General features: G+C 46.7%; 1 protein-coding gene, 1 long non-coding RNA gene, 1 other non-coding gene and 4 gene segments (V, D, J or C); 1 reads left to right on the plus strand and 6 right to left on the minus strand.

Moving 5' to 3' along the window:
* Nucleotides 1–32: 32 nt before the first annotated feature.
* LOC120402627 lies at nt 33–797 on the minus strand. The segment is given in 2 exon segments: nt 33–403; nt 728–797. Coding segments are annotated over 2 exon segments (405 nt in total).
* Nucleotides 798–4454: 3657 nt separating this feature from the next.
* LOC120370072 lies at nt 4455–10540 on the minus strand. The segment is given in 2 exon segments: nt 4455–4801; nt 10408–10540. Coding segments are annotated over 2 exon segments (480 nt in total).
* A 6789-nt stretch (nt 10541–17329) lies between these two features.
* On the minus strand, nt 17330–17806 carry LOC120370110. The segment is given in 2 exon segments: nt 17330–17655; nt 17749–17806. Coding segments are annotated over 2 exon segments (384 nt in total).
* An 8699-nt stretch (nt 17807–26505) lies between these two features.
* LOC120402643 lies at nt 26506–27532 on the minus strand. The segment is given in 2 exon segments: nt 26506–26966; nt 27451–27532. Coding segments are annotated over 2 exon segments (372 nt in total).
* Nucleotides 27533–39687: 12155 nt separating this feature from the next.
* LOC120402435 (putative DBH-like monooxygenase protein 2) lies at nt 39688–73982 on the plus strand (the record flags this gene model as incomplete). The annotated part of the gene is made up of 14 exons (XM_039533078.1): nt 39688–39709; nt 40716–40921; nt 47764–47910; nt 50401–50562; nt 56147–56230; nt 57495–57665; nt 59346–59448; nt 60506–60672; nt 61440–61531; nt 65641–65737; nt 65962–66021; nt 66379–66509; nt 66800–66914; nt 72754–73982. Coding segments are annotated over 14 exons (1797 nt in total), but the record flags the coding sequence as incomplete, so codon positions are not given.
* Nucleotides 73983–83090: 9108 nt separating this feature from the next.
* Nucleotides 83091–100900, minus strand: LOC120402692. 2 transcript variants are annotated; one of them, XR_005597271.1, is made up of 4 exons: nt 100842–100900; nt 96131–96331; nt 93568–93764; nt 83091–83493 (listed from the first exon to the last, which is right to left on the minus strand). It is a non-coding gene; the product is annotated as an uncharacterized LOC120402692 (long non-coding RNA). The 2 variants fall into 2 exon arrangements; XR_005597272.1 differs by lacking the exon at nt 83091–83493 and having other exon boundaries at nt 93499–93764.
* Nucleotides 100901–104169: 3269 nt separating this feature from the next.
* TRNAC-GCA lies at nt 104170–104241 on the minus strand. The gene has a single exon. It is a non-coding gene; the product is annotated as a tRNA-Cys (tRNA).
* Between the last annotated feature and the right edge of the window lie 39938 nt (nt 104242–144179).

Raw genomic sequence — 144179 nt, forward strand, 5'->3', positions numbered from 1 at the left:
GTGCATCTTATGCAGGAGACAGGGCTGTGCATGGGTGTGGGGGAAGGGAAGTCCTTTCACTTTGCTGGGTGGTTTATGCTAAGCACTTTCGGCAGCTGAGTTACTGTGTGATCTTGCTTAGCACAGTAATATGTGCCTGAGTCTTGCACCTGGGCACTCTCTGTAGACAGAGACAGGACATATTTTTTTGTCCCACTGCTCTGGAAGTGACCTTCAAATGGCTTCTCAACATTTGCACCAAAGCCTTCTGTAGAAAACACGACCAGCTGCAGCCTTGCATCCTTTCCCACATCTTGTTTGTACCAGTACATGTTCATGAAATTGGTTGATTTTTGGGAGCAGTTCAGTGTCAGTAGCTGTCCCTGACTGACCACCATGTCTGGGGGCTGACGAACGGCCCATCCTGTGAGGAAACAGAAATAAAATGAGATGAGAGTTTAATGGGATTATATTGGAGAAATGGGGGAATTTCTGGCTTGTGATCAGGAAACATTCCCAAAGGTGAGGGTGATCTCTGCATGGGAAGGAGTGGAAGCCTTATTGCCACCTTCATTTTATAATCTCATGATAGAAAGAGTAGGAGAATATAACACTGGAAACCACCCCATAGGGGCTAGGAATGGGGCCAATGGGAAAGATGGTCTGTACCATCTCTTCTGTCTCTAAAAATTAACAGATCCATAGACTCCTTCTTGTGTTTTTGCTTAATTTAAAAGCTTTCACTTACCCAAGGGGGACAGGCCAACAATAAAGAGCAAATGGGGAGCCATTGGGTAGCTGCTCATCTGGCTGGGGATCTGTCTGAGACAGCTGCATAGACCCACACAGCCTGAGCCTGAGACAGAACTTCCAGCCACTGGCCAACCGGTGAGCAGAGACATGTGAGACAGGAAATGATATGATAGCGAGAGAGAAGAAAAGAAAAAAACCTGCCTAGAAAGAGGAAAAAAGAATGTGAGAGAATTTTGTACTGAGGGGAGCTAGGCAGAATGAGGATATTAAATGGCACAACAATTGAGCTGGAAGGGAATTATTGAACAGTGAGAGAACTGTAATTAGCAGGAGATATGGCCCTTGTGCAGCTGTGTGTGGGATAATGCTTTATCTCCAACCCAAGCTCTGTGTTACCGACTCACTAAGACCTGTAGGATGTTTCCATCAAGGATATTTCCTGAGGGCCACCCTTGGTGAAAGGTAGGTGCATTTTATGTCTTTTTTTTTTTTCAATTCAGTGAGTGAACTGAAAGCTGGAGAAAAGAGACATCATGAGAACCAAACAGTGAGATACTTAGAGTCAGTTTTTGGTCTCCCCCTCAGGATAACAATCTCCTCTCAATACTCCCACTGTACACACAAACGTGTGTGGTCATCACTTAGTCGGCCACTTAGATCTGCACATTCATTTCACACAGGTACTGAATTGTCAGCAGATAGGAATGGCTTTACTCTCTCCTAGAGCTGGACTGTAACCTGTTGTGTTGTTCTCCACATGAACACAATTCAAACTCGTGCTAACCAAATATATTCCTTCATTTATAACTTTACATTCACCTGACAGAACAAACCAAGGCCTGCTCTTAGCTGCAGCAGACAGCTCTCTGATCACAGCAGTATTTCAAACCCTGCATTGTTATATGAAGGTGACTCTTTGAATTCTCCAACCACATCCCTGACCCTGTCACAACTATAGCTGCTGCTCCACACACCTGTGGCCCAGAGTTTCAAGGTTTTTGATTATCTGTAACTGGTCATTGTATTTCCAGCACTATGTGCCCCAATGCAAAGACATCATTCCTGAGCTCACAAAGAGGTATTCCCACAGCAGAAATAAGACTGTATGGGCAGCTCTCTCAGACGTGGTACACAGCAGTGGTGTTTGTGTGCACTCATCCCCAAGTCACGTGAGCATGTCATAGAATCATAGAAGATTAGGGTTGGAAGAGACATCAGGAACAGAGGTGGGTTTACAGTAAAACACAGGGTTCCCTGGCACAGGCCCCGACAATGACAGGGGGCCCCAGGGCCGGGCCCAGGGAAGATGACCAAAGCCCTGAATAGCCCCCAGAGTCAGTAACTCCCAACCTGGGTGAAATCAAACCTGTGACCTGGGGTGAAAGGCTGCATGTCCTATTCTTGTCAGCAGAGGGTACAGGGGGGTATTTTTATTATTGAACCCTGCAGAACCTATCTGGTCATGGCCTAGCTTGTGTGTCTATACACCACTGCCCCCTGCTGGGAGGAATATGTCAGAGCTGCTAAGGCCTGTACTAGCTTCCTCTGCTGGCTGCTAATGGTGGAGTGGCACAATCCAACACCCTAACAAGCTCATTGTTAGACAATTATCCTGCTTTCTAATCTGAAATACATTCTCCAGCTCAGTATTGCCCATAATGAAGACAGGACTGAAAGGGCAATGGGTATTCCATTGACCAAGCAGGCTGACAGGCTGGGGGTCATACTGTGGCCCTGTTGTCTCCTATGCTATGCCTCCCTGAAAGGCAGAAGTCATTGGTGCTGTCCCTGGGGCTGGAATTGTTGTGCTCCAGGGAAAAACTGACATTGGGGTTTACAGATGTCACCAGGAAACAGCCTTGAGACCAGTCCCTTAATTTGTAAAGGGGGAGAGATTATGGGGAATGAGAGAGGAGAGGTATAGAAATAAGGAGGGAAAGGGAGGAATGGGATAAAGGATGGGAAGTGAGGGGAGGGAACAGAAGGGAAAAAGCAGTAGAGCACAGAAGGACGGAAAGGTCCCCTACATCCACTTGAAATGGCTCCCATTGCCCAATTTCATTCCACTGAATGGAGGAGAAAGAGAGGGAGGAGTGAATGAGGCAACAGGGAGAATGGGGAATGGAAAGTGTGAGAGAAGAGGAGAGAAAAGGAGGAAAGAGAAAGAAATGAAAAGTGAGTGTATGGGATAGAGACAAGAAGGAGAAAAGAACACCAGGAGGTTGAAGAGAGAGAAGAAGAAGAGAGGACCAGAAGAACAGAAGAAGATTTAGGGCACGGTGTCACAGACTCACATTCTTGGCTCCATATGGTCCCTGGGGGGAAGCCCCTTCAGTGTGACAGCCCTTCTTGGGGACCCACTCTCTCTTCGGGGTTAAGCCCCTCCACCTCCTGGCACCACACCTCTCTGAGCCTTAGTATGCCTGTCTCTCGCCATGGGCCCCCTCAGGGAGTCCACTTGCTCTGGATTCCCGGGGCCTCCATTCCCAGAGGGAACCATGCAACACTGTGCTCTAGACTGGTGTGACTCTCAGCTAGCATAAAACAGGGGGGTATATTGAGTGTCTGAACACAGCATAGGAAACTCTCAGGGCCCTCAGACCTGGCCTCCCTCAGCACAGTACATCTAAGTCACTCCTGAATCCAGGTGGGCTTTGCCTGCTCTCTCTCTCCAGTCCAAGGACCCTGCAATTTCCACCTGGGTATCCAATATCACCAGTCCCTACAGCTCCTCCCCTGTCCTTTGTCTTCCATCCCAGGTAAACAGGTCACTGGGGCTCGCTCTCTTCCATCCTTTGATCCCCTCTGGTTGGAACTGGTTGGTCAGGTCACCGGGGTCCTCTGTCCTTAGCCTACTGTCCTCCCACTGGCAGAACCAGCGGACTGCCAAGCTGGGGTGGGCTTCTTAGTCACCAGGTTACCAGTAGTTAGTGTTCCTTATCTCCCGGCCATTGTCCGGGGATCCCAGTTGCTAGGCGAGGTCACAGCTGGTCCTCTGCAACTACAAACCCTCTCCCACCACCTTGTTAAACATGCAACAAACAGGGAAACTGAGACACTTGCTATTCATGTAAAAAAATACAAAAATCCCCAACTTCATCACACAGAGCTAAACTAGAGAGTTTACAGCGGCGCAGCTGCACTGATGCACCTGTGCCACGGCAAGCTCTCTAATGTAGCCTCTGTAAGCAAACCAGGAGAGAGTTCTCCCATCAGCTTAACTACTATAGTCCCAGAGAGCGGTTGTCCACACCAGCACTCGCAGCAGTGTAACTTATGTTGCTCAGGGCGGTGATTTACTCAGCCCCCCGAGAGATATAATATACGCTGACATAAGCTATAGTGTAGACATAGCCCTAGTAGGAGAGAAGAAGGAACAAGGAAAGGTTCAGAAAAAGAGGAGGAGAGAGGAAGTATCGGGGCCAGCTTCAGGCACCAGCAAAGGAAGCAGGTGCCTGGGGCGGCAAGTCAGCAGCAATTTGACGGTGGGTCCTTCAATCCCTTCCTTGCTCTTCAGTGGCACTTGGGCGGCAATGCAATCTTTTTTTTTTCCTTTCCTGCTTGGTGTGGCAAAAAAGCTGGTGCCAGCCCTGGGCAGAAGAGAAGCTAGGGAAGGGAGAGGAAGATACATAGGTAGAGGAGAGGGAGGTGTTAGAGCAAGATGGAGTGCATCTTATGCAGGACACAAGGCTGTGCATGGGTGTGGAGGAAGGAAAGTGCTTTCACTTTGCTTGGAGGTTTATGCTAAGCACTTTCGGCAGCTGAGTCACTGTGTGATCTTGCTTAGCACAGTAATATGTGCCTGAGTCTTGCACCTGGGCACTCTCTGTAGACAGAGACAGGACATGGTTTTTTGTCCTACTGCTCTGGAAGTGACCTTCAAATGGCTTCTCAATATTTTCACCGGAGCCTTCTATAGAAAACACGACCAGCTGCAGCCTTGCGTCCTTTCCCACGGCCTGTTTGTACCAGTACATGTAGGTGAAACTGGTAGATTTTTGGGAGCAGTTCAGTGCTAGTGTCTGTCCCTGACTGACCACCATATCTGGGGGCTGACGGATGGCCCATCCTGTGAGGAAACAGAAATAAAATGAGATGAGGGTTTAATGGGATTATATTGGAGAAATGGGGGAATTTCTGGCTTGTGATCAGGAAACATTCCCAAAGGTGAGGGCAATCTCTGCATGGGAAGGGGTGGAAGCCTTATTGCCACCTTCATTTTATAATCTCACGGTAGAAAGTGTAGGAGAATATAACACTGGAAACCACCCCGCAGGGGCTAGGGATGGGGGCAATGGGAAAGATGGTCTGTACCATCTCTACTGTCTCTAAAAATGAACAGATCCATAGACTCCTTCATGTGCTTTTGCTTAATTTAAAAGCTTTCACTTACCCGAGGGGAACAGGCCAACAATAAAGAGCAAATGGGGAACCATTGGGTACCTGCTCATCTGGCTGGGGATCTGTCTGAGACAGCTGCATAGACACACACAGCCTGAGCCTGAGACAGAACTTCCAGCCACTAGCCAATCAGGGAGCAGAGATGCTGACATAAGCGTGAGACAGGAAATGATATGAGAGAGAGAGAGAAGAAAAGGAAAAAAAACTGGATAGGAGGACCAAAGAATGAGAGAGAATTTTGTACTGAGGGGGGCTAGGCAGAATGAGGATATTAAATGGCAGAATTGTAATTAGCAGGAGATATGACCCTTGTGCAGCTGTGCGTGGGATATTACTTCTAAGTGTGGGGTGTATTTCTGAAGGGTAGGTGCATTTTGTGTCTTTTTTTTTTCAATTCAGTGAGTGAACTGAAAGCTGGAGAAAAGAGGCACCATGAGAACCAGTGAGATATTTAGGTTCAGTTTTTTGTCTCTTCCTCAGGATAACACTCCTCTCGATACTCCCATTGTACACACAAACATGGGGGGTCATCATTGTTTTGTACCACTGAGATCGGCTCATTTATTTCACACAGGTACTGAATCGTCAACAGATAGGAATGGCTTTACTCTCTCCCAGAGCTGGACTGGAACTTGTTTTGTTGTTCTCCACATGAATTCAAGAAAATCTTGTGCTAAACAAATATGTTCCTTCATTTATAACTTTATATTCACCTGACAGCACAGACCAGGGCCTGTTCTTAGCTGCAGCAGACATCTCTCTGATCACAGCAGTATTTCAAGCCCTGCATTGTTATATGAAGGTGACTCTTTGAATTCTCCAACCACAGCTCACATTTTGTCACAACTATAGCTGCTGCTCCACACCTGTGGCCCAAAGTTGCAAGGTTTTTGATTGTCTGTAACTGGTCATTGTATTTCCAGCACCATGTGCCCCAATGGATGTACTGTTATAGCAGAAATAACACTGTATGGGCAGCTCTCTCAGACGTGGTACACAGCAGTGCTGTTTGAGTGCACTCATCCCCAAGTCACCTGAGCATTTCATAGAATCATAGAAGATTAGGGTTGGAAGAGACCTCAGGAACAGAGGCAGGTTTACAGTAAAACACAGGGTTCCCTGGCACAGGCCCCATCAATGACAGAGGACTCCAGGGCCGGGCCTAGGGCATATAACCAAAGCCCTGAATAGCCTCCAGAGTCAGTAACTCCCAACCTGGGTGAAATCAAACCTGTGACGTGGGGTGAAAGGCTGCATGTCCTATTCTTGTCACCAGAGGGTACAGGGGGGTATTTTTATTACTGAACCCTGCAGAACCCATCTGGTCATGGCCTGGCTTGTGTGTCTATACACCACTGCCCCCTGCTGGGAGGAATATGTCAGAGCTGCTAAGGCCTGTACTAGCTTCCTCTGCTGGCTGCTAATGGTGGAGTGGCACAATCCAACACCCTAACAAGCTCATTGTTAGACTATTATCCTGCTTTCTAATCTGAAATACGTGTCCCCATCTCACTATTGGCCATAATGAAGAGAGACAGGATTGAAAGGAGGAGTTTCTGACGAAGCAGACTGGCACGCCGGGGTCATATTGTGGCCCTCTTGTCTCCTGCACAATGGCTCCCTGCAAGGCAAAAGTCATTCGTGCTGTCCCTGGGGCTGGAATTGTTGTGCTCCACGGAAAAATTGATGATGGGGTTCACAGATGTCACCAGGAAACAGCCTTGAGACCAGGCCCTTAATTTGTAAAGGGGGAGAGACTATGGGGAATGAGAGAGGAGAGGTGTAGAAATAAGGAGGGGAAGGGAGGAATGGGATAAAGGAGGGGAAGAGAGGGGAGGGAACAGAGGGGAGAAAGCAGAAGAGCTCAGAAGGACGGAAAGGTCTCCTACATCCAGCTTGAAATGGCTCCCATTGCCCAATTCCATTCCATTGAAGGGAGGAGAAAAAGAGGGAGGAGTGAATCAGGCAACAGGGAGAATGGGGAAGGGAAGGTGTTGTGTATTTGGTTGTCATGGTTTCTGTTGCTATGGCAACTGAGTTAGAGTATTATGGTCTGTAAATAAAATGGTGGTTTTGTTAGCTGTCTGCTCTCTGGCCTCAAGTGATTTCTTCCTAAACTGGCTGCCCCCAAGGATATAACAAGTGGCGACAAGGGTGAGACTCCGGTGCTGCTCCAGTAACAGAAGGAAGTAGAAGTCAAGGTAAAGAACAAACAAACAAAAAAGCTGCTTCTTTGCACTGACTGTGAAAGTGAAACTAAAATCATGGCTACTCTGACCAGGCCTCTGGAGCCTTTTGATGAGAATACAGAGCAGTGGCATGTGTATACTGAGCGTTTTGAGCTTTTTTTTATTGCAAATGACATTACAGAAGCAAAGAAGGTGCCAATATTCTTAAGTGTTGTAGGAGCTAAAACCTACTCCCTGCTACACAGCTTACTACACCCTGTTAAGCCAGCAACTAAACCTTACAGTGACATTGTGGAAATCCTGGGGTCCCATTTTTCCCCAAAACCACTTCACGAGCTCCTTGGGCAGAACAAGGCCTGGAAGTGGACTGAAGCCTGTGATGTTGCATTTAACAAAGCTAAGGATGCATTGTTAAATTCTGAAGTTCTAACGCACTTTGATCCATCCTTACCCCTGCAATTGGCCTGCGATGCCTCCCCTTATGGAGTGGGAGCAGTCGTGTCACACATTATGCCTTCGGGAGAAGAGAGACCTATTGCTTTTGCTTCACGCACTCTAAGCAAAGCAGAAACTAACTACGCCCAAATCGAACGGGAGGCATTAGGAATTGTTTTTGGAATTCGGAAGTTTCATCAGTACCTCTTTGGGCGAAAGTTTACTCTTCTTACAGACCATCGACCTCTGACGTCAATTTTTGGACCCTACACAGGCATTCCCCCATTAGCTGCTAGTCGTATGCAACGTTGGGCATTGTTACTTTCAGCACACACATATGAAATTAAATATCGGAAATCCACTCTGCACGGCAATGCAGATGGCCTCTCAAGGTTGCCTTTGCTGGTCAAACATCAAGATAGCGCCCAAAAGGAAATCTTCTACTTTGAACAGGTAGAGAATACACCCATCACTGCTACTCAGATAAAGAAAGCAACTCGCGTTGACCCAGTATTGTCCCAAGTTATGGACCTGGTGATGCATGGAAAATCTCGACAAACCTCTCCGGTCTCATCCAACCTTGTTCCCTACATGTCCAAACGGATGGAGTTATCGGTCCAATCTGGTTGTTTGTTGTGGGGGAGACGTGTCATTATTCCACCACCACTGAGATCACAGATGTTAGAACAGCTACATTCCGGTCACTGTGGAATAGTGCGCATGAAGGAAATTGCACAAAGCTATTTTTGGTGGCCTGGATTGGACAGCGCTATTGAAGAGAAGGCAAAAGCTTGTATGTCATGTCAGGGTGTGAGGAATGCACCCCAGTGGGCACCCCTACACCCATGGGACTGGCCTGAAAACCCGTGGCAACGTATTCACGTTGACTTTGCTGGCCCCCTTGAAGGAAGCATGTTCTTGGTGGCAATAGATGCCCATTCTAAATGGCCAGAAGTCTCTATAATGCAGTCTACTTCTGCAGAGAGTACTATCCAAAAACTACGAGGACTCTTTAGTCGTTTTGGTCTGCCAGAACAACTTGTGAGCGACAACGGACCGCAGTTCGTTTCTCAGGAGTTTCAAAATTTTATGAAGGCAAATGGGATACACCATCACGTCAGCACCATATCATCCGTCCACCAACGGACTAGCTGAAAGATTTGTGCAGACAATGAAAAACGCTTTGAAATCAGCAAGGGGACAACACTCCATTCAAAAGCGTCTTGATATCTTCTTACTTTCCTACAGAAACACCCCTCATGCTATGACCCAGGCATCCCCAGCCTTTCTAATGTTGGGACGACAGCTGCGCACTTGCTTTGATCTGCTGAAACCTTCTGAACCCCGACAAACTGTGCAACATCAGCAGCAATATCAAGTCATCAGACGGGCACCCAGAGCAAAAGACCGAACCTTTAGCCCAGGACAGCCAGTTTTGGCTCGGAATTATACTTCCAGAGCTAAATGGGTCCCAGCCACAGTCATCACTCAAACAGGACCTGTTTCCTACACAGTCCGGACTGCAGAGAATGTTACCTGGAGGCGACATGTAGATCAGCTGTTGCCAGGTCATGCCAGTCCTCAGGACCCATCTGCAGTTGAGGGGTCTGACTTCACCTCTTCTGGTGAGGCACCGAATCACGAGTCACCTGTTCCTGACTGTTCTCCTCCATTACTGCCGGCGGCTGAGATACCCCTTTGCCCAGCACGAGCTGATACCACCTCCTCACCCGTTCGTGCTGCGGACCCTGAGCCCCTAGTGCTTTCGGGTGCAATAACACCAGAAGTTCGCCGTAATCCACCTAGAGACAGAAGGCCTCCTCATCGGCTGGATCTCTAGCTAGGGCGAACCCACGGTTATGGGGCAAAATAATCCCCAGGGTTTAGCCGGGAATGGAGGCAGTCTACCCTCCTTCTCTAGTCTAGTGTGTGTGTGTTTGTTTTTATTTAGGGGATGTTCTTATTAGGGGGGGGAGGAATATGTTGTGTATTTGGTTGTCATGGTTTCTGTTGCTATGGCAACTGAGTTAGAGTATTATGGTCTGTAAATAAAATGGTGGTTTTGTTAGCTGTCTGCTCTCTGGCCTCAAGTGATTTCTTCCTAAACTGGCTGCCCCCAAGGATATAACAGAAGGTGTGAGAGACGAGGAGAGAAAAGAGGGAAAGAGAAAGAAATGAAAAGTGAGTGTATGGGATAAAGACAAGAAGGAGAAAAGAACATCGGGAGGATGAAGAGAGAGAAGAAGAAGAGAGGACCGGAAGAACAGAAGAAGATTTAGGGCACGGTGTCTGGGACTCACAAGTCGTGCCCACTCTTGGCCCTGTACGGTCCCTAGGGGGAACCCCCTTCAGAGCAACAGCCATTTTCGGGGGTCCACTCTCTCGGGGTTTAAGCCCCTTCGCCTCCTGGCACTGCACCTCTCTGAGCCTTAGCACGCCTGTCTTTCGCCATGGGCCCCCTCAGGGAGTCCACTCTCTCTGGATCCCCGGGGCCTCCATTCCCGGAGGGAACCATGCAACACTGTGCTCTAGACCAGTGCGACTCTGAGCCAGCATAAAACAGGGGTATATTGAGCGTCTGAACAAAGCATACAAAACTCTCAAGGCTCTCAGGCCTGGCCTCTCTCAGCACAGTACATCTAAGTCAAACCTGCATCCAAGTGGGCTCTGCCTGCTCTCTCTCTACAGGCCAGGGACCCTGCGCTTTCCAGCTGGGCATCCAATATTACTGGCTCTGACAGCTCCTCCCCTGTCCTGTCTTCCATCCCAGGTAAACAGACCATTGGGCCCCCTGGTCCCTTCCATCCTTTGTTCCCCTCTGGCTGGAACTGGTTGGTTAGGTCATGGGGGTCCTCTCTGCTTAGCCCATTGTCCTTCCACTGGCCAGAACCAGCTGACTGCCAAGCTGGGGTGGGCCTCTTCGTCACCAGGTCACCAGTTGTTATGGTTCTCCAACTCAAGGCCATTGTCTGGTGGTCCTGACTGCTAGGATAGGTCACAGCTGGTCCTCTGCAACAACAAACTCTCTCCCACCACATTGTTAAACATGCAGCACACAGGGAAACTGAGGCACATGCACGCTATCCATGTAAAACACTACCAAAATCCCCAATTCTGTCACACATGGCTACACTAGAGAGTTTACAGCAGTGCAGCTGCACTGATGCACCTGTGCCACTGTAAGCTCTCTAATGTAGGAGAGAGTTCTCCTGTCAGCTTAACTACTCTAGTCCCAGAGAGCGGTTGTCCATGCTGGCACTTACAGCAGTGAACTCATGTTGCTCAGGGAGGTGATTTACCCAGACCACCAAGCGTCATAAGTTATGCTAACGTAAGCTATACTGTAGACTGGGGGTTGGCAAACTTTCAGTAGTGGTATGCTGAGTCTTCATGTGTACACTCTAATTTGAGGCTTTGCGTGCGAGTAATACAGTTGAATGTTTTTTAGAAGATCTCTCTATAAGTCTATAATATATAACCAAACTACTGTTATATGTAAAGTAAACAAGGTTTTCAAAATGTTTCAGAAGCTTTATTTAAAATTAAATTCAAATTCAGATCTTATTAATTTAGTGTGATCCTTGCCTTTGCTTTTCCTTGCTGAGTTTTCCAATGTCTGGTGGCACCTATCTAGATACTTTAAGCTGCACACAGGCTTCTGAGTTATAACCAGCTGGCAGGAGGTCAGCGGCTGGAACCCCAGATCCGCAGCTGAGGTGAGTGGAGCTGGTGGGGACTGAGCAGGGCCGGAAGCCTTGGGGGGCCTGCGCTGGAACTCCAACTGGAAGCAAGGTGAGTGGGGCTGTGGGGACCCCGGCTGGCAAGGGGCCAGCTGCCAGAACCCCAGAACGGTGGCAGGCTGACCGCCAGAGCTCTGGGGTTTCCACCACCAGCTCCTGCCAGCTGGGGTCTCAGCCCGCTGCCAGCCTGGGGTTCCATCCCCCAGGCCAGCAGCTGGCACTGAGTGGGACCGGCGGCAGGACCCAGGCTGGCAGGAGCCAGTGGTGGAACCCCAAAGTGCTCTGGGGTTTCAGCTGCTGGCTACTTGCCAGCTGGGGTCTCAGCCCGCCGCCAGCCTGGGGTTCCTTCCACCAGGCCAGCAGCGTGTGCTGAGTGGGACCGGGCAGGACCCCAGCTGGTAAGGGACCAGCAGCGGGAACCGCAGAGCAGCGGCGGGCTGAGCAGCTCAGCCTACCCCGCATGCCGTGAAAAATCGGCTCATGTGCCACCTTTGGCACACGTGTCGTAGGTTGCTGACCCCTGGTGTAGAGCTAGCCTTAGCAGGACAGAAGAAGGAAAAAGGAAAGGTTCAGAAAAAGAAGAGGAGAGAGGCAGAAGAGATGATAGGGAAGGGAGAGGAAGATACATAGGGACAAGGAGAGAGGTGTTAGAGCAAGATGGAGTGGACAGGAGACATGGCTGTGCATGGGTATGGGGGAAGGGAAGTCCTTTCACTTTACTGGGTGGTTTATGCAAAGCACTTTCGGCAGTTGAGTCACTGTGTGATCTTGCTTAGCACAGTAATATGTGCCTGAATCTTGCACCTGGGCACTCTCGGCAGACAGAGACAGGACATAGTTTTTTGTCCCATTGCTCTGGAAGTGACCTTCAAATGGCTTCTCAAGTTGTGCACCGGTGCCTTCTATAGAAAACACGACCAGCTGCAGCCTTGCATCCTTTCCCATGGCCTGTTTGTACCAGTACATGTTGTTGTAACTGGTTGATATTTGGGAGCAGTTCAGTGTCAGTAGCTGTCCCTGACTGACCACCATGTCTGGGGGCTGACGGACGGCCCATCCTGTGAGGAAATAGAAATAAAATGAGATGAGGGTTTAATGAGATTAAATTGGAGAAATGGGGGAATTTCCAGCTTGTGTCCAGGAAACATTCCCAAAGGTGAGGGCGATCTCTGCATGGGAAGGGGTGGAAGCCTTATTGCCACCTTCATTTTATAATCTCACGGTAGAAAGTGTAGGAGAATATAACACTGGAAACCACCCCATAGGGGCTAGGAATGGGGCCAATGGGAAAGATGGTCTGTACCATCTCTTCTGTCTCTAAAAATTAACAGATCCATAGACTCCTTCTTGTGCTTTTGCTTAATTTAAAAGCTTTCACTTACCCAAGGGGGACAGGCCAACAATAAAGAGCAAATGGGGAACCATTGGGTACCTGCTCATCTGGCTGGGGATCTGTCTGAGACAGCTGCATAGACACACACAGCCTGAGCCAGAACTTCCAGCCACTGGCCAACCGGTGAGCAGAGACATGTGAGACAGGAAATGATATGAGAGAGTGAGAGAAATTAAAAAAAAACTGTCTAGAAGGAGGAAAAAAGAACGAGAGAGAATTTTGTACTGTGGGGGGCGGGGGGCAGTGTTAGACAGTTGATCTGGAAGGGGGTTATTGAACAGTGAGAGAACTGAAATTAGCAGGAGATATGGCCTTTGTGCAGCTGTGTGTGGGATATTACTTTATCTCCAACCTGATTTCTCTGTTACTTATCCACTCAGACCTGTAGGATGTTTCCATCAAGGATATTTCCTGAAGCCATCCTTGGTGAAAGGTTAAAGGTAGGTGCATTTTGTGTCTTTTTTTTTTTTTTTGTCCAATTCAGTGAGTGAACTGAATACTGGAGAAAAGAGGCATCATGAGAACCAAACAGGGAGATACTTAGATTCAGTTTTTTGTCTCCCCCTTAAGGTAACGCTCTCCTCTCAATACTCCCACTGTACACAAAAACTTTTTGGGCCACTAAGTTCTGCCCATTCATTTCACACAGGTACTGAATCGTCAGCAGATAGGAATGGGTTTACACTCTCCCAGAGCTGGACTTGTTGTGTTGTTCTCCACATGAACACAAGAAAATCTTGTATGCCTTCATATATAACTTTACATTCACCTGACAGCACAAACCAAGGCCTGCGCTTAGCTGCAGCAGACAGCTCTCTGATCACAGCAGTATTTCAAACCCTGCATTGTTATATGAAGGTGACTCTTTGAATTCTCCAACCCAGGGTCACCCAGAGGATTCAGGGGGCCTGGGGCAAACAATTTCAGGAGGGCCCTCCATAAAAAAAGTTGAAATACTATACAATACTACATTCTCTTGGGGGCCCCTGTGAGGCCCGATGCAAGTTGTCCCACTTGCTCCCCCCCTCACAGGCGGCCCTGGGAAAAATAAACCTTCTGCATCTCGGCACAAACCCAGTTTGGAGAAAACTTCTTTACAAGGTATCACTGGCTCTCAGCATCAGCTAGTGCTAAAAGGCACTAAAGCTTATTAAAAGGGTTGGACAAATATTTTCCGTCAAAACTTTTTCTGGATCGAAAACTAGGGGGTTTTAAAAAGCAGAATAAAAATCACGGACAATGTCTGCTTTCCTTCAAAATTTGTTGTGGTTTTTTAATTGAAAAGCTGAAATTAGTCTGCCAAACCCCGAATATGGTTTGGGGTTTCAGAAGTGTGTGGCCAAATATTTGCTGCTTGCTGTGTTTGATTGTTTAAAGAAACAATAAAAACATTCTGCTTAAAAAAAATCCAAAACTTTTGAACCACCTCAGCTTGTGACCAAACACCTGACCCCATCCAGTCAGAGATTTTTCCAGGTTTCTGATACCCTGCTGGCTTCCTTGACTCATATCTGTCTCCATAACTTTGGGTTCATTTAGGTTAGAACATAAGAACAGCCATACTGGGTCAAACCAAAGGTCCATCCAGCCCAATATCCTGTCTGTCGACAATGGCCAATGTCAAGTGCCCCAGAGGGAGTAAACCTAATAGGTAATGATCAAATGATCTCTCTCCTGCCATCCATCTCCACCCTCTGACAAACAGAGGCTAGGGACACCATTCCTTACCCATCCTGGCTAACAGCCATTAATGGATTTAACCTCCATGCATTTATCTGTTTCCTAGAGACTGGCTCTATGGGATCCCTCACAAACTGGAGACAGTTACTGTGGGTTTGGTCTTTAGTATAGATTATGTACATGTCACGGAGTGTGGGGGAGTCAGGGCCCTGCACCCCCGGCATCCTGCGATTCTCCATGACTCTCAGCCAGCCAGTAAAGCAGAAGGTTTATTTAGACGACAGGAACACAGTCCAAGACAGGTCTTGCAGGCACAGACAACAGGATCCTCTCCAATTAGGTCCATCTTGGGGTTCCAGGAGCATCGCAGCCCCATTGGGGAGTCCGAGCCCTGTCTCTGCTTCCCTCCATTCCCCAGCCTTCTCCTGAAAAAACTCTCACTCCCCAGCGTCTCCTCCCCTCAGTCTTTGTTCAGCTTCCTGGGCAGAGGTGTCACCTGGCCTCTCACCCCTTCCTGGGTTCTCACTTTACATGCTCAAGTATTTTCCCTCAAGGCTAGTCTCCCATCTCCCAATGTAGACTGTCCTCCCAGGCCAACACCCCCCACTCAGCATTCACAGACCACTGTAAGAACAGTCCCAGTTCGTCAGAGTACATATTCCACGAACTGAGCATTTGAGCTTGTTCCAGAATCTGGGATGAGCCTATGTTGTAAAAACTGAAATGCTCAAAATAGCACATGCATGTGAATGGACACAGGGCGCTAAAATTAAATTAACCCAGGGGTTCTTAAACTGGGGGTCAGGACCCCTCGGGGGTCACAAGGTTATTACTGGGGGTCACAAGCTCTCAGCCTCCACCTCAAACCCTGCTTTGCTATTTATAATAGTGTTAAATATATTAAAAAGTGTTTTTAATTTATAGGGGGTTTATAGGGGTTGCACTCAGAGGTTTGCTGTGTGAAAGGGGTCACCAGTATAAAAGTTTGAGAACCACTGAATTAACCCCTCTGAAGCCTCAGGGAATGCAGGGGATGGGGGGTCTCCCTTGGTAGGGTTGGGAAGGATATTGGGAAGGATATTGCTCTTCTCATGTGATCCCTCCCTCAGTGGCTAATTTTAAATGAAGCTACCCTCCCCTGACATGAATCTCCCTATGGCACTGAAATTAAATATAGACTATAATTTGGCATTTGAGAAGTAAAAGGGCTGGTTGCCCTAATGGAAAAGCTAACAGCTTGGCTCTTCTGCAAGCCTCAAACTACTGAATAAGCTTTAGGGTAGGGAAGGCTGTGCCTCCCAAACAGCCTGGCCCTGCCCCCATCCGACCCCCACCCACTTCCTGCCCCCTGACTGCCCGCCCCCCTCAGAATCCCCAACCCATCCTGCTCCTTGTCCCCTCACCGTCCCTCGGAGACCCCATCCCCAACCACCACCCTGGGCCCCCACCCCTGCTCCCTGTCCCCTGATTGCCCTGACCCCTATCCAACCCCCGCTGAGTCCTGACAGACCCCAGAATGCCCATGATCCAACCCCTCCCCATTCCCTGTCCCCTGACCACCCTCCCCAACCTCTGCCCCTTCCGTGTCCCTGGGACTTCCTGCCCCGTAGTCAAACCCCCCCCCCCCCGGCCCCGGCCCCTTACCCCCAGCCAGGGAAGGGCAACTACACTTCTCAGTGGGAGGAGAAACACTGAGGTGTCATTTCAGAGAAGAAACCTATGTCTGCCCATGTCCTTCCCTCACTCCACCTCCTGGACAGACAGTTTCATGAATCTCCTGGTCACTGATGTCTGGTCCCATTCTCCTGGATGATATCTTCCTGCCACTAATGCAGGAATCAGCATTTCTCCTGAGGAATGATAGGGAAGACACCAACACAGGAGGGAATGCATGGCAGCACACAGATCCTAGTGATGGACAGCAGATCCTGACACTCAGTGGATATACTCGACTAGACTCACTCAGGAAGAGGACCTGAGTCTGTTATTTAATTTACATTTTCATATTTTAATTGATTGTTTTATGTTATTTCTCTCATTCTCTTTATCCATGAGTCCAATGGTCCCATGTCTGTTTTTTGGACAAGAAGATAAAGAAACCAGAAGAATCACTGTCTTTAAGAGTTTCATGGAAGTTATTCCAGAATGAGGGAAGGTGTGAATTTAAAAGGAATAGCTATTCTGGAATAAGAGTGCCCACCCATGAAGCTATTGTAGAATAGCTGTTCTGGTCGATTTCACCATGTATAGAACCCCTCACTAAAAACATAGCTAACTAAATTATCTCTCATGTGCAGAGAGCACTGAGTAGCCTGAGGCATTGGGGATTGGTCCTGCTTTGAGCAGGGGGTTGGACTAGATGACCTCCTGATGGCCCTTCCAATATCCTATGAGTCTATGAACACATCGGTTAGTGTGTGTGATCATGGCTCCCTCTAGTGATGAGCTGGCAGAGCTGATGAGAGTGAGTAGAAAAGGGAGAGAACACACATGACTGTGGCGCAGGTGTGTCCTGTTTGTGGGGAGCCTGTGAGGGAGAGAGTTAGCAGCGTGTACAGTGGGGAGAGATGTGTGATGGGGGCTGATGATGATGGGAAGGATAACAGTGTCCCTGACTGACAAGGGGTCTCCCTTGAAGGGTCTCTGCACTATTGGTGTTAGCTCATCTCCCTCCTGCTGGATAACTGGTTTCAGACTCCTGGTGTTGGACTGAGATTCCCACAGTGGGACAGATATCTCTGAATTAAGAAAGGTTTTTGTCACCATCTCTGCTCTATTCTCTCACTGTGCCCTTTGCTGCAGGTGCAATAGATGATCTGGGACTGAGTCACATTCTTCATCTCCAGCCTGAGCACTGTATCAGTGACCCGTTCAGTCTGATAGGATGTTCCCATCCTGGATGTGTTACCAGTATCACCTTTATATCTTAGAGATTCCAGGAAGTGCATCTGGCCTTGGGCATCCTGCAGGTACCAGCTCATCCAGGGGTAGGTTGTGTCCTTCAAGGTGCAGGTCATTGACTCTGATGCCCCCAACCGCACCATTAAATATGGGGATGACTGCTCCACTAATCTGCCCTCTGCACCTGAAAGACAAAGGGGATACCCCATGGGGTGATGAACCTCTCCAGGGAGCCTGACCCCACCCAGGTGGCTACTGCAGGGAGCCCCAGTCTCACCTGAGAGGGCAGTGGCCAGCATCCCCATTAGCAGAGAAAGGAGCTGCAGAATCCCCATGACCCGCTCAGTGTCTGCACAGGGAGGTGCCTGTGGGGTGTTTGCATTGCCGAGGGGAGGGGAGGGGAGGGGAGGGGTGGGGCGGAGATGAAACTCCTTACACATCCCTTGTGTATGGTAAATAGGCATGGCCAGGGATATCAGAGTTGACAGGGCCGGCTCTAGGCACCAGCGTGCCAAGCATGTGCTGGGGTGGCACTTTCAAAGGGGCGTCTCTCGCCCACCCCCACCCCCCTTTTTTTTTCCTTGGAGAGCAAAAAGCCGGGAGTCGGCCCTGAACCAACATGTTCCCTCTCAGCTGAGGCTTTCAGGCTGAGCTGGAACTGACACTGCAGTTCTGGCTGCAGTCACTAGATGGCGCTCACGGCAGAATGAGTCGCACAGGCTGGACTGCAGTTCAGGCTGCCCTGCCCCTGGGGAGCCCGAGCATCATCCCCCGGAGCCGGGCCCGGGCTGCCGCGGCGAGAGGGACTCAGTTCCGGGGGATGATGCTCGGGCTCTCCAGCGGCAGGGCAGCCTGAACCGCAGTCCAGCCTGGGTGTGCCTGCAGGGGCCTGGGGAAGCAGCTGTCAGTGCCTGCCCCTCTCAGCCCTTGCACCCCCCCCCGCCCTGTCCCGCTTGCAGCCCCTCCACTTGTATCTCCCTCCATCACTTCTTTGCTGCACCCCTTCCCCTTGTACTCTCCCTTCACCTGCACCTCTCCCCTTGTACCCTCCCCCAGCCTTCTCCTCCCACACCTCCCCCTTCCCCTGCACCTCTTCTCCCGCAACCCTCCTGATACCCCCTCTCCTCCTCCGCGAATACATCACACCCAGCTTCCCTGCCAGTGTAGAGCCCCCAAGCAGCCCCACACCCGCTCCTCTGCCTGAACCCTCTTTACTAGATCCCCATCCCTTTCTGGGTACAAGGTTTGAAGGTTAGTCCCTAGGCCTTCCATGTGCATTTGGAGCACTAAAGATGGGATTGCGGGGGACGAGGGGGTGAGATTTATACTAAAGTGAAATAAAAATAGGAGAAACAGTTTGATCCCCACTGCAAGTGTAAACGGGGATTGCTGTGGTGAATGAGGAGGTCACGTTTGTGGGGGGTGGGGGAGCCCAGGACTGGCGTGGTAGGGGGCAGGGGCGGCAGCTTATATGGGCTCAAGGTGCTTAAGCACCAGGAATATTCAAGCCTGAGGGCTCTGCTCCACCAATATTTGGTGCTGGGTTTCTCCCCTGGCCCCGCCTCGGAGCTTCCCTGCCTGAAAGAAAACAGACAGTGCCTCTCTCCTTTGTTTCTGCTACTTCTGCCTAAGGCTATAGAGATCAGCGGCTGGCAGCCTCTTGGAGCACCGGGGGAGGGGAAGAGGAAGATTGGAGGAGGAAAGAGGCACACAGGTGCTTGGGAGCTCTCTCCCCTGCCCCTCCTCCCCAGCCCCACCCCCGGCACCCAGGGGCAGCAGCAGGGGTGGGGAAGCCACACATGATGGCAACCCCACCCCCTGGTGTGACGAACTGGGAATGTTCTTAATGTTTTCTCTGAATACCGTGTTGGTGCCTCAGTGTCCCCTATGCAGTTCTTAATATCTAGGTGGTGGATCAGGGTGTGTGATTGCTGCAGAGGAAGGGGCCAGTGCACCTAAATGCCTGGCACTCTGTCTCCTAGCAACTGATGGCCTGGGCCCCTCCCCTGCAAAGGTGCCAGCTGAAGGTGTTGGAGACAAAGAGGTCAGGCGACCTCCTGGCCCAGGAAAGGAACTGAGCAGAGGAGATGGGGCTGGAGGGGTTGTTAGTCTGGAGCTGGCTGGGGATGAGGAGTGAAGTGCAGACGTGGGGGTCAGGCTCATTGCCCCCAGAATGGACCCTGCCAAGGGGTCCGGTTCATTGTACCTACAAGCTCTGTTTTAGACCCTGTTCCTGTCATTGAATAAACCTCTGTTTTACTGGCTGGCTGAGAGCCACATCTGACTGCAAAGTGGGGGTGCAGGACCCTGTGGCTTCCCCAGGACCCCACCGGGGCGGGCTCACTGTGGGAAGCGCACGAAGGGGCAGAGGATGCTGAATGCTCCAAGGAGAGACCCAGGAGGTGAAGCCGTGTGAGCTTCTTGCCCTGGGGACAGTCTGCTCCAAGGGAGAGGAGGCTCCCCAAAGTCCCGACTGGCTTTGTGAGGAGCTGTTCCAGAGCATTGCCCAGGGACTCTGTGACACCCAGTACCCACCATAGGGGAGGCGAGTGGGCTTTCTGGACCTTAGAGAGTCCCTAGGAGCATCTGCAGTGACTGTGGTGCAGAGTGAGAGTGCTGCGGGGTGGGGGGGTACGGGGGAGAGGAGGGGTCCCTCCCCTGGAGCTTGCTGGTGCGGGGGGAGTCCTCTCTGGTCCTAGCCCTGGGGCAGCCTGTCTGCATCCCAAGTTCCTTATCCCCAGGCCTGCCCCATCCCAGAGCCCTCACTTGAGGGGAAAAAACGTGCAAATTAAATTTGGTGGTCAGTTTGGTGGTCAGTTTGGAGTATCATTGTGTTTATCACAATACTTGATTATTTTACACCCCTTTAAAGTATATAACTAGTCATATACAGGTGTTACAAAGTGGGAACGTTCTTAATGTTTTTTCTGAATACTGTGTGAGTGCCTCAGTTTCCCCTATGCATTTCTCAAGGATCTAGATGGTGGGATAAGGGGGTGTGATTGTTGTAGAGCCCTGGAGTGCCAGTGTGATGCCGTCTGCACAGAGAATGGCCGAAACCCTGTCTCCGGGCAACTGATGGCCTGGGCCGCTCTCCTGCAAGGTGCCAATTGAAGGTGTTGGAGAACAACAGGTGAGATCAGGTGGCCTCCTAATGTCTGGAAAACAGACAAAGGCCAGAGGAGAGAGTGTCAGTGCCTGTGCAGACTTCTGGGAAGCGCATGGTGTGGAAGGGGATGCTTTGGAACTACTCCATACAAAGCCAGTCAGGACTTTGGGGGAGCCTCCTCTCTCTGAGCATACTGTCTCCAGGGCAAGAAGCTTACACCTTCCTGGGTCTGACCTTGGAGCATTCAGCATGCCCTTCCACACCATGCGCTTTCCACAGCAAGTGTGCCCAGGCAGGTCCTGGGGCAACCAGAGGTCCCTGCACCCCAACTCTGCAGTCAGACGTGACTCTCAGCCAGCCGGTAAAAACAGAGGGTTTATTAGATGACAGGATCACAGTCTAAAACAGAGCTTGTAGGTACAGAAAACAGGACCCCTCAGTCAGGTCCATCTTGGAGGGTGGGAAGCCTAGACCCAAGTTCTGGGCCTCAGGCTCTCCCCATTTCCCCAGCCAGCTCCAAAGTGACACGCCCTCCTCTAGCCTTTGTGTCTCTTCTGGACAAGGAGGCCACCTGATCTCTTTGACCCCAACACCTTCAGTTGGCACCTTGCAGGGGAAACTGAGGCACCCATACAGTATTCAGAGAAAACATTAAGAACATTCCCACTTTGTCATAACAGGTGCAACAAAATTTAATACCGTATATTGAAGCACGCAAGTGCTGCTTCTGATTTTCCACTTTTAATTGACCCTTGTAATCTTGTGGTGCATTGTAGCTTCATTTTATATCGGCTTACAGGGCGAGAGCGGGGTGGGGAAGAACCATTTTGGGCACCACCAAAAATTATACAAACCTGCCACCTATGTTTTGCTGTGGGGGGAAGAGAGAGTCCAGAGCTGGAGTGGCAGGGGGTGTGGGGGGGGGAGGACACTGGTGGTGGGGGGAGAGCCCAGGGCTGGAGTGGGGGGACAGCCAAATTTTTTTTTGCTTGGTGCAGCAAAAAACCTAGAGCCGGCCCTGAGTGTTGATAAATGTATTAAGCCCAGCCCAGAGCACCTGCTTTTTCTGTGTGACACTGCCAAACTAAAGCCTGGTCTACACTAGGCGTTTAAACCGGTTTTAGGAGCGTAAAACCGATTTAACGCCACAACCGTCCACACTAGGAGGCACCTTATATCGATTTTAATGGCTCTTTAAACCGGTTTCTGTACTCCTCCCTAACGAGAGGAGTAACGCTAGTATCGGTATTAACATATCGGATTAGGGTTAGTGTGGACGCTGATCGACGGCATTGGCTTCCGGGAGCTATCCCACAGTGCACCAGTGACCGCTCTGGACTGCAATCTGAACTCTGATGCAGTGGTCAGGTAGACAGGAAAAGCCCCGAGAACTTTTGAATATTTCCTGTTTGCCCAGCGTGGAGCTCCGATCAGCACGGGTGGCGATGCAGTCCGAAATCAAAATAAAAAAAGAGCTCCAGCATGGACGATGCGGACGTGATCGCTGTAAGGGCAGGCAAATCTGTTCTATCAGCGCTCCGTTACAGAAGACGAAATTCAAAATCATTTTTTAAATATCTCCAGACAGACGCCATAGCAGGGACTCAGCGCACTGCTGCGTGGCAAGCGTAACGGAAAGCCAAAGAATCAAATGGACGCTCATGGACTGGAGGACTCAAGCTATCCCACAGTTCCTGCAGTCTCTGAAAAGCATTTGCATTCTTGGCTGAGCTCCAAATGCTTCTAGGGTCAAAAACAGTGTCCGCGGTGGGTCAGGGCATAGCTAGGCAATTTACGCTCCCCACCCCCACCCCCAGAAGTGAAAGGGAAAACAATCCTGTCTTGACTCTTTTACATGTCACCCTATCTTTACTGAATGCTGCAGATAGACGCGATGGTGCAGCACTCAACACCAACATCCTTGCTCCCCCCCCCCCGCCATGGGTGACTGATGGTACAATAAGACTGATACCCATTGTCATCATCAGCCTATTGGCACATGGGGCAGTGCAAAAGGCCTGGTAACCATGCGTACTAGCATCGGTTAGGTCGATCAAGGGCGCCTGGCCCTAATTTTTCCTGGTAGATGGTACAATATGGCTGATAACCATCATCATCATAGCAACAGGGGGCTGAGCTTCATCAGCCCCCACCCTTCATGTGTAAAGAAAAGATTCAATTGCCCCTGGACTAGCAGCAGGATGCTGGGCTCCTCTCCTCCACACTCCTTAATGTCCTATGTGGACTATCATAGCAACTGGAGGCTGCCTTCCACTCATTTCTCACTCATTTCCTGCATTCTTTATTACTTCATCACACAAGTGGGGGGACAATGCTATGGTAGCCCAGGAAGGCTGGGGAAGAATGGAATGAACAGGTGGGGTTGTTGCAGGAGCACCCCCTGTGAATAGCATACAGCTCATAATCTATGCAGGATCTGACACAGAGCAGCTGTGCTCTCTGGTTCTCTGATACAGTGGTTCTCTAGTACACTTGCCCATATTCTAGGCAGGACTGATTCTATTTTTAGATACCAAAAAGGAGGGATTGACTCAGGGAGTCATTCCCAATTTTGGCTTTTGCGCCCCTGGCTAAGAGCAGCCAGGGGCACTTATGACAGCAGCAAATGGAACAGTGCAAAAGGACTGGTAGCCATGCCCATCTTATTACCAATTTATGGTATGGTAGATGGTACAATATGGCTGATAACCATCTCTGCTATCATGCAAAAGCAAAAGCATGCAGCTGTGTGCCACTGCTGAATCGCCTCTCTGAGCGGCATCTAGTACACATACGGTGACAGTCACAAAAGGCGAAACAGGCTCCATGATTGCCATGCTATGGCATCTTCCAGGGCAATCCAGGGAAAAAAAGGCATGAAATGCTTGTCTGCCGTTGCTTTCCCAGCGGAAGGAGTGACTGACGACATTTACCCAGAACCACCCGCAACAATGATTTTTGCCGCATCAGGCACTGGAATCTCAACCCGGAAATTCAAAGGGGGGGGGGAAGCTGCGGGAACTATGGGATAGCTACGGAATAGCTACCCACAGTGCAATGATCCAGAAATCGACGCTAGCCTCGGACCGTGGACGCACACCACCGATTTAATGTGTTTAGTGTGGCCGCGCGCACTCGATTTTATAAAATCTGTTTTACAAAACCGGTTTATGCAAATTCAGAATAGTCCCGTAGTGTAGACGTACCCTAAGAGGAGCAGCTCTTCCCACCTGGACAGTAGAGGGAACTGAGAAAACTTGAAGAACTCAGGCACATGCCCTCCGCTAGAGAAGAAGTGACAATTCCATTTGCGCTCACACACACACACAATGCATTCTCGCAGGCCACTTTGTCCATCTTGTCCTGTTGGGCAGTGCCACACAGCAGGAGACAAGGGAATCTATATGCACACACATCTATTATGTATATAGCGCATATATAGCAAAAGTATGGAGGGTAGATGGGTCATTCCAAAAGCATGTGAGTTACACAAGAAAAAGAACCCACCAACTCAGACATGATGGGCTGAATGGGGGATGCTCAGTTTTTGTGCATGTTGTAGAACTGTACCATGGCCTCCACAATAAGGTGTGAACTGAGCTGAATTAAACATGATTCCCTACAAGGGCAGCAGACAAAAGGGAACAGGCAGCTTCCCTTGGATCTCTGCTGCTCCATACATCGGACCACAGCAGATATTTGTGCTGGTGGGGATTCTTAGTGGACGTGCTGGTGACTCCTGTAGTATCACACTCAATTGCCATGTGGATGCCCTATATTTCTTACACTTGCACCAGTCATATAGATGGACCTTCCTGAGCACAGGTCCTTGTCTTCATTCTAGGTTTGTCGCCGAATGGGTAATCTGTGTGCTATGGGAATGATTTCTGTTCATTTCAATGTATTGCTAGAGGTTTTTGCTTAACTCTATCTGTTTACTACATCTCCAGCACCATGTGCATCAATGGGAAGACAACATTCCTGAGCTTATAAGGATATACTGCCACAGCAGAAATAGGACTGTAAGGGCAGCTCTGTCAGACATTCAGTGGCGTTTATACACACTCATATCCAAGTCCACTGAGCATTTCTTCCCTTAACCCTGGATTTGCATTAAATGTCAAGGGTCATTCCCTGTTTGAAATTCAGAGCCACATTCTCCTTATGCACCTATCTTCCACCCTCGTGGTTTCTGTCTATCTGCTTCGGCTGATACCAACAACTGCCACTTCCCTGCTCTATGAATAATGGACCTTTACAGGTTGTGGTTCCTATCAACAACAAGCCTTCTCCTGTTCCAAAGTCTTCAGGAGCCCTTCTGGGTAAATCTTGACTCTTCATGATATAGAATGGCCTCCCTACTTGAAATAATCCTTACTACAAGCTGAGTGGATGTATTTGAGTATTACTTTCAGAAATTCTTAATAGTAGTTCAGTGCCCTCTACAGGGAATGGAGAGATGTTGCAGACAGCCTCGTTCATCTATCTGTCAGGTTATCCAAACTTAGAGGGAATGGCAGCTGCAGGGGACTGGGTTAGGGTGGGGACCTCCGCTCTCTGTCTTATTTTTGCTGTACCTCTTTACAGCTCTCTCACATTGTGATTTGCTGCAGGCACAGAAATGCATGGCTGAATGATGCAGTCTCCACTGGGGAATCCCCCAGACAAAGTACTTCATGGAAGTTCTAATCACCATGTAGACTAGATCCATGTATGGTGTGATTGTGTCCTCATCTGAGGAAAGGAAGAGAGCTTCTAGCTCATTGCCTTCCTCTGCCTGATGGTACCACTCCATGACATAGTACACAATGTCTTTCATTTGGCAGGGGATGCTCAAAGATGACCCCTGCTGGCCAGGCAGGTTTAAAGGTTGATCCATAAACTGCAGCTGTCCACCTGCAACACATACCAGCACAGGCATCTCATATATTCACAGATACATATATTTTAAGACAATGAGGAACCTTTATGGTCATCTAGTCTGACCTCCCAAATAGCACAGGCCAGAGAATTTCATCTACTAATTCCTGCACCCAACCCACAGCATCTGGCTTAGTTAAAGCATATCAGGATATGCAATCCTGCTTTATGGGTTCCAGATGTTGAAGAATCCACCACATCCCAAGGGAAGTTGTTTCCGTGGGTAATTATGCTCACTGTTAAAAAAGTTGTATCTTATTTTTAGAGTGAATGAGTCTAAATTCAGATTCTAACCATTGGATCTCGTTATGCCTTTATGCTACAGAATGAAGAGCAGTCCATGATCAGAAATCTTCTTCCCATGCACTTATAGATTGTAGTCAAGTTACCTCTTCACCCACCCTTGGATAATTAAACAGATTGAACTTTTGTGTTTCACTGTAAAGCAGGTTTTCCAGATGACAAATCATTCTTTTCTGAACCCTTTGCAATATTTCAACATCTTTTTTGAATTGTGGGCTCCTGAACTGGACAGGATATTCTAGTAATCCTGTATACAGAAATAACACCCCATAATCGCTTCTACTCCATATGTTCCCACTTAGATATCTATGGCTCAGCAGTCATGTGAATAAGACCACATCAGGACAGTCCCCAGAGACACAGTCAGACCAAACCATAAGGGAATGAGGGCTGGGATCTGCAATTGGATTTGGGTGTTTGATTTAAAGAAACAGAAAAAAGTGAAGAGAAAGGAATTGAAAGTGAGGGAGCTGGAACAAAGGAAATAGTAGGTGAATGAGAGACTATAGAGAAGGAATGGAAGGAATTGGGAAAGCAAGAGAGAGAGGTTCAAAGCAGTAAAGAGCAATGCCTGATTTTGAAAGGCCAAGAGTGAAATCCTGGCCCCATTGAAATTAGTGGCAAAACTCCCATTGTTATTAATAGAGCCCAAATCACATCTAAAGTGTGTGACCAGGTCAGTGATCTGGGATGGGGGTTCCAGGGGCTCTTTTCACCCCTTTGGGAGACATTCTGTATATCCCAGACATTTCATCTGGGAACCACTGTCCTACAGTGTCCTTTCGACTCCTAGGCACACACAGCTCCCCTGTCTCCTTCCTTGTCTCTGTCTTGCTGAGTTTTTGCTGGCTGTCTCAGGGTTCTGTGTCACTGTGCAGTGCTGCAGGCGCAGTAATACACAGCTGAGTCAGACCATGAAAGTTTTTTCCATTGTAGATACCAATTGTTGTTCTTCCTCCAAGCTGACATGGGCTCAGCTGTGAAGTTGGTCCCAGATCCATCTCCTGAAGAATAGAAGAGCTGCCCCAGCTCCTCTGCCTCCTGCTGCCGGTACCAGTACATCCAGTAGTGGCTTGTTTCTTTTAATGTACACTGCAGAGTTTGCGATTCTCCTGGAACCCCTGTGAGGAAAGGCAGCTGCTCCACATAGGCCAAGCCTACACCTGGAAGGAAACAGGAAACAATATGATAGAACAGATGGTGACAAGTTGATGAAAAACAGATGGTGACAAGTTGTGATAGGGAGGAAGGAAGGGAAAGAAGGAAAGTCAGAAGGAGAGAAGGAGGGTTAAAAAAATTGAGAAGCAGAATAAAAGATAAAATGAAAAACAGGACAGTCATCTTCACTGTTCAGGCAAACAAGAGTCATTGTGGGAGATTCTTGGCTGAGAACTGACTTCCATATGCAGTGAATTCATGGGATATGCACTACTTATGTCCTATTTAGGATTCACTCTTGGGTCAGACACTCTGACCCACAAATCCTTGCTCCTGGGTGGTTATCTCTGTTCCTCCCAGCATTTCTAAGCAGATGCAGTCTCCAGAGATCCCCTCACGCCTCAGTCTCAGTGATGAGAATGTGCCCCTTCAACTTGAGATTCTGGGCCTGCCTGCCCCACCCCATCCCCGTGGCCACTCAGACAATACCTGGGGCCCAGAGAAGCAGTGCTGAGAACAGGAGATGTCTCCACATGATGTCAGCTTTCCCCTGCTCTGTCTCCATGAAGGGTTTCCTTCTCTCTGTGCTTCAAGGGAAGTCAGAGGGGACAGACAAATACATTTTTCAGTGGGAGGAGAAACACTATGGTGTCACTGCAGAGGAAAGACTCATGGCTTCTCATGACCGCCTCTCATTCTGCTTTCTGGATGGCAAGTTTCATGAATGTCCTGGAGACTCATGTCTGGTCCCCTTCTCCCGGATGATGCCTTCCTGCTTGTAATGCAGGAGTGAGAATTTCTCCTGAGAAATGTCGATGGGGAAGGTGTCATCAGAGGAGATGTCATATGTAATCATGTAGCAGACCACAAATCCTAGCAATGAATATAAACTCCTGATACATGACTAAAGTCTCCCTGGCTCAGGCTCTAGGGGCTTCAGATACCAAGGCTTCACAATGCACAGAATGTGGATTATATTTATTGCTTAATATATTTTTTTATATTCAAAATGATTGTTTTTATGTTATCTCTCTTTAAGAACGTATGCCAGTGCAAGTGTCTTTGTCTGTATTCTGCATAGTTGGATAAAGACACCAGAAGAACCACCGTCACCGGGGCTTTGTCAGAGAAGTTAGTCTGGATAGCTATTGCAGTCAATTTCCCATGCATAGACACTCTAACTAAAAATGTATCTGGCTAAAGGTTACAGTTCTGAGCAAACTATGCATCAAGTGCTGAGGGCACAGACGAGCCTGGGGAGTGTCAGTATATTACACCAGTTTGTGCATTTGATTGTGGCTCCATCTAGTGACCAGCTTGCAGAACTGATTAGTGTGTGGGAAACAGAAGAAAGCACATACAATGAGAGTGCAGGTGTATCCTGTGTGTGGGGAGCCTGTGAGAAAGAGATTCAGAGTGGGAGACATGATGGGGCTGCTGTTGATGGGAAAGATAATGGTGCCCCTAACATACACTAAGGGGAGTCTATCTTGACAGGTCTCTGTACTTCTGGTGTTAGTCCATCTGCCTCCTGCTGTTCAACTGACTGCTCCACTAATCTGCCCTCTGCACCTGAAAGACAAAGCTGGACATCTTATGGTGTGATGAAACCTCTCCAGGGAGCCTGACCCCACACAGGTGGCTGCTGTAGGGCACCCTAGGCTCACTTGAGAGGTCAGTGACCAGTAGCCCCATTAGCAGAGAGAGGAGCTGCAGCATCGTCATGTCCCTCTCAGTATCTGCACAGGGAGGTGTCTTTGGGGATTATAGAGCTTGTGGGAGGAGAGGGGATGAAATTCACACATCCCTGCTGTGTAAAATAGATGTGTGACCAAAGGTATCAGTGTGTGCTCTCTCCTACCCTACCCTCCCATCAGTACTGGAAGTAGTTGCTCTACCGCCCCTGGCCAAAGGGATAATGCAGGAGCACTTGGGGTGGTCTGAAACATACTTGCCATTAGTGAGTTGTATTGCAAACCTGCATGTAAGGAGATACATTGCTGATAACTGGGAGATAGTTACACTTATGGAGAGGATAGATAAATAGCCATCTGTAATCCAAACCAAACCATCTCTGAAGAAGCAATTCCACTGAGCTAGCAAAGGAAAACGGATACAGGTGTTTGTATGATATAGCCCAGGAGGCAGGTGGCACTGCCTGTTCATTGAAATGTGTGGAGTGTGGATATCAGGCAATTCTCTGCTGGGACTAAATACATAAAGGAATTTTTCCAGCTACTGAATTCAGTCTAAGATGTTGCTACATCTTTGCAAGAAAAGTATGTGGCCACAAAGTAGCAACATTACTCCAGAAATCTTTTCTAGAGCAGCTGAGGATTTGGATAGGATGTCTCACTCGTGAGAAGGCTGTCTGGATGGTCTGTCTTTGTGCAATGTTGAATACTCAGTGTTATGCAACACATTATAATGTAACACAATGCAATAGCATACATTTCACTGTAATATCATCGAGAGTAGTATACTATAGTACTGTGCAAAATATTGCAATGTGACACAACACAGTATAATGCAATACAACACCATGCAATGCGATACAATACAATGCATATATATGCAGTTTCCTCCATACCCAATAACACAAACTGTCTTCCAGTGAGAGAGAATGTTAAGTGAAAAACATCAGGGTGCATAATAAAGGAGAGATGGAACTGAGTGCATTGGATTGGAGCAAGGGGAGCAGAGGGAAAGGCACAGCTTTATTTAGAGGGAGCAATGGGAGACAGATTGGGCTGTGTGGGGCAGTAAGTGGATATAAGATCAGGGAATGTGAGTTGGGAGAAGATCTGAAAACCAGAGTCTGTGATTCTGAATTGAATTCAGGGACAGCCAGGAAATGTGAATGTTGGTGAGGATGCTCCAGACATACAACATGTTGAAACAAAGACCTCCCCCGCAGGCAACATTTGCCCTTATTCTGTTCAGGTAATTCTTCTACATTTGTATCCTATGGATGGGACAGTCTGAGATGTCATAAGCCATCCTGCAAGTCACAGTTCTGTTTCACCCTGAGCTCTGACATGTTCTCCTGAGAGCTTGTTCCACCTTTGACCTCTTCCCCTCTCTTATCTAACATCCTTTTTTCTCAAAACTAGAACCATTGACTTGACCTGATTTGACTCTCCATGCCTGAGTTGGCTCCCTCTGTCTAGTCCTACATTTCTGATGGTTTCCAAAATCTTTTCCTGAACAGCATGCAAGTCCCTCATTCTTAACATGGCTAAAACTGAGTTCCTTATTCTTCCTCTTAAGTCCTCTCATCTTACCTTACTCTCCTTTGCTTTTGACAGCGTCACCCTCCCTCTCACCCAAACTTGAACCCTGGAATTGTCTTTGACTCCTCCCATCTCAGCTGTGTCCAAATCCTCCCGCTTCTTCCTCCACAACTTATCAGTTACCTGACCCTTCTCTCTGCTCAGACAACCAAAACATATTTTCAGGCCCTGAACATTCCACATATTGACAGCTGTTACCTTCTCCTCCTCTCTGGTCTCATTGATACCCATTCTGCAAACACTCTGCTGAATCCAAAATGCAGCTATAACATATTTGTCTGGGCCAGAAAAACAATTTTTCAACCACAGCCCAAATGTAACTAACAAGCTTTTATAAGTATGTCTTCACAAGATGGAGCACATACTGATGGCATCACATGTTCCTCTGCTGGCATTTGGGAAGCAGAAGGATGGTGTAAGGAGGTTGTGATGCTGGTAAATTGAGTGCCAGCTCTGGCCAATGCCATATGCATTAGCTAAGAATTGACAAACTCTCAGCTGGAAACCAAACCAGCTCACCTGTATGCTAGTTTTCTTCAAAACCGTGTGGCAAAGTACCTGCTTCTCCTCAGCTGGCTCAGTCACTTTTTGCCTTGGAGACACAGGCTTGGGCAAAGTAAATCCTTCCAGGTCGTGCAGGGTCTGGCTGATCCTTCCCTCAGTCAGTCCCTTGTGCTGGTTTTCTCCCCTTCTGGGGACAGAGTGCAGTCTTCCTTGCTGGAAGAGTTCAGAGTCCTGCTGAACCTACTTGCTGGCAGCTTCTCTGCTGCTCTCACTCTCCCCCCCCCCTGCTTCCATGCCAGGGAGGGTTTAAAAAGGTCTCCAGCAATTGGGGCCAGCTGAACCTAATTAGTTCCCTGGTAACCCCTGTTCCATCTGAACTTTATTTCTCCATGGCTATCTCTCCTCAATGGATAGGGAGAGGCCTTTTAACCCCTCTGGGACTAATTACTACCCCTCCCTTTGTAGCCATTTGTCCTGGGTTTGCCACATATCTCCCCCATTGCTCAACACTACGGGGTTGGGCTACTTGGGTCGGAAAGCAGTGCACCCTCGACAGGCCATCCGCATTGCCATGTTGGGTTCCAGACCTATGTCGTACTGTGAAGTGGAAAGGTTGAAGCAACAGAAACCATCTTGTTACTCTCGCATTTTTGCCCTTGTTTTGGTGCATCCACTGCAAAGGGGCATGGTCCATGACCAGGGTAAACCTCTGTCCCAGTAGATAGTAGCGGAGGCTTTCTATGGCCCATTTTACTGCCAGGCATTCCTTCTCCACTATGGCGTATTTCCGTTCCCTAGGTAGGAGCTTCCTACTGAGGAAGAGGACGGGGTGTTCGTCATCTCCAATCATTTGTGAAAGCACCACCCCCAGCCCTACTTCAGAGGCATCCATTTGTAGGATAAACTCCTTCCCCCAGTCCGGGGCTAGTAGTACGGGGTCTGTGCAGAGGGCCATCCTCAGATCTGCAAAAGCGGCTTCGGCTGCAACAGAGCATTTTACTATGTCTGGGCCCCGAGCTTTGGTTAGGTCCGTTAATGGGCATGTCCTGGTGGCAAAGTGGGGAATGAACCGTCTATAGTACCCCACTAGTCCCAGGAATGCTCTGACCTTTTTTTTTCCAGAGTGGTCGGGGCCACTTCTGTAAAGCTTCTAACTTGTTGAGTTGGGGCTTCACCATGCCCCTCCCCACTATATACCCAAGGTACCTGGCCTCAGCTAACCCGATCGAACATTTGGAGGGATTTGCAGTCAGTCCTGCCTTCCTCAGGGTGTCCAGGACTGCTTCTACCTTCTCCATGTGCGTCTCCCAGTCGGGGCTATATATAGTGACGTCGTCGAGATAGGCTGCCGCATAGGGTCGTAACAGTTTGTCCATTAGCCTTTGGAAAGTAGTGGGGGCCCCATGCAACCCAAAGGGGAGAACAGTGTACTGATATAGTCCTTCTGGAGTTGCAAAGGCCGTCTTCTCCTTGTCGGCCTTGGCCAGGAGGATCTGTCAATAGCCCTTGATAAGGTCAAGGGTAGACATAAACTGTGCCTTTCCCAATCGGTCAATCAGCTCATCTATCCTGGGTATAGTGTATGCATCAAATCGGGACACCTCATTCAGCTTGCGGAAGTCATTGCAGAACCTCATACTGCCATCCGACTTAGGCACTAAAACCACGGGACTGGACCATTGACTATGAGATTCTTCGATGACTCCTAAGGTCAGCATCTTCCTGACCTCTCTCCTAATCTCTTCTCTCTTGGCCTCCGGGATCTGGTATGGCTTGATGTTCACCTTCACTCCAGGCTCTGTGAGGATATGGTGGTGAACCTCAGTCGTCCTGCCTGGCTTTTCCGAAAACACATCCTGGTTGCGTTTGATCAGGCTGATCACTTCTGATCGTTGTTCTGGAGTCAACTCCAGGGACATTCCCACCAGGTCGGGCTGGTTGCTTGTAGGGGATGGTGTCCCCAGTGCAACCACCGGAGCTTCTCTATCCTGCCAAGGTTTCAGCAGATTTAAATAGTAGATCTGCTCCAGCCTCCGGCGACCTGGCTATCGGACCTTATAGTCAACTTCTCCTATAGCTTCTATTACCTCATATGGCCCCTGCCACCTGGCCAGGAGCTTGCTCTCCGCTGTGGGTATGAGCACCATCACCCGGTCCCCTACCTGGAACTTCCGGGTCATTGCTTGACGATTGTAGTATGTCCGTTGTGCCCCTTGGACCTTCTCCATGTGTTCGCGCACAAGGGGAGCAACTCGGGCTATTCTGTCTTTCATCTGCAGCACCTGTTCCACAACGTTTCTCCCCGGGTTCAGCTGTTCTTCCCAGTCTTCTTTAGCCAGGTCCAGTATGCACCTGGGGTGGCGACCATTTAACAGCTCAAAGAGGGAGAATCCAGTGGAAGCCTGAGGAACCTCCCGTACGGCAAACAGTTCATAAGGCAGCAGGGCGTCCTAGTCTTTCCCATCACGACTAATCACTTTCCGTAACATGTTTTTCAATGTCCTATTAAAACGTTCGACAAGGCCATTGGTCTGGGGATGGTAGACCGATGTTCTAAGGGTCCGTATGTGGAGCATGGTACATAGGTCCTTTATCAGTTTAGACACAAAGGGGGTCCCTTGGTCCGTCAGGATCTCCTTAGGTATTCCTACTCTGGAAAAAAATTGGACTAATTCTTTGGCTATGGTCTGGGACATGGTATTCCATAGGGGTATGGCCTTGGGATACCGGGTGGCATAATCTAGTACTACCAGAATGTACTGATGGCCCCGGGCTGACTTCTCCAATGGCCCTACTATGTCCATAGCTATTTGCTCAAATGGAACCTCGATAATTGGCAGAGGTACCAGAGGGGCCCTTAAATATGGTCGAGGCCCATGTATTTGGCATTCCGGACAGGAGGTACAATATCGCCGGACTGCCGCATAAATGCCAGGCCAAAAAAACCTCTGTAGAATCCGATCAAGGGTCTTATCTACTCCTAGATGGGCCCTGAACAGATGACTGTGGGCCAGATCCATTACCGCCCTCTAATGCTTCCGGGGGACCAAGAGTTGTTCTATGACTTGCTCTTGGACCCAGACTACTCTATATAGCAGATCCTTCTTAACAGGGGCGGCTCTACACATTTCGCCCCCCCAAGCAGGGCGGCATGCCGCGGGAGGCGCTCTGCCGGTTGCCGGTCCCGCAGCTCCAGTGGACCTCCCGCAGGTGTGCCTGTGGAGGGTTTGCTGGTCCCGCGGCACCACCGGCCCCTCCGCAGGCATGCCTGCGGGAAGTCCACCGGAGCCGCGCGGGACCAGCGGACCCTCCACAGGCACGCCTGCGGGAGGTCCACCGGAGCCGCGCGGGACCAGCGGACCCTCCACAGGCATGCCTGCGGGAGGTCCACTGGAGCCACCTGCCGCCCTCCTGCTGACCAGCAGAGTGCCCCCCACGGCATGCCGCCCCAAGCACGCGCTTGGCGTGCTGGGGCCTGGAGCCGCCCCTGCTTCTTAATCATATAATACGGCCCTGGGCCCTTAACTCTCCCCTCTACTGGGACCCCATTTACCTCGACTACTTACTTATGAATATTGTGGTATATGGGATCATTGGCCTGATCCTGACCAAAATTCCCGCGTGCGGTCCCCATTTGTCCAAATTCTGGGGGGTCTACCTCCATCTCCCCCTCGGGGAAAGCCCCTGGGGGACCAGGTCCAATGATAGGGTTGTTGATGGCCTACCCAGTCCTGCTGTCAGCTGAGCCCCTTCTTTCCCCTGCCAGCATAGACTTCTGGTACTGGGTCAGGATCCTCGTCCCCATCCTTTTATCCGCCCTCCGTTCCCTCCGAGTCTTCCTGGACTTCCCCGGCGGGGAGAACAAAATCTGGCTAAACTCATGGAAGGCTGGGGGAGGGTCATCTATCTGGGCCACACCTTGGGTCCCAGGGTCATTATTTTCTTCTACCTCATCCCCGGGGAGTAGGCCATCAAACCCCGGGAAGTCTCGTTCTATAAGGACAGGGTAGGGGAGTTTCGGAACTACTCCCACCGTCAACTTAGGCCTGGTCTACACTGGGGGGGGCGGGGTTCGAGCTAAGGTACACAACTTCAGCTACGCGAATAGTGTAGCTGAAGTCAAAGTACCTTAGTTTGAAGTACTTACCTGTCCTCACAGCGCGGGATCGAAGTCCGTGGCTCCCCCGTCGACTCCGCCACCGCCGTTCACGGTGGTGGAGTTCCGGAGTCGACGGGAGCACGTTCGGAGTTCGATATATCGCATCTAGATGAGACGCGATATATCGAACTCCGAGAAATAGATTGCTACCTGCCGATATGGCAGGTAGTGAAGACGTACCCTTAGTGCGGTTTCCGAGAACTTCTATGCTTACGGGGATGGTTGGATAATAGTTGACATTCCCATGCACACAGGATATTCCCGAGCGTTTGGCCTGGGATAGTTAGTCCTGCCTGACCAGCTTCCCTGAGACTAATGTGATTGCACTTCCTGAGTCAATTAATGCTGTGGTCTCTATACCATTCATCTTAATGGGCCTAGTGTATCTATGAGGGACCATCGCAACCCCGACTAGACTTATTAGATTACATGGTCCCCCTATATCTCCCAGTTCACATTGCATAGGCTCTCCTAGATTTGGGCATTGGGCAGCAATATGCCCCAGTTCGCCACAGGCATAGCATCGGTATCCCGCTCGGGGCAGCCCCCTATTTTTTGGGCTGCTGGGATTTATCCCTTGAGTCTTTCTCCCCCAGTCCTCCAGTCTCTCCAGGACTGCCGGCTGCTCTTCCGCCTCCTTCTTCCCCTCCATTGTCCAGCCTGGCGCTAGGGCAAACCGGGGCCTCAGCGCAGAGACTGGTCTCCGATTCTGGCGCCTCCCTTCCCCGGTGGTCCGAGAAAGTTCTTGGGCTGCTAAGTGTCTCTCTACGAGAGCAACTAGTTCATCATAAGAGGAGGGATCATTTTGGCAGACCCACTCTCGTATGTCTGGCGGCAACCCCCTCATGTACCTGTCCAATACCAGGATTTCCACTACCTTCTCCGGCCCATGGGTCTCGGGGTGGAGCCACTTCCAGGTGAGGTGTATCAAGTCAAATAGCTGGGACCGTGATGCTTTGTCATCCCGGTACTTCCACTCATGGAAGCGCTGGGCCCTTATGGCCGGCGTCATGCCTGTCCTCACCAGGATTTCCGCCTTCAGCTGGGGGTAATCCATAGCTGCTTCTGTGGTCATGTCAAAGTAGGCCTTCTGGGCCTCCCCACACAGGAATGGAGCCAGGAGGCCTGCCCACTGGTCTTGGGGCCAGGCCTCTTGCAGTGCCGTCCTCTTGAATGCAAGGAGATATGCCTCTATATCATCGTCTGTTGTCATCTTCTGTAAATAGTTGCTCTCCCATAGCAGCCAGGTACCCTGGGCCCCGTGCATCAGCGTGGCCAGGGCTTTCAACTGGTTCACTACTTCATACGGGGTGGCTCGATCTTAGGCCGCCTGGTTCATCAGTAGCTGGTTTGTCTCCTGTTGGACACGTACTGACTCTTGCTGGGTCACCACTTGTACTCTGGTAGCCTCTTGTTGAGCCGCAGTGGCCTGTATCAACACCTTCACTACATCCTCCTTTTTTTTTTTTTTGTGATTTACCTTGCCCTGAGATGGCTTGCCACAGAGCCTCACTCACTATCACATCCCACCCCGACACCATGTGTGGCAAAGTACCTGCTTCTCCTCAGCTGACTCAGTCACTTTTTGCCTTGGAGACAGGCTTGGGCAAAGCAAAGTCCTTCCAGGTCGTGCAGGGTCTGGCTGATCCTTCCCTCAGTCAGTCCCTTGTGCCGGTTTTCTCCCCTTCTGGGGACAGAGTGCAGTCTTCCTTGCTGGAAGAGTTCAGAGTCCTGCTGCACCTACTTGCTGGCAGCTTCTCTGCTGCTCTCACTCTCCCGCCCTGCTTCCATGCCAGGGAGGGTTTAAAAAAGTCTCCAGCAATTGGGGCCAGCTGAACCTAATTATTTCCCTGGTAACCCTGTTCCATCTGAACCTTATTTCTCCATAGCTATCTCTCCTCAATGGATAGGGAGAGGCCTTTTAACCCCTCTGGGACTAATTACTACCCCTCCCTTTGTAGCCATTTGTCCTAGGTTTGCCACAACAGCCATTAGTCTTATAAGAATGTATTTAGAGTTTAGACTCTACAAAGTGCTTGTAAATTGTTGCATACATTAATCTCACTTGTAATGTCTGTATCCCATGCTACAAGGTAAAATATAAATTTGTTTTGTAATTGTACAAATGCCTGCTCTGAATCTGTGAACTCAGATGGGAAGAGTGACTCCCCCGCCCATCCCAGGAGGACGATCAAAATTAAGTGGGCCATCATAGGACAAAAGCTTTGTGAATCGGTCCATCTATCTATGGAGAAGCATATGCAGAAGGCCTTATTCCATAAATTTCAGTTCTGTTTGGACTCTCACAGGGGCTGAAGCTAAGAAACAAAAAGCAGAGAGCCCCAAGGTTGACCTGAGTTAAGCCCTAAAAAGACATTTAGTGGTGACTGATTACAACATCTCTGTCACCTTTTGAATCACAGACCGAAGTTCATTTGTGCATATATGTTTGCTTGCTTTAAACTGTAAATAACTCTCATTTCTTTTTCCTTGTTAATAAACCTTTAGTTAATTTATTACAGGACTGGCTACAAGCATTGTCTTTAATGTGACTTCTGAGGTACAAACTGATGTGGGATAAGTGACTGGTTTCTTGGGACAGGAAGGAACCTGAATATTTTGTGATTTTTGGTGTAAGTGACCATTTATCACTTAGTCCAGCTTGCCTGAGTGGCAAGATAGACTGGAGTGCCCAAGGGGACTGTGTGTGACTCCATGGTAGGACTGTTATAGTCATCCAGGAGTTCACATCTGTTACTGGCTTAATGAAATCTGATTATTGAACATACCACCGGTTTGGGGTGTTTGCCCTGCCTGCTTTTGACAGTCTGCCCTTTTCCTTCTGTGGGTGTCTCTGTCTCCTGTGTTACACAGGTCCTCAAGGCTGCTATTGTGCTGCTGGCCTTATGGATTTGAGCCTCCTCCTTTCAATCTACACCTAGATCTTCTGCTGTTTTAGTCTTCTAAAGGTGTTTTTATCTCATTTAGCTCCTCTTTCATTTCATAATCTCTCTTGGCATGTTTCTCATTGTCAGTTTGTGTGGTCTGTTCCTGGATATATCTCCCATGCCAGTCACCACTGATATGGAGACAGGGAGTCTTGCCCAAATCCTCCTCCTTAAAAGAAACCATGCAACTCTAAGCTCTGTCACACAGCTAAAATATCTCCTGATGTAATCCCTAGATAGTTGCCTCTTCCAGCAATGTCTCAGGTGCATCCTCTTATCTCACATCCTCTCCATGTGATGCAGAGATTCTCTGCCCTTCCTTTGCAAAAGAAAGTGAACACGAGTTTAGAATTTGTGGCAATGAAAACAAAAGCAGGGGCTGGCCAGTGACAGACAGAGCAGGAGCTGTACTGTACACACTCATACACCCACATAGCCTTTGTTGATGTCTCTCAGTCCTGTCTTGGAGCACCCCCTGCTATCCTGGTCCTGGATTTCACACTCAGCTCTGTCAATGCCCCTCAATCCTGCCCTGCAGCCCCCTGTTCTTCCAGTCCTGAGCTCCCCACACAGCTTTGCCTGTGCCCCTCAGTCCTGACATGCAGCATCGTGTGGTATCCTATTCTTGAAATCCTCACACATCTCTGCCTGCACCTCTCTCTTGCCTGCAGTACCCAAAGATATGTGTCCTGGCCCTCTCTTGAGCAGAAGACATTAATTGTGCTGTATTTTGCAATGGTTTAGTTTTGTTCACAAAAAGAGGCTAGAATGCAACACACACACATTCACTGTCTTCAGCAAGACTGTCAGCAAAATAACCTTGGATCCAAGAATAACATGTGGAACCTGATCCACTTAAATCCTGTCCCTAAGAATCTGATTAGAAACCCTTCCTTCTCTGTTCTCTATCTGTTTTGGGAGTGCCAGTCCCAGCGGATTAACATGCAAGGCTGTTCTGGGCATTTCTAGCAGGTATAAAGAAAGAACTAACAACCCCCTGACACAATAATCCCCTCCCCGCCCCAGGTGTGAGTTGTGGCTCATGGGGTGAGGGAACAGATCACAGTGGTTTATATAACTGAACATATTGGAGATGAGACAAAGCAACAGAGGAAAAACAAGCCACTCCCTGCAGAACCGGTTGGGTGGTTGCTGGGGCCTGCCACTGTTGATAATATTCCTGCACACTGATAATGTCTCTGGGAGGGTTAAAGTGTTTTGATGGTGTTCCAGTCTCCCAATCAAGGGGCAATGCATGGGACAAGGGTGTTTCTCTAATTCATATCCCCTTCTGTACTATTCAAATCCCCCTTCTTTAACTAATGTAACAATGGCCTCAAGTCCCTGCTCTTCAAAATCTGCCCCACACATCCACTACTAAAAAGCATGGCCATGCATCACCCCCTTGCCAGGCATTGCAGGAAGGAACTGAAAATAGCTCTCTTGCTATTTGAAACATTCCTTCATTCTGCCTCAGAGATGTGGCTTTTCATTACAATGTGCCCCAGGAACTCTGCTTAAGGACCACAGCACTTGCCTCCTCTATGTCCCTTCCCCAAATGTCACCAGGTGTGAGAGCCTTCTCTCTGCAGCTCCAGCCACCCAGAACAGACTCTCTCTTTTTCTCTGTCTCATTGACGGTTTTCATATAATTTCAGAACCCAAGGGGAATTTTTTTGCCTTTATACTATTACTATTTTGGTGGTGGTAGTGCCTAGAGGTGAATCAGGCCAGGGCCCCATTATGCTGGTGCTGTGTAAACGTAGAATCATAGATTAGGCCAGAAGGAACCATTCCGATCATCTAGTCTGACTTGTATAACGCAGGCCAGAGAATTTCACCCAATAATGCCTGCATCAAAGCCGCATATCTTTTAGAAAGACAGATAGTCTTGATTTTAAAACAGCAGATGATGGGGATCTATTGTGTTCCTAGGTAACATATGGTAAATGACAGTCTCTGCCCCAAACAGCTTACACTCTAAAAGACAAGACATAAGAAATGGATGACAAAATCAGCTGGTAAGGATACAGAGTGGGGGAGATAAGTTAAAAATATTAGGACATGGGCACTTTTTAATCTCTCTCTCTCTCCGTCTTCCACTGTTATTGAATTCTGCACACTATTCTGAGTGCTATCATTTGGACAAAGGCTATTACTTGTGATGGACCCAATTCCATGAGGGGAATGCAGTCTCCAGCACTCACAGTCTTTTTCCTGATACTGACACTGGGACTGGCCCAACTGATGGTTCTTTTTCTGATGCAGACTCTCTTCCCATGAGGAATGGACTGAGATTCACCAACATATTGCTTCTGAATGACCCTCACAGCTAATGACTATGTGATACTAATGAATGATTGGGGCTCACTCCAGCCTTTCCAAGATAGGGGCGAGCTGATGAGAGGTGTCCTTAAAAGAATTCCTTTCTCTTTGTGAACTGAGGTAACATGCTGGCTCTCAGAATACCAGTTTGGCTGGGAATGCTGAGTCCCCTCCTGCGTCCAGGTGGGTCCAAAGAGCTGTTCAATATCTCGTGACACTAGCACATAGGGTCCCTGATACCTGTCTCCCCCGGGCATGGCACCAAGGTGTATTATGTAACGTGTTGACTTTGTGCCATCTACTTAATCAGATGTAGAACAAGTTGCTGCCCTTCCTCTTTGGCACCAGGCCCTGCCTCGCTAGACATCCATATAAGTTGGACCCCTTACCTCAGAGCATCCAGCCCAGGGGATCAGCACGAGAGAGAGGCTACCCTGATCCTGATGAAGATAATGAGCCTCCTGTGGACCAAGAGCTTTCTCTTCCTCTTGTCCATCCCATGCCTCTGCTCCAGCCAGCCCTCACCTCCCCCGTTGCGTTTCTCTGCTTTCCTGGACCACTCAAACATGATCTTCCTGCGCTGGGACCATGATGCAGAGGAAATGATGACCTTTGAGCTCCGGGTCCACACTACTGGCTGGGTGGCATTTGGATTCAGCCCTCATGGAGAGTTGCCTGGGTCTGACATTGTGGTTGGGGGCGTTTTCCCCAATGGCAGCATCTATTTCTCTGTAAGTTGAAAACATTTCCCCTCCTTCCCCCTTTGCAGAGGGTCATGCTTTACACCTACTGCATTCAAGGCAGGATTCTATGCGGGCTGAGTTCACAAGCAGGAAGATTTAGATAAGTTTGGGTTGTTCCATCTACTATCAGATCAGAGGATGCTTCCAGAAGCAGTATAGTCATGCTAACACATGGCTGATGCACCAACACACATGCAGTCAACATGCAGCTAGGTTCACACCTATATCCCTCATCACTATACATGCTCATACAGACACACCTGCTACCTGCCCTCACCTAGATACGTACCTGAAAACACTGCATGCTTCTTGTTACTAACATGCCCATGCTCTAATGAAAGTCCTTGGTCCACCAGTTCAATGACTCCTATGACTAGAGATAGGGGAAATCATATATGGTCTATTTCATTGATTCTCAACCAGGGGTATGTGTACCCATGGGGGTACATAGAGGTCTTCTATGGGGTACATCAACTCATCTAGATATTTGCTTAGTTTTACAACAGGCTACATAAAAAGCACTAGCGAAGTCAGCACAAACTAAAATTTCATACAGACAATGACTTGTTTATATTGCTCTAATATTATACACTGAAATGTAAGTACAATATTTATATTCCAGTTGATTTATTTTACAGTTATATGGTAAAAATGAGAACATGCTCAATTTTTCAGTAATAGTGTGCTGTGACACTTGTATTTTTTTGTCTAATTTTGTAAGCAAGTAGTTTTTAAGTGAGGTGAAACTTGCGGGTATGCCAGATAAATCAGACTCCTACAAGGGATGCAGTAGTCTGGAAAGGTTGAGAACCTCTGGTTTATTTTATGTGGATTCTGATGACATTTGTTTTGTCAGTTTCACTTCCTGTGGTTTCACTTGCCTTGAGTTTTGCTATATCTTTTTTTCCATCCAGACTAGAGAAGCGCTAAATCCCTACCACTCTGACTTCTCCCAATCCTTGAAAGGCCAGTTAAAATGTAACCTGTATCCACACCATTCCTCATTCTGAATTTGCAGAACCGAACCCCAGCTGATTAGGTTTTGCAAAATCAAAGCCACCCCAGTTTGCCCATTACAGAACACAGTTCAGACACAGTACAGTATGGTGAACGTGAGAGTTTAACCAAACCAATGAGTTCTATGAAGACTTGGGTGTTACTTGCAAAAAAATTACCATGTATTTAGTTATCACCAAGCCCCTTAGAAAACCAAAGAGCTTAATCTCAGAATAGTTCTGTTTATCCAGAGGCTTTTTTCCCCCCTGAACACTGATGAAACTTTGCAGGGTCAAAATATATCTATTCTACTCAGCTGGTTTCATTTCCATGTTTGAACCTGAAACGAAATGAGTTTTGCATGTTTTCATTGGTTGGTTGTGAAGCTCTGGTTACAATGACCAGAATTTTCAAAATGATTCAGGGATGCTTTAATTTTTTAAGGTGTCTCATGATGTCCTCCTAACAATGAGGCACCCCAAATCATTAGCTGATGTAACTTCAAGATTGTGGCTAGCATGGAACCTCTGATGGCTGGGAAACCACAGGTGAGGGGCAAAGAGGTTCCAATAGCCTAGGCAGATCCAGAAAGATTTATAAGAATATAAGCAAGCATGCACACGCACACATGAATACACACATCTACACCCCATTTTAGCACATATTAGCTGAACCAGTGGTACAAACAGTAGGTAAATTCAGGAGGGGGTGGGGAATTTAGTTTAGTGTAGATGTAGTATGTGTGTATGTGTACATTGCTTTCTCTCCCTCTCTCTCTTAATCATTTTTCTCTGTCTTTCTCAAGAGTGAGAGATATTTTTCCAAATAAGTCTCAGGGTTAAGAAATGTCTATAGTGAATGATTTTACTTTTAGTTTTTAATACTTATTTTGTTTATTGGCTTTTGTGTAACTCATTTTGGGACTATTCATCTTTGCATTTTTAGCTTAGTAAATAAAGTAACACAAAGGGGAATTTCAAAGAATAGAAAACAAAGGAGGCATTTTCAAACTCCCCTCTGTAATGTGATTCCCAGCTTGGTAAAGGAGTGGTTTAGAGGGATCTGAGAAGCTACAATTAGAGGCAATGGAGGTGAAATTGAGCAGAAAAAAAGAATGTCAGCTGGGTATCAGGAAATTCAGTGAAAGTGATACTAGGTTTTGGATAGTCACCCCAAGGAGCAGAGATGCGTTACCAATATATTCACAAGGGGCTCCTATAAAAATGTTCCCTCTTATCTCACAATAAACTCCTGTCCTGGGGACATATGGTCACATTTAAATGCTTTCACAGTCATAATTGATAAAGGGGACTCCACTTGGCAAAGAAACTTATATTAAATGCACTTAATTGAAAAAAATGTACTTTGTACCAGAAAAATATTCTGAGCACATAGTTAAGCAAGGTGTTCTGCTTGTTAATTTGAAATGGGATGGGTTGATGGGAGTGAGGTGGTGATATTATAGGGGGATATAGGGGCCTCCTGTCATAGGAAATTTTGTTTTTTGTCCATTTCAAAGGTGTGGGGGGATTCCTCAAAGTCTTTCATAGTGTATGGACTATATTTCAGTCACAGAGCATATCTTGACGGCACCTCCTTTCTCAGTTGCGATTGAGGGCCACCTCCTGTCACATTCACAATTACATTGATCACCTCCCTTCCCATTCATAATCACATAACTCTTCAACTGCTTACACAGATAAGTAGCATTAGGAAGGTAGCATTAGGATGAATGTGTAGAGGTCATTTAATGCAATTTTGAAGCTGGAAATAAGGAGAAAAACACCAGCTGTTTGTGCACCACCACCAAATGCTGTGCAGACCACTACTGATCCATGGACAATAGTCTGAAACTAGACAAAACCCAGGAGTATACATTGTGGGGGTGGATCTCTTGTCTATTATTGCAGTGCCATTCTGTACTGTCCTCAAGAAGTATTCTGTGTGGAGCCCTTAATGATGAGAAATTACGGGTGAATTTGCTTGGATGTGATAACATGCTGTGAATCTTGTTTTGGAGTCGTTTCATTTATACAGTTGTCTCCATCTTCCTTGGGCCGGTTGAACTTTTTTCTCACTACATATTTGTCCTACATGACTAATCTCATTCAGCCCGGCCTGGTTCCTGTTTACTTTAAATTCTTTTCTGTGGCAGGCTGCAGAACATAATACAATTCCTTGGTTTTGCTCCAAATCATCAGATCCTCAGTGATTCTGCCCTATTCACTTCTGGTCTCAAGATGTAGAATTTCATGCTTTGTTGCATCCCTCTGATCCTGAGGCAATCCTGGAGGGAAGTCACTTAAACATCTATTTCCCAAAAGGAGAGTTGAAGGTGTACAATTTTGCATTTTCTGTATTGAGTCAACTTGCCAAAACCCTGGACTTGCAGCAGTACAGAAAATGCTCTTGTATTTTGAAGTCTAGGCGTGACAGGCCACATTTTTAAAGGTATTTAGGAACCTAGAGATTCACATGGGTACCTATTAGGATTTTTGAAAGCACTAGGAGCCTAATTCTCATTGAAATCAATGTGAAATGGGCACCTAAGCACTTTTGAAAATCCCACTATGCCTTTATCTGTATCTTTAAGCATCTAAATATCTTTAAAAATCTGACCTGACATCTCCTCCTGTTCTCATAGGGTAGCACTCACCTTTGATGACCTCATTCAATCCCTTTTTATGTGTGTATAGATTCTAAACGTGTTTGGTTTTCTTATAGTAACTGTACTGATAAAGCAGTCTGCTAGGCAGAATATTCAGCAGGGTTCATCACCCATAACCAGGGCTCATTTTTAAAAGGCTGGGTGCCGATCTCTTTTGAAAATCTGCTCATAAGTGTTACAATGGGAGATGCTGGATGCATAGCTCTTTTAATCATCTGCTCTATTGACTTCTTCACTTGCTTCATTTTTGTCAAAGATTCAGTTTAGTATACTTCTGAAATTGATCATCTGACACATACCAGTAAGAGACTGATCTTTAGTTCTTCAGCTGATATGGGTCAGGATTAGGGGTGGCCAGAAAAAGTGTGTGTAAGAGAGAGACTCTATAGCTCAGGGCCACCCGGGTGGGGGGGGGGCAAGTGGGGCAATTTGCCCTAGGCCCCGGGCTCCGCAGGGGCCTCCACGAGAATGGCTGAGGCTCCTTCCCCGGCCCCAGCCCGACCCGACCCCATCTCCGCCCCTCTCCCGGAGCCTCAGCATATCCAGGAGCGTCCCTGGACAGCTGCAGCATGGCTCCGGTGGGGCCTGAGCCCCTTCCCGCTCAGAGCCGCGTAATGGGGAGGGGCTGCGAGATCCAGGCTGAGCTCACAGCCCTGCCCCCTTACCCAGCCAGAGCCATGCTGCAGCTGTCCAGGGATGCTCCTGGATGCGCTGAGGCTCCGGGTGAGGGGGAAGCTGGGGGTAAGAAGCTGGGGAGTTGGATAAGGGGCAGGGAGTCCCAGGGACAGTCAGGGCACAGGGAGGGGGCAGAGGTTGGGGAGGCGGACAGGGGACAGGGAATGGAGGGCTTCGATTGTGGGCATTCCGGGGGTCTGTCAGGACTCGGGGGGGTTGGATAGGGGTCGGGGCCATCAGGGGACAGGGAGCAGGGGTGGGGTCCCAGGGTGGTGGTTGGGGGTGGGGTCTCTGGGGGACAGTGAGGGGGCAAGGAGCAGGATGGGTCAGGGATTCTGAGAGGGGCGGGCAGTCGGGGGGCAGGAAGTGGGTGGGGGTCAGATGGGGCAGGGCCAGGCTGTCTGGGAGGCACAGCCTTCCCTACCCTAAAGCTCATTCAGCAGTTTGAGGCTTGAAGAAGAGCCAAGCTGTTAGCTTTTCCATTAGGGATACCATCCGTTTCACTTCTCAAATGCCAAATTATAGTCTATATTTAATTTTAGTGCCATAGGGAGATTCATGTCAGGGGAGGGTAGCTTCATTTAATATTAGCCATTGAGGGAGGGATCACATGAGAAGAGCAATATCCTTCCCAATATCCTTCCCAACCCTACCAAGGGAGGGCCCCCTCCCCTGTGTTCCCTGAGGCCTCAGAGGGGTTAATTCAGTGGTTCTCAAACTTTTATACTGGTGACCCCTTTCACATAGCAAACCTCTGAGTGCAACCCCCCCCCATAAATTAAAAACACTTTTTTATATATTTAACACTATTATAAATAGCAAAGCAGGGTTTGAGGTGGAGGCTGAGAGCTCGTGACCCCCAGTAATAACCTTGTGACCCCCGAGGGGTCCTGACCCCCAGTTTGAGAACCCCTGGGTTAATTTAATTTTAGCACCCTGTGTCCATTCACATGCATGTGCTATTTTGAGCATTTCAGTTTTTACAGTATAGGCTCATCCCAGATTCTGGAACAAGCTCAAATGCTCAGTTCGTGGAATATGTACATAAGCTATACTAAAGACAAACCCACAGTAACCGTCTCCAGTTTGTGAGGGACCCCATGGAGCCAGTCTCTAGGAAACAGATAAATGCATGGAGGTTAAGTCCATTGATGGCTATCAGCCAGGATGGGTAAGGAATGGTGTCCCTAGCCTCAGTTTGTCAGAGGGTAGAGATGGATGGCAGGAGAGAGATCATTTGATCATTACCTGTTAGGTTTACTCCCTCTGGGACACTTGGCATTGGCCATTGTCGACAGACAGGATATTGGGCTGGATGGATCTTTGGTTTGACCCAGTATGGTTGTTCTTATGTTCTAACCTAAATGAACCCAAAGTTATGGAGACAGATATGAACCAGGAAGCCAGCACAGTATCAGAAACCTGGAAAAATTTCTGACTGGATGGGCTCAGGTGTTTGGTCACAAGCTAAGGTGGTTCAAAAGTTTTGGATTTTTTTTAAGCAGAATGTTTTTATTGTTTCTTTAAACAATCAAACACAGCAAGCAGCAAATATTTGGCCACACACTTCTGAAACCCCAAACCATATTCAGGTTTTGGCAGACTAATTTCAGCTTTTCAATTAAAAAAATCACAACAAATTTTGAAGGAAAACAGACATTGTCCATGATTTTTTTCTGCTTTTTAAAACCCCTAGTTTTCGATCCAGAAAAAGTGTTGACGAAAAATATTTGTCCAACCCTTTTAATGAGCTTTAGTGCCTTTTAGCACTAGCTGAGAGCCAGTGATACCTTGTAAAGAAGTTTTCTCAAAACTGGGTTTGTGCCAAGATTCAGAAGGTTTATTTTTCCCAGGGCCTCCCGTGGAGGGTGGGGGTGGCGGCAGAGCAAGTAGGGAAATTTGTGCTTGGCCCTGCAATAGTATTGTATAGTATTGCAATTTTTTTTATGGAAGGGGACCCCAAAATTGCTTTGCCCCAGGCCCCCTGAATCCTCTGGGCAGCCCTGCTATAGCTTGATGGTTAGAAAAATTCTGCGTTCCCTCTCCTCCCAGTATCCTGGATCTGAGAAACCTTCCTGATTAAATTTGTATTGAAACCTACATGTTTCCATGAAGCATGCTGGTTTTGACTAAATGACACTTTTCAGTGAAAAAAAGTTTTATCTAAATTTTTCTGACCATCTATAGTCTGGATTACCAAAAGTCATTCTGACACTATATAGGTGTCAGTACACAGGTACTCCAGGGGCTACTGTCACATTGAAGAGAGGGAGGGAATGGAGAAAATGTGACTATTGTGTTTCTCTGATTTGTAGGAAACTTGCAATGAAGGCAGAGGGGCCTTCCAATGTCATCGTTACTTTAAGAATTATTCAATTCCCATCAGTGCTATTTAGAGAGATGCTGTCTCAGGATGTGAAGAGAAGTTACTTCTCTTCTCTCTATGTTGTTTCCTCATTTGATTTGATGTCTCTCTCCATGTCCAATCCAGGACTGGCATGCTGTGGATGAGGAAACTCTCGAGGAGGACAAGAGCCAGGACTACCAGCTGCTGTCACTAACAGAGGATGAGACCTTCACCACCATGCGGTTCAAACGCTACTTCCAGACATGTGACCCAAATGACCTGGATATCACGGTAATGGAGGAGACAATCTTTCTGCACAAGGAGCCACATATATAAGTGAAATAAACCTGCCTCCCCCCTTGTACTCTGATGTATACTGGAGATCTTAAACAGGGAACTTCTCTTATAACAATCGAGGAACAGGGAGTATACAGTCTAAAAATAGGAGTGTATTGCAACAGTTTATGATGATGTAGAATGTGTTGGTAGGATTAGTGGTTCCCTTTTAGTATAGACCTCTGCGTGGATTGTATTCAGGACTGGGGGAGATGAGAGCCTCAAAACATTGTGAGGCTTGAATACAGCCTCTGGCTTCTGGGAAACGCAACTAAACTTAGGCAGAGCTTTTAAAGTCTCTTTCTGCACTCTTGACCCTTCACCTCAACCTTTCCTACTTCTCTTTTTCTGTCTGCCTCTTTCTATCTATCCCTCTTTCACAGATCATGGATCTGCCTCTTTAATAAAGAAGATACATTTTATGAGTCAATGAACATCACACATATAGAACCATCACTTGAGAGCAATGTATGATATCAGCTGTTAAAGACATAAGATGGGACTTTCAGTTGTGCTCATTATTTGTATAACTCAGTTCCCATTAAATCCATTGTTTCAATGGGAACAGCATAGTCAAAATGCAAGGTGCTTTGGAAAGTCTCACCCCGGCTCTTTTTTAATTTAAATGCTGTGCAGGGGTTTCAGATTGATAGCAAAATTACAATTAAAAAGTCTAAAAATGACAATATGAGTTAGTGATATTATTATTCTTAATTAGTATTATTATTGCAGTACCTAGAAGCCCTATTTTCAAAAGACCTGCTTTGTCACTGGTATGTTAATGGACAGATTACCAGAACTCTAATTACACAAATGTGTATGTTTGTGGATCTAAATTGGGAAGGTAATAATTGGAGATATACCAATCTCCTAGAACTGGAAGGGACCTTGAAAGGTCATTGAGTCCAGCCCCCTGCCTTCACTAACAGGACCAATTTTTGCCCCAGATCCCTAAGTGGTCTTCTCAAGGATTGAACTCACAACCCTGTGTTTAGCAGGCCAATGCTCAAACCACTGAGCTATCCCTCCCCCTAGGATATGTCATCATTCTGCATGTAACTGCATGTACAAATGACCACTTAGATACATGGCTGGTCATCAGTGCTCAGTTACCAAGATTACATTTGAAGTTGCACTAAGTGCACTCACAGAACAGGCACACAAATTGACATTTTCCCACATGCACTAACACGTGCAGCAATTCTGAAAATTTGGCCTTCAGTGTCAGACTTTAGCCCTCATGGATCGTGTGATGCTCCCCAGGGGTACCTAGAGCTGTGTTGTATCTCACCACTACCTGCTCTTAGAGTGAGGCAGTCTTGTCTGCGTCTACTGTAGCTCAGTTCTGTGAAACCAACAGCCTCTGACCCTACAAGCACTGCCTTCCAGGGCATCACTGTCTCTGTGCAGACTAATGTTGGCTCTGCTGCCCAGAGACAAAACAATCTCCTGTGGTTTAGTCTCAGTTGTCTTCCTATCCCCCAGCTTATGTCACATGCAGATTTGGCTTATAATGCTTAATTTACATTTGACAAAGAGACAAACATCTTATCACCCTCTGGAAGAAACCTGTTTGTCAGTTCTGCCAAGTTACCCACCTTAAAACATAATTCCAGGATGTGTACATAACTTTTAAAATATCATCAGTGCATTCATTTCACCATGATATTAATGCCCAACTTGATATCAGCTTTCATTACTGTCAAGACACTATTTATAGATAAATGAAAAGCAGTGTGTTTGGTGTAGTGAGTTTGTCAGGCCTGTTAAGAATTGCTGTTATAGAAGAGTGAACCCTTTGTCAGTTGGCATTGATGGTCACAGACCTCAGTACCTGAAAATCAGACAAGGTGTCTCAATTTGTGGGACACACAAAAATGTAAGTACTCAAAACTAGTGACCACTTCTGAAAATTCTGACCTCATCCAAATCCTTACACCTTTCCTCTTGATCTCCAAACTATTTTCTTTCACTCACCAGGTCCTTAAACATTGTACGTGTGTATGTAAATATTGTGGTGCAGTGTGTAATATGATTGTGGAATGTGTTTAGATGTTTTTGAAGGGTTTTCCTATTAGCTTTGCCTTACAGAAAACGATCATGAACCTGTGTACAGAAGTGTTTTGTGTTGTTGCACTGTGCACTTTTGCTGTGTTTTCTTGTGTAGGAATGAACTGTGTGTGGGAGGCATGTGGTGTGTGTGCATATCAGTGATATGAGGGGTGTGTGTTTTAGTGTGTAATGTGGGTAGTGCATTTTAATGTATGTCTCATTGTAGGGGTGTAATAGGTGTGGGGTGTTTTGATGTGTGGAATGTGCTTAGTATGTTTCAGCATGTGTACTGTGAATGTGTGTGTATATGTCTGTGAATGAGAGTGTATATGTAGGTATGTGGAAGCTATGATGGCATGAGGAGGATTTTGCAGCAAATTTCTCTCCTTACAGGGTGACACCGCACGCCTGATTTCTGCTTTTGGCACTGATGACACAGTCCAGTTCTCCAAAGGCCAAAGATTCCTCAATTCTCTCTTTCTGATGCGAGTCATAAGCCCAACTGAATTGAATGACCCCAAAATATTCTTCACCTATGACCTGAAGCTAAATGACGTGAGTACCTGACCATGGCACTGCCTATTCTCTGGATACAAGAATCCCCACTCCCTGCCATTCTTTGCAGTAGAGCTGATGGTGGCCAATATGGATGGATGGATGGATATGGCTATCTTGATGAATGTGTGAATGGGCAGAGAGATTCAGCAGTAAAGTGGAAGAGGATGGGTTTGTTTTGAGGAAGGGTTAGGCTGTGTTCTATATTAGGGAAATATTTTGGGGATATTACCTCTTCCTTTTCAGGCCAATTATATAGGCTGGGACCAGTTTAAATTTCTGTTGTTACCAAAAGAAAATTACACACAAACAAAAGTGATTATTCCACTTTCAGGAATGTTTCCCTGACTTGACTTTTATTTGAAAAATAAAAAACATTGTTGTGCTGTTGTGCCATTGTGCAGTTTGGCTGTTCTATCACGTATATACGTTACACACAAAAACTATGTTAAAGGAACATTATTAAAGTTGCAAGGACAAACATTGAAAAGTTAGGAAATGCCAGAATTAACATTCTGTAGCACCTTAGTTCATCCCCTTGTGTGCATTATGACACAATCTTTAATTCCATGATCACATACAATTAGTTTTTCACAGGATTCTGATGCATTCAATGCACTGGACAGAGGGTGCTCATTGAATGAGCAGCTATTCAATATTTTGTTTTCTCCTCATCACTCAATGAGTGGCCTCAGGCTTTATTTACTGTACACTTTTAAAAGCCAGCTCTGAATATAAAATTATTAATTTCCTTGTGGGCTTTCCTATGGTGCTCATCGCTATAGTACTGGAGTGCTTCACAAACATTAATTAATTTATCTTTTCAGCACCCCTATAAGGTTATGGGGTAATATTATCTCCTTTTTACAGATGGGGAACTGAGAGACGGAGAGATTAAGGTTAACAGTATTCACTAAATTTGGGTGTTCAATTTTAGATGCTTAGGACCTGATTTTTTTCCAACTATGTAGCATTATATAGCACTTTATATGTTCAAGCACAGCTCCCATTGACTTCAGTTGCAGCTGTGAGCTCTAAGCACTTCTTCAAATCAGACCCCAGGGTCTCAAATTGGGTACCTATAAAACGAGAAACAATTACAAGCCATCTGTGAAAAGTTTGGTTTAAGTGACCTGCCCAGCATCACACTGGAACTCTATGGCAGAGGTAGGAATAGAAGCCAATTCTTGAGTCCAGGGCATCCAGTTCTTCACCTCCCTTAACCATGAGGCCATCCTTTCTCTTTCTGCCTCTTTCACTACACACCTTCTAGCTTCTGCAACAAACAAGGCAGAGATCCCAAATGCAACAGCCACCTTTAATATACAACCCTGATTAATCCCCAGGGCAGGTCTATTTTGTGCACTGAATGAGGCAGGGATCCTGTGGAATAAAGTAGCATGTGTTGTGGAAGTAAAGACTGCATCATAAAGCATATTCACAAGGGAGATGAATTAAGGTTTCACAGGTAGCCTTAATTCTGGCACTTCCTAACATTTGGTTGTTTGACTTTACAATGTTGACTGTAATGTTCTTTGAATATGTGTGTGTGTGTGTGATTGCCTATGTTCTTAATAAAGCAAACTGAAAAAACAGAAACTCCAAAATGTGTCAACCTGACCTGACCCGACCTCTTCCACTGGAGTTAACAAAGTAACTGACAACATCAGTAGATTGACATCCTCTGAGCAGGAGATGGGGATGGGATACTTTGCCAGTGGGTTTCACTTATATTTGCTGATAGTAGAGGAATAGTGAGACTCAGGAATACTGGTTCCACTTAAGGCTCTGTAGGGGAGTGTGCTGCAGTGGGCACAGCATCTTCTGCCTGTATTTCAAAAGCTTGATATCTCCTCCATCCCAGTTCTGTCTCTTTCCTACCCCTAGCTCCTTGGCTGAGTCCCATTCTGTGTGCCTAACCAGTCTCTACTCCTCAGACTTCTCATTCCAGTCTCAATCTCCTTCCGAGAAAGTCCAAGTCTCCCCAGCACAGGCTAATTTTCTGAGTCCCAATCTCCAGCTCCCAGTCTCTCTCCCTTCCACATCCAATCCCAGGCTTCTTGCCCATTCAGGCCCAATTCACCCCTCACAGCTGCTCATCTGATCTGTCTCTGCCAATCCCAATGCACCCCAATTCATTGTCTTCCCCCATTCCATCCATGTTACTGGTTCCTTTTTCAGCCAGCCCCAGTCTCTCCAGCTCCTTGTCCAATCTCAGTGTGCCTACCAGCCAGCTGGTTCCTAGCCAACCCCCACCCCCTATTTCTTTCATCATCTCCCAGTTCCCCTATACAGGCTCCCAGTTCCAGCCTTCCCAATCAACCAGTCCCAGATTCCCTTTGCCCACCTCCCCACTGGCTTCCAGTCCCGTTTTCTTGAGCACCCAGTCCCACCAGCATTTCCCCCTTTTTCTGAGTCTCCTTGCCCAGCCAGCCCAGTTCCTGCCCCTCAGCTCCCAATCCCAGTCTCTGTACACAGCCATCTCAGTCGCTCCTCTCCAACACCCAATCACAGTTTTTCTCCTCCTCCAGTCTCAGTCTCACCAGATTCCTTGTCCCAATCTGTTTCCTTCCTTCCCTCCCACCTACCATCCCCAGTCCAACTCTTGTCCCTCCTGCATTTGAATCAGGTAGCCTCCTCCTTCATGCTGCCTGGGCTCCAGCAGAATGGTCACTGAGAACACAGGCTTCCAGTTCTCAGTTTCAGTATGTGGCATCACTCCTGCTGGGAACAGCTTTTACAGGGAAAGCCAGCTTTGCCCCTGTAGCCCTGGGCTGGTGGGAACATTCTCTATGGGAATGGTCAGCACGAGGATCTGTGAGGGGATGGAGCATGTTCAGTAAGGATGGACACTTGGAGATTTTAGCTTCCAAAATCAGTCTCTACTGAACATGTGCAAAACTGCAATTTGTCAAAGGCTTACATAACTTGGCCACATTTGGGAAGCTTTTCATGGTGGTGGGGGTGGCAAAAGGCCACATTCTTGACACAGAGGCTAACCTATGCCAAATTTCAAGTCTCTTCTCCAAAGCATGTAGGCTCTAGGTCTTCTCAAAGAAAAGGTCTAAAAAACCTTTTTTTTAAAAAAAACATGAGCAAAACAATGTATTTTCCCAAGCTTCTTTCTTAGAAATGTTGGAACTCTTTGGGTGATTTTTAAAAAAAATATATTCAGCCTGAGTCAGACATCCAGCATGGGAAATTTCAGCACAAACAGTTAAAGTTTCACGAAGTTATAAGCAACAGAAAATAAGCCTTACAATGGGAAATGTCAGGCGACCTTAATAGATAGGATTACCTGCCCCGCCTGTAACAACTATAGTGTCTCGTGCAAGCACACAGTCAAAATATAACAAGTATATTTACTGCTCCCAGTTTATTGTTGCTTGTTATTGGAAACTGCATGTTCCTCATGGAGAAGAACTGTGCTGGGAACTCAGGAATAGCCCCTATATCACTGCTCTGCTAAAGCTCTGGAAAACACAGCACACACTGTGTGCTCCCTCCTGTACTAACAAAAGCAATGTCTCACATTCGTTACTTAACTGTCATTACTGGTGACACAGAAGCACTTGTATGCAAGGAACAAGGGATCATGGGAGCACTGGAGGAGGATGGAACACATTTAGCATCCACAAAAAGAGCTGGGGTCACATTAAAATAGACATCACCACAAACATAGCATCCCCTGTCTTAAACCCACAAATTCTACAAGTAGAAGCTGATCACACTGATCACTGACCTACTTCAAGTAAATATCCACATATTTTTGAACATAGGGATCTAGAGGAAAAGGATGTCAGGCAGGGATGCCAAAGGTGCTGAATTCCAAGGATATGGTGCAGGCTCTTACCTGGCCCTTACCAGTGATGGAGGAGCAAGGGCATTCAGAGTAGTTCCTCTGCTGATTAATCATCCTGGCATGGTTTACAAAGTGACAGATGGTGACTTTGATCAGGCTAGCTCAGTGCACATCAGGCAGAAGGTAAGGGAGGAGTGTAAGGGTATGTCTGTGAGGTGCTCTAGGGCAGGTGGAAGAAGTAGCCCAAAAGGACCAACTCACTGTGGTACACCACTGACATCATTTAGCACAGCTGCAAAATAAGGAGGCTTGGCACCTGGTGGGGAAAAGTAGAGGCTACCACTATTGGAGCAAAGTGGGGGGAGGGAAAGGGAGCGGTCACCTCTTTAATGCTCCACCTAGACAGCATCTGCCAATGCAAGCAGCAAAACCACATGATACAGCACCCACTGCTAACCAGCTGGCACCAGGGTGCAGTGTAGTAGTGTTTTCCTCGAAACTCTAATGGTGACACCTGCACAATTACTCAGCTCTGTAGGAGCAGGATTAGTCTTCGATTAGGCACTGATCTTAAGTTTGTAAAACTTCAGAAATGTGGGGTAGCATCTTCGCTGTGGGGAGGGGAGCCTATCCAACATTATGCACTGTGTCTGAAGAGCAGCAAATGTAGCCACTGGCCAGAAGGCTGAGCAGCAGTGCCGTAAGGAAACCCTCAGCTCCAGTGTCATCATGGCCAAGAAAGCCAAAGCACTGTGAGGGAGCAAAATGGAGTTGGGGGCAATCCAGAGATTCCCCAAGAGTTGGGGGCAGCCTGAGGTCTTCTCTGGAGTAAGGGGCAGTCCAGGGAATCCCCTGGAGTTGAAGCAGCCTGCTGTTCCATTTCATTTAGAGAAAATTGAATGGAAATAACTTGATTTTTTTCTAAATGGAAATTTTCAGAATTTCCTTTCCACGGAAATTTCAAAATGTCAAGTTTTTGTTCTGATTCATAATTAAAACTTTTTAAAATTTCATAATTTCCCCTGGAATGGATATGTTAAGTTTGAACTAGCTTTACTTACCTACTCTCACGTGGAAGGGGAGGGCTTCCTTCAGCTGATGAAGCCTGTTGCAGATCCCAATCTGTGCCATGTCTGTAGCATGCAGAAAGAGCCCTTGGGAGCTGTGACAGTGGAGGGTGCACTGATCATGGACAAGTGGACCAGTGGAGAAACCACATATGACTGCTGCACACTGAGTGAGCATGACTGGCTTTGTGAAACAACACTGCTACTGATATACCAGAGGGAGTGGGATCGGTTATAGAGGACAAGATGATACCCATTCCTCTCTGTTCTGGGTTTGTGACCTCAGGCAATTGGTAAAATATGACTGAGACAGAGCATGATGGAGAGTTCCCACATTTAGATCAAGGTTTGATATGGAAAATGTCATTCCAAATTATATGTGGGGGTAGTGGGGGAAGGGGGAAATGTGGAAGGAAAAGGATTTGTTGAAAATTCACTGGCAATTGTTTCATTCTTTCACTGGAAAAAATTGTTAAAGCCTTCACTATTTCTTTGATACCAGCGCACTTATTGCTGCCAAAAAACAAATGTATTTCTTGCCAGTCTTCTGATGAAATGGGACAGAGCTAAAGAATGTGGAGACATGGGCCAGTTATCAATCTGATTCTCCGTTTTCTTCGTCCATTTTGCCTCTTCATTCACACTTGCATCCTGCCTGGGCCACTGCTCGTGCCCTGGCAAGATTAGTCTTCTTTGCTTTTTTTTTGTTTTTCAGTTCCCCATCCCAGTTGATGAAACCACATATGCCTGCACCTTTATCCCACTGCCCATCCTTAAGCAGAAGCACCACATCTACAAGGTAACCTGACAAGTCTGCCTGTCTGTCTTTTGGAGCATCCTGTTAGTCTGTCTATGTTAATTGAGAGTATCCTGTCTGCCTTTCAGTGTCCTTGGGTAGGAACATCTGGTCTCTACATCTGTCTCTCTTGAAGTACCCTGTCTTTCTGTCTGTGTCCTTGGGAGTATCTTGTATAACTCTGAGAGTCTTTGGATGCAACAGATCAAATCAATTCCTGGTATAAATCCTACCAACTTCAATGGGCAGACTCCATGGATGAACTTGATTCATTTATTGGTCTGTGTCTCTTTGTTAGTGGACAGTGCTCAGGACTCCAGGATATTCTAAGTTTATAAAAGGTGCAAAGACTTTTGCTTTTGCCCTTGGAAATTGCTAGAGATATTTGTTTAAAATAGAAAACTAACCATTTTGGCAAATTTCATTAAGGTACAATACACATAGTTTTAAAAAGCCAAACACCACAGCCCATTTCCAAGCCCAGCTCATTTTTCAAGTGAAGATGACTTTCCAATTAGGGGCATGCAAATATTCATATTTTTGCATTTTTTCTAATATAAAAATAAACATTGAAATCATATAAAAGAAAATTTCAGAGGGGAAGAAATAGTGTGGTATTAAAAGGTGAAAATCTGCCTATGCAACTCCACAAAACAGAAAATGTAAATACTTTTTCACAGCTCTGATATACTTACACAACAATCTATGGCCCTGATCCTGCAAAGTGTTAAGAGCCAGCAAAGAGGTGGAAGTAAGTGGGAGTTAAAGGCTCTCAGCACCTTGCATGACTGGGCTTTTGCCAGTAAATCATGTCTGGCTCAAGGAAATCTGGTTAAATTCCTCATGTTCATCAAGCTGCTTGACTGAGCATCAGATGTGGGAAGAAGAAGGGTACAGATAACAGGGTTTCAATATCTTCAATTATCCATTTGGTGTGGAGTTTCAGAATAAAGTAACGATCTCTCTAGGCTGAACCACCCACTCCACCATCTCCAGGTATACCAGGTCAATGGCCCATCTAGTCTTGTCCCTCACAATGGCCAGATGCTTCAGGGGAAGATATCCACCCCACATCAGCGCACTCAGACAGTACAATAGTATACTATGGAGAAGGGTGAATGTGCCCAAGACACAAGCTGCTTTCCCTTTCTGGAGACCAGATCCATGTTCCTCTGTCCAGGTCTTTATTGACTACTCCTTTTAGTAACCTGGAGACAGGTTTTCAGAGTCCAGGATAACTTTCCTCAAATCTTTCTCTTGGTTACAGTTTGAGCCCATAATAACAACCCATCAGAACAGATCATTGGTTCATCACATTCTGGTCTATGCCTGTGGCAATGGCAGTGTGTTACCCACAGGCATCAGCGATTGTTATGGGGCCAATCCAGATTTTGCCCTGTGCTCCCAGGTGGTTGTGGGCTGGGCCGTTGGAGGAGGGGTGAGTATACATGGTTCATCACATGACCTACCTCTTGTTATGATTGATGATACCCTTTGACCAGACTAGTCCTGTAATGCACTTAATTCTTCAGTACTATCTCACTGAAGAATTTCTTTCTGACCCTTCCCAGAAAGTGCTCAGTTTAACCATTGAAGCATGAGGATTGATGGCCCTGGTAATTTTTATACTAGCTGCTGTCACTCTGTGTGTTATTCCTATTCATACATATGGCAAATCCTTTATGGACACTAAGTAATAATATCCTGAGTCATGCAGTTCCACAGGTTAATTATATGCCACATTAAAAAGCTGTTATTTTATTGGCTTCTATGTAATCCTCTCTGATGTTCTTTCCTTTTCAATATCATAAAATATAAAGTAAAATCTGGTTGACTCATGTGGGAAAGTCAACACTAGATGTAGCTCTGGGTGAGTGATTCCTAGTGGCTGGTGCTGCAAAGATGTTCTCAGCATCCACCCTGTGATAATCACATTGCCTTTCATGGAACATCTGTATTTCTATGGTTGGAAGGTAGGATAGTGGTTAGGTAGATCACAGAATAGAAGTAAAAACATTTTAATTGGCAAAGTCAGCAGATCTGGCACACATGGAAAAGCCACACTCAAGATGCCATTTGTACATAGTAATTTGGTTGAAAGTTTTCAATGGAACAGTTTTCTGTTGAAAACTAGAGGGATTTTTTAATCATATGCTGGAATTTGTCAATTTTGTCTAATTTTTTACAGGAAAATGTCAAAATATTTTGTTTTGACAATGATAAAAGTAGAAGTGGTTGGGAGTCGGAATTTCCATTCCATGGGAAATTCCAACCTTTGGAAAGCAAAAATGTTCCAAATAAATTTCAAAATTTCCCAGAAAAGTAAAAATCTAAAAATTGTCATCTCAGGACCATCAGAACGTTTTATTTCAATTTTATCCTTTTGATGTGCAGTATTTTGATTATATTATATTATATTATATTATATTATATTATATTATAAACTCAATATATAATACATGGACATAATATTAAATGTATTATGGATAGACATAAACTAATATTTAAACTAATATTTAATATAAATTTGAAACAAATTTAATCAAACTGTTTCATTGTCAAGATGAAATCTTTCCATTTTTTTCCCATCAAATATTTTGTTAAAATCCACACATTCCTATGAAATATTTTTTTTCAGTGAAACTGCATTTTTGCTAGAAATCTATTCTGTTGAAAAATTTTGACCATCTGTAGTTGAAATGTTTTGATATATTTCATTTCCATTTTTATATTAAATATTAGTTTTATTATATAACTTAATATGTATATATATTTACTTAATATTTTAGATAGTATAAAATGAGCATCTATGTAGTCCTCTAAATGAATTAAAATTATAAAGTAAAAACAAAATATTTCAAGAGTCCCAAATCTTTTTCTTCCTGAATTTTCATTTCATGGGAGACTTAAGAATTTCAGTCTTTCATTTGTATTCATAATTTCACACAGAATAGGAATTCCCATTCCCATCCAGTTCTAGTACATACCAGTAGTTATTGACACATGAATATCAGGACCTCTGCAAATTTCCAGCTCTTTGCATGGAAGGAAACAGCTGAGAAGAGATGAGAAATGATTCCTGAATTGTAAATGTTCTTCTTCTTTCTCCTCCCTTCAGTCCTACCAGTTCCCAAATGAAGCTGCAATCTCCATAGGTACACCTATGGATCCTCAATACATCCGGCTGGAAATCCACTACAGCAATTTTGACTTGATACCAGGTAGGTAAAGATGGATGGGTATCTGGCAAGAAACGGCCATGAAAATGGGCTCGTAATTGTCATTCTCATATTTTTTTTCTCTTACATACACACTAGAAACCAGCTTCCAAATGAAATGACCTCTGGTCTTAATTAGCACAAGTTCCATAACAGCAAGAGGAACCTGTTAAGGTCCCCAATTCACAAAGGCATTAAACATAGGCCTAACTTTAAGCAAATGAGTAGTCTCACATGCTTAAAGCTAGGTATGTGTTTAAGTGCCTTGTGGAATTGGGACCCAAAAGACCTTAGTGCATCATTCTCTAGTGGTCTGTATAAAGGGGAAGAATACTTGGGGGAGTTAGGAGACCCAGGGGAATATGAGGACAGGGGAGCTAGGGGAGTATCAGAGGATCAGGAAGGAGCCAGGGGTATGTGAGAGGCTCATAACAACACTATTTTGCATGTGTATAGTGCTGTCCATATCACTCAAAAATGCTTTATAAATATTAGTGACTTAGGCCTCACAACAACCATCAAAGGTAAATCAGCATTAATTATTATCCCCATTTTACAGAAGGGGAAACTGAAGCACAGATTTTAAGTGACCTACCTGAGACCACAACACTGCAATTCAGCACCAGAGCTGGGAACAGATTCATAGCCCCATTTGCTGACTCACAGCCCCATATTTTAACCACTAACCAGTGCTTCCTCATATGGAGGTGCTGGGGCAGTATTACCAGGTCAAGGAGATCAGGGGCTACATAGATGATCTGGAAGTATTGGAGCGCTGGTGAGAGAAGGGCAATACCAGAGTAGAGTTGTGGTGCAGAAAGTATAGAGCTGCATAAGGGAGTCAAGGGATGTGTGGCTAGGACAAGGCTGGGGGTATATGAGGAATATGAAGCTGCTTAGAGAAATATGGGAGGGCTGAGGACAGACAGTGTGAATGATGGGAGAGACAGGAGTTCAGCCAGGAGGCTCTCAGGGGGCATGAGAAGTTGGGAAAGCATAAGACATTTGAGCAAGAGGGTCTACTGGAAAAGTTATTGAGAAAGTCAGTGTGTTTTTATAGGATTAATTGACAACTCAGGGATACGACTCTACTACACCCCAGACCTGCGGCCAAATGACATGGGGGTGCTACAAACAGGGGTGTTCACCTTCCCTGTCCATTTCATTCCCCCTGGAGCAGATACCTACAAATCCTATGGACTCTGCAAAAGCAGTCAGTTCAATGAGGTAAGTTCTTGGAAGCCAATAACTTCCCTTTCCTCCTAGGTTCAGGTCATGCCTGAAATTAATTAAGTGCAGATGTCACCCTAGTCTCCATTTTAAAAAACTACCATACGGCTCAGCATGATTATTCAGAAGAAGCAGTAGGAATGGAGCAGCAGGTGATGCTGCAGAAAAGGAAAGTCACGTGGTGCATTAATCGAAGATTTCAGGTCCAATACACAAGTCAATATTATCCCCATAGAAGAGAAGGTGAAAGATAGATGTAATGACTTCTCCAGGATCCCAGAAAGAGTTTGTGCCAGAGCTGTTTAGAGTGCCCAACCCTGGGTGTTCATCAGCAGTGATAGCTCTCTGCCAGCCACCAGCTGTTAGTCCAGAGAGAGCTGGTGGCAGCCCTCAGGTCCTCAGTGGAACACACAGAGCTGAAAATTCATGTGTAGTCTCCCCTGCCCCTCCCCCACCCTAAATAAATAAATAATCAAGGGATATCCAGTTTCAGGTATCCCAGACTCAAGCAACTAATTCAAGGTGGCCACAGCAGGGACTGCAAATAACCTGCAATTTTCAGGAAGTCAAGCTGTCAACCCAAGGTGACCTCTGCAAGGAAATGGGCTAGAAGTTTCCTTTTTAAAAATGAGAGCTAAGATTAGCCCTGACATTTACAGAAGAGAACTGAAGCCTGTGGACATCATAGACCCCAATAGCCAGCCCTGGGCTGCACTGTCAGGACAAGACAACCATTCTCTAACCCTCTTTCCTTTGATCTGCAGATGAATGGGACACCTGTGCCAGATCTGAAGGTATTTGGCTTCTTGCTGCACACTCATCTGGCTGGGAGAGGACTGAAAGTTGTTCAGTACCGGTAAAAAAAAGTTAATTCCAATTTCATCTGGTCATGCCTGGGGTTCAATCTAACCAAGGGGATAGGGGAACCTTTCTGAGGTATAATGGAGGTAATAACCTTCTTGAACTAGACCCCATGTACCTGTCATGGTGAAAGACTATGGCTGGGAGTGCAACGTTTTCTGAATTGCAATGCAGAGAACTGAGTCCTCAGGGACCAGACTCAACTCAATAGACAACAAGATACTGAGGGAGAATTTGAACTGGATCCTTGCACAGGTACACTAGGGCAGGAGAGGGTATAAGGCGCCTTCCCTCTCTTTTCTGAAAATGCAGTCCCTGTATTCTCCTGAGCTAGTCAGCCTAAGGGAAGGAGCTATGTGGTATGGCCCTATACCACTGGTTGGACAGAGAGAGGAATACCTGCTGAATCCCTCTAGGGGTGCATCCTCAGAAATCATTCTGGGGAAACGCAGGGCCACACCATCAGCAGTCTACCAATGTGGGCTAGTGCCTGAGACTCTGAATTGAGCATGAAGCATTAAACTCTAGGCAACCTCCATAACAGGGGTGGGTAAACATCAGTCCTTTTGTTGTAGTGGTCTCAAAAATAGAGCTGGACCTTGAACCAAAAATCCAGATCCAAACCTGCTTAGCGCCTGGGGACGTTCTGCTTCAGGTCAGCTCCAAAATCTAAAGCACAAACCTATTTCCGGTCCAAAGTGTTTTACTCAGAACCTAGCATAATGACCCAGAGTAATGTGAAAGAAACCAAGCCTCTATGGGACCCATGGGGAGAAATTCTCAAGCAAAGGCCTTCTTGGCTCTTGAGGCTAGCTTGACATTTCACAGACATTTCACTAAGATCCTTAATTGGGAAAGAGTGAGATTCCCTGTATGCAAAGGTCTTTGAAAAAGTGAAGAAGGTGGATCTGGGGAACTACAGGTCAGTCAGCCTCACCTCAGTCCCTGGAAAAATCATGGAGCAGGTCCTCAAGGAATCAATTCTGAAGCACTTAGAGAAGAGGAAATTGATCAGGAACAGTCAGCATGGATTCACCAAGGGCAAGTCATGCCTGACTAACCTAATTGCCTTCTATGAGGAGATAACTGGGTCTGTAGATGAGAGGAAAGCAGTGGATGTGTTTTTCCTTGACTTTAGCAAAGCTTTTGATATGGTCTCCCACAGTATTCTTGCTAGCAAGTTAAAGAAGTATGGGTTGGATGAATGGACTAGTGGATAGAAAGCTGGCTAGATCGTCGGGCTCAATGGGTAGTGATCAATGGCTCCATGTCTAGTTGGCAGCCGGTTTCAAGCGGAGTGCCCCAAGGGTCGGTCCTGGGGCCGGTTTTGTTCAATATCTTCATTAATGATCTGGAGGATGGTGTAGACTGCACTCTCAGCAAGTTTGCAGATGGGAGGAATGGTAGATACGCTGGAGGGCAAGGATAGGATACAGAGGGACCTAGACAAATTAGAGGATTGGGCCAAAAGAAACCTGATGAGGTTCAACAAGGACAAGTGCAGAGCCCTGCACTTAGGACAGAAGAATTCCATTCACTGTTACAGACTAGGGACCGAATGGCTAGGAAGCAGTTCTGCAGAAAAGGACCTAGGAGTTACAGTGGACGAGAAGCTGGATATGAGTCAACAGTGTGCCCTTGTTGCCAAGAAGGCTATGGCATTTTGGGCTGTATAAGTAGGGGCATTGCCAGCAGATCGAGGGATGTGATCATTCCCCTCTATTCAACATTGGTGAGGCCTCATCTGGAGTACTGTGTCCAGTTTTGGGTCCCACACTACAAGAAGGATGTGGAAAAATTGGAAAGGGTCCAGTGGAGAGCAACAAAAATGATTAGGGTGCTGGAGCACATGACTTAGGAGGAGAGGCTGAGGGGACTGGGATTGTTTAGTCTGCAGAAGAGAAGAATGAGGGGGGATCTGATAGCTGCTTTCAACTACCTGAAGCGGGGTTCCAAAGAGGATGGATCTAGACTGTTCTCAGGGGTACCAAATGTCAGAACAAAGAGTAACAGTCTCAAGTTGCAATGGGAAAGGTTTAGGTTGGATATTAGGAAAAACTTTGTCATTAGGAAGGTGGTGAAGCACTGGAATGGGTTACCTAGGGAGGTGGTGGAATCTCCTTCCTTAGATTTTTTTAGGGTCAAGCTTGGCAAAGCCCTGGCTGGGATGATTTAGTTGGGAACTGGTCCTGCTTTGAGCAGGGGGTTGGACTAGATGACCTCCGGAGGTCCCTTCCAACCCTGATATTTTATGATTCTATGATGTATGCACCACAGAAGTACAGTTTAAGCCCTGTTTTGAGTGTTTAAGTGGTGCGTAAGCCTTGTGTGGGTATCTGCCCCAGTTGAATTTCACCCAAGGGGAGAGAGAGTTTTGTAACTAGTGACAGATGAATCGAATAAAGATTCAGAGTTTTTGTTAGAAGGCATGTTCAAATTGTATCCAAATGGACTACCAGAGATTGAGATTTGTCCTGCACTGGGACTGTAGCTGACCTGCAAGCTGGGCTCAGAGGTCATGAGACAGACCTGTGAATATAGGGATGTTTTAGTCCTGGGGGAGATCCCCCCTTCTAGACTGAAAGTCTTACAGGAACAGTAGAGTTAGTCAGGAATTTTCCATGGAAAATTTGTTGATTTTTCATCCAGAAAACTAAACTAAATGCTTTAAGTGTGTTCAACATGAATCTAAATATTTCAATTGAACTGAGCCAAAAATTTCTTTTCAAGTGAATTCAATATTAAATTGTATTTCCCTAGTATGGCATATTGCCGCATGGGAGCTGTAGTTGAGGTGCCTGATGACCCTATTCTTTCCTAAGGGCTGGTCTCTGTGGCTGGACTACATCTTCCATGATGCAATGCTGTCTCCCCTCTGCCTGAGCAGTGTGGTGTGTCCTGGTGTTACCCCCAAAACAGATTTCAGGATACCCCAGGAATGGCCCACCTGCTATATAATGTGTGTAGGGGGGAGGGGTTTAATAAAGATATGTGTTAGTTGTAAATAACCATACCAATCTGTTCTCATTGGGTATCGGTCACCAGGGTGGCTAAGGAAATACCTGGAGGACACTGATACAACCTTCCAATAAATGATTGACACAAGCAGTATTCTTTTTCCAAAGCAAGGCACCTTTTATTGATGCAACCAATAGTCCCTGACAAAATAGTAATCTAAAACACAAATCTCTTATGACAAATTAAAGAGCACTCCAAACTATATTGCCTTACAGTTTAAAGTGATGCTAAGTGGCTGCACCCCGCTTCATAATGCCTATCTTCCACGGGTGGCTGACAGGATCTCTTAAATATTATTTAAATCTTACATATTTAAATTCATTTACTACTAACATATATCTTTATTAACTCCTTCTCACGCAGATTATATATATAAGTCTGCCAGATAGTTATAGTATCTATACTATAGTATAGATAGGTATAGTATACTGTGTCTCCTGCATGCTGTCTCTCTCTCGCTCTCTCTGTCTCTTCTCCCTCTGCTCCAGTGACAGGATCCCTCTGCTGCTCTCTCTCTCCTCAGCTCCTCAGCTATTGCTGCTGCTGCCTGCCCACTGACACCCTGGCCTTTATACCGTTCTGTCAGAACTTTCTAGACACTTTCGCTAATATCTTTTGTCAGATCTTTCTTGGATGCCAACTGCCAACCTTCTCTTTGGATGTGTCCCAACATTCTAAACTGTCAGTTCTATTTTTAGACTTGTTTCTAACTGCCAATTCTGTATTGAGCACTACATGAACTGCAGCTTCCATCTAATGGTGAAATGACTCTTGCTTAATTAAAATGGAAGCCAGAGTTCTGGGGATTTTAAGATGGAGTTTCTCTTGTATCACAAGGCTGCAGGTGCCTCACAGGAGTTGTTGACTGGCCAGGGAATCAGTTCTGTGCTTTTCATTTTGGGGCATAAAGTTCAACCTTTGGGTTTGGAGGAGGAAGGTGTGAGGTTTGAAACACATAAGGACTGAGTCTTTGTGAGAAAAAAAGGACTAGTTATTATTTTATATGAACTAGTTCCTATCCACATCCCTAGTCTTAGCAGTGTATGGAAATGCCTCTGATATCCTTTCCTTACTCATCCCTGCCAGGAATGGTGAGCAGGTGAGGATCATCTGTGAGGACAATAAATATGACTTCTCCCTGCAGGAAACACGGGACTTGAAGGAGGTCATCACCATCAAAGTGGTATGTTCTGCTGGGATCTCCCACTGGGACATAGTTTGTGGGCTGGGGACGGGGATGCAGAGGAGGCAGAACAGGCTTACATAGCGACACAAATTTTCTCCGTCATTTTGGTTTGGAGCCTCTCTCACATAGTTTCCAGGTTCATCTGTGCTTTCTCCAGCCACACTTTTGGCAGTGGCCCCTGCTCCTACAGCTCTGACTATGTGACCTGTTTTGTGCTGCAGGGAGATGAGATCCTAGTGGAATGTAACTTTCAAACTTTGGATCGGACGGAGATCACCTTCGTAAGTCTGATTTCTATCTGCAAATTTTCTATGCATTTAAGACCAATTTAGTTCTATTGAAAGGTGCTGGATTGACAGATGTTGGAGAACAATGCCCTCTATCCCCAGACTAAAGCAGTGCAAGCTTTCTTTGACATATACAGAGATTCATACCATGATTGAAGGGTGGCTTCCCAAGCAGGGAAGTGGGTTTCCAAGACTGAAATGGAACACAGCTGCGTAGTATCATTCATCACACAGAATTACCCTGTGATCTGGCCTGGGCTAAGCTATAGAAGGGGCTGGTAATGACACTATGGGTAGTATTGTTCCCACTGTGTCTTAGCAGAACTTTGTGTTGCTCTCTGTACCTTGAAGGGTGGGCCAAGTACCTTGAATGAGATGTGCCTGGCATTCCTCTTCTATTACCCTCGCAACAACATCTCCAGCTGCATGGGCTACCCAGACATCCAGCAGATTGCCCACGCACTTGGCCAGGAGGCCTCAGAGTAAGTCCCTCATTGGATGCATTTCTGTGGAATAGAGAGCAAAACTTCTGAGGGATGTGGCAATGAATGGGGAGAATGCCAATTGAAAGAGATAAGTGAGCAGGGATGTTGCTGATGTTGCATATGTCTGGACCTGCCTGATTGAACCCTACTCAGGAATTTTTCATTTGTGATACCATAACAATCTCCTTTCCCCCTCCCTTCTCTCCTTCCTTCTTCTCTTCTCTTCCTCCCCCTCCTCACACTTGTCTTCCTCACTCTCCCAAATCCCCTTTACTCTTCTCCTGCAGTGCAATGGAAGGAATGATTGCCATGAACTATGTCGAGTGGAACAATGAAACCATCAAGAATGCAGAGAAAGCAGCCAAGGAGGCTGATCAAATAGTCATGATTAAAACCATTGATGTAAGTGTCCTTTGCCTTTACCTTGCTGAGTGGTTAGGGGTTGGGGAAACATGGTCAGCTCTGGAATTTGAGACCAAAGCACATGGCAGAACCAGCGTCAGTGCCTTACACACAGAATGGCACCTGCACTCCGTTGATATCCACTGGGTCACATGTAAAGGAAGGGCCCATAGCCAGGTGTATTCACTTCACTTTACACTTTCACTGACTACTCCATCCCCTGATAGTTTAACCCTGGACCTCCCGCATTGCACACTCAGCTCTGCCAATGCCACTCAATCCTATTCTGTGGCCCCCCTTCTATTCCAGTCCTGGGCACTACACATACACAATTCTGCTAATGCCTCTCAATCCTGACAGCCCCTATCCCCTGCTATATGAGTTGTTGGTGCTTCTGCTCAAATCTTTCAATGCATCTTACTCCTCATCTGTGTATTAGTTAGAGGACACTCTCTTAGGATTCATCTGATGAGCTACGGAACTATGTCACCAGAGAAGTATACAACAAAATCAGGAAAGCCAAGGAAAAGAATGAGTTACAGCTGGCAAGAAACATTAGAGACAACAAGAAGGGGTTCTTCAAATATGTTAGACATAAAAGAAAGATCAGGGATGGTGTGGGTCTGCTGCTCAATGGAGAAGGTGAGCTGGGAACAGAAGATGATAGGAAAGCAGAGCTGTCAATGCCAAGCACATGTGACCAGATGCCTAGCAGAATTACCATAGAAAATATAGGGAAATCAATATAGGCAGATCAGAAGAAGTAAAGAACATGTCAGAGACCTTCTGACCAATTTGAATTCATTCAAATCAGTGGGGCTGGAAGCTATTCACCCCTGGATACTGAAGGAATTAGCTGAAGGAATCTCAGAGCCACTGGCGATAATAGGCCGATAATATTTACAAACTCATAGATGACAGGAGTGGTTCTGGAAGACTGGAGAAGGGCTAATGTAGTGCCCATCTTGAAAAAGGAGGAGCCAGGGGACTATAGCCCAATTCGCCTGACTTCAATACCTGGGAAGCTACTAGAGCAGGGGTCTCAAACTCAAATGACCCCGAGGGCCGCATGAGGACATTGGCCCGAGGGCCGCATCCCTGACACGCCCCCTTGCTGCCCCTGGCCCCACCCCCAATCCACCCCTTCCATGAGGCCCCGCCCCTGCCCTGTCTCTTCTCCACCTCCTCCCCTAAGCGCGCGGCTCCCCGCTCCTCCCCCCTCCCTCCTGGAAAGTGCTAAGCGCCACCAACAGCTGTTTGGTGGCTTGGCGGCGGGAGCCTCCGCTTTTCTCTTGGGGGCCCCTGCGGGGCCCGGGGCAAATTGCCCCCTTTGCCCCCCCCTCTGGGCGGCCCTGCCCCGCCGCGGGTCTTTGGGGCACTTAGGCGGCGGGTCCCGGAACGGAAGGGGCCCCCCGCCGCCGAAGACCGGGCTGCGCTTCGGCGGCGGCGGGTCCCTCTTTTCCCCACCCCGGCCGGTCCCGCTTCCCACCCCGGCCCCGGCGGGTCTCGCTTCCCTCCCCCACCCCCCGGCCCGGCCCGGCCCCGGCGGGTCTCGCTTCCCTTCCCCCGGCCCGGCCCGGCCCCGGCGGGTCTCGCTTCCCTTCCCCCGGCCCGGCCCCGGCGGGTCCCGCTTCCCTCCCCCACCCCCCGGCCCGGCCCGGCGGGTCTCGCTTCCCTTCCCCCCCCCACGGCCCGGCCCCGGCGGCTCCCGCTTCCCCCCCCCTTACCCGAGCGCGTCTCCGGCGAGGCCTGAGCTTTGTCCCGCTCAGAGCCGCGTGGTGGGGGGGCGGGGCTGTGAGCTCCACGCCGAGCGCAGCGCTCAGCCCAGAGCTCCCAGCCCCACCCCCTCCCCACGCGGCTCGGATCAGGGCGGGGCTCAGGCCCCGTTGGAGCTCCCAGCCCCGCCCCCTCCCCACGCGGCTCGGATCGGGGCGGGGCTCAGGCCCCGTTGGAGCTCCCAGCCCCGCCCTCTCCCCACGCAGCTCGGATCAGGGTGGGGCTCAGGCCCCGTTGGAGCTCCCAGCCCCGCCCCCTCACCACGCGGCTCGGATCGGGGCGGGGCTCAGGGGCTCAGCCGGAGACTCGGCGCTTGATGCGCTGAGGCTCCAGGAAAGGGGCGGAGGCAGGAGCCTCCGCTTTTCTCTTGGGGGCCCCTGCGGAGCCCGGGGCCCGGGGCAAATTGCCCCCTTTGCCCCCCCCTCTGGGCGGCCCTGGGGAGCTCCGCGGGCCGCAGGGAAGAGCTCCGCGGGCTGCGGCCCGCGGGCCGCATGTTTGAGACCCCTGTACTAGAGCAATGAATAAAAGATTCAATTTCCAAATATCTGGAGGATAAAGAGGTAGTCACTAGCAACCAGCATGGATTTACTAAGAACAAATCATGCCAAACCAGTTTTATTTCCTTCTTTGACATGGTAACTGGTTTGGTGGATAGGAGGAATGCAGTGGACATAATATACATGGACTTCAGCAATGTTTTTGACACAGTCCCACATGACATTCTGATAAATGATCTGCCAAAGCTGCATTTCTCCAGCTTATTAAGTGGATACATAACTGGTTAAAACACTGCATAGAAAGAGTAACTATTAATGGAACGGTGTCGGATTGGAGGGATGTCTCAAGTGGGCTTCCACAGGGATCTGTTCTGGGTCCAGTGTTGTATGTAGGAATAGACAGCATACTGATCAGATTTGCAGATGACACAAAGCTGGCGGGAGTGGGGGTTGCCAACACTTCGGAGGATAGAGCTAAAATTCAGAAGGGTCTTGATAAATTGGAGAGCTGGGCTATAGAAAACAAAATGAAATTCAAAAAAGACAAATGTAAGGCGTTACACTTAGGGAAGAAAAACCAAATCGACAAATACAGAATGGGGGTAACTGGCTTGACAACAGCACTGCTGAGAAGGATCTGGAACTTGTGGTGGATCACAACCTCAACATGAGTCAGCATCGCAATGCTGTTTCAAAAAAAGCAAATGCCATTTTAGGTTGCATTAACAGAGGCATAGCATGCAAGTCACAGGAGGTGATAGTACTGCTCTACTCGGTACTGGATAGGCCTCAGCTGCAGTACTTTGTCCAATTTTGGTCTCCAATGTATATAAAGGATGTAGAGAAACTGGAAAGTATCCAGAGGCGAGTAACAAAGATGATCAAAGGGATGGAATGCAAACCATATTAGCAAAGGCTGAAGGAACTGGGTATGTTTAGTCTGGAAAAGAGGAGATTTAGGAGGGACATGATAGCAATTTTCAAATACTTGAAAGATTGCCATAAAAAGATGGAGAAAAGTTGTTCTCTCTTGCCACAGAGGGCAGGACAAGAGGCAATGGGTTCAGACTACAGCATAGGAGATTTGGATTAAATCTCAGGAAAAACTTCTTTACTGTAAAAACAGTAGGACAATGACACAGACTGCCTAGGGAGGTTGTGGAAGCTCCTTCCCTGGAGGTTTACAAAAGGAGGCTGCATAGCCATCTCTCTTGGATGGTTTAGACACAAAAAATCCTGCATCTTGGCAGGGGGGGTCAGACTAGATTACCCTTGTGGTCCCTTCTAATCCTATTATTTTAATTTAATCTTTCAACTAAGTATTTCCTGGGAAAGCATACAGACTATGCTTACATAATTAATAGAACTTGCTGTTCTGGATTGGACCAGTGGATTTTATAATCTGGCATCCTACCTGTGACAGTGGCCTAAATCAAGTAATTCAGGAGACAGTAGATCTGCCATTCCCAGAAGATATTTGTCCAATTTGTTCAATACTTTACTAAGAGTGAGGAAACTGGATGGTGAGGAAGAAGTCCTGTTCATAATTGTTTGTACTATGGTAGTGCTCGGAGGTTTCAGTGGAGTTCTATTGTGTACAAGCACAGATATAGACGTGGTCTCTTTCCTAAAGAATTCTGAGCCCAGCTGGTTATTAGGAAGGCAGCACTAACCTGCAGAAGACAGCATCCCCTCATCTTGAAATTTGTGGGACAGTCCTGATTTTCATAGAGCCATCAGAAAATCCCTTGAATCCATAGCTTGAAGGAAAGTTCAAGAACCCAGAATTTATTTTGAGCACTGCTAGGCTTGTCACATGTTTATTTGATAGGACAAACTCTTGAAACATAATAATGTTTATAGTGGGTGTGATGGTGCTGCCCGTGGGAGCCAGCTGAGGTCACTCAGTTAGGGTGAACTGCAAACAAAATGGGGCAGACAAACCCCAGAAGCTGGTGATTATTCCAATACTTAGATTTACCAACCAATACAGAATAGCTTCTATAGTACCTCACTGGTTACTTAGAAGTCCAAACAACACAGTTCCCTTAAAGTACCCAGCCTCAGGCCTCCATCCAGACACGCCTGTCAGAGATAATGATGATTACTAAAAATTTTATTTCATCATATAAAAGAAAAGGTTTTTCCAATCCCAAAGGATCAGCCACATGCGCAGGTTCAATTATAACTTAGATCTTACCCAAAATACCCAATATAGTCAATTCTTATTAACTAAACTAAAATTTATTAAAAAATAAAAGAGAGAGAGTGTTGGTTAAAAGATCCATATACATACAGATTTGAATTCAATTCTTGAGGTTCAGATACATAGTAGAGATGAGCTTGTAGTTCCCAAAAGTTCTTTTAGAAATAATCCATAGGTTATAGTCCAATGTCCATATTCAGGGTGACTCCAGTCAGTGACTGGCGATCTCAATCCTTACGGCTTAAGGTTTCCCCTTCTTGACACCCAAAGCAGATCTGAGATGAAGCAGGATCGTATTCCAGGGTTCTTATACATTTCCAGCAGCCTTTTGGCCTGAGAAAACGATAGGCTTAACTATCCCAAACATCCTGGCAATTAGCACAGGATAATTTGTCCATTAAACAGTTCAGATACAGGTTACCACAATCTTCAAAGAGATATATAGACAATAAAACTACTTCACTCCAGTGTCTTCCTAAATGTTAATACTCCTTTTTTTAATCTTTGAATCAAAGCTATAGAGATAGAAAAGACTTGTTTGCTTACATCACAAGACCTGAGCAAACATCTACCCTTCTATTTCTAACAATGCAGACTTGCATTTCAAAGCTCTGTTCATTTATATATCTTCCTAACCAGCCACTAAAATTCGGCCATGGGTCAGGTCAGTCTGTGAGTTAATTAACTCTTTCTGGCCCTGTCACCTTTCAATGAGATATTATATTACACTCATAATGTCATAGTGGGATGTCATGAAACAATACTTTTGGCACAAAGTGATAGTGTTGCATGCCCTCAGGCAGTGTTTATAGGATGTGAGATCATCCCAAGGAAATTAGGATGAGTCAGGAAAAGCATTGGTACATATGGTGTATCTATATACATTATAGTGCATCTATTGGATAACTGGTCATCTTATACATAAATCAGAAAAAGAATCACTTCTATCAAGAAAGTATCAAAATCCCACTCATCTATCTTCTTTTAACTTGCTACCCTGATGTCACAATGAAGAAATATGACATGATTTTGTCCTATAGGACAATTTCATCTGGGTGGGAACCCTACAAATAAGACACCAACTAATCTAATCACTCCAATAAATGTATTGTTAACCCCAAGAGTCATGTGGCATCTGGTAAATAGATCCCCAGTGGGGCATGGATCAGCCTTCATGTCACACTCCCCATCAGTACTTGACCCAGGCCAGGGAAGCTAATGATCCAACCAGCGGACCAAGTTTAGTGATGCATCCTGGTCAGATGGCACCTGAGGCACATTGTGCCTAGATTAAGAAAAATAAAGCCCCTGCCATTTTTAAAAACATGCTATTTTTTTTCCTCTTTCCTTTCACTCCCAGGAGCTACAGAAAAATGAGAGTGGCATAATCCGGGACATTACAATTTCAGAGAGTGGTCTCTGCCATGACATTGCTGGACACCTCGGAGTGCGGGGTTCCCAAGTCACAGCAAACCTCCAGGGGGCTGCAGCTGTGATTTCCCAGGCTCTCAGCACTGCAGAGATCTTGCCTCTTCCTCTCCTGTTGCTGACACAACTGGCATTCACCTGGCTTCTCACTTCCTCCCAGTGTAGAATTTGAGGGGCAGAATCCCTGTTTTGTTATAGGATATAATTAACCCATTGAAGCCTCTACAATTACAGTGTGGTGATGGGATATTTACCTGGTAAAGCTTCTGAAATCCCTCGCAGTGACAGGAAATTTACCCGGCAAAGTCTCTGAAATCACTGGGTATGAAACTGTATTTACCTACTAAGGTTTTTGGGATCCCTGTTGTGATAAAAATGCCTTTTAGTATAATATTCCTTTCTAAATCCAGGAAATACTGCAATATACTGCAGAAAAGACAGTATTGCAAGAGGATAAAGGCCCCCTTTTTAGACTCTGATCTTGCCCTTAATGTCTACTAGAGTGTTTACTCATTCAAGGATCCCTAGTAGCTGGGCAGTCACTTGGTATGTACCCACTGGCCTTTCAGTAATCACTGTCCACCAACAGGGTATTTACCCAATAAACATTCTATAATCATTATCCAGTCACAGGCTATATACCTATCCAGTGTTCTGTGATCACTATCCAGTTAAATGCTCTTTAGTCAACAATCCAAAAAGTGAGTATGATTTACCTGTTAAATACTCTCTCATGTCCAGCATCAAGGTATTTAGCTAGTAAATGTGCTGCAATTGCCTCCATTGACAGGAGGATTAACTGGTAAATGCTGTGTTATCATAATACAGTGACAGGGTGTTTATCAGGTGACTTTGAAGGCTCTAAACACTACAGAGGTACTGCCTGTTCCTCTCTGGATGCACTATCAAAATGTGAAGACACATGAACTATGGGAATCCTATGCCTGGGCAGGTAATACCTTATTATCACACCTATTTTTGTTTTGGTTTTTTTTAAACTGTAAATGTATGTTTTCTTCCAGTGTCAAAAAGACCTCCAAATTCTGAAATGAAATGTTTCTCTAATTGCAACGCTGTGTTGATTTTTTAAAGGGGAAGTATATGACAGCTCCAAAAATTTCAGTTGAAATGTTTTTGAGAATATTAAAGAATATTAAAGGAACTGGCACGTGAAATTGCAAGCCCATTAGCAAGAATTTTTAATGAATCAGTAAACTCAGAGGTTGTACTGTACGACTGGAGAATTGCTAATATAGATCCTATTTTTAAGAAAGGAAAAAAAAGTGATTCGAGTAACTATAGGCCTGTTAGTTTGAAATCTGTAGTATGCAAGGTCTTGGAAAGGTCTTGGAAAAAAATTTGAAGGAGAAAGTACTTAAGGACATTGAGGTCAATGGTAATTGGGACAAAATACAACATGGTTTTACAAAAGGTAGGTCGTGCCAAACCAATCTGATCTCCTTTGAGAAGGGAACAGATTTTTTTAGACAAAAGAAACGCAGTGGATCTAATTTACCTCGATTTCAGTAAGGTATTTGATATGGTTCCACATGGGGAATTATTAGCTAAATTGGAAAAGATGGGGATCAATATGAAAATTGAAAGGTGGATAAGAAACTGGTTAGAGGGGAGACTACAATGGGTCATACTGAAAGGTGAACTGTCAGGCTGGAAGGAGGTTACTAGTGGAGTTCCTCAGGGATCGGTTTTGGGACCAATCCTTTTATTACTGACCTTGGCACAAAAAGTGGGAATGTGCTAATAAAGTTTGTGGATGACACAAAGCTGGGAGGTATTGCTAATACAGAGAAGGACCGGGGTATCATACAGGAAGATCTGGATGACCTTGTAAACTGGAGTAATAGTAACAGGATGAAACTTAATAGTGAAAAGTGCAAGGTCATGCATTTAGGGATTAATAACAAGAATTCTGGTTATAAATTGGGGACACATCAGTTGGAAGTAACAGAGGAGGAGAAGGACCTCGGAGTATTGGTTGATCACAGGATGATTATGAGCCGCCAATGTGATATGGCCATTAAAAAAGCTAATGTGGTCTTGGGATGCATCAGGCAAGGTATTTCCAGTAAAAATAAGGAGGTGTTATTACCGTTATACAAGGCACGCACTGGTGAGATCTCATCTGGAATATTGTGTGCAGTTCTGGTCTCCAATGTTTAAAAAGGATGAATTCAAACTGGAACAGGTACAGAGAAGGGCTACCAGGATGCTCTGAGGAATGGAAAACCTGTCTTATGAAAGGAGACTCAAAATCTTGGCTTGTTTAGCCTAACCAAAAGAAGGCTGAGGGGAGATATGATTGCTCTTTATAAATATATCAGAAGGATAAATATCAGGGAGGGAGAGGAATTATTTAAGCTTAGTACCAATGTGGACACAAGAACAAATGGATATAAACTGGACATTTGGAAGTTTAGACTTGAAATTAGATGAAGGTTTCTAACCATTAGAGGAGTGAAGTTCTGGAACAGCCTTCCAAGGGGAGTAGTGGGGACAAAAGACATATCTGGCTTCAAGACTAAGCTTGATACATTTATGGAGGGGATGGTATGGTGGGATAGCCTAATTTTGGCAATTAATTGATCTTTGATTATTAGTAGGTAAATATGCTCACTGGTCTGTGATGGGATGTTAGATGGGATGAGATCTGAATTACTGCAGAGAATTCTTTCCTGGGTGCTGGCTGGTGAGTCTTGCCTACATGCTCAGGGTTTAACTGATCTCCATATTTGAGGTCGGGAAGGAATTTTCCTCCAGGGCAGATTGGCAGAGGCCCTGGGAGTTTTTCCCCTTCCTCTGCAGCGTGGGGCACAGGTCACTTGCTGGAGGATTCTCTGTACTTTGAGGTCTTTAAACCACAATTTGAGGACTTCAGTAACTCAGACATAGGTTAGGGGTTTGTTACAGGAGTGGGTGGGTGAGATTCTGTGGCCTGCGTTGTGCAGGAGGTCAGACTAGATGATCATAATGGTCCCTTCTGACCTTAAAGTCTATGAGTCTATGAGAAACAAAATGTTTTCACAAAAAGTGTCTGCTTTCCTCAAAATTTTTCAGTTTTGTTGTCAGAAAACTGCAAACCACATACTGTTCCAATATGATTTTTTTTCCTGCAAAAACTTGAAAATCCTTGTGGAAAATTTCAACAAAATAATAATGGTTTCAATTTAGTCAAAATTTTCTGTTAGGGAAAAAATCCCATTTTCTAAAAACCTGTAGAGCTTAGGGTTTTTAACATATGATGCATCCCAGCACAGATCATCAGCAAGGACAGACCTTGGGACATTTATCATGAAAGCACAGACTTCCACCATGTGAGCTAAAATGACAAAATCATCTCACTCCTCTGAGGTCAGAGCTGACAGCGAAAAAGAATCAAGAAAAAATGTTTCATTTTTTCCACTCCATAAAAATATTTAGTTTCCGAGCCTTCCACACATTTATTCATACAGTTTTACAGTATTAGTAAGTCACATTGACAAGGTAGGTGTAGAAAATAAAATCTCTCCAGCTGCACAGCTATAAATTCATTTTAAGCATGAAAAAATACCCTCACAACCAAACCAACTACAGAGCAAAGAGAATATCAGGGAGGAAGCATAAAGCACTGGCCTAAGCCTTCCTTCTGAATGCTCAGTTCAGTGGAGTAACAGAGCCTGCAGGGCTGAAGGGCAGAAAATGCCCACATCACAAGAAGAGATCCACACTATTGGAATCAATTGGCCCCTTTGGCAAAGGTCTCAACAGAAAGGCTAGGATTTTAACTGGCCACAGAAAGTGATTCTCCCGCTCCTCCCAGCACCCATCACCTGGGAAAGGACCGAGGCCCATTTGTTAGGAATTTTAATATATTAGCACCTCAAAGATTTAACTGAGATCAGGACCCCTGTACTGGGTACTGCACATACACAGGGTAAGAGACTATCCGTGCCCTGAGGAATTTACAATCATCTAAACAGACAGGACACACACACAGTGGAGGAAAGGAAAGATTATTATCCACACTCTAAATCTGTGGCATGCATCTGTGGCTACTAAGGCATAGGGAGACTCAGTGACTTGCCTAAGATCATACAGGAAATCTGTGGCAGAGCAAGGAATTAAACCAAAGGCTTGAGGCCCAGTTCAGTGGTATGACAACAAGGCCCTCTTTGCTCTCATAAACCTGGGGTCCCATGTGCATGAGGGAAGCTTGGGCGGTTGCTTGGGCTGCTGCCTGGGCTATACCCATCTGGTGGATAAAGAAGGAACAGCATTCTTTAGAAAGTGAGGCACAAGGGTAAACTGAGGCATGGAGAGGTAACGTGATTTGCATAAGGTGATACAGGGAGTTGGTGGCAGGTTTGGGAAAAGAGTCCAGGCCTCCAGACATTTGTAGAGCTCACCAACAGGAAATATTTCTCAATATCCAGCCAAAGATTTTCCCTTTACTCAGTTCACTCCATTGCTCATAGTTACGCCCCCCAGATCCCCATTTTCATAGTTTCCCCATCAGATACTTATAGAGAATTATCAAATTGCTCCTCATTCATGGCTTAGCCAAGCTCTGCCCAGGAGCAAAGATCACTATCTGTAACCCAAATTCATCCTCCCTTGGTCTTCATCAGAACAGAGGAAGCAAAGGATGAGGAGTCTCCCTTAGCAGACATCTCTTCCATAGGGACAGTGTCCTTTGCCCCCTGGTAACAGATATGTAATGAGCAAGGTAAAAACAACCCACAGAAAAAACCCTATACTCTTCTATAGGTAAGAGCCAAGTTCAGACCTTTAATAGCAACTCACAGGAAAGTGCTTTTATTGTACCTACAACTGCCACCTGCCTCTCAATGAAAGCATTTTATCATGCTCAGGGTGGGGTTTGAATTTGTTCATCAGTAATGAGGCTTACATGGAATCAACCACTGCCATTCTAGCATCAGCCTTTTGCAGATTATCCCCCAGTTATCTGTGCGGTGAAGGCAAATCCCTAGAGAAGACATTCCCAAACTGTGGTACAGGTGTGAGGTTCCAGTATGTGAGCTTGCTGGAAGTGGTATACTTTCACTACATAGTCTTTTCCCTTTAAGAGATAGTGAGCCCAGGGTTAGCCAACCCGTGTTCCATGACATGGCTTCCTTAAGGAAACAGATTCAAGGAAACAGCAGACTAGCTGGGAAATGGGGGACAGGTATTATTCAGGTTGCTACCTCCTTAACATGGTAAAACCCAGTTGTTAGGTGACTCCCAGGAGGATAGAAAGGGCAGACAACCTGAAAAGGAGAATTATAGAGGAACATCAGTTTGGGAGAGAGTCTCCCTGGGATGGGTAAGCCTACCTGAATCACAACCAGCCCCAGGGAGAAGGTCTAAGGGCTCCTGAACCAAGGGGATGAAGTGTGTGAGTCCAAGAACCCAGGGAGACTCCATGGAGTGGGGCTGAAACCTAGAGACTGGTGGACTGGGAAAAGCTGTTTGGATCACAGCCCAGCTCCATGGAGGAGGGCTGTGCAATCCCTTTACCAAAGGGAAGGAGTTGCAAGTATGGGGTGAGGGCAGGAAGAGATCTGTGGGAAAGACTCTCCAGAGAGGTCAGAGCTGCAGTGGGACTATCTCAGAGGGGACCTGGGACCCTGAAACCTTGGAACAAGGGTGAATTGGAGCTGATGCTGCCTGGGACCCAGGTAAAGCCTCTGTCAAGGCTTTAGGGTACAGATGTGGGGACCTGCATGAATAACCCCTAAGCTTATTTTTACCAGCTTAGGCAAAACAGTCACTGCCAACACCAAATGTTTTTTTAAAAAGTTTGAGGGAGAGCCATTTGGGAACTCTGCCTTCCCCAAAATATTTCCCCAGTCCTTATCCCCCTTTTTCTGGCAGGATTTGACCAATTTCCCTCCCGCAAGTCTCTATACCCTTTTTCCTGGGTAGACTCAAGAAAATTCCCTCCACCAATTCCTAGTGAGCCCAGATCCAGAATCCTTAGATCTTAAAACAAGGAAAAATCAATCAGGTTCTTAAGAGAAGACTTTTAATTACAGAAAAAAAAGTGAAAGGAATACCTCTGTGAGATAAGAAAGCAAGATAATCTCACAGACAACAGATTCAAAACACAGAGGATTTCCCTCTGGGCAAAACTTTAAAGTTACACAGAAAACCAGTTTGATTCTCCCTTTATTTTGCAAAAGAAATTACAAATAGAAATAAAAGTAATTTAATACATTACTTCTCTAATTACTCACTACCCTGTTAGGAATGCGATGGTTCCTTCTCCCTGTCCGGGAAAAGCCCACACAGCCCAGACCAAGGACTGTTTTCCCCACTCCCAACTTTGAAAGTATCTTGTTCCCTTATTGGTCCTTCTGGTCAGGTGTCAGCTAGGTATTGTGAACTTCTCAACCCTTTACAGGTAAAAGAGAAATTAACTCTTAACTGTCTGTTTATGACAGCCTCCATCCTGCCAAGATTCCCTAGCTCTCTACTCCTCAACCCCCCTGCACTTTTACTCCCTGACCCTCAACACCAAAGCCCTACTATAAAGGAAGGAAGGATAGCTCAGTGGCTTGAGCATTAGTTTGCTAAACTCAGGGTTGTGAGTTTAATCCCTGAGGGGGCCATTTAAGGATCTGGGGCAAAAAAAAAAAGTTGGGGATTGGCCCTGCTTTGAGCAGAGGGGTTAGACTAGATATCTCCTGAGGTCCCTTCTAACCCTGATACTCTATAACTCCAGCCAGAGTACTTAACTTCATTACAGCTGGGTAGGAAACATTTTCCCCATTTTGTGATTTAAAAAATGTTCCCATTCTATATCTGGATGAAACTGAGACCTTTCAAAATGTTTTGTGAAAAAAATGGACAGAGATCAAGAGACATCCACCCATACAAGAATAACCAACAGCATGGTTGCTTGGGTAGTTCATAGAATCATAGAATCATAGAATATCAGGGTTGGAAGGGACCTCAGGAGGTCATCTAGTCCAACCCCCTGCTCAAAGCAGGACCAAACCCAACTAAATCATCCCAGCCAGGGCTTTGTCAAGCCTGACCTTAAAAACCTCTAAGGAAGGAGATTCCACCACCTCCCTAGGTAACCCATTCTAGTTCTTCACCACCCTACTAGTGAAAAAGTTTTTCCTAATATCCAACCTAAACCTCCCCCTCTGCAACTTGAGGCCATTACTCCTTGTTCTGTCATTTCCTGGGATGTGGGAGACCCAGGTTCAAATCTGCCAGAGCAGGGCTTTAAAGCTGTTTTTTCCTCACCCTACATGAGTGCCCTGACTACCAGGCTATTCTGGGGTGGGTTTTTGGCTTTGACTAGAAATTCCATCTTGGATGTGAGGCACCTCTCCTGACAAAAGTTTAATAAAAAACTGTAGGTTCTTGTGAAAAGTTTCCATTTTGACATATCTGCATATGCTGATGAAAAAACATTTTGTCAAAAAAATCTCGACCAGGTGTAAATCTCATGTCCTCTAGCACCCTCCCACACAGGCTCCCGCAGCTGAACACCCTACTCTTCCAAATTCCCTGAGGCAGATCTCCATCAGTCAAATTCAAAATACTTAAGCTTATTAAGGCTTCAGAGAAATGTGCATATAAAGGAGAAATTTGCATGTGGTACTTCAGACATCAATTGTTTAAGAAGGTGGTATGTGATGAACCAGTATAGTTAGTGAGTGATCCTGGAAACTCTCCCTTCAGTGTAAACTATATCTGATAGCTAGACTGATCTCTTGAAATGTGACTTTACCTAATGTGGCAGTTGAAGAGGATATAAAGAGGCAGAGGCCCCTGAATGATCACTCCCAAGTATTCTCCAATGCATGTAATACACGTCCCCTTAACACACACAAAGGAACTTGGGAAACAAAAGCTGTTAATATCATCCCACACCCTATGACTTATCACCAAAAAAAAGTCAGTAGCATGCTAAAATTCCTCTTTTGCCACTAAAGTGGTCAAAAGATACAGCAGAAAGGGGCTGGGACTTTGTTCCTGAGGACAGGAAAAGGGGGGTAGTTTTAGCAAAAGAAGCTTTGAGCCATATCCACACTAGAGTGAAGTTCTGACACTGACACTGAAACACAGCAAAAGGTAATGAAGAAGATGTCCAAAAACATCACCTATGCTGACTTGATCCTGCTTGTGGTAGCCCAATCAGAAGCTGGTAAAGGGAGGTAGGTCATTCCTTTCTGTGCTGTGCTTTGTACTGCAACTGACCATCCCACCCTCACATTTTGGGTCACCATGGGTGTTATGGAATGCTCCAGGCCTTGTGGGAGGGATGATGGAAAAGGAGGGAAGGAGGGTCTGGGCCGTGTGGATGGAGGAAGGCCAGGTCTTTATACCTTAATTTAATGTGGTGCAGTTCTGCTTTATCAAAGATAACACCTCCTTCTTCTCTGTGTTTTCACTGCAAACAATGTGTTTTTATAATGAGATCGCTAAGTTGAGTTCTGTCACTGTAAAAAAACACCTCTCCCTCTTGGTTTCCCTTTATTTTTCCAACAGTCCCTTTCTTGGTCAGAGAACCATAGAGATGAAAATACCTATATGGTCACACTAATCTATATTCCTATCAACCCTCTGCCCTCATCTTGCATAATGTATGATTTCTTATGGTCCATTTAGCATTGTCCAATTGAGTTTTAAATGACCCGGTGGAGCAGAGCAGGCTGGGGCCAGGTCACTCCACTTCCCACCACTGCAGTCTCCCAGGCAGTAGCTCAGGAAGGGTTGGAGTGGGGGCGGGGCTGGAGGTGGGAAAAGGCGGCGTGGGAAGAGGTGGGGTGGAGCATGGGTGGGGGTTGTGGGGAAGAGGCAGGGTGGAGGCAGCTTTCCTGGCCGACTCAGCCAGCCGGGGGATCCAGCTGGCCACTGGAGCAGCACACAGCTGCATAAGGCACCAGGAAATTTGGGGCAATTTGGGGCAGCTGCGTAGTTTGTGTATGGGTAAGGATGGCCCTGGCTGTGATTCTGGCATGATTTGACAAATTTTCTTCTAGCTGCTGAACTCAGAGAGGAGAAGGGAGAGGAACATTATCTCAGCAGCAGATTAGGAAAAATAGTTTCTTTCCTAGCTGTTCCTCTCTTGGATTTTCTCTTTCTCCCTGCAGATAAAATATGCTGCCCCAGAGGCCATGTGCTTGCACTGGCAGCTGTGACTGGTCTTCTCCAGGCAATAGGGGTGACACTGGTACTTGTAAACAAGTTCTGCTTAAAATGTCACAAACACTTTGATTTGTGATAGTATAAACTGAAATAGTTTATACCAGTACTACAACTCCTAGCATGGACACAGTTATACCAGTAGAAAGATGCCTTAATATTACCTAGCTCTTACATATCACTTTTCATCAGTAGGTCTCAAAGCAGTTTAGAAAAGAGGAAAATATTAGTATCCCCATTTTACAGATGGGGAAACTGAGACACAGAGTGGTGAAGTGACTTTTCCAAAGTCACCAACAGGTCAGTACCTGACCCAGGAATAAAACTCAGGGCAAGTCTACACTACAAGCTTGCATTGGCACAGCTGCAACACTGTAGCACTTCTGACAAAGATGTTCTAAGCTCACGAGAGAGAGCTCTCATCTCAGCTTAATAATGCCACTCCACAAGAGGCAATAGCTAAGTCAGCAGAAGCTCTCCCGTCGACATAGCACTGCCTATTTAGGGAGTTAAAGTCAGTATAACTGCATCGCTCAGGGATGTGGATTTTTCACACCCTGAGCGACGTTGTTATCCCAAAGTAAGTGTGTAATGTAGACTTGGCCTCAGCTGTCCTGGGTCACAGTCTAGCACTCTAGCCAAGTAAGCTCTGTGGGAGTTTCTCAGTTCCCTGAGGCCTGGTCTGCACTACAGAGTTAGGTTGGCATAAGGCAGCTTATGCTGACCTAACTTTGTAAGCATCTACACTAAAATATAGCTCCCACCGAAGTAACTCACCCACTACATTGACTTAATAATCCCACCTCTATGAGAGGGGTAGTACTTTGGTCAATGTAGTTAGGTGAACACAGTGTTAGTGTAGACACTGCGTTGCTTACATTGAATGTTATTGCCTTTCAGAAGCATCCCACAGAGTCCCCCACTGACAGATAAATCAGTGCAAGCACTCCTGATGATGACACTCACCACCTACACAAGAAGAGTAGTGTGGACATGCAAAAGCAATTTTATTATTGTGGTGGCTGTTTGTTGCTGTAACTTAGGTCAACTTAATTTTGTAGTGTAGACTTGACCTAATACACACAGGCTGGGCCTAAGGGAATTCAATGAGAGCTGGGCAAATAACAGCCCCCTTTGAGAATCTCAGCCATCTGTCTACCAATCAGTGTAGCTTATTCCCCTTCCTGTATAGAAATAGTTATAATGACAGGAATAAGCACCTTTAAACCACTATTACTGCATCCCCATTAGGTGGGTTGTATCACTTTAGTTCTACTGGGATAGTTTAAAGGGTACATGCGTTAACACGGAGTATGGAGCAAAGGACCGACGTGTGGCCTTTGCCTCTCAACTTTTGAGTGCTGTGGAACTGAAGTATGGATGGTGTGAAAAGGTGCTGTTGTGCACCTACTGGGGGGTAGGGAAATTCAAATACCTCACGGGAAAGCAGATGGTAATAGTCTGGTCCCATCATGACCCCCTCCGGCTGTTAAGCATGCATACTATCCTACAGGGACAAGAGAGAGGGGAGCGTATTGTCAAATGGTTGCTGGCTCTACAAGCAGAAAACACTAAAGCAGAAGTATTAAAGGAACTCATAGTCTGGGTAGCCAGATCACATCTGGCTAGCACCCCACACCAATGTGAAGCCAGCCCAGGTAAAACCAAACATCAGGTGTTTCGGGTGGCTAACCCCAATCAGGTAAAGGAGGGGACACTGGTATGGTTTTTGTATGGAAGGTGTAGGTTCCAGGGAGGACAGAAAATGTAAGGAATATTAAGGTCAGCTCAGGAGGTAGAACTGGCAGCCTTGCTAACAACTTTAAATGAAGTGGATCCCAAATTTGAGCCAGAATGCTGTGTGGTGGTAGAATCAGATTATGTATTTCGTGGGGTCACATTAATGCTGAGATGGTGAGCGGATAACCATTTCAGGACAACAGATGGCTCTGCAATCAAGCATGCTAACTGGTGGAAGCAAACGGAGGAGCTCAGTCACTGTTATACACTGATCAATATGGTAAAGAAAACAGAACCCCTAAGCAAAGGGAATAATCTGGCCGATGCAGAGGCCAAGCAGGCTGCAACAAAGGCACTCCCATGGCCCTGTGAGCCGGACGAGCATGTGCCTGTAGCATTGATAACAAGAAGTGGGGTGGATACAGATTGGGGAGGGTGAATTTGAGAGTTGCAAGAAACTAACTCAAGACTGGAAGGCATCATGAAATGTGGGGACAGACACATGCCAAAGGTGGGACTAATGGAAGGGATTTGGTGTGTCTTAACAGCTAAGGGACCAGTAATGATGTGCACTCAGGGAAGCCAAATGGCTTTCTTAGGCTGGATGCATGGGAGCTTGGCAGGGGGACACTGGGAACTTTAAAAAGGTTGTGCTTGTGGCCAAGAATGGCAGCTGATTTAAAATATCAGAGAGGTAGCTGTGTTAGTCTGGTTCTATAAAAGCAGCAAAGAATCCTGTGGCACCTTATAAACTAACAGATGTTTTGCAGCATGAGCTTTCGTGGGTGAATGCCCACTTCGTCGGATGCAAGAGTGGAAATTTCCAGGGGCAGGTAAATATAAGCAAGCAAGAAGCAAGCTAGAGATAATGAGGTTAGATCAATCAGGGAGGATAAGGCCCTGTTCTAGCAGTTGAGGTGTGAAAACCAAGGGAGGAGAAACTGGTTCTGTAGTTGGCAAGCCATTCACAGTCTTTGTTTAATCCTAAACTGATGGTGTCAAATTTGCAAATGAACTGAAGCTCAGCAGTTTCTCTTAGAAGTCTGGTCCTAAAGTTTTTTTGCTGGAGGATGGCCACCTTAAGATCTGCTATTGTGTGGCCAGGGAGGTTGAAGTGTTCTCCTACAGGTTTTTGTATATTGCCATTCCTAATATCTGATTTGTGTCCATTTATCCTTTTCCTTAGAGACTGTCCAGTTTGGCCGATGTACATAGCAGAAGGGCATTGCTGGCATATGATGGCATATATTATATTGGTGGATGTGCAGGTGAATGAACCGGTGATGGTGTGGCTGATCTGGTTAGGTCCTGTGATGTTGTTGCTGGTGTAGATATGTGGGCAGAGTTGGCATCGAGATTTGTTGCATGGGTTGGTTCCTGAGCTAGAGTTACTATGGTGCGGTGTGCAGTTACTGGTGAGAATATGCTTCAGGTTGGCAGGTTGTCTGTGGGCGAGGACTGGCCTGCCACCCAAGGCCTGTGAAAGTGTGGGATCATTGTCCAGGATGGGTTGTAGATCCCTGATGATGCGTTGGAGGGGCTTTAGCTGGGGACTGTATGTGATGGCCAGTGGAGTCCTGTTGGTTTTTTTCTTGGGTTTGTCTTGCAGTAGGAGGCTTCTGGGTACACGTCTGGCTCTGTTGATCTGTTTCCTTATTTCCTCGTGCGGGTACTGTAGTTTTGAGAATGCTTGGTGGAGATTTTCTAGGTGTTGGTCTCTGTCTGCGGGGTTAGAGCAGATACGGTTGTACCTCAGTGCTTGGCTGTAAACAATGGATCTTGTGGTGTGTCCAGGATGGAAGCTGGAGGCATGAAGGTAGGCATAGCGGTCGGTAGGTTTTCGGTATAGCTGATTTAAAATTACATCTCGAACATTTTTTGGACTGTGCCAGGCACAACAGACCTCACAAGGTGCTAAGGGGAGAATTAATGAGACAAGCCCCAAGGGGACCTTGGGAAATAATACAAATTGACTGCACCACCAGATCACAGAAAAAAAACAATTCATGTTGGTGGTACTGGATGCTTTCAGCAGGTGAGTGGAAGCTTTCCCCACAAAGTATCAAACTGCCCAGGTAACTGCTGAAATACTGGTAAATGAGATATTCACTCGCTGGGGAGTCCCAAAGGTGATAGACTCAGACCAACGAGCTGATTTACAGTCAGATCTGTTAGGGGAGCTATCAGTTCTCACTGGAATCACATAATTGTCTCATATTGCTTATCAGCGACAGGCTGCGGGGCAGGTGGAACGCATGAACTGCACCATTAAAAGTGAGCTAAGAAAGGGAGTGGAAATGGGAGGAAAAAACTAGTCACAGTTACTGCCCTTTTTCTTAATGAGAATAAGGGCCTGAGAATCAAAGGGCACAGGATTTTCTGTATATGAAGCTCTCATGGGAAGGCCCATGGCACGGTGCGAAAATCTACTTACTCCAGTACCTGGGGAAGTCACTACACATGGCTTAACACAAAAATGGATTTTAACTCTAAGCAACCATGTAAAACAGGTACGACAGGCGGTGGCCTGGTGAGATGAGCAAGGAGCAGCAAGAGTCACAACATGGTATGACCTGCCCGGGGAGTGTGATCTACCCACATTGGGAGATCTAGTGATGTACAAGATTCCAGGTCAACCCCATCCATTCCCAGCTCCTAAATGGAAGGGCCCCTATCTTGTCCTTGACCAATTAAGGCCCAGTCTGCTATTATTGGATACAGGGAAAGGAGGACGGGAGTGGGTTCACTGCGTGCAAAAAAAAAAAAAAGGACAAACGGGATTGGGAAAGGGGATATGTACATTTTGTTGTGTGTATTACAGGTTAATTCAAAAAGAAGAAAAGGATGAAAATTCCCAAGCCCTGGATGGAACAACTACTAGTACTAATCACAATTCACATCTACAAATTCTATTCAGATCACATGATGTGAAGTGTCAAAGGAGGAAACACATGAACAGCTACACGTGCAGCTTGTGGTAATAAAGCTAATGAAGACTATGAGAATCTAACCATAGAAAGGTGTACCACTAATACTCCAACAGCAATTTGGCAATGGAGAGGAAGGAAGAACAGCAAGAGAAAATGATAGAGCAAAATGAGAGATTTTGTATTGTTGCCTTTGTCACAAGGTTCTTTTTTCAAATTTGTCCCAGATGACTGGAAAAAAGCTAATGTAGTGCCCATCTTTAAAAAAGGGAAGAAGGAAGATCCAGGGAACTACAAGCCAGTCAGTCTGACCTCAGTCCCTGGAAAAATCATGGAACAGGTCCTCAAGGAATCAATTCTGAACCACTTAAAGGAGGGGAAAGTGATCAGGAACAGTCAGCATGGATTCACCAAGGGCAAGTCATGCCTGACTAACCTAATTGCCTTCTATGATGAGATAACCGGCTCTGTGGATGAGGGGAAAGCAGTGGATGTGCTATTTCTGGACTTTAGCAAAGCTTTTGATACAGTCTCCCACAGTATTCTTGCCAGCAAGTTAAAGACGTATGGGCTGGATGAACGGATGGTAAGGTGGATAGAAAACTGGCCACATGGTCGGGCTCAATGGGTAGTGATCAATGGTTCCATGTCTAGTTGGCAGCCGGTATCAAGTGGAGTGCCCCAAGGGTCGGTGCTGGGGCCGGTTTTGTTCAATATCTTCATTAACGATCTGGAGGATGGTGTGGACTGCACCCTTAGCAAGTTTGCAGATGACACTAAACTGGGAGGAGTGGTTGATACGCTGGAGGGTAGGGATAGGATACAGAGGGACCTAGACAAATTAGAGGATTGGGCCAAAAGAAATATGATGAGGTTCAACAAGGACAAGTGCAGAGTCCTGCATTTAGGACGGAAGAATCCCATGCACTGCTACAGACTAGGGACCGAATGGCTGGGCAGCAGTTCTGCAGAAAAGGACCTAGGGGTTACGGTGGACGAAAAGCTGAATATGAGTCAACAGTGTGCCCTTGTTGCCAAGAAGGCTAATGGCATTTTGGGTTGTATAAGTAGGGGCATTTCCAGCGGATCGAGGGATGTGATCATTCCCCTCTATTCAGCACTGGTGAGGCCTCATTTGGAGTATTGTGTCCAGTTTTGGGTCCCACACTATAAGAAGGATGTGGATAAATTGGAGAGAGTCCAGCGGAGGGCAACAAAAATGATTAGGGGGCTGGAGCACATGACTTATGAGGAGAGGCTGAGGGAACTGAGATTGTTTAGCCTGCAGAAGAGAAGAATGAGGGGGGATTTGATAGCTGCTTTCAACTACCTGAAAGGGGGTTCCAAAGAGGATGGATCTAGACTGTTCTCAGTGGTAGAGGATGACAGAACAAGGAGTAATGGTCTCAAGTTGCAGAGGGGGAGGTTTAGGTTGGACATTAGGAAAACCTTTTTCACTAGTAGGGTGGTGAAGAACTGGAATGGGTTACCTAGGGAGGTGGTGGAATCTCCTTCCTTAGAGGTTTTCAAGGTCAGGCTTGACAAAGCCCTGGCTGGGATGATTTAGTTGGGAACTGGTCCTGCTTTGAGCAGGGGGTTGGACTAGATGACCTCCTGAGGTCCCTTCCAACCCTGAGATTCTATGATTCTATGAAATTTATCTGGAGTCTTATCCCACTTTAATTAATTGGCTTTGGAAGCAACATAACTCTGTTCCATAATGAGTTATACTGGTGTAAGATTTGTACAGATTCATCCCTATTTCAAATTAACTTTACTCCTTCATACAGTCATCCCATGGCTATCCCACACTGCATTGCTTCATACCTGGACTGGCCCATCTCTTTACCCATGTGCCCTCTAGTGCTTGTAGAGTCATCTTGACCAGACATCACTTCCATGTTTAAATGCTTGCACACATTCAGGTGTGCCCCTTCACAATCTCACCTGGGGAAAATTCACATATGTGAGCACATCATAGGAGCCATGCCCCATATTTCCATGCGGTTCTGTCTGGATGTCCTGGATTTTCTTGTCCTCCAGGGAGAGGAGCACATCCAGTCCCAACCTAACAGCAGGGCCGGATTAACTCTCCTTTGCACCCAGGGCTATTAGATTTTGTCGGGGCCCTGTATACAAATCTTTTTCCTGGGAGGGAGTTTGGTGCAGTAGGGGATTCTGACCTGGGACAGAGGATTGGGGTGAAGGAGGGAGTTCGGGGTCTGGGAGGGAGTTTGGGTGCAGGAGGGAATTTTGACCTGGAGCAGGGCGTTGGGGTCAAGGAGGGGGATGTGAGGTGCAGGCTGCAACCGGGAGGCCCTTACCACAGGCAGCTCCCAGCCAGTGGTGCAGCAGCACTCAGGCTGCCTGCCTGCCATAGCCCCTCAGCACTCCCGGAACTGGCTGGCTGCTAGCACGTCTCTGTGGCCCCTGGAGGGAGGGGGTCAGCGGGTCAGCATGCATTGCCTACGCTCACAAGCTCCACCTCCATAACTCCCATTAGCTGGTTCCCTGCCAATGAGAGCTGTGGAGATGGTGCTGGGGGCAGGGGCAGCACTCGGAGCCACATCCCCCGCCCTGCCAGGGGCCGCAGAGACATGCCAGCAGCCAGCTGCTTCCGGGAGCAGTGTGGGCCACAGCATACAGGCAGCCTCCCTGAGCGCCCCTTTTAGCAGCCCGGAGATTACTGACTGTGATTTATTTTTTGCAGGGCCCCCCTGGGCTGTAGACCCTAAAGTCCCTGCCTTAATCCAGCCCTGTCTAACAGGAGTCATCAGAATGCAAAGATTTAGGAGAGGCTAGCAAAGCAAATATGGGAAAAGGGATGCAGTGTCATGCCAAAGCAGTGGAGCTTCAGCTCAATTACAAGAACATTACAGACAAAAACAAGTGACTTTTTTTCCATTTAACTTAAATTCCTTCCAAAATAACATAAACTAAACCAGAAAAAGTCACTCTTATACCATAATAAGACCGTCCATGTGAGGGGTTATATTGGTATAACTTTCCTGTATAGAGAAGGCCTAGTCCTCTATCCTTACTATGGAGGGAGGTATCTTAACAGACAGTGCATGAGTTTAGGAGGGAGGGAAGAAGGGAGGGAGGGAGTTTAGGAAGGTCTAGTGCAGTTGTCTTCTTACATCAGATCCTATAGTTGAACCCCAAGAATAAACCAGGCTGACGCCCTGCTCTTGCTCATTTTGGTTCTGCAAATTTTCAGCAGGTGAGCCTTAGAGCTGAGGCATTTAGCACCTCAGCACCTACCTACCTACTAAATTAATGTACAAACCCTTCCAATTTACTAACGAGCATCCACTGGAGTGGATATCATTGGTACAATTTTCCAGTATGCTTAAATGTGCCCAACTCCCTTTAAAGGTCCAAGAGAAAGTCCATGGTTTTATCCAGGGCTGGCTCTAGGCACCAGCGCTCCAAGCATGTGCTTGGGGCGGCACTTTCCAAGGGGCATCACTCCCGCCCCCCCGCCTTTTTTTTTCTTGAGGAGTAAAAAGCCGGGAGCCGGCCCTGAACCAACATATTCCTTCTCAGCTGAGGCTTTCAGGCTGAGCCAGAACTGACTCTGCAGTTCTGGCTGCAGTCACTAGATGGTGCTCACGGCAGCCTGAGTCGCACAGGCTGCCCTGCTGCTGGAGAGCCCGAGCACCATCCCCCGGAGCTGGGCCCGGGCTGCGCGGGTGAGAGGGACTCAGCTAGGGGTCTCATGCCAAAGCTCCATATCAACAAGTAAAACATTCTCAGTTCTTATGCAATGCACAGCATGCAGCACTCTCTGAGAGACCCTCTTGCCAGGGTGGATGAGTCAGCTGGACGGGCTGGATCTAAAATAGGCTAGCTAACAGTTGCATTGCTAACGCGGTTCAGGTAAAGGAAGCTTTAAAAGCTTACTTCAACAGTAGGTAATAGCCTAACCCTGTTTCTATGAAACTATTAATAGAACAGGTGTGGGTTTTGTGATATACATGACTTTTCAGGCATTTGTTATTGAAGTATGGAAGATTGACAGTGTTTCTATGACCATCAGTATAGTATGGGTGGTGTATTTCTAGACTCAATAAAGGCTAGCGCTTCTGTAATATACACGCATTGACTTTTTTTAGAGGTATAGAAGCCTTTCTGGTTATATTACTTTCTAGCACTGCAATACCAAAAAGTCACAATAAAGTTGCACCAACTTTCAAGTATGTACTTTATTACCACCACGGCATGCTAGACATATAAAAAAAAGATAACTGATAATTGACTTTACTAGCTATATAACTTGACTAGGTACAAGTACAACATGCAGACTGGAGATCAGTGCATCACAGATGACTGTACGTGTAATCAAAGTTCTTCATTCCCTGACATATTGTCCATGGGAGTAGAATACAGCAGGAACTGGCACAAGGGGATGAGGTGTCTAAGATCCCTGCCAACACCCCATATTTATCTATGCTTTGGAGTGGGTGAACTAATGCAGTGAGATTCTTAATCAATAACTGATCAACAATTCATTTGAGCAGCTGAATCAGCAGCAGCAGCATTTCTTTTTGCATCTTTGTCCTCCCCCTACTCCTTCAGCAGCTGTTCACACCACTGCTTTATTGCCCTTGCGTTTCACTTTTAGACCTGCAGAACCTCACAGAGCATGTCCTTCTCTGTGCGCTTATTCTTGGCTCTGACAGTGACCAAACAGCTATGCAGGTATTAGGGAGAATCTTGATTAGAGCCCCACTATCAAGGTTAGTGATAAACACAGAACTGTTAGGTGGAGAGGAAGGGAGGCAGCCTTCCCTGACATAACTGTTGCAGCTACTCAGATTTTCCCACCCTGTACAGCATAACTATGTGGATTGCATCCAGATTAGTAAGGCATAATGAGTGCTAGACCTTACATGGAGAGTAGAGCAGGGTTTCTTAACCCAATGCCTTGGAACGGGGGTGGAGTTCATTCTGATATAGAAAAAGGATAGTATTTCATAAAGACAACTGCACTTGTTTCAGGAAGTCATGCTCCTTGATGATCCCAAAGTGGCAAAGAAAGAGCTGTTTAAGAGGCCTTAGTCTGCCCATGGAAATATGCAGCCATGCTGCTTTCTGCAATAATCCCCCTCAGAGGTCCTGCAAAGTGGCATGGGGATGTGCCATATCATGGTGGGCTGAGCAAAGCGTATCTTCAGCATAATGTTTGGGCAAGTCTTACATACTACTCACTGAAAAAAAGTTCTGTGAAATTGTGCCCACAAACCAGAAAGCTTTGTGTGTAAAAATTAACAGGCTGCTCTGTCTGTACCTCAAAGTACCGCAAGACACCAGCTGATGGACTGCCAACTGACGTGTGTTTACTTGCTTCTGTTCTCGGCCTCTGCTATTGATGCAGTTAGAACCTTCCCAGTAAAAATCATGTTTTAAAGAGAAGTTTTCAGTACACTGTATTCTGGTCTGTCTTTTTGAGAGGAAGATTTGATTATAATGTGGGCACTAGATCTGGATTTGGGTACAGCACCTGATAGGGACTAGGTGAGGGACAGATCAATTTGGGAGGGTTGAGAATGTAAAAACCCGAACCAGAGTGGGAGGCGGGAGAAGTGAAGCAGCCCAACAAAGAAAGGGCCAAATATTCAAATGTGCTGAGTACCTATGAATTCCACTGGGCTTAGTGGGAGTTTCAGGTGTGCATCACATCAGATAATCAAACCACTTTATTTAGAAGCCTAACCGTTGTAGGAGCAGGATTTTATAGAGCACTATAAGAATTAATGTATGATTTGATTTCATCCTGCTACCACCCTTTTTGAATAGCAGAAAGAAATGACCCTCTGGGACTATGAGATTCTGTTTTCCCATATGCATTACAAAGTGGGCCCTCTTTAGCTCTTTGTTTTCAGATTTAGTTAGTAAGAGACAGGATTCTGTATTGTGTCTATGTTAAGTAGATTAGAGGAACATTGAAGGCCTGGGTCTCAATGTAAATTGTCTTGGTTATTGATTGTAAAACTTAGCAAGGTTTAATTTGCAATGCCTTTTTACTGGATATAAAATACTACTGTTTGTATTCTCAATCTGTTTGTGTGAGTAAGGAATGTATGCATCAGGAAAAGATAAGGTGTGAAAGCCATTGTTATCCAGATGGTCAAAAAGGAGGAGCAAAGACACTTATCGAGATTTATTGATGCCAAAGAACCATTAACGCGTAGCCATGATTGAGGAAGGGCAAACTGACAACCCTGAGGTGAAGGCTGGCACCCCTAAGGACAACTGATTAAATCGGAACCAGGATGACCCTCTCGAAGGTGTATTGGAATGTTTACATCAAAAGATGCACCAATTAAGAAGTAACCCGGTCCCAAACTGACACAGCAAAATCCATAGACTTCAACAAAGAAAAAGGACTATACAGACAGGGTGCTTGGCCATGAGTCTTTGGGGGTTCATCTTGCCAAACTCCCGGAGCATCAGATTGTGACTGACAGAGCCCTGCTCCCCTCTGCAACCAATCTGGCTGGCCACTAGATTGATCCAGATGCTGGACTGGTAACTATAAACATCAACTGGCAGGACTGTGTGCATGGTGTGTGTGTGTGTATGTGTGTGTGTCAGAGAGAGAGAGAGATTGAAAAGCATATGCTAACTGTAGTATTCTCAATAAATGCGGCACGCTGCCTTCTTCCTTATAAAGAGTCCTTGTGCTTCTTATAAGTATAAGAACGTGGGACTCAGGAACCTTGTTTTAGGCACCCAGGTTTGAAAATTTTGGCCACAAACTCAAACATCTATTTAAATATGGAGTACTGTTAAAGTAAGATAAAGTGGACAAAGACAATAATTTGAGAGTCATTTACATGTCTAAGCAAAATAATACTTAAATGGGATAACAGCCACACTTAAGTTAAAGGAGAACAGTAAGGTCTCACCTTTTAAGTTTCCGTTCTAGTCTTTCAATTTGTTTCTTGCTTGAAGTTAGTTGTCCCGCTTGATAATTAGCTTGTGATTCTTTTACTTGAAGATCATGCAAAATTTTCTGCTTTGTTTTCTCAAGATTATCACACAATTCCATCAAGCTCTGGTTTTCTCTTTTTAGTGTTGCTCCTTCGTTTTTTTCATTTTCAACCTAATTTGATTAATCAATTATATATAAAAAAACATTTCTTATTTTAAGACTTTGATCAAGCCTGGGAATACACATCTTTATTCAGAGTGAAGCATGGAGAGCACTTACAAAAGAAACAATTTCTGCTTTATAAAAAAGCGGTATTTGAATATTTTTATTCACTGCATTTCAAAGCCCTGACAGCACTGGACATTTCAGTTACACGCAAAGCTATTTTGCTATTCTACCAATGTTCGTATCACAAGACTTCCCTGTGTAACATTTAAAATCAAAATACATAGTCACCACAAGTTATTTAATTTCCACCTAGGTATTAATATTAAAACGATTTCTCTAATCAGTGTTCCCACACCTGTTCTTGGAAGACTTTATTGGCTATGAAAAGCACCTATCCAGACCAGTAAAGTGCTTACAGCCCTTGCACATACCAGAAGAGCTAAACTTAAAAGCCATACGACTCTGATCATCATCTTGCTCCTCTCCCTTCAAATCTGGCAGTGTTAGCAACCAGTATTTCCTGAATGACTAGAGTTAGAGATCAATGCTCAAGTTGCATTTCCTCAAGATAGCAGCTGGAACAGCATGTCTGATTTGAAGGAGGGATGCAAGATAGTAATCAGAATAATGCAATTTCAAGATCCTCTCTCTCATGATCTGTGTTGCATTATGTAGCATTGGAAAACAGATTTAATATCTCCAGCCTTTGCAAGATATATGACATACATTCCTATCCCTGACAGTTTATGAGATATTGGACTTAGAATGGTCCCAAAAAAGTACTACCAGAGCAAGAGGCCAGTGACAGTTTAAGACTGAATACACAGCAAGGCCTAGATAGTGGGTTAGTGTAATTTTCCTTCACTACTTTACACAGGTCTCAATCACTGCTCACAGAGTGAGTATTAGCACAAAAAACCTGCTAGTAGGTAGTCTACATTTTACTGGCATGTCAATTGTTTGATGGCAGCAATGACGTTATGCAGATATTAATCTTATCAGCTCTAAACCTAGGTGTTATTGCTTTTTTGTGACTAAAGCCCTGATTAAATTGGAGGCTCTGTACCGAAGAGTTACATCCTTTTAGCTCAAGCGATAACTGTCTGTGCTACAATGATGACGGTTTGGGGTTCAAACTATACTGATGATGCATAGGTGGGGAATTATTACTGTTGTACATAATATTTTTAAATGTTTAAGTCAAGATTTCTCTAAAAGATCTGCTCTAGGAATTATTTCTGGGAGGTTCTGTGACTTCTGTTATATAAAAGATCAGAACGGATGATCACAGTAGTCCCTTCTGGCCTAAGAATCTATGAAAATAAAAGCAGCAACTTTTAATAGGCCATTACAACAGAGCGTACTCCAGTATTTTAAAACCACCACGTTCATATAGACAAGTTGGTGTAAATTCTGCACGAGTCTGTTGTTGGGTACAAAAAAAAGTTGAGCTAATCCTTCACAGAATACCAATGAGTATCTGATATGAGAAACTGGGCGCAAATTATCAACATGACAATTTTGGTATGATTATAAAAATTATATTTTACATGAAGTGACGAGTGTTCACAGATGTCCATTTGTAGAAATAATTTGTTTTACAAAGCACCCTGTACAATCAATTTATCAAAACAATTTACATAAAGGTATTTTTAAAATGTTTTACTTTTTCCACTGTGCCTCATAAGATTAACGTTTGCACAGCATTCTAGAAGCATTGTATAGGTGACTGTTTGCTATTACCATAGCACCTAGGAGCTCTCGTCATGGACCAGTACCCCCCTGTGTTAGGCACTGTACAAATAGAATAAAAAGACTATCCTTACCCCAAAGAGCTTACAATTTATGTACAAGACAAGGAAAAAGGGGAGAGTACAAGGAAACAATGAGACAACATTGGTCACTAGGATAGGTGGCTTATGTACTGAGACCACTGCTTAACTGTTGTCAAGTTTTTTTGTAGACATCACAGCAAAGGAGAGTTGTAAGGAGGGCTTTGAAAGAAGATGAGGGGACTTTGCAGATGGTTATGGGGGGCTCTTCCCAAGTATAAGTCGACAGTCAGCATGGGAGAAAACACAAAGGTGCTTGTTTAAAAATTTAACAAATGGATGTGTTATGGGCCAATCAAAGGCTGGAGTTGACATTTCAATAGTGAATGAAAAAAAGGATGCCTAGGTTGGGGTAGGCCATGAAGGAGCTAGGAAGTGAAGACAAGCAGCTTGTTTGTTGCACTAGAGAATGGAGGGGCGCCCAGAGAGGTGACACGGTCAAAGTGGCAGGCAGGGGAATCTTTGCAGCAGCACTCTGAATGGATATGAGCAGAACAAAACTGTATTAAAAGTTACATGGTACATTAAGACTATTACCTTCTGCTTCTGCAAAGCTGCCTCCAGTGATTCAAGCTGAAACTGTCTTTGCTGTTGTTCTTTTTTAAGCTTGTCTAGTTGACTTTCAAGCTCTTGAATCTTCTGAAGGACCCTTGTGGAAAGGCCTTCTTTCCATTCTTCCACCACCCAGCTCATTTTATATCTGCTTTTTTCCTTAATACAAAGTGTGTATCACTGAACCTGAAACACAAGGAGAACATTACTACAACTGATTTTTAAAAGGCTTAGGTTTCAACATTTTGATTTTTATTAGCTGAATGCAATAAAGACTATGGATTTAAAAATTACTCCTCACTTTCATAATAATTAAGACAGGGCTAGAAAGAATTTTACCCTATGAAACTGTTACAATGTTGGCTCACATTCCGGTCTCTGGAACCATGGTTAGCAATTTCTGGCTGGAGCATAACTTCTAATTTGACATTCTGATTCCTTAGGCTGTGTCTATCTGCACTAGAGACCTCACAGCAGCACAGCTGTACCGCTGCAGCGCAGTCCACATGGGCAGTTTTGTCAGCAAAACTTATGTTGGTCAGGGGGGTGTTTTCCCTCACACCCCTGACCAACAAAAGTTTTACTGACAAAAGTGCTAGTGTAGACATAGGCAAGTGACTTCCATCTCCTACAGGGATCATTTTTACCCTACTGATCCCACACTTGAGATGCATTTCAGAAAGATGCCTCCTACTATGTTATTTTTATGATCACACAAAAACAATTTGTTAAAGATCTTTCCATTGATGTGTTCCTATGCATGCAAAACTTCAACACACGTGTTCACTCTGAAAGCCTCGCCTTCTCTGCTGAGAAAAATTATACCTTCATTTTAGGTGTCTGCTGTGCTTTTCTCTTTACAAGTTTAACAGTTTTTGGAAAGCAAAATAGCTGAGTTTGTAAGCACTGTTTCTGCCAGCATGGGGCAAGCACTCAAATGTAAACATGAATTCAACTGCTGCATATATTGACGCAGCTGTAGGATGACGTGTTTCTTCAAGCAGAACTGTATTTTGATGTAATGGCAAATAAAGTAATCAGATTTCTGAGATTATTAAGAGAGAAAAAGTGTATTAGTTATGAAGAACTGCAAATAATTGCCAGGAAATCAGATACAGATTTTTTTTGGTGAGTACTACCAAATGAAAATAAGCACATAGGTCTTGTGTATTTGGTTGTCATGTTTTTTGTTCCTATGGCAACTGAGTTAGATTATTAGGGGATAGCCCAGCCAGCTTCAGCCGGTTAGGTGAGCTCTGTGTCTGTAAATAAATGGTAGTTTTTGTTAGCTGTCTGCTCTCTGGCCTCAAGTGATTTCTTCCTAAACCGGCTGCCCCCAAGGATATAACAATCATGAACTGCTCAGAGACCATTAATGCAGAGAAGCAGCAAAATTTATCAAAGATATGACTGGTTATGTCTTATTTACTTGGTCTTAAAAGAGAACAACAAGGACCTGAGTCTCCTCCCTGTCAATAACCCCCTGCTCAGCCAATCAGGGTAGAGACTGAGGACAGGAGGCTGAGGGTTCTCACCAGATTGCCCAAAGGATGGCCCAGGTCACTGGTGGGGATCACTGCTCGAGCACTATTTCAGCCCCACATTTTTGGGTGGACCTCCTGTCATAAATAGATAGTTAAGGGATAAGGTCTCTTTTACCTGTAAAGGGTTAACAAGCTCAGTAACCTGACGGACACCTGACCAGAGGACCAATCAGGGGACAAGATAATTTCAAATCTCTGTGGAGGGAAGTCTTTGTCTGTGTTCTTTGTTTGGGGTGTTGTTCTCTCTTTGGATCTAAGAGGGGCCAGACGTATTTCCAGGCTCTCCAGGTATTCTCTTCTATTCAGTATAGTGAGTATTAGAAAGGCGGATTAGTCTTCTAATTAATTTCTGTATTTGCAAATGTGTGTTTGCTGGAACCCTATTTTATTTTATTTTTTGGTTGCTGTATTTATCCTGATGCTAGCTCTCTAGCTTCATAAGTTATACCCTGTAGCATTTCCATCCTGGTGTTACAGAGATAGTGTACTTTCTTTCTTTCTTTTAATAAAATCCTTTTCTTTTTAGAACCTGATTGATTTCTTCCCTTGTTTGGATTTTCAGGGCAAGGGGAGGGGGGAAAAGTAAATCCCTCTTTGTTTTGATTCAAGGAGTTTGAATCAAGGTGATCTCTCCCGACGACTAGGGGAGGTGGGGGAATGGTTTATTTCCCTTTGTGTTAAGATCCAAGGAAGTTGGGATCTGTGTTCCCCAGGGAAAGTTTGGGGGAACAGGGAGTGTGCTAGACACTGGAATTTCTAGCTGGTGGCAGCTTTACCAGAGCTAAACTAGGATTTTAGTTTAGAGGAGTCCATGCAGGTCCCCATCTTGTGGACGCTAAAGTTCAAAGTGGGGAATAAACCTATGACATGGTAGGCAGTGGTGGGATGTTTTAAGAACCAGGGATTGTTTTTTTTCTAACAAGGCTTGTTAGAAAGGACCCCCACTGAGAGAGCATTAGCAGTTTGACAGAGACAAGTTACAAAACCAGTTTTTCTGGTTCTCTGTCAGCGAACAACCAGCAAAAGGCATTTGCAAATGAAAAGTTTTGTTTTCTTTTTATTCAGTCGGGAATAGAAAGGTTAGGACTGTAAACCAAGCAACACAGTCAATTCACTGACTGCACAGGGGTGTGGCCAGCACCCGAAAGCAGGAAAAATGAGTGCCAAGGAAGCATCTAAACTGGAAACAAGACAAAGAGAACTGGAATTAAAAGAAAAGGAATTGCAATTAAAACTCAAGGAGATGGAAATAAAAGAAAAAGAGAGGGAGGCTAACCACAAGAGAGAGATGGAGAAGCAAGAGGCCGAACACAGAAGACAAATAGAGATAAAAGACAAAGAGCTGGAATTAGAAAAGGCTAAGCAGAATGTTCCTGCCAACCCCAACAACCCTTCTCCAGGCACTGTTTCCCATCCCAGGAAATTTCCCACCTACAAGGCAGGTGATGACACTGAGGCCTTCTTGGAAAATTTTGAAAGGACCTGCCATGGGTACAACATCCCTACAGACCAGTACATGATAGAGCTGAGGCCACAGCTCAGTGGACCCTTAGCAGAGGTGGCAGCTGAAATGCCTAAGGAACACATGAACGATTATAAACTGTTTCAAACAAAGGCCAGAATCAGAATGGGGCTAACACCTGAGCATGCCCATTGGCAGTTCAGAGCCCTAAAGTGGAAACCAGATGGGTCATTCCCCAGACACGCCTACTACATTAGAAAGAATTGGGATGCATGGATGTCAGGACTAAAGATTCAATCTCTAGAAGACCTGGCCCACCTGATGCAAATGGAACAGTTCTTAGATGGTGTTCCTGAGGAAATAGAATGGTACATCCTAAATAGAAAACCCAAAGATGTAACAGAGGCAGGGGAGATTGGAGGCAGATGGGCGGAAATAGCAGAAAAGAAAAAAGCTACTATCAAGGGGAGTGAATATAACAAGGGGCAAGTTGACAATAAACCCTACCACCAGAGGCCACCCAAGACCCCAGCTACAACCCAAGGAAAGCCTCAGACTACCTACAGTCCCACCTCACCAGTCTCCAGCAACCCACCTCGGCCCAGTGACCCGTCAGCTGGGCGATGTTTTAAATGTAATAAACTGGGACATATAAAGGCCAACTGTCCCAAGGATCCCCAGGCCCAGATATCTCTCAAATACCCCCGGAGCGCAGGGAAACCTTGAGAGTGGGCGGGAAGAAGGTTACCATGTGGAGAGACACCGGGGCACACGTGTCAGTTATCCACCAGTCCTTAGTGGACCCGAAATTCATCAACCCAGAGGTCCAAATCACAATTTCTCCATTCATATCAAAATCTGTAACCTTACCTACAGCTGAATTGCCTGTCCAGTACAAGGGCTGGTCAGGAAGGTGGACTTTTGCTGTCTATGACAATTATTCCATCCCCATGCTACTGGGGGAGGACTTGACCAACCATGTGAAGCTGGCCAAGAGGGGGGGAGTGGTCACCCACAGCCAGGCCAAACAAGCTTCCACTCCCATCCCTGTTCCTGAGCCGTCCACCCGGGCCCCGTATGTGTTACCAGAAACCCAGACAGAGGTGGTGGAACCGGATCCCATGCCAACAACTACAACAGCCATAGTACATCCAGTCCCAGAACCGGAACTGGAAGAGCAACCAGCGGCAGAACCATTGCCAGCACTGACGCCAGTGCTTGCAAAACCGTCTCCAAACCCAACGCCCACTGCTCGAGCACTATTTCAGCCCCACATTTTTGGGTGGATCTCGCACAGTGGGAGCTGCCAAGCACTCCCCTGCAACACACACACACACACACACACACCTCCTGGTGTTGGGAGAGGAACAGGAGAAAGGACAAAAGAAGCAAGAGACAAAGATAAAGGAGGGAGGGATGGATGGATGGAGGGAGGAAAAGGTGAAACAAAAAAGACAAACCCTAATGTCCCCAGTGATTCTAAGGGACAAAATCCCAGGTACAGAGTAAAATTCTGCCTCCTTAAGCTCGTGTTTTCCATGCCTAGAATTCAACTGTCACCAGATGGCTCAGACTGAACAGGTTTCAAACCTCGAAGAGGCTCTTACCTTCTAAACAGGGACGTCTGTTTTCTAGTAAAATCACTAAAAGGGAAGGAGAAAACTTGAAAGAGGTTCCTCCTGGCACTTACGTATGTGAACCCGAATACTTTCTCAGTCCTCAAAGAGAGACCTGTAGAAGGAGACTTGCTGAAGCAAAGCCACAGGGGTCTCTGAGGTTTCCCTGGCCCCTCCCCCCTGTCCTGCCTGGCTGATGTGAGGTCTCTCTCTGTGAGGTCATCACCTCCCCACCACTTTTGACCAATAGTCTGAGGTCCTGCAAAAGGCCTTTGTGATGTCACTGCCACACCCCTCCCTTGCTGTGCTAATGTCCTGCCCCTGCCCAGGCACTTTGGAGGTTTGAGCTACTCCCTGTGGATCACCCCACTCAAGGAGCATTCATTCTAGGAAGCAAGCTGGCTAGACAGGAAAACATCAGACGCTGCTCCCAATGCTACACTCAGTTTTTCAGAAATTAGTCGACTTTATGGCCAGAAGAGACCATTAGAGCATCTAATCTGACCCCCTGCATATCACAGGCCTCCTGTATGACACAGTAGCAACTTTTGGGGTAAACACATTCCAGGAAGGCATCTAGTCTTCATTAAATGACATCAAGAGATGGAGAATCCACCACTTTTCTTGGTAGCTTCTTCCTGTGGTGAATCATCCTCACTGTTGAATATTTGTGTCTTAGTTGTAATATGAATTTGTCTCTTTTCACTTTCCAGCCATTAGCTCTTGTTATGCCTTTCTCTGCTAGATTAAAGAGCCCTTTAATACCCAATCTTTTCTCTCCATTAAGGCACTTCAACACTTCAATGAAGTCACTTTTCAATCTTCTTTTGATAATCTAAACAGATTGAGCTCTTTCAATAGCCCTCAGAACATTTGGTGGCTCTTTGCTGCCTCAGCTCCAATACATCTTTTTTAAATGAGGACACCAAAACTGGAAGCAGTATTCCAATATCAGTCTCACCTCCTGTGACGTTATTGACATATGTAACGTATAGATCACCATTGGGACCACTGTTCTATATTTGCAGCCAATATTGTAGAAAGGTTGTATGGAGAGGTTCTGATTGGCTGATTATAATTATGCCATCTCTAGATGTGTATCATTTTTGTAGTTGACATTATGAATATTGGCTCTCTACTGTCTGTATTTCAAACTTGTGCTATGCTTCCGGGGAACACCCCAGCCAGACAAGTTGGTGTCAATTCTGCCTAGCCTGCTTGATAGCCCATTAAGACTATAAAAGGCTGATGCCTCATCTTCATCTTGTCTTCAGTTCTGCTTCATACCTCTGGAGGGACTTTGCTACAAACTGAAGCTCTGTACAAACGACTGAATGACCCATCCCAGCTGTGGATGGACTCCAGAGACTTGATTTGAACCTGCAGTTTATTCCATCACTGCTACAAGCCTGAACCAAGAACTTTGCCATTACTGGATGTGAAGGGTTAAAATCCATTGGCATTTTATATAACAACCTGGTCTATGGATTGTGCCAGTGCTTTTCTAGACGCCAAGTTCGGAGTATGGTCAAGGGACCAGAGGCCTAGCAAATTGTGATCAGCTAAGAGAAGCTGGGGTAAACAGAAAGCCCTGTTTGCTAAGATAGGCCTGGTCAGCAAATTGCCAGGTGTTGGAGCTAAGAACTAAAGAATTGTGTCTTATTCAGAGTTGCAGACTGAACAAAGAATCCCTGTTCCTATTGTGTTAGTCTCTTCTGTAGGGAGACGTTCTTCCGACAGATCCAACCTTGAGTTTATGAAAAGTTGGCACATGTCAGTATAAGACATGACGTCCTTCCACTTCCCTTCCAAGGGACCAATGCCTGCCTTTAGACACACAGAAAATAATCTTTATTGCCATATACTTTCACTGTTTCTTTGCTTTAACTCCTAGGAATGTACCTGTTGGACAATCAAAGGAGTTGCTCAATTCCTATGGACCCCAAATCAGAATTCAACATATATATTTTATACTAATAACATTTTATCAAAGTATTCATTAAATGTTAACTTGCTAACTTGAGACCATGGGCGGTGACATTATGTAACCTTTTAACCTCTGGCTAATGTGCTTATCTTGTCTTTCTGCAAAACTTATCCCGGGGTGTGAAACTGCCTACCCCGTCACTTTCCCCCACCCATGGAAAATCTATATATTCTATTGTAATCAATTGATTGACAGTGTTTCTGAGCCTAATAATCAAGGTGACACTCCGCCAGCACTGTGTGTAATAAACTTCTATGCTTGATCTCTACATGCTGTGGATTTATGTCCTTCACTGGTGAAGCTAGTAGTTTATAAACCATAATAGCTTTACAAGTCGCTGTGCCTGTCTTCAGTACAAGTTACCATAAAAGTAAATCAAAGTTTATAAGTTGTTATATAAAGTGATAGGTAGGTTAAGGTTAGTAAAATATAGTTAATCAATGTATTAGTATTACATAGAGAATTGTATTTGTTGGGGGTGGTTACAGTACATGTAAAGTTGCTGGACAAGCAGTAATAGTAACGTTGCACATGCTTGTGACTATTTTCAATATATTTTACCTTTTATATGTGCACTTATAGGAATAGGTAGTTAATGAATAATATTACTTGGACTTTGCTTGTCTCCAGTATAACTTGCCATTTGTACTAATTCTCACTCAGTGTTGGTCTTTAATTCTGTTTTTCTTATTCTGTCTGTGTTGCCTTTATAGTCATAAGTCATTAAAAACCTTTCTTGAGGAATAATTAGCTGTTTAGTTTCTCTTTTGCAGACACTACTCAACCTCATTACATCTGTGTTGGGTGGTGGGAAGCAGCGATCACCCAGAGCCCTACTAGGGCCCTGACGTGAGCCCCCCTAGGGCTCTGACGTGTGCCTCCTCCTTCCATTAATCTCTACAACCACATTCTAGACATGGGCATGGTGACCTTCCTGGGGATCTTGACAGCTTTAGCCAGCTTCTTGGGGGCTATTTTCCTGCTCACAGCCACTATCTTCTTCTCATGCCTTGTCCTGGGGGCCCAGCTGCTGGATGAATGGGAAGGAGCCAAGGTGCTGGTGACATTAGCCTGCTCCAAGTTGTCTTTGCTCATCAGACTCCTGAACTGCAACTGGATGTGGTTCTTGTTCTTCTGCACAACATAGCCCCTGGAGAAGAGAGATCTGCAAATGTACATTCATATGATCCCTTTGTTTAATTGATGAAAACATAAACTAGACACTTAGAGGATTGGAACTGATTTCAGCTGATGGACAGGTTTGCTAGGTTTTAATGCATTTGGACGGCGAAATGTTGAGTGTTTACATTCATTTCAAGCATCCTCATATAGTGGAGCTCCTGAACATAATGGAGAATGGAAATGAAAATGTTTTCCTTTTTTAAAAAAAAAAAAAAAAAAGAAAGATGGTTATAAGAGGGCACTTGGGTTTGAACCAAGGACCACTTGATCTGCAGTCAAACACTCTACCACTGAGCTATACCCCCATGAAAACAAGAGCAAGGACTTGTGATCTCCAGGACTTTGAAGGACAGACCCTGCTTCATCGAGCTCTTTTGCCATTCCCAGACCACAGGTGGTTTTAAAAATGGGGTTTGATTAAACTTCTTAAATGTGGTAAACACCACAACTTGCACACCCATCAATATAGCTTCTCCCCTGACATAGCTGCCACCTCTTGGGGAAGTGGATTAACTACACCCACAGGAAAACTCTCTCCCATCAACATAGAGTAATGGTTCTCGAAGTGTGGGTCAGGACCCCAAAGTGGGTCGTGATCCTGTTTTAATGGGGTCTGTAGAGCTGCTGTTGGACTTGTTGGGTCCTGGGGCTGAAGCCAAAAGTCTGAGCCCCACCACTCAGGGCTGAATTCCTCAAGCTTTGGTTTTGCCCTCCCCGCACTGGGGCAGAGCTCAGGCTATGGCTCCCCCCACACACACACCTGGTGTGGAGGGGCTTGGTGCTTGATCCCTTTTTCCAGGGCCATGCAGTAAATTTTTTTGGCAGAAGGGGGATGCAGTGAAAGGAAGTTTGAAGAACCCTGGCATAGAGCATCTCCATTACTGAGCTGCAACAGCATAGATTCAATGTTTGAAATGTTGACGTGTCCTTAGCCTCTGAATATATCTAGACTTGGCTCCCTGTGGCACCATGGGTGATCAGACACTGAAAGTACAGCTTGGGAGACACCACACACCAGCCTTACCTAGTAGGCAAGAATCAAACCTCCACAGAAAGACCCCTATGCTTTTCTAGCCCAGCTCCCTAAGCCCTCAGCCACAACCACTTAACAGAGGGGCTTTTCTACACTATGGTTCTGTTCTCACTGAAGGGTCATTTCCAATTGTTTGCTCAGACCAGCTTCCCCAGCACACTCACTGCTGTGCAGCTCTGTACGTGTGGCCATGGCGGAACAGCAAGAATTCCTGCCTATTTCCCTACTGGCTGGAGCGTGATTAGAGTGTGTTTGTTGTTAATGATGTTGTATGTTAATGTTGCTGTAGATTGTTCATTCCCTGCCTTGGCAATTCAGACAGTCCCTTTTCCTGTTGTATTGCCTGTACGACTAACAAAACACAAAAACAAGACAACTTTCAGTTTTCCAAAATAATTCAGATCATCACACAGTCTCTTACTCTTTAACCAATAACTTCACCTATAATTTCATTTTAACTGGTAACAATAACATATTAAAAGATCACAAATTCTTATCATATATGTTAGTTTTCTTTTAATCCCCATTGCCAACAACTGAACCTTGGCTCAAGTTGTGGTTTGTCCCAACGTAGGTCCCAACACTTCTGTGAGTTCATATATCTCTGGTTCTTCTGCCATGTGTGATGGTAGAAGGGGTCTTCTATGTCGGAATGTTTGCATCATGGAGAAAAATACCTCTCTTGTCACACTTTTTAATCTTTCAAAGTAGGAGGAGGTAAAGAAGTAATGTAAATGCATAAAACACAAGAAAAAACTAAGGTCTGGTCTACACTAAAGACATTTATCGGGTTAACTATATTGCTTAGGGGTGTGAAAAATCCACACAGCTGAGCAACATAGTTACACAGCCCTAACCCCCTTGTGTAGATAGCGCTACATGAGCAGGAGAGCTTCTCCTGCCAACACAGCCACCGCCGCTTGCAGGGGCTGGACTAATCGAGTCCGATGGGAGAAATCTCTCCCATTGGCTTAGAGCATCTGTAATAGCAGTGCTACAGCAGTGCAGCTACATTGGTGCAGCTGTGCCAACATCAGCTTTATTGTGTAGCCACAGCGTCAGACACAAAACCATAAAATCAGGACTCAACATGTGTGTATCCGGAAGTCTGAAATTGGAGGCTGACAAATTCGTTGCCTCATTGGTTACCATCATTTCTACAGCCTGAAAGTCCTTGTTACCCAACCAGGCAGCCAGTTTGGGAACCACAGGGAAGGAATGTCCTATGAAGCACTCTCTCACTCAAACAGTGAAGGATGCTTGTTCTCAATCTAACCTTGGCATACTTTGGAAGTGTAATCAGTGACACTGAACTAGGAAGTGGAGTTGTACAAACGATTTTCCTTGGGTCACCATAGCTTCCTTTACTGGTGTGGAAACCAAAAACTGGGTGTGGACTGTTTCAACCTCAGCTCTTTCCAAATCCTTGGTCTTGGATAGGGTAAATTTACACTTCTCTGAAGTAGAATTCTTTACAAAACCACTTAAAATCTCAGCAGTGTTAATGAGGAATGGCTTCCTGAAACATGCCCAGCTTTTCTTTAATTCGGTGGCACAGGTCCAGGGAAGGGACTGGATACAGGCCTGGATCAGAATCTTCATTAGTTACCAGAGCTGGAGATTCTATTAAAAATGGCTATTTTTCTGAAGATATTACATTTTCAACACTGGTTTCATTTTACACACATCTTTAGCACCTAAAAAAGGTAAATTCAACAAAAAACTCCACTTCTATTTCCTCAACATCTGAGTCATGAAGGGCTGCATTTCCCATACCATAGGATTAGCTAGGAGAGATCTTCTGTAGGGCCTGGGTTACAAATGCTTTGGGAACCAACACATGGGCATTTTGCCTAGTTCAAAATCACTTACCATGGAATTCTCTTCCCAGATTATCTGAGACACTATTGCCTTAAACAACTGAAATACACTGTGGTCATATGCACTTCCTTCAGTTAGTTGGAGTTCTGCTGTTGTTCACCATTTCTGAGTGGAGATTTTAAATCACTGCTGTTTCTTTGTTAGCATGTCCAGTAAATTGCAGAGCTCTCTCCTGTTGATAGAACTGCACTTGAACTTTCTCCATGTCATCATGGAGGGATGGAGGAAAAGCAAATCTGAAATCATAAATGAGGACTTTAGCAAAGGGTCATTGTCTTAAATTCTCCAATAAATCTGAGCTACATCTTATCAAACTGAGCTAATATCCAATCGGGTGACCAAACAGCCTTCAGGAAAGATAGAAACCCACATCACATACAGAGAATACATTACAAAGAAAGTGTCAAGTGAAATTCCAGAGCAGGTTACATCTGATTATTCAGAATCGGGACAAGAGATTCTCCCATCACATTCTCCTCTGATCCATTCAAACCTGCTTCACTCATCCCTGTCTCAATAGTCAGTTATGTTATTTACAACATTTTTAGTATCCTAGCATTCCCATAATGAGGGAAAAACAGCCACCTTGCCAGAAGTGGCTTTACAATAGATGGAACCTGGGATTTAAACTCCAAATGATCACACTGTGTTTGGGATCCATTTGAATTCCCCTCCCAGGACTTTGACACTTTCATCTCCAGGATTAAAGAAGTCAAAACATCATCTGCAAGCACAGACAATGGAGAATGCTTCATCACATGACACTTTGAGAAGTGGATGGATAGAATGTGATGAAGATAAACTCTGCATGGCTCAGAGAAAAGGTAAAAGTTCTGTGGTGATGGGGAAGGAGGGAATCTCTGTGTCACCACGTATCCTTCCGGTGTCACAGAGGCTGAAATGACACTTTTTTCCTGCTCCTCTTCATTTACATATAAAATTTGAAAACTTTCCAATATATCTGCTTTTCAGCGCAACCCAGAGCAACGTGAGAACAACTGGCAATGATACAATCTGTATCATTGGTGACTCTAACAATAACTTTGAAATAGGAGGGATGGTATAAATGTGATGCTCCCTGGTTCCTCATAGGAAGGGCACACTCAAATTACTTGTGGGACAATAGAAAGGACAAATGGGTCCATCTCAAAAGAGGGTGAACTGCAAAAGGCAAAAATGGGCCACTCATCTGGTCAAGCTGAGGCATAACAGTGCTGCAAACAGTTCAAAGAGCTTTAAAAGTTACTATGTGGAAATCAGGAAAAGTAAAGTATTGATAGCCCTAGAGATTTTTACAGTGTTGATCTCCCTTGCAGATTTTCTGATGCCTAACTTGGGCTGAGTGCCAAGAGAAGGTTTTCCCACACTCACTGCATTCATAGGGCCTCTCCCCTGTGTGGATTCTCTGATGTACAGAAAGGGCTGAGCTGCGAGTGAAAGCTTTTCTACACCCACTGCATGTAATTTTCTCTTTCCCGTGAGGATTTCCTGCTGTGTTGTGGTTTCCATGAGAACCTTCTGAGTTCCTCAAGAGGAAATAAATTTATTCACTTTCTCCCCTGGCTGGTTTCCTTGCTCTGTTTCTGGTCTGTGCTGAATCTCCCAGGATTTTCCCTGCTCATGACTCCTGGACACATTCCTTTTCGATCTTTGCAATAATTCTCTGTTTTTACCCACTTGCTCAACATTTTCCTGCTGAGAATTCTGTTCCTCTTTCTCACATGCCATTGCATCACCTGCTGTGATAGAGACAGAAACCTCAAATAGAGATGGAAAGGGGAAGACCAAACCAAAACAAGTGCTGAAGACAGGTCAAATAAAAATCAGGCACTGAACTCCCCCAAACTATTCCCCAAAATAGGAGAGATGAGGGGGATGAATTCAGCCTTCATATCCCATCCAACATTGCAGGGGGAAGGGAGGAAGCTACTCTCTGGTGTCTGCTAGGATCTACAGGAAGCCATGAACTATATTTACCCTGAGGATATGACCCCTGCTAGGGACAATAATGAACTGACAGACCTTCCAAGGGCTTTGTAGGGCATCCCAGATGTTTCCTTCAGGCACTTACAGATTCTGACTTGGTTTAATGTTTCCTCACCTGTGCAGGGAGCACTCAGGATCTCTCTTTCCTCTGAACCCTGAAGGTCTGGGACCCATGGCTCTTCCCCTTGTTCCAGCAGGGAGATCCCATCAAGTTGGAAAACTAGAAACCCTGCTCAGATGAAAGAAAACAAAGGAGTTCAGTTGATTTCATAAGACTTGGTCATAAAAAACCATTCTATTAATTTAACTTCAGTGCTTAGTGTGACCTGGTGGGCCAGGGGCAGTTCTCACTGAAAATGCCAAGATCAGGGCAGGCTGAAAAAGGCAGAGCAGATGCTCCCAAAACTGCTGGTTAACACTGAAGTTAAACTCACCAACCAGTCACAAACTGCTTCTGATCCCCCAACCTGGGTTATCGAGAAGCTGAAAAAAGAAATCACACAGCCCCCTTTATTGCATCCCAGTTCTCTGACTCCTAATCAACAACTAGGTCCAGTACAGTGAGAGGTTATTTAAAAACTCTGCTCACATAAACAAAGTGCTCTTCTGACCCCAAAGGGTCAGCCACATCACCATGTCACTATAGGTTTGGATATTATCTAAACTAAAGGTTTAAACAAAAGAAAGACAGACAGAAGTTAAATGAAAAAGCAGTCAGATACATTCCAAAATGGATATATCAGATTCTTAGCAGTATTGGTGAGTTGCTGGCTTGATAGTCTGTCTGGAACACATCCACAGCCTGGATGGGTCATTCAGTCCTTTGTTCCAGGGTTCAGTTTGTAGAGAAGTTGCTCCAGAGGTAGGAAGGGGGATTGAAGACAAAATGGAGATGATGCAGCTGCCCTTTATATTCCTTTTGCCATGTGGCTTGTACTTCCCATGTCCCAAACAGAAGCTTCACAGCACAGGGCATGGAAAAGCCTTGGAGGTCTCAGTACACAGGCATACCCCGGCATGTCTTCCTGACTCAATAGGTGTATCCCCTTGGTCCTTTCCATGGGCTCATTGTACAGCTGATGACCCTCAATGGGCCATCAAACAGGCTAGGCAGTGCTGATGCCAATATGTCTAGGGGTGTCACTCAGAAACACTGCACAAGTCTGGAAATACAGATATACCCTACATATCTATAACTCACAATACAAAGGTGATACAAACATAGAAACAAAATTAGCATATTTGGCAAATCATAACATTTTCACTGACACCTTACATGGCATATTTATCAGATAATATTATTATTTTATTATTAATACCAAAGTGTCTCACAATTCCATGTAGTGTCAAACTTGGTAAACCAGTGAATTCCCAGGACCAGTTCCCCAGGTCCTTGAAGATGCCAAACACTGTGCTTATGAGGGATTGAAATACCCACATATCTGCTGGGAACACACACACACACACACACACACACACACACACACACACACACACACACACACTGTGTCAGTCTGTACCCCTATAGAATCATAGAATCATAGAATTCAAGATCATAAGGGACCATTATGATCATTTAGTCTGACCTCCTGCAAGATGCAGGCCACATAAGCCGATCCACCCACTCCTGAAATAATTCTCTCCCTTGACTCTGCTGTTGAATGCTCCAAATCATGATTTAAAGACTTCAAGTAGCAGATTATCCACCAGCAAGCGACCCCTGCCCCATGCTTCGGAGAAAGGCGAAAAACCTCCAGGGCCACTGCCAATCTACCCTGGAGGAAAATTCCTTCCCGACCCCAAATATGGCGATCAGCTGAACCCCGAGCATCTGGGCAAGACTCTCCAGCCAGACCCTCTGGAAAAGGCTAACAATATCCCAACATTGACCCTTTGTACTAATTACCAGTGTGGCACGTTATTGACCTATTGACTAAACCTGTTATCCTATCATACCATCCCCTCCATAAACTTATCCAGCTTAATCTTAAAGTCATGGAGGTCCTTCGCCCCCACTGTTTCCCTCGGTAGGCTGTTCCAGAATTGCACTCCTCTGATGGTTAGAAACCTTCGTCTAATTTCAAGCCTAAATTTCCTGACTGACAATTTATATCCGTTTGTCCTCGTGTCCACATTAGCACTGAGCTGAAATAATTCCTCTCCTTCCCTGGTATTTATCCCTCTGATATATTTAAAGAGTGCAATCATATCTCCTCTTATCCTTCTTTTGGTTAAGGAAAACAAACCGAGCTCCTCAAGTCTCCTTCCATACGACAGGTTTTCCATTCCTCGGATCATTCTAGTGGCCCTTCTTTGTACCCGTTCCAGTTTGAATTCATCGTTCTTAAACATGGGAGACCAAAACTGCACACAATACTCCAAATGAGGTCTCACCAACGCCTTATATAACGGGACTAGCACCTCCTTATCTCTACTAGAAATACCTCGCCTAATGCATCCCAAGACCGCATTAGCTTTTTTAACGGTCACATCACATTGCCTACTCATAGTCATCCTACGATCAACCAGGACTCCTAGGTCCTTCTCCTCCTCCGTTACTTCCAACTGGTGCGTCCCCAGCTTATAACTAAAATTCTTGTTAGTCATCCCTAAATGCATAACCTTACACTTCTCAGTATTGAATTTCATCCTGTTACTAATACTCCAGTTTACAAGGTCATCCAAATCTCCCTGGAGGATATCCCGATCCTTTTCTGAATTGGCAATACCTCCCAACTTGGTGTCATCCGCAAACTTTATCAGCCCACTCCTACTTTTGGTTCCGAGGTCAGCGATAAATAGATTAAATAAAATCGGACCCAAAACCGAACCTTGAGGAACTCCACTGGTAACCCCCCTCCAACCCGACAGATCACCCTTCAATACGACCCTCTGCAGTCTCCCCTTTAACCAGCTCCTTATCCACCTCTGGATTTTCATTTCGATCCCCATCTTTTCCAATTTAACCAGTAATTCCTCATGCGGTACCGTATCAAACGCCTTACTGAAATCAAGATATATTAGATCCACCGCATTTCCCTTGTCTAAAAAATCTGTTACTTTCTCAAAGAAGGAGATCAGGTTGGTTTGGCACGATCTACCTTTCGTAAAACCATGCTGTAATTTGTCCCAGTTGCCATCGGCCTCAAGGTCCGTAACCACTCTTTCCTTTAAAATTTTTTCCATGACTTTAGTTACTACAGATGTTAAACTAACAGGCCTGTAGTTACCTGGGTCACTTTTTTTCCCCTTCTTGAATAGAGGAACTATATTAGCTAATCTCCAGTCAAACGGTACAACCCCCGAGTTTAGATATTTATTAAAAATCATCGCTAACGGGCTTGCAATTTCACTCGCCAATTCCCTTAATATTCTAGGATGAAGATTATCCGGGGCCCCTGATTTACTTCCGTTAAGCTGTTCAAGTTTGGCTTCTACCTCAGATACCGTAATGTCTACCCCCATATCTTCATTCCCGTCAGTCCCTCTACCACTATTCCTTAGCCCTTCATTAGCCTCATTAGAGACCGAGGCAAAATATTCGTTTAGATATTGTGCCATGCCAAGATTATCCCTAATCTCCACTCCGTTTAAAGTTTTAAGCGGTCCCACCTCTTCCTTCTTGGTTTTCTTCCTATTTATATGGCTAAAAAACCTTTTGCTATTGGTTTTAATCCCCTTCGCTAGGTCCATCTCCACCCGGCTTTTTTCCTTTCTCACTGCTTCCCTACACCCTCTGACCTCAATAAGGTAGGTTTCTTTGCTGATCCCTCCCATTTTCCAGTCCTTGTACGCTTTCTGTTTTTTCTTAATCACCCCTCTGAGATGCTTGCTCATCCAGCCCGGTCTAAAACTGCTACCTACGAACTGTTTTCCCTTTCTTGGGATACAGGCCTCTGACAGCTCCTGCAACTTCAACCTGAAGTAAGCCCAGGCGTCTTCCGCCTTTAGATCCCTAAATATGTTAGTCCAATCCACTTCCCTAACTAGTCGCCTTAATTTAGTAAAGTTAGCCCTTTTGAAATCGTAAACCTTAGTCTCAGATGCAATTTTGTTTATCCTTCCATTTATTTTGAAACGAATTAGCTCATGATCACTCGAGCCAAGGTTGTCCCCTACAACTATTTCCTCAACAAGGTCCTCGTTACTCACCAAAATCAGATCTAAAATGGCATCCCCCCTCGTCGGTTCAGCAACTACTTGATGAAGGAATTCATCAGCTATCACGTCTAGGAAAAGCTGAGCCCTATTATTATTACTAGCATTTGTTTCCCAATCTATATCCGGGAAGTTAAAGTCTCCCATGATCATACAGTTCCTATTAGTATTTACCTCCTTAAAAACATGAAAGAGCTCTCTATCCATATCCAGGCTAGATCCCGGCAGTCTATAGCACACCCCAATCACTATCCCAGGGGACGCTCTAGTAGTTTTCTTCCCCAATGTCACCATTGCCCAAACAGACTCCGTATTATCCATTGCATTGCTAGTTATTTCGTTACATTTCACCTCATTATTGACATACAATGCTACTCCCCCACCTCCATTTTGTTACCTAAGCTTCTCGCATTGGTGAACAAACATCCTAATTTTTGCTGTTTGGCTCCTCTCACCCTTTTCACCCAACTTGGTAGGGACACAGTACTACCAGTATGACCTGTCGTTCTAGTATCCGTCCCCCCCCCCCCCTTCCTTATACCTAACCCTCCCCCTCTGGCTATATCTGTTGTTATCCTGTTGTTCTCCCTCTCAATGTATAAATTTGGCGTGGAGAGTACCTGGACCTCTCCCAACCGTCTCCCCCCAATACCTAGTTTAACGCTCTTTTAATCAGATGAGCCAGCCTCCCTCCTAGAATTCTACTTCCTTCCCTACTTAGGTGGAGCCCATCCCGTGAGAACAGTTCTCTGTCCCCGAAAGCCTCCCAGTGCCCATACATCCCAAAGCCCTCCTTGTAACACCACTCCCTCAGCCAACTATTTATCGTCACGATCTTGTCACCCCTTTGGCGCCCTTCCCTAGGGACAGGTAGAATCCCACTGAAGATCACCTGAGCCTCAATTTCCTTGAGCGTCTTACCCAACCTGGCATAGTCTCCCTTGATCCTCTCTAGTGAGAATCTAGCCGTGTCATTCGTTCCTACATGAAGGATGATCAACGGGTTCTTACCTGCTCCTCTTAGGATCCTTTTCAACCTCAGGTCCACATCCCGTATTTTAGCGCCCGGTAGACAGCACACCCTTCTGTTCTCTGGATCAGCCCTGGTCACAGGCCTGTCCAACTTTCTCAGTATGGAATCCCCAATCAGATAGACCTGCCTTTGCCTGGGGACAGTGTGGTCCTCTAATCTATCCTCCGTCCCCCTGGTTGCAAGCTCCTTCCATTCCTATCATCCCTTGTGGTTCCCCTTAAGCCATCCTGCATCCTCCCTGGGCCCAAACTTGGTGCTGCCTCCATCGACTCCTCCCCTCTTTCTATCGGACTAGCCGCTCTTCTCTTTTTCCTTGCCCTCCCACCGTCAGCTACCACCTGCTGTACCCCTTCCTCATTCTCCAAACCTTCAAACCTGTTCCTGAGCTCTATTTCTCCCTCACTGGCTCTCCGTTTCCCCTTCCTGCTTCTCATAGTCACATGCTTCCACTGCCCATATTCCTCATCTGGCAGTCCCCCCTCACTGGCCTTAGTCCCTGCTTCCCCCTGTACTCCTGGGCATTCCCCTTCAGCCACTGCTTGCCATTGCTCCATCAGCTGCTCGAACCCCCTTCTATGCTCTACCAGCAGCTCTAGACCCTGGATCTTTTCCTCCAGCAGCTCTATTAGGCGGCACTTCATGCATACATAGTACTGTTCTGGGTCCCCCGCTAGGACCATGTACATACCGCAGCTGCTGCATGCTATCATCCTCAGTGTATCCTCTGCTGCTTGGCTCATGGCTGCTGCTGTCTTGGCCTCGCTCGGCGTTCCTACCTGGGGAACACAGGAAACACGGTGCCGCCCCCTTCCGCCTCCCCCTGTAAACTCCCACTCAAACTCCCCTGTTAGCAGCCCTGTTGGCCGGCTCCTGGGCAGCTGCGATCAGCTGTGCCACTGCCTGGCTGGGCGGCCGCTTTTATAGGCCCCCTCCTCCGCCTAGCTCCGCCCCCTAATCAGGGCTCAGCAGTCTGTTCACTCTTCTAGAAAATTATGATCAATTTTGTACACAGTATGGCTTGTGAGGTTATCATTTGAAAACACATAATCTATTGAATATTATCCTCCTGTTAAAATGTGTAGTAACACTATATGTAAAGTTATGAGATTTTACAGTATGATATTACTGAAAAAGTAATTCTGGGGAACACTCACAGACTAGTTCCTCAGAGACAGCAAGGCAAACAGTTGGTCAAACAGCCATTCTCCGGTGTGGGGAAGGTGTGAAGACATTTACATTCCATCACAGGGACCTCTTGAAGCTGTTGTGGAAAACGACCACATGACTGATTTTGAATCAGCTCAGCCTGAGGCTCTTTTCTTGGTTACAAGCGCGCAGGGGGCGACAGCTATTGGAATACTGTTCCCCTAAGCTATAAATCACACAAGCCTTTTAAACCTTAAAACCACAAACAATGACACATACGTTGCACGTTAATTTCCTTATTTGGAATATATTGCAAAATATGATGCGGGTCAAAAGCAAGCTGAACAATCAGTTTTCCATATTTGGCCTTTCCTGTTATTGTTATTACACCTGGTGATATGGGAGCAAGACTCTCCATGTCTCAAGAAATGTCACTACCAACCTAGGCCATTTTCACATGCTGGGGTGCAATCCAGATCAGTGAGGAGTTGTGTCATCTGTAATCCTGGGTGAGATTCAATGTTCTGCTGCTGGAACTCCCTTGTCTGGATACCCCCAGCCAGCATTCAATGGTGTACCGAGTGTCTGTGTGATAAGTAACCCTGGACCAGCAGCTCTGACTCCAGCAGCCTGTTTGTTACACCCCAAGCACATTCTGGTTTGGGTAGAGAAGGCTCAGGGTTTGAGAGAAGGCCGGGGGTAGGAAGCTTCTGTTCATTAGGCTAGATCTAACCCCCAGTTTTACTTGAGTAAAGAGGAGATATTTGACACTGTGTGATACTGCTCCTGTGCTCTGTTCCCAAAGTGTTCTGAAGCAAGGGAGGGTCTCTGGTAGTGTGTGTGTTACTGGCATATTGGGGTGATGCTGCAACAGGACAGAGTACAGATGGCATTGTGGGGGTGGCATGAACCTTCACTCTTCATTTCCCCTTCCAAGAACAGAGGGGACAGGAATCCTTACCCAGCAAGGTCACATTCTCATAGTTCTCCTGCATGACATTCCAGTAGAGGGCTCTCTGAGTGGGGTTCAGCAGAGCCCACTCTTCCCTGGTGAAATACACAGCCACCTCCTCGAAGGTCACCTGCCCCTGAAAAAGCAAGAGTCAGTACCTGCTGCCCCATTCACACTCCCAATCATATGGAAGCTCTGGTGGATCACAGTCAACAGAGTCCCACCCCAGCCTGCTCAGAGCATCCTGGAAACACCAGGTTAAGGGGATGAAGAGAGAGCCCCTCCTCTCTCCCAGCAGATCCATCACACACCTACTAGCCACAGATTGATACAGGAAATGGAGCCTCTAGCAGGGTCAGGGGAGAGCTCCCTGGTAGGAAGCCCAACACCCTCCTCATTCTGAGGAGCTGAATATGAAGGGAGGGGCAGCTTCCCTAAACCTCGCTGCTGGGTGCCCCTTTCATATCTGTCATAAACAGATAGTTAAGGATTAATGTCTCTTTTACCTGTAAAGGGTTAAGAAGCTCAGGAAACCTGGCTGACACCTGACCAGAGGACCAATACTTTCAAATCTTGGTGGAGGGAAGTCTTTTGTTTGTGCTCTTTGTTTGGGGATTGTTCGCTCTTGGGACTAAGAGGGACCAGACATCAATCCAGGCTCTCCAAATCTTTCTGAACCAGTCTCTCATATTTCAAACTTGTAAGTAATAGCCAGGCAAGGTGTGTTAGTCTTATTTTTGTTTTCTCAACTTGTAAATGTTCCTTTTTGCTGAGAGGATTTTACCTCTGTTTGCTGTAACTTTGAACCTAAGGCTAGAGGGGGTTCCTCTGGGCTATATGAATCTGATTACCCTGTAAAGTATTTTCCATCCTGATCTTACAGAGATAATTTTTACCTTTCTTTCTTTAATTAAAAGCTTTCTTTTTAAGAACCTGATTGATTTTTTTCCCCTTGTGTTAAGATCCAAGGGGATTGGATCTGGACTCACCAGGAATTGGTGGGGGAAAGGAGGGGTGATGGTTAAATTCTCCTTGTGTTAAGATCCAAGGGGTTGGGTCGGTGTTCACCAGGAACTTGGTGAAAAAGTCTCTCGAGGCTGCCCAGGGAGGGGAAGGTTTTGAGGGGACTGAAAGTGATCCAGACACTGAAATTTCTGGATGGTGGCAGTGTTACCAGATCTAAGCTAGTAATTAAGCTTAGAAGTGTCCATGCAGGTCCCCACATCTGTACTCTAAAGTTCAGAGTGGGGGAGGAACCTTGACAATATCTCACAGCAGTCGCTGGTTAGTCGGATCAGGCTGCAGCACTGGGAGTCTGGTTAGTTTTCCTAGTCTCATGTAGGTGGGTTATTTTCTGTTTCACAAATTAGGGCATTTCCGAACCTCATGGGTCTGTTCCTATAATCTAGGCCACTTATTAAACAACTCCCAGCAGGTTTGCCACACCCTGTCCTCCTCCCTTCCCCACCCTGTGAATTTCCTGCCCCAGTTCAACCTCCAGACCAGACTGTGCAAACCTTCCCATCTCCGGTGTATTTGCTGTCCCTCTCCTCCAGCAGGAACCCACCAACCACCCCCTGCACCACCACCACCACCATCAATCCCTACCTGAGCTGGCTCCACTACAGCCATTTCTCTTCCCTGTGCCATGGGAGGAGTGGATAAAATGGAGTGAAATGTGGACGTCATTCTGCAGCATTGGAGGGTGAGAAGGGTAATTCTGGGGGTTTCAGAACAGGCCTTAGTTAATTTCACATCATAATTCCCCCAGCCCTTACCCTGCAGACATCCTACATTCTGCCATCCTGAGAAAATGCTTGATCTCTTTATTATAGTGTAGACCTGGCCACTCCTGCCAGGCTAAGCCCACAGATACATTTAACCTCTCTTCTCCCTCACTCCACCCCGTAACAAAGTCTCTGAACACAATACTAGAAAAGAGCAGAACCCAAGGAGTCACTGTGGGGGATTCCCTCAGACACTGACCCCATGGCAGCCACACCCCAGCAGGGGGAATATGTTGTCAGGAATTGGCTTTTCCTCTGATTACTCCTTTTCTTGTTCACCTGGGCAGGGCAGAGAATAAGCTTTAATTAAGGTCACTTCCCAGCACAAAACCCCCGCTAAGGGAGCAGCAGCTGCTAAGGGTATGTCTACACTACGGGATTATTCCGATTTTACAGAAACCGTTTTTTTTTAAAACAGATTGTATAAAGTCGAGTGCACGCGGGCACACTAAGCACATTAATTCGGCGGCGTGCGTCCATGTACCGAGGCTAGCATCGATTTCCGGAGCGTTGCACTGTGGGTAGCTATCCCATAGCTATCCCATAGTTCACACAGTCTCCCCCGCCCATTGGAATTCTGGGTTGAGATCCCAATGCCTGATGGGGCAAAAACAGTGTCGTGGGTGATTCTGGGTAAATGTCATCACTCAATCCTCCCTCCATGAAAGCAACGGCAGACAATCATTACGCGCCCTTTTTCCCTGGATTGCCCGGGCAGACACCATAGCATGGCAACCATGGAGCCTGTTCAGACTTTTTTCACTGTCACCATATGTCTACTGGATGCTGCTGACAGACACTGTACTGCAGTGCTACACAGCAGCATTCATTCGCCTTTGCAAGGTAGCAGAGACGTTTACCAGCCCTATATCACCGTCTGCAATTGGAAATTGGCGATGACAGTTATCAATCCTTTTGTGCCGTCTGCAATTGGAAATTGGCGATGATGGTTATCAATCCTTTTGTACCGTCTGCTGCTGTCATGGGTGCTCCTGGCTGGCCTCGCTGAGGTCGGCCAGGGACGCATGGACAAAAATGGGAATGACTCCCCAGGTCATTCCCTTCTTTATGTTTTGTCTAAAAATAGAGTCAGTCCTGCCTAGGATATGGAACAAATCTACTAGAGAACCAGAGAGCACAGCCGCTCCGGGTCAGAGCCTCAGATATCCCGCAGGAATGATGAGCTGCATGCCATTGTAGGGGATGCCCCTGCAACAACTTCACCCATTGCTTCCCTCCTCCCACACCCCTCCTGGGCTACCGTGGCAGTTATCCCCCCATTTGTGTGATGAAGTAATGAAGAATGCAGGAATAAGAAACACTGACTTTTTAGTGAGATAAAATGACGGGGAGGCAGCCTCCCGCTGCTATGATAGTCCAGGCAGTACAGAATCTTCAATAGACATGAAGGGGCGGGGAGGGTGAGGAGCTCAGCCTCCAGTTGCTATGATGAGGACGGTTTTCAATCCTTCTGTACCGTCTGCTGGGAATAACAGGGAGTCATTCCCATTTTTGCCCAGGCACCCCCGGCCAACCTCACCGAGGCCAGCCAGGAGCACTCACGGGCTGATGAGGACAGTTTCCAAGCCTTTTGTACTGTCTGCCATCAGGAAAGGAAGGGGAGGGGATGCTGCTGTTCAGCGCCGCAGCACCGCATCTACCAGCAGCATGCAGTAGACATACGGTGACATTGAAAAAAGGGGAGAAACGATTTTTTTCCCTTTTCTTTCACGAGGAGGGGGAGGGAAGTAAATTGATGACATATACCCTGAACCACCCGCGACAATGTTTTTGACCCTTCAGGCATTGGGAGCTCAGCCAAGAATGCAAATGCTTTTCAGAGACTGCGGGGACTGTGGGATAGCTGGAGTCCTCAGTCCCCCCTCCCTCCCTCCATGAGCATCCATTTGATTCTTTGGCTTTCCGTTATGCTTGTCATGCAGCACTGTGTTGAGTCCCTGCTGTGGCCTCTGTGTGGAGATTTTTTCAAATGCTTTGGCATTTCGTCTTCTTGAATGGAGCTCTGATAGAACAGATTTGTCTCCCCATAAAGCGATCAGATCCAGTATCTCCCGTACAGTCCATGCTGATCAGCTCTCCACGCTGGGCAAACAGGAAATGAAATTCAAAAGTTCGCAGGGCTTTTCCTGTCTACCTGGCCAGTGCATCCGACTCCAGATTGCTGTCCAGAGCGGTTACAATGGTGCACTGTGGGATAGTTCCCGGAGGCCAATACCGTCAAATTGCAGCCACACTAACCCTAATCCAAAATGGCAATACCGATTTGAGCGCTACTCCACTCATCGGGGAGGAGTACAGATATTGATATTAAGAGTCCTTTATATCAAAATAAAGGGCTTCATTGTGTGGACGGGTGCAGGGTTAATTCGGTTTAACGCTGCTAAATTCAGTATAAACGCGTAGTGTAGACCAGGCCTGAGCCTGGTCTCCCAGATCACAATGGCGGCTGCAGCGTCTGACCCAGGAAGCTGAAACCCAATATCCTGAGCAGAGAGGGACAGAGCGTTTGAGCAGCCTTCCCTCCCTTAGCTCTCTGGGAGCCCCTCCTCATAGGGAAAATTGCTAATCTCATTTGCCCACTGTCCATCTGGAATCACTCCTTGTCTTTCCATACAGTGATTTTGGATTAACAATGGTCTCAATAAAACCAGATTTCAGAAAGAATGAGTCCAGAATGCTGTGGAAGAGACCATTGTGTGGCAGTGCTAACCCCCCTCCCACCTCCCTCACCCCCCAGATCTAGGACAAGGACTTGAGGCACAAATTTTCCCTATGGAACTGGAAGTTCCTGCAGTTTTCAAGAGGGGAGAAAAGCAAAATCTGTGATTTCACCTCACAGTGTCTGATAAGTGGATAGAAAGTTATCACCATCCCCTGCTGGCCAGTCACACAGGCAGAGGGAGCCCTGGGGAATGTTTCTTTAACAGGAGAATGGAAGGCCTGGAGGGGCAAAATAGGTAAGAAATTTCCATGCCCTGTCACTAGCAAATAATAGCCACCATGGATCCACCCTGGAGGTGGCTACATCTTAGCACAGGGGGAATCAACCCCTCACAGAGACCATTTGTCATGGGGTTTGGGATACTTCTCAAGCCACGCTGCACTCAGAGTGACCTCCTCATCCCGTGCCAGCTGGAGAAAAGAAAAGGGTCCAGCCAACTCTCCCGTTACCGGCTGAGAACCACTGATCCCCCAAACAGGGGGAGACCTCTGGCTTTGATGTGTATTAAAGATGTGGCTCGTCTCTTTCTTCGGCAAACATTTTAACAGAGCTAAAGAAGGGAACAAATGATTCTCAAAGGAGAGAGGAAAGATGATCACTGGGCAATTTAACCCCCTGCAACATCCAGGATGGAGAATGACTCAGGGCAACAGGTTCCCCCCAAGAAAGAAGTTGTTGGGATTTAGAAACATGAGGAACAGCCCAAAACTTGAAAGGATTTTTAATTGACATTTGATAAGGACACAGAAAGAGGGAAAACCTGAGCTTTGAGATCAGTGTTCAGCAATGAAAGAAAGGGTGGAAATCTGAGAGATTTTGGATCCATTTTGCAAATTATAGAGAGGAAAGTGGAAAATCAGAGGGATTTTATATCAGTTGTTGATAGGAGGTAAAATATGAGTGTTTCACATGAATATTTGATAAATGAATAAAGAGGAAATGGGCAACATTTGCAAACATTTTATATCCATGTTCAAGAATCTGAGAAAAGGTATAAATCTGAGATTTTCTTAGTATTTTATAATTAGTGACATGGGAAAATCTCAGGGCATATTCAATTAGAAATAGACAACTAGAGAGAAGTGGGGCAAATGTTTAGGGTATTTTATATGAATCTTTGAGATTTGCAGAGAAAATGTGTCACAAACTACGTATTTGATAACATGAGAGAAAAACACCAAGATCTGAGGTGAGAGAGTCACTTTCCTGCCAAGGCCCAGCGCTCCCTCCCCACCTCCCCAACTGGGGTCTCTCAATCACCGGGGGCTCCGGGCCGGGGCTGGTGCAGGCAGAGCCCGGGGCTGCCCAGGGGGAGGGTCCCAGCTGGAGAAAGCTCCCGCCCCCCAGGTATGGTGTAGGAATGTGCTACTGGTAGCAGTCTGGGGCTGGACCCTCTCTATGGGGAGCATTTGCTCCTCCCTTCCCGGGCCTTTCCATGCCCTGTTGCCAGCAGAGAGTGCCCCCCCCCAGCCCAGCCCAGAGGTGTCCCTGTCTCAGGGCTCTCCCAGTCTCTGCCCATTAACCCTCTGCCCAGATCAGAAATCACTCAGGGGAACGATTTCCCACCTAAACAAGGACAAATCACTGCAGGTAAAAATCGGAGGTGGGGGACACACCAGAAACTGGAGATTTGAAGTGGACATTGGCAAAGTGGAGAGAAAATGGGGCACAATCGGGGCAGGAGAACAGCGAAATTCTCAGGGATTTGAGGGAAAAGGGGAGGGGTCACCCTAGATGTTGCTCATTTCTCTCTAGAGAGAAAGGGGGCAGGACTGGACAGGATGGGGGGTCCCCACGGGAGGGGGCAGCGGTAAATCTGAGGGGATCTCAGCCCCCCCTTTCTTTCCCCACTCCTTGGGGGTCACCTGCTCTTCTGCTCCCCTGGCCATGTCCCGGCTGCATAGACATTTTCCATCCGCCCCTTGCCCAGGTCTTCCCCCGCCAGCCCGGTCTCCGTGCCCCCCCCCCGCCCCTGCAGCCACCACCCAGCCCCACACAGGGGCTACTAGATGTAATGCATGTTCAGTAGGGGTTTCTCCCCTACTAATGCTGGAGTGTCCTTCTCCTATAGGTTAGTATATTAATGATTTCATCTTGGTGTCATGTGTGTCAGTTCGTTGCCATGGCACTCCTATGCTCAGACATCTGAGGATGCTCTACAGAAAAGCTCCTTGAGTCGGGTGATCCACAGGGAGTAGCTCAAACCTCCAAAGTGCCTGGGCAGGGGCAGGACATTAGCACAGCAAGGGAGGGGTGTGGCAGTGACATCACAAAGGCCTTTTGCAGGACCTCAGACTATTGGTCAAAAGTGGTGGGGAGGTGATGACCTCACAGAGAGAGACCTCACATCAGCCAGGCAAGAGAGGGGCGAGGGGCCAGGGAAACCTCAGAGACCCCTGTGGCTTTGCTTCAGCAAGTCTCCTTCTGCAGGTCTCTCTTTGAGGACTGAGAGAGTATTCGGGTTCACGTACGTGAGCGCCAGAAGGAACCTCTTTCGAATTTTCTCCTTCCCTTTTAGTGATTTTACTAGAAAACAGACGTCCCTGTTTAGAAGATAAGAGCCTCCTCGAGGTTTGAAACCTGTTCAGTCTGATCCAGCTGGTGACAGTTGAATTCTAGGCATGAAAAAAAACAAGTTTAAGGAAGCAGAATTTTATTCTGCACCTGCGATTTTGTCCCTTAGAATCACAGGGGGCATTAGGGTTTGTCCTTTTTGTTTCACCTTTTCCTCCATCCCTCCCTCCCTTCCTCCTTTCTCTTTGTCTCTTGCTTCTTTTGTCCTTTCTCCTGTTTCCCTCCCTACTCCAGGAGGTGTGTGTGTTGTGGGGGAGTGCTCTGCAGCTCCCACTGTGGGCGGTCCACCCAAAAATGTGGGGCTGAAATAGTGCTTGGGCAGTCAGGGCCAGATTAACCTTTTGTGGTCCTCGACACCAAACATATTTGTGGGCCCCGATGTAGGCTCGCTGTGGGCTCTGAGTGTGGGCCTGGTGGGGCAGTGCCATTGGTGCAATAGTATACCCGGTACTGAATCTCAGAGACATTTTTCATTTTGATCACATATACCTACATGACTCTCAGCCCTGGGTTTTTCTTAATGAGTTGTACACCCATGTGGGTTTACCAGTGTCCACAGTGAGTAGAACTTTCATAGTGACCAAGGAAACTCCCCACAGATTTATTTCCTTCCTCATTCAGACCCTCTCTAGCCATGTCTCCAGTACCCTCCTATGTCCCCAGTCACGGCATGTGGTCCTAGTCTCAGCTCAGAGTTCTAAAGCCAGCAGATACCTGATCAGTTCTGACAGATCCCTCCCTCAGCCCCCATCCTGCCACGTGAGCAAGCCACCTGCAAACACCATTTCCTCAAAGTGAGGACGTAGCCCTTGGGAATCTGAAGACACCAGCCTTTCTCCCTCTGCTCCCATCTACATGCTAGTCTGCTACCTGGTGTGACAGACCCAAACCAGTGGGGTACAGGAGTCTGGTAGAGGGCAAATATACTGGTCACTGGATGAGTAGTTTTCTGTTCCCTGAGTGACCAGAGCAGGGGCTGCACTAGAGTAATCAGGAACCTGCTAGAACCAGTTAAGGCAGACAGGCTGATTAGAACACCTGCAGCCAATCAAGGCAGGCTAATCAGGGCACCTGGGTTTAAAAAGGAGCTCACTCCAGTCAGGCCGGGGGGAGTGAGAGGAGAGGAAGTGCGTGTGAGGAGCTGGGAGCAAGAGGCACAAAGAGCTGGGAGTGAGAAGGTGTGCTGCTGGAGGACAGAGGAGTACAAGCATTATCAGACACCAGGAGGAAGGTCCTGTGGTGAGGATAAAGAAGGTGTTTGGAAGAGGCCATGGGGAAGTAGCCCAGGGAGTTGTAGCTGTCATGCAGCTGTTACAGGAGGCACTATAGACAGCTGCAATCCACAGGGCCCGGGGCTGGAACCCGGAGTAGAGGGCGGGCCCAGGTTCCGCCCAAACCTCCCAACTCCTGATCAGACACAGGAGGAGTTGACCCAGACTGTGGGGAAGATCACTGAGGTGAACAAATCTGCCAATAAGCACAGGACCCACCAAGGTAGAGGAGGAACTTTGTCACAACTGGTGTCAGCAGTGGGATTTGGTGTGCACAGCGCAGCAGATGAAGTAGGGTGATTTAAAAAAAAAAAGGGGTAGAGGGTTGTTTTTTTTCCCACCACAGTGGATGACTTAGTGCAGGCATTGATACAAGCTATGGTGGCCCAGCAGGAGGCTACTCGTGTCCAGGCAGCTGCCCAACAGGAGGCAGTGCGGCTGCAGCAAGAGACTAATCGCCTGCTGATATACCAGGCTTCTCAAGACCGAGCTATGTTGCGGGAACTGGTAAACCAGGTAAAGACCCTTACAGAGCTGAACTGCAGCCATGATGGGGGAAGATGACGTGGAGGGTACTGGAGACATGGGGCCACTGTGTGGCTCGATGAGGATCGACAACGGACCCGTCTACTGTCGTGAGTTGCTCGTAGGCCCGGCTAAGAGTAGGGTCCGCGCGCTGGTCGCGGCAGAAGTCAGTGTCAAAGCGGGGTTCGGCTAGGGGCTCTCCCTGCGGTCCACTGGCTTCTTGGCCTCCTGCTTCATTCTCCTCGACGTGCTCCGCGGCCTCTGGCGGGGGTTCCTGGGGTTCGGCCTCTAACGCCGGTGTTGACCGGAGTACCTCCTCGAAGGTGGGCCAATCTCACCCCAGAATCATGGGGTATGCCAGGTGGGGAGCCAAGCTGACTACTAACTGTTGGGTGATGCCATCCACCGTTAGCCGGACTCGAGCGCTTGGGTAGGCCGGACATCCCCATGAATATACTGCAAATGGATCGGCTTCAAACGAGGGTCGACCGGGGGTCCCAGGGCTTGGCGAACCAGCGTTTGGCCGCACCCAGAGTCAATCAAGGCCTGCGTGGCTTGGTCCTCAACAATCACCAGGACCGTGAATCTGAGGACCTGTGGTAGTCGGGCCCGGCCGTCCCCTGCGTAGACCTGCCCAAAGCTACAGTCCATTTCGGGGCAGTCCCGTTGTAGGTGCCCCGCCTTCCCGCATCCAAAGCAGGGGCCGAGCTTGGGGCGCCCGCTCCGAGGGAGGGCTGCTCGGGTACTTCGAGGGGGGCTCCAACAGGCCCTTGGGGCTCCCTGATTGGAGGCTGGGGTTGCCAGCCGGGGAGTCGCGTCCGAGTGCTGGGTCTGGGACCCCGGCCGGGAGTCTGACCCGTGGCCCGGATATCGCGGGCCGGGCAGGTTGGTCGCCTTCTTCTCACTATGGGGGCGTTCGGGCCCGGAGGTAGGTGGCCGAAAGGTGGGCCCTATGGAGGCTTCTGTGGCCAGGAAGCTTTCCATTAACAAGACGGCATCAGCCAGGGTTGCCGGCCGGTGGCGGAATACCCAGGCCCTCCCCCGGGTGGGCAGGGTATGGACAAATTGCTCCAAGACAAGCTGCTCAGTTACCTCCTCCGCCGTCCTGGCTTCTGGCTGTATCCACCGGCGACCTGCCACCTTCAAGATTTGGGCCACCATCCAGGGACGGGCGCCCGCAGGGTAGGTCTGGTGCCGGAACCGCTGTCTAAAGGTCTCTGGGCTGACATCCAAGGCGTCCAGGACCGCAGCTTTCACTCGGTCATCATCCCTGGCCTCTTCCACCGCCAGTCCGCGGTAGGCCGCTTGGGCCGTTCTGGTCAAATACGGGGCCAAAAGAGTGAACCATTGGTCTCGGGCCCATCCCGCGACGAGGGCCACACGCTCAAAAGTGACCAAGAAGGCCTCGGGGTCATCGTCCGGGCCCAACTTGGTCAGGCGCAGGGGGGCAGCCGAACGTGGGGCCCCAGCGCCCTCCCCCACTGGCCAGTCGGCGGGGCGGGGTGCGGTACCCATGAGGTGCTGCAGCTGGCTCCCCAGTTGCTGCACTAGCTGCTGCTGCTCAAGCTGAGCCGCGTGCAGCTGCTGCTGTTGGAGATGAGTGGCATCTCGTTGTTGCTGCTGCTCGAGTTGGGCGGCATGCTGCCGCTCCTGGCTCTCTGCCAGCAGTTGGAAGAGCCACGCTATATCCATACTCCTAGCTGGGAATGGGGTGAACCACCACCGCCTACCGGCCCCTTCTCACAGGGGCAAGGGTTCAAAGTCCCTGGTCAGGTGCCACTTGTAAAGGTGTGTGTCTGGGGCTCAACCCTCCCCGGGGAGGAGGAAAGCCACACTGGCCTGCTGCTCTTAGTCGCGTCCTGTCCCGACTCTTCAAAGCTGAGCAACAGTGCACACAGTCACTTAGGGGCTCAGGCCTGCTGCTGCAAGGCTGAGCAACAAACAGTTAGTATAGGGGCCCCGGCCCTGGATCCGGGCGGGGCAACAACAGTCAGAGCTCAGGCCCTCTGGTGCAGGGGCTGAGCAACAAACAGTTTAGGGAGCTCAGGCCCTCTGGTGCAGGGGCTGAGCAACAATACAAATAGTTCAGGAAGGCCCAGGCCCTTTGGTGCAGGGGCTGGGCAACAAACAGTTAGTATAGAGGCCCAGGCCCTAGATTAGGGCGTGGCAACAACAGTCAGGGCTCAGGCCCTCTGGTGCAGGGGCTGAGCACTGGGGTGAGGGGGAAGCCTGCCACCCGCGAGTGGGGTGGCAGGGGGGACGCAGGCCCACCCACTCCACTGCGTCCCGGCCTGGGGCCCTAGCAGCGGCTACCACTGCTGACGGTCAGTGGGGATCCTGACCGCAACACACTGACATGGGCACTGGCTGATCTGCAGCCTGACTGGGGTCGGCTGCCCCCGGGCCACTTCCAATTTCCCCCTCTGGGCCTACCTGGTCCGTGGCGTCCGCTCCCAGGAAGTCCAACAGCATGGGTTCCTCGCAGCCCAGGCTGGGGGGTAGATCCAGCAGTTCCTCTGGGAAGTCCGGCCAGGTTTCCTCCGGGGGCTCCTCGGGGTAACAGCAAGGGAGAGGGGGAGTCTCCAGCAGCTCCTCCTCGTAGCTGGCACGGGGAAGCTCTGGCGGGTCCTCCCAGTAGCGGGCGAGGGGAAGCTCCGGCCAGTCAGGGCAACTGCCCTGGGCTCTAGTGGCTTCCCAGTCCCGAGCCCTCTCTGGCAGGTCTGCTCCCGACGGTGGCTGGGCTCCTACTGAGCTCCACCGGCCGGCTTTTGTACTTCCGGGTCGCCGCCTGACCCTCTGAGGTGTGGACTCACTGCTCTGTAGCCCCGCCCACTCCGGTGTCTGGGGCTCAACCCTCCCCAGGGAGAAGGGGAGCCACACCGGCCTGCTACACAGATGCACAAGAGGGCTAAGGCGGTTTCCTGCCCGCCCTCGCTCCGTGTGGCACGACACTCCCAGAAGCGGCTGGCACGTCCCTGTGGCCATCAATTGAGTGGCACTCACTAGACAAGGGAGTGGGCTCCTTGTATAAGCCAGAAGCACCAATTGCACCTCCTCCTCTCTCCACTGTTGAATATCAGAGCTGATTTTTGATTCCCTTAAGAATCTAAGTTACAGGTTACTGAGCTGAACTCACTTTGGGCTAATAGTGCACCAGCACTGGGGCTCCCCTACTATGAGCTGAAATCACTAAAGAGCTGTGCTAACTAGTGGGGGAGCTGAAGCTATATTGGGGAGGAGAGTAGCTGGCGGAGAGGAGCAGTTGGTGGGACAGTTGGAGTGGCCCACGGAGCGAGCGGAGCTGAACAGTTTGTGGGGATGGCGGAAGCAGAATCCCAAGGAGAGGCAGGGCCTACGTAAGGTGCCCCTTTCTACCCAGGCTGGTGTGGGGGAAACCCCTGCAGATAGACTCTTGAACTCTGGGGCTGCACTGACCCAGGACAGAGACTTTTGGGTTGCGGGACTTTGGGGACTGTGGGTGATTTTTGGGTTGCTGGACTCTAGGGACATTTGGGGTATTGGACTTTGGAGTCTTGGGGTGATTTGGGGGTTGCTGGACTCAAGAGACCAGGGAAAAGGACACGGCCTAGTTGAGGTGTTTTCCCAATTTAATGCTTGTTGTTTATCTCATGTTATTAAACATTTTCTGCTACACCAAGACTCTGTGCTTGCGAGAGGGGAAATATTGCCTCTTTGAGCCGCCCAGGGATGTGTGTGTAAGATTTTCCCAGGTCACTGGGTGGGGGCTCGAGCTGGTTTTGCATTACGTTGTAGGGAAGGGACCCCTATGTATTGAACCCGGCCCTTGCTGCTATCAGTTCGGCCTGGCAGAAGGGTTACACTAGCATCTCTTGGATTGCCACAGAGAACAGTGCACTGTGGGTAGCTATCCCACTGTGCAACTGGCTGCAGGGTGCTTTGAGAAGGGTTTGCAATGCCTCACGGGCTGGTACAGCATCACATGATGCAGGTTTCTCTATCCCATTGTTCTATGGGCATCCTACTAGATTGCCAGCTGCATTTCAACTGCAATGTGCATGGTGGGGTAGAGAGTGTGTGTGTGGGGTGGGGGGAGAGACAGTGTGTGTTGGGGAAGATTGAGTGTGTTGGCTCACTGTCTCTAAGTTCAGACAGCTGCTGGAAGCAACCAGTCCTGAGGCAGGGGGTAGAGGACACCCCCGACATCAGCCCACCTTCTCTCACTGGCTCCGCTCAGCACAGCACATTCTGTCACATACACACACATGCACACACTGCTGCCTGCTTAGATCTGTGTCAGGGGTGCTGGAACAGGGGGTTTAGAGGGCCATGGTCCCACCACTCTTTACTGGCTGTTAGGACAAGTGATGGAGAGGGGGAAAGGGGTGAATCTTGGGGGGAAGAGGCGTTCTGTGGGTGTGGCCTCAGGGGGAGAGGTGGTGTGAGTGTGGGTCCTTAGGGATGGGGTGTCATGGGGGTGCCACAGTTCGGACAACGGTACCCCCCCCCCACTGTAAGGAAGCTTCTGCCGCCCCTGCTCTGTGTTCGCAGAGCGGGAGAGAGCAGCATTCCACAGCAGTGATTTGCTCCCCGGGGCTCTGGCAGGGGGGCTCGGGAGGCAATTTAAAGGGCCCTGGGCTCTGGCCGCTGCAGGGAGCCCTGGGCCTTTTAAATCACCAGCCTGGGGAAGCTGGGCCGGGCTGGCACAGCGTACCGGCTCTTGCCGGTACCCCATACCGGAACATACCGGCTTACTTTCACCTCCAGAAGGTCCTCACATGGATCAATAACTGGTTAAAAGATGGGAAACAAAGGGTAGGAATAAATGGTCAGTTTTCAGGATGGAAACAGGTAACTAGTGGTGTCTGTACTGGGACCAGTACTAGTCAACATATTCATAAACGATCTGCTAAACAGTGAGGTGACAAAATTTGCAGATGATCCAAAACTACTGAGGATAGTTAAGTCCAAAGCAGACTGTGAGGAGTTCAAAAGAGATTTCACAAAACTGGGTGAAAGGGCAACAAAATGGTAAATTAAATTGCATGTTGATAAATGCAAAGTGATGCACACTGGAAAACATAATCCCAACTATACATATAAAATGATGGGATGTAAAATAGCTGTTGCAACTCAGGTGGGAGATCTTGGAGTCACTGTGGATAGTTCTCTGCAAACATCCACTCAATGTACAGTGGCAAAAAGTGAACAGAATTTTGGGAATCATTAAGAAAGGGATAGATAATGAGAGAGAAAATCTTATTGCCACTATATAAATCCATGGTATGCCCACATCTTGAATATCACGTGCAGATATGGTCGCTCCATCTCAGAAAAGATGTATTGGAACTGGAAAAGGTTCCGAAAAGGGGTATGGAGTGTCTGTCATATGAGGAGAGAATAATAAGACTGGGACTTTTCAGCTTGGAAAAAAGGTGACTGAGGGGGGATATGATAGAGGTCTATAAAATCATGACTGGTGTGGAGAAAGTAAATAAGGAAGTGTTACTTATTCCTTCTCATAACACAAGAACTAGGGGTCACCAAATAAAATTAATAGGCAGCACATTTAAAACAAACAAAAGGAAGTATTTTTTCACACAGTGCACAGTTAACCTGTGGAACTCCTTGCCAGAGGATGTTGTGAAGGCCAAGACTATAACAGGGTTCAAAAAAAGAGCTAAATCAATTTATGGAGGATATGCTCTGAGCCAGGATGGATAGCGATGGTGTCCCTAGTCTCTGTTTGCCAGGAGCTGGGAATAGGTGACAGGGGATGGATCACTTGATGATCACATGTTCTGTTCATTCCCTCTGAAGCACCTGGCTTTGGCCACTATGGGAAGACAAGATACTGGGCTAGATGGACCCAGTCTGACCCAGTATGGCCGTTTTTACATCCTTATGTCCCTATGCTCCTTTCATACAGATGCCTGGGATTCTGCCTCACAATGTGTCCCTGAGGTCTCAGCCAAAATGCCCCAGACAGGCAAACACTCTGGGCTCCTGAAGCCTCTGCCCCCCACCTAGTGCCCTATGGCTCATCCCTGACCCTTGCTGCTGCTCCTTGCTATAGAATGTGAAAGGAGCAGAGGCAGCGCAGGAGCCTTCTGGGGACGCAGATCTGAGGCTTTGGGAGAGACACATTGTCTGAGATATCAGAGCACTGTAAACCCTGCAGCCACCCCCTCAGTCAGGGGCCTCTTCCAGCCCTGAGTCTGGGCTACCGCGATCCCTCCCCCAGAGCAGGGTGCCCACAGATTACAGCCTGAAAATAGGCATGTGACACTAACTCCTGCTTTCCCGGACAGTGCCTCCCCTAGACCACGTGGCATCCCAGGCAAGATGCGTCTTCAGTGCCCACCCGCCCCCCAGCACGTTAAACTTTTGAATATCTTATTTTTTATTGCATTTGTAGCTCATTTCATGATTTTGATGCACAACTTGGATGCATGATTCTCTCTGTCAGGCTAGGATCTGTAAACCTGTATTTATTCATGCCATGTATAAGCAAATAAAACAAATTCATTTCCTCTGAGCATATAGAAACTTTTTAATTTTGACAGTAACTGAAATGTGCTAACACCTAGAAATGGAACTGTCACCAGCACAGGGTGGGCCAATATTAAATAGTGTTACAGTAGGAGACAGCGTTAGGATGTTAACCCTAGTGCTTTAGTTCAAAGGTCGCTTTTCTCGCCTTTGCCCTCATGAACTGAAGCGCAGCATTAGAGAGATCCAAAGCTTGGCCAATGGGATTTTCTAGTGCTAAAATAGCAAGCGATGTCGGTCTCTCATTGGCCAGCATCGATTGAAGATATGGTTTAATGAGCCGGAGCTTCAAGGCGAGGGTGGCTCTGTCCACTGCCTTCCGTTGCACTGCTGGGCACCAAGTCCCTGTTGGCCAATATGTGACGCTGGGAGAAGAGAGTGGGGTGGCAAGTGGCGGCAGGACTTTTGCCACCAGGGTCTAGCTGCCCAACTTCCTCCTCATACCACTGGGCCCCTGTCGCCTTCAGGAAACCCAGGAACTAAGGCAAGAATAGGGTGAGGAAGTGAGTAAAGCTGAGCAAGGAAGGCAAAAGTGAATCTTGCCTTCATGGGCCGCTCGCAATGACATCCTTTTTCTGTGCCACAACTGACAAAAACATCCCAGACAGAAAAGCAGAAGGCTGAAAAGCAATCTAGCAGCTGCTGAAGTAGTTCAGTTGGGTGAGTGCTAAACTAAAGGTCCCTGGTTCAATCCCAGGCCTTGGAATACTCTTCTATCTTTCTGTGTGCAGGGGTGGGGTGTTTCTGAAAGTGCAGTCGCTCCTTTATCTGCCACAAGTCCCTCATTTTAGACTATGCAGCAGGAAAAGACAGCATGGGCTTCTGCACCGAGTTGGCCCACCTGACCTTTCATTCTTCTCTTGCTCTTTGTCAGCAAGGGGGAAAAAAAGAAGCTTTTCAAGCTGGAGTCAGAAGGGCGAGATAAGGATGACTTCCTAAGCCCTGGCTCCAGTCCTCTGCTCTACCAGCTGACCTATTGGAGGGCTGCCACCACTGTCTCTAGGTTTGCCCATCATTGTGTGCCAGGGTGAGCACCAACCCAGCGGATGGAATTTCTGTAGTGTAGTGGTTATCATGTTTGCATAATATGCAAAAAGTCCCTGGATCAAAACCAGGCAGAAACATACTGGCTTCCTTTTCCCGGATCCCCTTGCTGTCCACGAAGGCACTCCTCCTTCTGCTATTGGCCTATTCCTGGGATAACTCCAACCCCCGCATGACAGAGGGTGCTGACTTCAGTGGAGAAAGCACCTTGGCATCAGTCTGGAGAACCTAGAGCAGTTAGGCGTGTCACCTTTTGGAGGCTTGTGCTTTGGCCTCCTCTGCCCTTGGAGGTTGGCCTATAGAGGCTGTCACTTCCGCTGGCCTCCTTTGCATGACTTGCCAAAGAAGGAAGTGAGGCAGGAATGGGGCAAAAGAGGAAAGTTGAGCTGAGGAAGGCAGGGCAGAAGCTGTGCAGCTAAGTGGGGTTAGTAGCGCACCACCATTCGTTCTGCCACAGCCTGGGGAGGTGGAGTTGGCTGCTAGGAGGTAGAATCCTGTGTCTGCCTCTTGGCATCCCAGAGATGGCTACTTGCAGCCCAGGAGAAGAAGGATGGTTCTGGGCGAAAGGAAAACAAGCAAAGCTGAGACAAGTGGAGAATGGCTGTTCCTTTATGGCCAACCTGGGGGCATGATTGATGGTTTTAGAGGTGGGGGCTGGGCTGGCTGTGAGCAACTGGGATCCAGGAAGCCCCCACCTGCCCTTCTGAGGGCCAAACCCATGGAGATGTGGTTGGCTTCTGGGAGATAGACCCCTTTGCCTGCCTCTTGGCATCCCAGAGATGGCTACTTGCAGGCCAGGAGAAGCGGGGTTCTGGGAGGAAGGAAAAGAAGCAATGGTGAGGCTGAGTGGGCTCCTTTCTGGCCGAGATAGTGGGCTGTGGGGAGTCTGGGAGTTGCCTGTAAGCCATAAGTGGACTTGGTGCAGTGAAAACTGCTGCTCCATTCTGGCCGACCTGGGGGTGCCATTGACGACTTGGGAGTGGGGGCAGGGCACTGGCTGTGAGCAAATGGGATCCAGGAAGCCCCAGCCTGCCCCTCCAGGGGCCGAGTCTTCTTCTTCTCTCCTGCCATGGGCAGCCCAGCCTTAAGCCTGCACCGCATGTGCTGCAGCTCGAGCATTAAGCCTTCCTGTGTGGCCTGTGCTGGAGCTGACCCTGGACCCCTGTGGGGTACTGCTGGGGGAAATCCTGACTGCAAATAATTCTGGCCACAAGATCAACCCATTGGGTCAAATGGGGCAAGCTGGAGGCCTAGTGACTTAGTCCGCGGGGCCAGCAGGTCAAGCCGTTTTCCTGCATGTGGGGTGGGGGCAGCCGCTGTGGTTCGTCCTTCCTGCTCCCTGCACTGCTGCACCCCAAAATCCCTGTCGGCTGGCAAGATGGGCCAGGAGCCCGGAGAGAGGAGGCAAAGGGGTGGCCTGAGCCCCCTCTGGCACTGTCTCTGCCCCAGACAGCCCACAAAGACCCAATGCCTCCCCAAGCAACACATGGAGACGTGCCAGCAACGCTAAGGCGGCTCCTTGCCCACTCTACCCCACTCCATCCATGCTGCGCTATTCCTGGAAGTGGCCAGCATATCCTTGCAGCCCCGATTGCAAACTCCGCATCTGCCTCACCCTGGATCCTACCGCCTAGGAGCCACTGCCAGAGGGGAGTGTGTGCCGGTCACTTTGGGATTCGCACCATGCGAGGTAAACACCACCCCACCCGACCGCCTCCTGCACCCCTACCCCTGCCCCAGCACAGAGGCTCTCTGTGTCTTCAACAAGCACTTTCAAGGATTGGCCAAGAATTTCTTTTCTGTTTATGTGAAAGAGATACAACAAAGGGAGCCCAATAGACAAGGTTAGTTCGCAAGCACAAACTAGCAGGCTAAGCCAGGATCACTCAGTTACTAGGAAAGCTCTCCAGCCAGCTCTTCCCAAAGACCAGTCTCTAGAGGCTTTTGTGACATGATGTACCTCAAAATAGTTCCCTGTAGCCCACATATTCATCATTCATATATGGCTGTGATATGTCATACAAAGCATTCTATGTAAGTTATCATATGAAAAGTCATGATCATCTGAAATCCGTCCTTCTGTCCAAATATGTATAGCATTAGGGTGTATGTGGATGTCTGTGTAAGTGCAATATGTGCCAGAGATTCGCAGCCTGTCACAGCATCACAGTGTGAGAGGGAATGGCTATTAGCCAGGATGGGTAAGAATGGTGTCCCTAGCCTCTGTTTGTCAGAGGATGGAGATGGATGGCAGGAGAGAGATCACTTGATCATTGCCTGTTAGGTTCACTCCCTCAGGGGCACCTGGCATTGGCCACTGTCGGTAGACAGATACTGGGCTAGATGGACCTTTGGTCTGACCCGGTACGGCCTTTCTTATGTTATGTTCTTATGTGACAAAGGGCTCAGGGGTCCCACTGTTCAGGTTGCATCCCCTAGATCCCATCACAGACTTTCAACAGCCACAGTGGATGTTCACTGAGACAGAGAGAGATGCCAAAATAGTGATCTCCAGGGCCTGCAGACATCAAGCTATCAGGAATTCTGTGCACAGAGAGGACCCTGCTAGTGGAAAATGCCTTTGGAAAAGCCTCTTCTGTCACCAGCTGTGGTCGTACAGTGCTCTGCGTTGTGACCTCAAGAGCCATCGATGCAAGTTGAGTTACGATGACCTTTTCCTTGTCTCCACATTTCTTAGGTGCCACCTTCCGACACTTGTCAGAAAAAACGGCTGGTTTCTTTTGGAAGTATTTGCATTGCAAGGCAGAGGCAGTCTTCTCTGTTTCCTCAAAAGATTGACCAAAAGGTGGGAAGAGCAGACACATTTGGCAAGGGACCACTGTGTGCTGCATCTCTAACCTCCACTTTACCTAGCAGGTGCCTTGGCCAGCTTAGCCACGGTGCCACTCTCTGGGACTTTTCCCCCGGCTGCTCCATTTTTCATCACTGACAATCAAAAGGAAGGTGACATGACCTCTGTGTGTGGACATCCCCAGCGAATCCCAAGGACGTGTGGCACAGGCTCTTGTGTTGCAGCAATTGCAGTTGAAGCAACCGCCATGCCAATGCCAGTCACAGCAGCCTTTTCATCAGCTCCAGGCTTGTGATTTGATTCTTTCCAATACTTCTCTCCACAGAAGCCTTTTCTTTAGCAAGCAATTAGTTGGATACCAAGGGAGGTTTCTTCTGTTTCCTAGAAAGACACAGGAAAATGTGAGCAGAGGAGACAAAAGCCATACAACAAGGCACCACTGGGAGTTGAACCCAGAATCTCCTTTTTACGAAACAGATGCTTTAGCCAGCTAAGCCATAGTGCCTGCCTCAAGAAGGTATTTACAACTGTTCCATTTATAGACTCATAGACTTTAAGGTCAGACGGGACCATTATGATCATCTAGTCTGACCTCCTGCACAAGGCAGGCCACAGAATTTCACCCATCCATTCCTGTAACAAACCCCTAACCTATGTCTGAGTTATTGAAGTCCTCAAATTGTGGTTTGAAGACCTCAAGCTACAGAGAATCCTCCAGCAAGTGACCCCTGCCCCATGCTGCAGAGGAAGGTGAAAAACCTCCAGGGCCTCTGCCAATCTGCCCTGGAAGAAAATTCCTTCCCGACCCCAAATATGGCGATCAGTTAAACCCTGAGCATGTGGGCAAGACTCATCAGCCAGCACCCAGGAAAGAATTCTCTGTAGTAACTCAGATCCCATCCCATCACAGTCCACTGGGCATACTTACCTGCTGATAATCAAAGATCAATTGCCAAATTAATTGCCAAAATTAGGCTATCCCATCATACCATGCCCTCCATAAACTTATCAAGCTTAGTCTTAAAGCCAGATATGTCTTTTGCCCCCACTACTCCCCTTGGAAGGCTGTTCCAGAGCTTCACTCCTCTAATGGTTAGAAACCTTCGTCTAATTTCAAGTCTAAACTTCCTAGTGTCCAGTTTATATCCAGTGATGGCCCAGGACAACACCTGCAAATTCCAAAGTACAGACGTTCCCCATTTCCTCAAGACTTGCAGACCTTGAGGTGTCCGGCTCTCCGTGCACAGAAAGCCACAGCTGAGTTGACAGAGGGCTTCTAACATATGCTTCTCCCACCAGCCACTGTGATCATATAGTGGTTAGTGATCTGTGTTTCAGCTGCAGCAACCTCGGCTCAGTTCTGAGTCATGGTAACCTTTCCTTCAGCTCTAGATTTCTCATTTGCCACTTTCCAAGTGAGGTGGGGTGGCTGCCCCAAACAAGCAGGAGAAAGATTAAGGCAGCCTTGCAGAGGCTGTGCAGAACCCAGCCAATCAGGGAAGGGCTTATTGGGAGAGCCAATCAGGAGAAGGCTTGCTGGAGCAGCCCATATATAAAGGGCTGCTCAGCACAGCAAAAGTCAGTCACTCCTTGGAGTTTGAGGAGGGAGGACTGGCTGTCCTGAAGGAAGGAGAAGGGAGGGCACCATGATCAGAGTAGTGCTGGGCGGATAAGGGGAGCATGAGTGACCTCCTGGCTGACTACTGCCAGACTGAGGCCCTGATACAAAGGCGCAGGAAGGTGCTAGGTCTGTGGGAAAGTGGTCCAGGGAAACAGATGGCAGGGGTTGGAAGTGCACCCCTTTTGCCTCAGGAGCCATTGACACAGGTGGCTACACCCTGCACTGCAGCTGGCCACTGAGGCAAGTGGCTGGGTAGAGGACAGCTGCCCCCTGGAAGGGGGGAGAGAACTGAGTGGGGCACAGCCAGAGGCCTGTGTCCATAAGAGGACGTTGAAGTCCTGAGAGCGACATGGGTCCTAATGATAGAACAGATGGCAGCCAGACGCCACTAGATGAAGGCGCACTGGTGGACCAGAGCTAATTGCCAGGACGGCCAACAGGAGGCACTGCAGTGGTGAGACATGCCCCATGGCACCAAGACTTAGCCGCAAGGAAGGCTCTATCTGTCTTGAACCACCACTTAGAAGGATTCTGCTGACAGGTCTTTTCTTTTTATGAAAAGAGATACAAAAAAGGAGCCAACAGAGACATTAAGTTCAGCAGGGAAGAACTGTCAGGCCAAGCCATGATTTCCTGGTTACTAGGAAGGGTCTTCAGCCAGCTCTTCCCAAAGACCACTATCCAGAGGCCTTTTAACAGTCACTGCAGATGTTCACCACAAAAGAGACAAAGAGATGCCAAAATAGAGTTCTCCACTGCCTGCAACCATCAAGCTACCAGGAATTCTGTGCACAGAGAGGCCCCTGCTGGTGGAAAAAAGGCTTTGGTAGAGACTCTTCTGACACCAGCCGTGGTCATATAGCGTTTAGCAATCTGTGTTGTGGCTTCAGCATCCACAGATGCAAGTTCAGTTAGAGGATGTTTTTCTTGTCTCCACATTTGTCTAGTGGCTCCTTTAAACACTTGTCACCAAAAAGACCTGTTTGTTTTGCAAGCAATGTACGGCTAGGCAAAGGCAGTCTTCTCCATTTCCTCAAAAGATCACCAAGCTGCAGGGAGAGGAGACACATTCAGCCAGCCACCACTGGGTGCTGGATGCTGAATCTGCTCTTTATTCAGCAGGTGTCTGTGAAGGACATAAAACTACACCGTGTAGAGGTCAAGAATAGGAGTTTATTACACACAGCGCTGGCGGAGTGTCACCTTGCTTATTAGGCTCAGAAACACTGCCAATCAATTGATTACAATGGAATATATAGGTTTTCCATGGGCAGGGGAAAGTGACGGGGTAAGCAGTTCCACACCCTGGGATAGGTTTTGCAGCAAGACAAGACAGCACAGTAGCCAATGGTTAACAGCTTACATAATGTCTCCACACATGGTCTTAAGTTAGCAAGTTAACATTTAATGAATACTTTGATAAAATGTTATTAGTATAAAATATCTATGTTGAATTCTGATTTGAGGTCCATAGGAATGGAGCAACTCTTTTGATTGTCCAACAGGTACATTCCTAGGGGTTAAAGCAAAGAACCAGTGAAAGTATATGGCAATAAAGATTGTTTTCTGTGTGTCTAAAGGCAAGGCATTGGTCTCTTAGAAGAGAGGTGGAAGTATGCCATATCTTATACTGACATGTGCCAACTTCTCATAAACTCAAGGTTGGATCTGTGGAAAGAACGTCTCCCTACAGAAGAGACTAACACGATAGGAACAGGGATTCTTTGTTCAATCTGCAACTCTGAATAAGACACAATTCTTTAGTTCTTAGCTCCAACACCTGGCAATTTGCTGACCAGGCCTATTAGCAAGCAAGGTTTTCTGTTTACCCCAGCTTTCTCTTAGCTGATCATGATTTGCTAGGCCTCTGGTCCCTTGACCGTACTCTGGACTTTGGGTCTGGAAAAGAGCTGGCACAATCCATAGACCAGGTTGTTATATAAAATGCACATGGATTTTAACCCTTCACATCCAGTAATGCCAAAGTTCTTGGTTCAGGGTGGTAGCAGTGATGGAATAAACTGCAGGTTCAAATCAAGTCTCTGGAGTCCATCCACAGCTGGGATGGGTCATCAGTCCTTTGTAGAGAGCTTCAGTTTGTAGCAAAGTCCCTCCAGAGGAATGAAGCAGGATTGAAGACAAGATGGAGACGAGGCATCAGCCTTTTATAGTCTCTTGCCATGTGGTCTTTGCTTTTTGTCTCAAGGACACTCTATCCAGCACGTGGCATAGAAAAAAACCTTAAAGTTCTGTCCATAGGCAGGTCCCTGCATACCTTGCTGAGTCACAAGGCGTATCTGTCTTCTCTCAATGGGTTAGTTGTATAACTCATGGTCCTTAATGGCCATCAAGCAGGCTAGGCAGAACTGACACAAACTTGTCTGGCTGGGGTGTTCCCGGGAAGCATAGCACAAGTTTGAAATACGAGCAGCATAGAGCCAATATTCATAACGTTAACTACGAAAATGATACACATCTAGAGATAGCATCATTATAATCAGCCAATCATAACCTCTCCATAGACCCCTTACACGACAACCTTTCTACAATATTGGCTGCAAATATATGAGCGGTTGCAACAGTGATCTATACAGTTACAGATTATGTCAATAACGTCAAAGAAGGTGATACGGCATCAGTGAGACTGATACTGGAATACTGCCTCCAGTTTTGGTGTCCTCATTTGAAGAAGATGTTGTGAAATTGGAGCTGGGACAGCAAAGAGCCACCAAATGTTCTGAGGGCTGGAGAAAAATGCCTTCTAGTGAGCTATTGAAAGAGCTCAACCTGTTTTGCTTATCAAAAGAAGATTGAAAGGTGACTTCATTGAAGTGTTGAAGTGCCTTAAGGGAGAGAAAAGACTGGGTATTAAAGGGCTCATGAATTGAGCAGAGAAAGGCATAACAAGACCCAATGGCTGGAAGGTGAAAAGAGACAAATTCATATTACAACTAAGGCACAACTATTCAACAGTGAGGATGATTCACCACAGGAACAAGCTACCAAGGAAAGTGGTGGATTCGCCATCTCCTGATGTCATTTAATGAAGACTAGATGCCTTTTTGGAATGGGTTTGGCCCAAAAGTAGCAATTGTGTCATACAGGAGGCCTGTGATATGCAGGGGGGTCAGATTAGATGCTCTAATGGTCTCTTCTGGACATAAAGTCGACTAATTTCTGAAAAACTGAGTGTAGCATTGGGAGCAGCGTCTGATGTTTTCCTGTCTAGCCGGCTTGCTTCCTAGAACGAACACTCCTTGAGTGGGGTGATCCACAGGGAGTAGCTCAAACCTGCAAAGTGCCTGGCCAGGGGCAGGACATTGGCACAGCAAGGGAGGGGTGTGGCAGTGACATCACAAAGGCCTTTTGCAGGACCTCAGACTATTGGTCAAAGGTGGTGGGGAGGTGGTGACCTCACAGAGAGATGCTGACATCAGCCAGGCAGAACAGGGGCGAGGGGCAGGGAAACCTCAGAGACCCCTGTGGCTTTGCTTCAGCAAGTCTCCTTCTCCAGGTCTCTCTTTGAGGACTGAGAGAGTATTCGGGTTCATGTACGTGAGCGCCAGGAGGAACCTCTTTCAAGTTTTCTCCTTCCCTTTTAGTGATTTTACTAGAAAACAGATGTCCCTGTTTAGAAGGTAAGAGCCTCCTCGAGGTTTGAAACCTGTTCAGTCTGAGCCATCTGGCGACAGTTGAATTCTAGGCATGGAAAATAAGGAGGCAGAATTTTATTCCGCACCAGGGATTTTATCCCTTAGAACAGGGGTCGGCAACCTTTACTATCAAAAGAGCCATTTTGCCCCCTCTTCCACTAAAGAAAAATAGTCTGGAGCCGCAAAACATAACACTGCTTATAAACTTTTAAAAGTTTTAATCTTTTTTAAATTTTACCTGTTACAACAACAGAATACAACAAACAGAAGTGCAGTGTGCCTGTGTAGGCCTACTTTGAAATAAATTAAACACTGGACTATGCAGGCCTTTTTGAGTCCTTCCCGTATTTGTGTAAAATTAAAATAAAACGTAGCCCACTTTAATATAAAAAAACATATAGTTGCAGCTTAGCAGTTTTTAAAAAGTAAACATAAAATTAGGAATGTTTTTTGACAAGTCCATTTCAGTGTGCTCTCATCCTCTTCGGGTTTCTTTCTCGGCCAGCAATCAACCGAAGCACCTGAACATACAATAAAAAACTACATCAGCTCCGGGTCTGAAATAAATGTTTTTTTCTGAATAATAATAGCCTATTAAATGCTAGTGTTCTCACCTGTTTAATGTGACTTCTGTTTCTGAAGCTCGATACTGATCTTCCCTATGTCGGGGCTGTAAGATGTGACTTTGATCTTCACACAGGACTGTAGGCTCTCATTTGTGAGGCGGGAGCGATATTTGGACTTTATGAAGTTCATGCTCGAGAAAACTTGCTCGCATAAGTATGTTGAGCCAATGATGGACAGGACTTCAAATGCATACTTTTTCATGTTCATATATGTGTCGGGAATGGCACTCCATGTTTCAAAAACAAGTTTGTCGGGTTTGGGGAGGTTTTCAATATCATTCCATTTGTGCTCTTTAGCGAGAGTGGCCTTCTGATGGGCGACTTCTTCGAGATCCGCTGTCAGGCTTTTGAACTTGAACACCCATAAGTCTTTATCCGCTATGTCGGCCAGTTCAATTTCAAGATCGGGCTGACTTATCCCTGTGAATGCGGATATGTTCAGCAGGGATGGGTCGATGTCCAGTGGTGTGACAGGGAAGGACAGAGTGTTTTTTTCCTTTCTGAACTCGCTGAATCTTTCTCCAAATGCAGCTTGCATTGCCATAATTGCATGGTGTAAATAATCACAATTTATGTGATTGTTCTCTTCTTTGAACTCTCTCAGGGAGGGGAAGTGAGAGAGCGTACCTCTCTGTACATCTCTGGCAAACACTGTCATCTTGCACTCAAATGCCAGAACATCCTCCAGCAACTGCAGGGCCATGCTTCCCTTTCCCTGGAGATTTTTATTCAGCGTGTTTAAGTGACTTGTCATATCCACCATGAAATAAAACTTTTCCAGCCAATCGAGGTCTCCCAGTTCGGGATAGCTGAGGCCTTTGCTTTCCAAGAAGGTTTTCACATGTTCCAGACAAGCAGCGAAGCGTTTCAGCTCGTCTCCCCTTGACAGCCACCAAACTCCGTTGTGCAGCAGGAGATCCAAATATGCGCTCTCGACTTCATCTAACCATGAACAAAACTGTCGGTGGTTTAACCCGTTTGCAATTATTTTGTTCACTATCATAATAACGAGGTTCATCACTTTCACACATTCACGGGGGAATGTTTGAGCGCACAGTGCTTCTTGGTGCAAGATGCAGTGAAACGTCATCAGCTCTCGATCCAGCGACTTTTGAAGTAAATTCACAAAGCCCTTCTGTGCTCCTCTCATACTGGGTGCACCGTCAGTAGACACTGACACCAGGTGAGTGGTGTTTATTTCTTTGGCTTTTAGACAACTCAAAACAGCCTCACAAATGTCCTGTCCCCGCGTTTGGCCCTTTAGTGGTATGAGTTCAATCAGTTCTTCCTGCGGCCCATCAGAGTTCACGTATCTGCATAACAGTGCTGTCTGCTCAATATCATTTACATCACTTGACTCATCACAGGCAATTGAATATGCTTGAGCTGAATTGATGTCATCAATTTGCTTACTGGTGATGTTTGTTGCCATTTTAATGGTCCTGTCCTTGACGGTCTTTGCAGAGAGATGCATTTCTTTAATTTTCTGAATAATTTCCTGTTTGTTTTTGAATTCGGAGAATAGATGCTCTGATATTTTTATGAACAATTCTTTCATGTATTCTCCATCTGTGAACGGCTTCCCCCTCCTTACGATCTCATGAGCTGCCACAAAACTAGCAGCTGTAGTTGAGTTTGGAGAGTTGATCCGCTTCTTGAAAGTATGTTTGCTCTGCTCAACTTTCCGTAGTAGTTCCGAAATCGCTCTCTTTCGCCCATCTTCAGTTGGGTACTTTTCAGAAAATGCTGAGTGCTTGTTTTGAAAATGTCTTTCAACGTTACATTTTTTGTTGTTTGCTAATTTCTCGCCACATATCAAGCACACAGGTAAGCCAGCGTCGTTGGCAGTGAAGGCAAAGGAATCTGTCCAAGCAGAATTAAACTCTCTATTTTCTTCTGAGATTTTTCTTTTTTGGGATGTATTCATGGTTAGCTTACCACGGGGGTCGCACACTCAAGAAGCCGCCTGCAGGTAAAGGCGAGGGCTATAGACGTGGATGTGACGCATATTTTAATTGACAAATTATAAAAAAAAATTAAAACATTTGATGTTAAAGTATCACCTCGAACTCCAAGATAACTGTGCAACAAAATAAACAAAAATAAAATAATATATAAATAAAAATTAAATTAATAAATAACCGTTATTCTTTTTTTTTCTTTTTTTTTTCTTTTGTCAAGGCCGAAGGGAGCCACAACAAGGAGGCTGAAGAGCCGCATGCAGCTCCGGAGCCGCGGGTTGCAAACCCCTGCCTTAGAATCACTGGGGACATTAGGGTTTGTCCTTTTTGTTTCACCTTTTCCTCCATCCATCCATCCCTCCCTCCCTCCTTTCTCTTTGTCTGTTGCGTCTTTTGTCCCTTCTCCTTTTCCCCTCCCAATACCAGGAGAGGTGTGTGTGTGTGTGTGTGTGTTGCGGGGGAGTGCTCCGCAGCTCCCACTGTGGAATGTCCACCCACAAATGTGGGGCTGAAATAGTGCTCGGGCAGTGATCCCCACTAGTGACGTAGGCCATCCTTTGGGCTCTCTGGTGAGAACCCTCAGCCTCCTGTCCTCAGTCTCTACCCTGATTGGCTGAGCAGGGGGTTATTGACAGGGAGGAGACTCAGGTCCTTGTTATTCTCTTTTAAGCCCAAGCAAATAAGTCATAACCATTTATATGTTTGATGAATTTTGCTGCTTCTCTGCAGTAATGGACTCTGAACAGTTCATGATTCTCTCTAACATTCCAGTTCTCCTAAAATACTTGCTGTGTGAGAGCACTTTAGTCAGGTCATTCAACGTATGAAATTCAAGATCTGATGGTTAGTTTGAAAATCGAGGCTCTTGGGTCCTACTCCCAACCCTGCCACTGGCTGGCTGTGTGA

The sequence above is a fragment of the Mauremys reevesii genome, linkage group 1 (assembly GCF_016161935.1).
Source record: "Mauremys reevesii isolate NIE-2019 linkage group 1, ASM1616193v1, whole genome shotgun sequence".
Taxonomy (NCBI): domain Eukaryota; kingdom Metazoa; phylum Chordata; order Testudines; family Geoemydidae; genus Mauremys; species Mauremys reevesii.